Source organism: Lissotriton helveticus, chromosome 8, assembly GCF_964261635.1.
Source record: "Lissotriton helveticus chromosome 8, aLisHel1.1, whole genome shotgun sequence".
In the NCBI taxonomy this organism is placed as follows: domain Eukaryota; kingdom Metazoa; phylum Chordata; class Amphibia; order Caudata; family Salamandridae; genus Lissotriton; species Lissotriton helveticus.
In genome coordinates, this window is record NC_136069.1 from 160,351,566 (window position 1) to 160,495,744 (window position 144,179).

The window sequence follows — 144,179 nt, forward strand, 5'->3', positions numbered from 1 at the left end:
GAGCTGTCAAACTTGCAGCACTTGGCAAAACTGCACTTGGAGATGGAGTTCCACTCTCCTCTCATGGAGAGCAGAGGCCTTTGGAGTCCCAGGACCCGGTTTCAACAGCTGAGTCTCTTCTACCTTGCTTGGCAGCTCCAGGTGCAGAGACAGGTCACGCCAAAGATGCTTTACCACAGACTCAACGACTCCACCTTCACGATACAGGAACACAGCAGCGGGGTCATTGCCAATGCTGGTTGCTGTGAGGTTCTCTTGGGCTGGAGATGCCGTTCAAGGGGCAGATCACCCAACTGGAGATCACCCAGCCTTGGCTGCAGCAACTGTAATCCATGGTTACTTCGATGGCTGGAGGTCGACAGGAGTGGATTAGAGGCTTGAAACTTGGTGAAAGCTTAGCTATCACCCCGGGCTTGCAGGACACCACTTTGGACTCACGGCCAATAGGCCAAGCAGGCTGCAATTCTTGTCACGCAGCACGTCAATTTTCCTGTAGTTTGCAGGGGACTGGTCGCACCAATCCTAGGTGGGTCTACTTCGGTTTCTGGCATCCACTGGAGTCACTCTTGATGGGGGCAACAATCTTTTGCCACGTACACATGTTGAACACACCGTTCCGGTATATTGTCTCTTCAGGGCACTTAAGTGTCTTATCTTCGTACTGTGGCAGAGTCCACAATCTCGTTGTCAGTGACAGCATCTTCTTTGTGCCTCTTCTTGGATTCAAGTCAGAACTGAGGTTCTAGTACAGGGGAGCTCCTTAAATCCTAGTTTAGGGGCGTTAAGGGTGTGAGGGACAGTGTCCAATGAGCTACTGTTCCCTGTAGCTAACCTTCCCCGGGGTGTGCCTCTGGGGTAACAACCTGTGGAAATAAAATTGACAATTGTGCCCCATCATTTCCCTGTTTCTGCCTGGTAGCCATTTTTCTCAGACAAACACCCATTTTGTGTGTGACATGCTCTCAGCAACTTGTCTGAAAACTGTCCTTCACATCCCCATTGAATCTTGCACAACCCTCTGCTCCTTGTGGTCGAGGCAATTCCAAGAAGCCTGCCTGTGTGCCTTCCCCCAGTTGTGCCAGAGACTCAGCCACATCCTGTCCATTGTTGGTAACTCAGCCTGTCACACCAACTGCCCTGTGACCACCCCCAACTAATAGAGGAAGCACAAGGTTGTACACTGTGAACACACACATTTCTGTGGTTCTGCCAATTCTGGGAACCAGCAGCAGATAGTTCCTGTTCTTAACTGTAAGACACCCTGCACCTGGCATCTTAGTTCATTGACCACCCTTTCCTGTGCTTCAGCCAATTCCCAGAACCAGCAGATAGTTCCTGTTTTAAGAATTAGTTACTGCAAGCCAGAGAGCAGATGGTCTCTGTTTTACACAAGATAGTTCCTTTTTTTGACTCTTGTGGTTCAGCCAATTCCCAGAACCAGCAAGATAGCTCTCTGTTTTACACAAGATAGTTCCTCTTTTTGACATGAAGCACGAGCACAAACCCCAAATGAGGAAGCCTCCCCCTTCCAACTGTCAGACTATTTCACATCGCAAGTCCCCTCACGAAGCCTAAGACACGCCCCCATTTCTTCACAATCTGCTCCTCTTGCTGATCTTTGTTCCTCTATCTGCCATGACCTGTTTGTTCCTCTATTTTGCCTCGTGACCAAGACTGTATAAATGTCCTGCAGTTGAAAATAAAGACACCCCACCCCACTTCAAGAGAGGGACTTGAGAGATTGCTCCTGCGCCCGCTTGGTGCTGGAAGCGCTCCCCTTAACTCGAGTTATTGGTCTCCTCCTCCTTCATTTGAGCACCACGGACTCCTCGCTTTGCATTGACAAGAAATTATGATTTATTAAGCATAGAAATTCAGAAATGAGGTAATAAGTAAATTTAATTTACCACATTAATTGCCGCCGGAACAGGGACATTCCCTTTCCCCCACGCGCCGGCGATATTGGACCCGGTACTGTCCCCTCCTGACCGTTGACGGACTTCAAAAGTGCACAACGCGGGGAATTCCCGCTAACTCCCTCGAGGCGAAGAGGGGGACCGACTGCGGCCCAGCATCCACACGAGGCGGTGAGGAAATAGCGGAACGTCCTGAACCAAAGCCCAACCTGCGAAGCAGACGAGTCCGAGGTTCTACAAATCCCACCTTGAAACTGCGCGCCGCGTTTTTCCAAAATCTTCAAGAGGCCTTCCAGTTATTTTTCGGTGAGTACTGCTGAAAAGTATAAAGACGAACCCACAGCTTTTGTGGGGGCGGTAAAGATACGCGTTTTGTTGGTTTCTCACCTATCTTTGGTGAGGACTACTAAAACTAGTATAAAAGACGGACTCACTACCTTGTGGGCACGGTAAAGATACATGTTTTTGTGGGTTTCTCACTTATTTTGTGAGGAATACTAAACTAGTATAAAAGACGGACTCACCTCCTTCGTGGGTAAGGTAAAGATATTTGTTCTGTTTGTGTTTTTCTCACTTCTAAAATCTTTGAAAGTCTTGCCATCATGCCTATTTTCTCGAAAATACGTAAGATGGCAACCAAAAGGAGTATTCTTGAGAAGGAAATTCCCCTTCCTCCTCGGGATACTCCAGGACACTTCATGTATGCAAAACATGGTGTCGGTGCAATTATTTATTGTGATTTATGGGTGGATTATACTAAAGACCTAGAACACAGATATAGATGGCCTGAAAATGGTACTTTTGACATGGAATGTATTATAAAATTAGAGGAACAGTTATGGAAGAAAAAGAGAGTCCGCCAGTCACAGAGTGACTCAGTAGAGTTATGGAGAAAAGAAGCCCATAGGAGGCAACAGAAGGAATTGCATACAGTTGAAAAGGGTAAGAGAATGTCAGAGCAGGCCAAGAAAGAACAGTTACAAGAAATAGGGAACGAAGTAGTTAGTGAAAGGAATAAAAGGGAACTATCAGCCATTTCTACTGGTTTTTATCCTGTATTGCCATCTGCACCTGAAAACCTTAACATTGCATCAGCACAGCCTACAGCCCCACTACCAGAGGATACTTTCACCAATTTCCTCTTAGATACTCCACCTCCATATGAGGTTCCAGTAATTCAACACCCTCTGCCTCCGCCACCCCTTTTACAACATAACGCACCACCTCTCACTCCAGAAGGGGGTGCCGTAGGTCCAGACCCAGGTAAAACAATTCCCGACTGCCCCTATGACCCGACTCCAAGCAACACAGGGGAGGCGGGCCGAATAAGTAAAATACTTCATGACTCCTGGGAAGAAATAAGACATCTACCAGCAATTGACACATTTCTTCAAGCGGCCTCTGAGTTTCTTCGTACTGGAGAGAACTCACGAGCCATTAACGCTATGACTACAAGAAGATCACACCCTGTAAAAATGCACATGTATAGGTTCCTCCTTTGCTGTTTCATAAAACACATACAAGCAGAGGAAATAAATGTACCAGTTTCACTTTTTGACTTATTAGATTCCGCATCCGACCACACTAGTCTAGAACTTATAAATGATGCACTAGAGAGGTTCACCCGTAACGTGACCCGTATTCTGCAAAACTTGCAAACAAATGAAGAGAATAAGAAACTTGAGGAGGAAATTACTGAACCTACTGAAAAGTCATACCCGTTCGTTCTTCCGCCCTTAATTCACGAACTCCCCCGCCTACATTCCTCCAAGGTCACCCTGAACGGTCCTCTCCAGATGAGTTATTTGAAAATACATCCAATGCATTAGACTACTGGTTAGACCAGGAACCTCCGCTTACACCGGAGGAGGAGGAAATAGCCAGAACTGCGACCCTATGGGTCTCTCAATATAAGATATATGACAATGATCTCATAGCCCAGCTTTTTCTAGCATTACCACGCTCACATCAAAGATTAGCAAGTCTCTACATGGTACAACATCTCATCACACTCAATGACACTCATTTTAAACATGATCCAAGACTCGAAGATTTTATGTCTGACTGCGCTGATAACATGTTCCTCCACAATAGTTCAGTTTTTCTCAACACATTTATAGATTTTAGACAGAAATACCAGAAAAAGACTGAATATAAATCTTTCAATAATACTTGTGGACCAATTAATAGACTTCCTCAAACACGCCAGTTCCCCATGAGAGAGGTCCACCCCAGAGCTGACACAAATGGAGCGCTACAACGCGTCTTCATTTATGTACCCTTGACAAAACTTGAGTTACTAAGGATGAAAGAGATGGTTCCCTCCCACTCAAAGGATCCTGCTGGATTCTTTAAGGAATTAGGAGATATATTAATGATGGGAACATATACTCTTTCTGATATCACAGCAATTCTGAAATTATTGTTGCCATCAGGTATATATGACAAACTAAGAGAAAAGGATTGGGAAGTAGCAGGTGAACACATTAAATGGACTGAACTTCAGAATGACGAAAATACTAGAGTAGCAGGTCAAGGTATAGGAGACAGACTAAAAGCACTTCCTGGCACTATTTTAAAGGTGCTACCACAGTTACTAACAGTGAAAAAGGAGGACTGGGATGCCATTTCCTCCTGCAAACAGAAACATGGTGAAGACATAGGAGATTATTACACCAGACTTGAAAAATGTTTTGCGGTAAATAGCGGCCTTACGCCGACAAGTGAAGCTTACCCGCATCTGTTTGTTTCCAAATTAGTAGATAACGCCTTGCCAGCCATTAAGGACAGAGTACTAAAAGTAGAAAGTACCTGGCAAGCACATACACCTCCACAGGTGTTACAAATGCTACAATATCACCAGAATCGCATTAGGGATGAAGAAGAAAATGATAAGAAACGCATGAAAGACACAAAGATGAAAGCATTAGTAGCCCAAACTGCACCCCAGCGTCAACAGACACCAAGTAGCCAGACAAATATAAAAAGCACTTGTAATTATTGCAAGAAGATGGGACACTTCGTTAAAGATTGCCCAGTCTTAAAGCACAATTTGGCTACTGGTAAGACCCAGTCACGCCCATATCAGCCAAAACAGAATGGTTCCCTAGACAGTTCAACACCTTCAGTTCCACTGACAACACAAATGGCCCAAATGCATATTATAGACAGCGCCTACACTGAATATTACCCAGATTTCTCATGATGTTGCCCAGAGAGAGAAGATGACAAACTGCCCCTAATCCCCATTCCAGTAGATCAGACAGGTCCATTTATAGAGGTCCGACTTCTTGGGGAGGATAGGAAATTTCTACTAGACACTGGGGCCAGTAAAACAACAATAAGCCTTCAAGAGGTCCCAGAGGCTCCTCTCTCGGGTTCAAAAAGTATTTTTCTGGGTTTCTCGGGACAACCTGTAACAAACGCCACATCAAAACCACTGCCCTTGCAGGTTGGTCACCTCACGACAACTACAGATCTTATATTGACAAAATCATGCCCAGAAAACTTGCTTGGTATAAAAACATTGAAAGAATTAGGAGCTGTCATTGTTTGCTCACCTACAGATGTCAGACTATTTCTGCGAGATTTCAAGGGCCACTACACAAGTAGAGAATTAGATGAGCGTTTGAAAGATTTGCCACACACCCTGTGGGCCACTGATTCCACCACAGTAGGATGTATGGAAATAACACCTCACAAGGTTACACGGAAAGAGGGAGCCCAACTACCACGAATAAGGCAATACAAAATTCCACCTCAGGCTGAACAAGCATTAATGTTGATTATTCAGGACCTAATACAGTCAGGTGTGATTAAGGAAACAACTTCTAACATTTGCAATTCCCCTGTTTTACCAGTCCATAAAAAAGTGGAACCAGGAACACCACCTGTCTACAGACTAGTGGTGGATTTGAGAGAGCTAAATAAATGTGTCATTCCACAACACCCTGTGGTTGCAGACATCTCCACCCTACTCACAGCCATAGATGCGGAAGCAACGCATTTTTCAGTCATTGACTTGAAAAACGCATTCTTTAGCATACCTATTCACCCAGACAGTCAATACCTTTTTGGCTTCTCCTTACAAGGACGAAGTTTCCAATTCACAAGAGCTCCTCAAGGTTTCACAGAGAGTCCAAGCGTATATAGCCAAGCATTAAAAAGACAACTAGATACTGTTCAAATGCCCACGGATACAGCCATACTACAATATGTTGATGATATCCTCATTACGGCCAGATCTGACGCAGCATGTGCTGAAGCATCACTACTAGTACTACAATTCCTAGCTGCAAATGGCCATAAAGTTTCTCCTGGTAAGCTCCAATTTTGTTTACAGCAAGTGGCATACTTAGGGCACTTGCTGTCAAAGGAGGGTAGGCAGCTTACACAGGAACGCATCCAGCTCATACTACAAATACCACAACCAACAACACAGAAACAAGTTCGAGCCTTTGTTGGTCTCACCTCATATTGTAGACAGTGGATCCCACAATTTGCACTAATTTCTAAACCATTAGTGCAGCTGACAACACTCGAAGCTGGCGCTACCCCACAATTACCCTGGACAGATGAACACATGCAAGCCTTTCAGTCTCTCAAAAAAGCTATGTGTCAAGCCCCAGTGCTGGCAACACCTAATTACACCAAAGATTTTACATTATTTGTAACAGAAAACTCAGGTACAGCACTATCAGTTCTGACCCAACTTCAAGCAGACAAACATAAACCATGTGGTTATTTTTCAAGCACATTAGATCCAGTAGCACAAGCATTGCCTGCATGTCTAAAATCAGTAGCAGCTACTGCACAAGCTATTAGACAAAGCGATTCTATTGTATTGGGACATCATCTGATAGTTCAGGTCCCACACGCTGTAGAACTTCTGTTAAACAGAACACAAACACAACATCTGACAATAGCCAGACTCACCGGATAAGAGATGACACTTTTTCAGCCACACATTGAGATTAGACGCTGTAACATTTTAAACCCAGCAACACTGTTGCCACTGACCTCTCCTACTGAAGAAATTCATGATTGTATTGACATAAATGATTTAGTGATCAAACCAAGACCAGATTTACAAGATACTCCCCTTGCTAAGGCAGAAATGACACTCTTTGTTGATGGTTCATGTATGAGACTCCCCACAGGAGAATTAGCAGCAGCCTATGCCGTCACAAATGGTACAGACACTTTAGAAGCACACAAGATAGAGATACTGTCGGCACAGGCAGCAGAACTCATAGCCCTAACACGAGCATGTCACTTAGCAAAAGGAAAGTCAGTTAACATCTACACAGATTCACAATATGCCTTTGGAGTTGTACACAACTTCGGTACATTGTGGAGAGAGAGAGGATTTCTCACATCACATGGGTCCAGAATACAGCATGCTACACTCATCACTGCCCTCTTAGAGGCCAGTCAGTTACCAGAGAAAATCGCAGTGCTAAAATGTAAAGCGCACACAAAAGGAACAGATGAAATATCAAAAGGAAATGATTCTGCAGACAGTGCAGCCAAGTTAGCAGCAAACACAGAATTAAGTATACAACACCGCCAATATACAATACAAGACCCCTTTTCTGACATCCAGGATGTCCAAAGTCACGCCACACCACAGGAACTGCTAGAATGGAAGGAAAAAGGAGGGGTCCTTACAGATCAAGGCTGGATGACACCTGAAAGAGCAGTATGGTTTCTACCGGATGCCATGGTACAGGTTATGGTAAACACCATACATGGACCAGCGCATCTGGGAGAAAAAGCAATGTTAGACAGCATACAGAATATATGGCACAACAAACATTTGAGAACTGCAGCCAAACAAAAAGTTAAAACGTGCATGATTTGTAATCAGTTCAACCCAGGAAAAGGCACAAAGGTGGAACAGGGAGGATTCCAACCCCCTGACCATCCATTTGAAATTCTCCAGATGGACTATATCCAGATGTAGAGATGTAGAGGTCACAAGTATGTGCTAGTTGTATTGTGTGCTCTGACCAGATGGACAGAAGCCTATCCCGTCCCAGATTACACTGCAACGACAACTGCTAAACAATTAGTTAGAGAGTTTTTCCCAAGGTATGGGTTGCCCCGTGTCATATACTCAGATAACGGCCAACCTTTTTCCTCTGAACTCATGAAGCAAGTGTCTCTTCTGTTAGGGTACTCTTGGAAGTTTCACTGTGTAAGACATCCTCAGGCAGCAGGTCTAGTAGAAAGACACAACCAAACTTTGAAGACAAAATTGGCCAAGATATGCACTGACAAAGGCGTGGACTGGATGGTAGCCTTACCGGTTGCCCTCTTCTACATGCGTATGGTAGCCCATTCCAGAACTGGCTTATCTCCATATGAAGTGGTCTTTGGCAGACCACCAAATATGTGGGGTACGCCAAGGCCTAAAAGAATAACTGATGTTGACAGTACTATGCTGACTGACTACCTGGCTTCCTTGATGTCTGCACTCCAATCTTGTCGTTCTCAGGTTGCTGCCACCTTCCCTGACAAAACCAACCCGGAAGAACATGCCATCCGACCCGGGGACTGGGTCCTCGTGAGGAACTTCGACCGGACCAGCCCCCTCCAGCCCAGGTGGAAGAAGCCAAGACTCGTACTACTAACAACACGGACAGCAGTGAAGGTCGAGGGCAGGAAGGGCTGGCTCCACGCAAGCCACTGCCGGAAACATTTTGGACAAAAAGACACTGTTGCTGATGGCCCTGCCAATCCCACTGACATTGTGACTGAACAATCTTTATTGCCTTTGGAACTAACCCCACAACAGGACTACAAATCAAAGTTAAGGTCTGCCATTCGGACTCTGGCTAATTAAGTCCATTGGGCGTCGGTCCAGTGGTGAAGCGGTTGGAGCATGAGAATGGATTTTAACACCTTGACTATGTGGGAGAAAAATAAAATGAACTCTAGAAAAAGACATAATGGTCCTACTATATGTTTGACAGTATTATTTTTCCTCATGGCAGTTATGACGTGTCTTGGTTGGATTCTCCACACTGTTTTTCCTACTGCGCCCACGTCATCGATCTCGCTAGAGGATCAGGCTGACCATCTCGATGAATGGCTCCGTCAGGCTAGCAATAAAGTTGCCCCCTTTAAAAAAATCAAAGCTAAGCGCCTACACGACGCACAACGATGGTTTACGGACCAACTCAAAGCAGATAAACTTGCCCTGCGGCAAGCTGAACGCCGTTGGCGTCGCAAATCTCGACCCACAGCTCAAACTTGTTTACACTGATTCTCTAAAATCCTATAAACAATCGATCCTGACAGCTAAGACGGCCTATTTTTCTCAAAAAATACTGAATTCAAACAACAAAACCAAGGATATCTTTTCAATTGTAAACGAGCTGTCTGTGCCTGATAGAGCCACTCCCCAATCCCAGCCTACCCAAACCCTGTGTGATTCGCTCAACTCTTACTTCATCGAGAAAGTCACAACCATAAAAAACAATATCCCGACCCCTGCGTCCCCTACTCCCCCTCCCCTTCCCCCCAGGAATACCAGTATCCTGACGGAGTTTCCTCCCATCTCCCTACAAGAGTTTTCCTCCCTTCTCCTCAAAGTCAGCTCGGGGTCCCCAAATGACTGCTGCCCCCCGCAGATTCTGAGAGAAGCTTTTCTTGCGTGCCCAGGCCCCCCTTTGGCATTACTCAATAACTCCCTTGCTACTGGGGAGGTCCCCTGCTCTTTCAAGCAAGCTGCCGTCTTACCTATTTTAAAGAAACCCAACGCGGACCCCACAATACTAAGCAATTACAGACCTATTTCCCCCCTCCCCTACCTAGGAAAAATTTTGGAGACCCATGTCACCCGCTGCCTGAGCTCTTTTATTGAGAAATCCTCTTTTCTAGACCCCCAACAAGCTGGATTCAGACCCCTCCACTCCACTGAGGCGGTCATAGTAGCAGTCATGGACACCCTCAGGAAGGGCGCGGACAAAAACACCTCTCAGGCCCTTGTCCTACTAGACCTCTCGGCGGCATTTGACACGGTCGATCACACCATCTTGATCGACCGTGTCTACAATGCCGGCATACAGGGTGTGGCCCTTGACTGGCTCCGATCATTCCTTAACCAGCGATCACAATCTGTCCACCTGTCCACCTTCTCTGCAACCTACACATCCCTCACCTGTGGTGTCCCACAAGGCTCTGCACTATCTCCCCTTTTATTTAATTTGTATTTGCAACCTCTTCTAGCTTCCCTTCTCAACTCCCCGGTTACAATTTTCAACTACGCGGACGACCTCCAGTTAATTTTTCCCATTGATTCCCTCCCTTCCTCCCGTCTGAACTTCCAGTCCATCATGCTGACTATCACAGAGTGGATGTATCACAGCCAATTAAAGCTGAACCCCACTAAAACTGAGCTCGTATTGGTGGGGGGTCTCACACACCCATGGAATTCCACCTTCTGGCCAACATCTCTGGGGACGGCACCCACTCCTGTGAGCACTGTGAAAAGTTTGGGGGTGATCATCTCTGAAGACCTTTCAATGAGACCGCAAATTAACTCTGTCACCTCAGCCTGTATTTTCCATCTCAGGCGGATTCGCAAGATCAGCAGGTTTCTCACCAGAGAAGCCCTGATCCAAGTCATCATTGCACTCATCACCTCCAGGCTTGACTATGCCAACATGCTGTACGTGGGAATTCCGGCATGCCACCTCCACCGCTTGCAGCTGGTGCAGAATCAGGCTGCCCGCCTGATTTTCCGCCAGCCTAAACATCAGCACGTTACTCCCCTCCTTCGTAGTCTGCACTGGCTCCCGGTCTCTAAACGCTGCACCTCAAGGCCCTTTTGGGTGCAGCCCCCGCTTTCATCTCTTCGGTCCTGACTCGCCACATTCCCCTTAGAGCTCTTCGATCAGCATCTCTCAACCTCCTTGTGGTCCCCAAATTCAAACGGAAAAAGCATGGCGGTCTGAGCTTCTCTGCTCTGGCCCCCTCTACTTGGAACTCTCTGCCACCCCCACTTCGTCTTTGCCCCAACTATGACAGTTTTCGCAAACTATTAAAAACTTTGCTCTTCCAATCCGCCTACGAATAACTTCCTTGCCCTGGATCACTGTACCTGTCAACGAGCGCCATGAAACCGTTGGTGAAAGTGCGTGGTATAAATAATTTTAATGTAATGTAATGTAATGTAACACAACACACCTCTCATACACCCAACAGCATTCAGGAACACACCTATCACGACCTACCCCCTCATGAACAAGCCCATAGACTAGCCTTGTGAAACAATACCTTCATACAGATGCTACACCACACTCAGCAGGCCAGTAATAGCACCAATTGTTGGATATGTGGCCGCATCCCACCTCATCAGAAAAAGGGAGGGATGCCTCTTTTTCCTTTCCCATTCTCTTATAATGGAACTTGTGAAGCCTGGTTCGCCCTAATAACAGCTGATGATACTACCCCCACCTCCTGCTCTGACGGAAATAATTCATGCAAGAATGGGTGGCCTTGGGGGGATTTAAACAAGATACTCAATACTGCCTGTTACCCTAATAAGGAGGGAAATCCTCAGGCGACAGGTACAGTCCTAGAAAGTGAAGAATACAAGCAAGGGAACATGACCATGTCCTACAAGATGTTAAATACCAAACCTAAAAAGAATGCTGGTCCCCCTTCCATCTCGGTCTCACCAGTAAAAGGACACCTGTGCATCCAGAAAAATGGCTCTGTTCCATTAGGACACAGTGACTGTCATACCATTATAAGTTTTGAAGACAGAGGAAAGTCCTCATTTCTAGCATCTCGCCGTACTTATTTCATCTGTGGCCAAACGGCCTATGTGCAGCTGCCCTTGAACTAGGGGAGAACTTGCTATATAGCATTCCTGTTACCCCCTGTCTTTGTGGCCCCATCCACTTACCACCGAGACCTCCTAGTGCCCCATGTCAGATCGTCCTGGGGATGGCAACTGCTGTCAGCAGCAGGTATAATATTCCTGATAATAACTGGATGCTGCCTTTGCATCCAATGTGGCCCTGCCCTGTGTGGTCTATGTGCTGCAAACTGCATTCCTAAACCTCTTGTCCAGCAGAGAGAAAGGGAAAGAATTATGCTACAAGAATGTATAGATGATCTCATGCAAATTGAGATATAATGTAGGTACACTCTGGGGCAAGGAGGGAATGTGGAAATAAAATTGACAATTGTGCCCCATCATTTCCCTGTTTCTGCCTGGTAGCCATTTTTCTCAGACAAACACCCATTTTGTGTGTGACATGCTCTCAGCAACTTGTCTGAAAACTGTCCTTCACATCCCCATTGAATCTTGCACAACCCCCTGCTCCTTGTGGTCGAGCCAATTCCAAGAAGCCTGCCTGTGTGCCTTCCCCCAGTTGTGCCAGAGACTCAGCCACATCCTGTCCATTGTTGGTAACTCAGCCAGTCACACCAACTGTCCTGTGACCACCCCCAACTAATAGAGGAAGCACAAGGTTGTACACTGTGAACACACACATTTCTGCTGTTCTGCCAATTCTGGGAACCAGCAGCAGATAGTTCCTGTTCTTAACTGTAAGACACCCTGCACCTGGCATCTTAGTTCATTGACCACCCTTTCCTGTGCTTCAGCCAATTCCCAGAACCAGCAGATAGTTCCTGTTTTAAGAATTAGTTACTGCAAGCCAGAGAGCAGATGGTCTCTGTTTTACACAAGATAGTTCCTCTTTTTGACATGAAGCACGAGCACAAACCCCAAATGAGGAAGCCTCCCCCTTCCAACTGTCAGGCCTATTTCACATCGCAAGTCCCCTCACGAAGCCTAAGACACGCCCCCATTTCTTCACAATCTGCTCCTCTTGCTGATCTTTGTTCCTCTATCTGCCATGACCTGTTTGTTCCTCTATTTTGCCTCGTGACCAAGACTGTATAAATGTCCTGCTGTTGAAAATAAAGACACCCCACCCCACTTCAAGAGAGGGACTTGAGAGATTGCTCCTTTGCCCGCTTGGTGCTGGAAGCGCTCCCCTTAACTCGAGTTATTGGTCTCCTCCTCCTTCATTTGAGCACCACGGACTCCTCGCTTTGCATTGACAAGAAATTATGATTTATTAAGCATAGAAATTCAGAAATGAGGTAATAAGTACATTTAGTTTACCACAAACCTCCTGTGGGTGTACACCACTTTTCTACCCAGAATACTGTATTTCAGGGTCTGCCAAATTGACTGAAGCCTTCCTTGTTTGTACAGACCTCGTAGTCCACCTTAAAGGTGAGGCTGGCCTTTTGGAGGTGTACGCTCCTGGCTACCTAATTTTCCTGCCTTCCTGTAAACAATCTGCTTCAGGGGTGGGAACGGCTTTGTCCTCGAGTGGGAGACAAGAATATTTGCACCTCAAGGGCGGTGAAGTCTTTGAGGTTCACCGCCTTGATTGCTGTAAACACTATCCATCCTGGAGGCAGAAGGTGTGACCTCCTTCCTGTCCAGGCTTTTATCTCGGAGGGCCACCTCTTGTCTTGGCAGCAAACGGCTTGGGGAAACCCACCAAGACACTGGGCCACTGTATCCTAAGGGGTCACCTACTCAGGGTGGCACCCCTGTGCATGCCAGTTTACCTTTGACATGAGAATGGTGTTGGGGGTGAAAAAGCATGGTGTTTGACACCAAACATGACATAATTCAGTTGTTCAATAATGGAGCTGCCTATCTCGAGTTTTCTCTGTAGCCAGCCCATGTAACTCTATTGACCGCCGCTCACTTACAGTAAAATCTTGCTGTACAGGGTCATTGTAGAAATATATATGTATAAACATATATATCCACACCTTTAATATAATGCACTCTACTTCCTGGACTTAGGATGACAACCTTAAGAGTGACTTACTTACATTATGGCAGTGGTGTGGCTCTGTAGCACATGGTGTGAGCCGAGTCACTGACAGACAGGCGGCTCGTGCAGGATTGCAATGGCAGACCTGCAGACATACTTTTACTTGGGCCACACAGGGATTTGATTTGATTTGATTTATTATTTTATAGAGCGCGCGAATGCCCAAGGGCTTCTTGGCGCTATGACAATAGATGGTGTTCAGGACTGACCGAACTGTCTAGCAGGCGGCAGTAAAGAGCCAGGTTTTCACTGCTTTTCTAAATGAAAGTAGGGATGGACTGTTTTTTATAGAGGTTGGGAGCAGGTTCCATACTTTTGCTGTATGTAGTAGGAAACTTCTGCCTCCCCATCTGGCTCTTTTGAATTTCGGCGCCAGGATCAATTTGGCTTGACTAGATCTAAGAAGCCTAGTGGGTTCGTACTGTTTCAAACGAGTTTTTAAGAACTGAGCGCCTGACCCATGAAGTACCTTGTAGGCCAGACACAATGATTTAAACTGAATTCTTTTGGCGATAGGGAGCCAGTGCAAGGTTTTTAGTTTGTAGGTGATTGGCTCATATTTAGGAATGTCAAGCACCAGCCTTGCTGACGCGTTCTGCAAACGCTGTAGTTTTGATAAAATTTGCACCTTAGCTCCGGCATACAGGGCATTCCCGTAGTCTAATCTAGACAAGGCAAGGGCGGTTACAACTGTTTTCCTAGCATCCATTGGAATGAAGGGAAATAGTTTTTTAATCATTTTCAATATGAACCAGACTGATGAAGCCAATTTGCTGGCCTTTTTTTTTTTTTTACTTTTTTTTTTGTCCTCATATATGCCACCAGAATTCTTATGCTCTAGATGGATCTCGCTGTTACCTCTTATACTGTAGTTTTCGTGTCCGCCCCGGAAACAGTATCATGGCAAACAGGGATGTCCCAGAGGTAGGCTGTTTTCCTTATCCCACTCCTCAGAGCCTATTTTGGGCGCCCTAGGCAAAGTGGAGGACAGGACCGACACAACCTCTGGCATAATCATAGGACCGCTCACCTGTTCATCCAGATCACCAGTTTAGACCAAACATTTTCAGTGCTCTCGTTACAACCAGCTAAGTCCATTTTACAAACTTCCATTATATATTTCAAGCATATTACAAATCTAGGGGGAGACGCTGACTTCCACTCCATACAAATTTGTCTCCTTGCAATAACTATTATATAAAAAATAAACTTAGTGTCTAGATTGTTAATATTATAATCGTCTGTTAAGCCAAAAAATACAAGTCTACGAGAGCAAGTAATAGTTATAGAAAGTACGTCACTCAAAAAATCCGTTATCGCTTTCCAATAATCTTGAATAGCTGGACAATCAAGGAAAATATGGACATCATCAGCGGTACAATGATTACATCGAGGACAGTAGTAATTATTACGAGTAATCTTATGCAGTTTGGCAGGGGTCCAATAGACTCTATAAGCCGTAAACAACTGATTACGTCTTAAATTGGCTGGTTTAATTAGCCTCTGTGAAAGCGTAAAAGAGTCTGACCAAACTTTACAGATTTCCTCAGGAGGGTCGGATATACAGTTTCCCCATAATTTTTTCAGCTCCAAGTGCAAAGTACTATACTCTTCTGTGATCATTAAATTATACCAAAATGAAAGTTCTTTTAACCATTTCCCCCCCCTGCCAATTGCATCAAGAATGTCTGTATTTTTCTCCCTTTGCATATTTTGACTAGACCACCAGGCAGATAATTGATAATATTTGAACCTAGTCAGCTGGCCATTGGTTAGTTGTGCTAAAGAGTTCCAGTTTACTAAGCCTGAATCTCCCCAAAGATCACCCCAATTTTTTAACCCGGCTGTTATCAAAGGTTGTGAAAGGCGATCTTGAAGACATTGAGGTGTACCAGGAGAGTCCCATATTGGAGTGTGTGAATGATAATAAGGGATATCGAATGTCTTCCTGATAAACCCCCAGTTTCTTAATGCAGTCTGTAAGATTCTGAGGCGAATTTTTAAAAAAAAATTCTGGTCTCCAAACTTAAATAAAAAGAAATCATGGTCATAAGGTAGATCGTTTAATAAGGCTTGAAACAGGCGGCCCTGCGATGATGCATCTAACTTGTTTGCAAGGAGCCTAAAATTTTTAAAGTGGAAGGCATGGCAGTATAACATTAAATCCGGGAGGGCTAACCCTCCAATTTTTAAGCCCCTTCTCAGCTTCTTCCATGCAATTCTAGTGGACTTGCAGGCCCATATGAATGATCCGATTTTGCCCTGTAAAGTATTAATGTCTTTAGGTGAAAATGATAGAGGAATGCAGTTAAATAAGAAAGTCAATTTTGGAAGAATTATCATCTTAATAAGATTGACACGGCCATATATATTCAAAGGCAGGCTCCCCCATCTGATTAAAATTTTATTGATGTCTTTAGCCACCTTTTGCCAGCTGAGTAATGTAATGTCTTTTACAGATTGGGTTAGGTGAATTCCCAGGTACCTCATTGTCTGTTTTGCACCCGATATGTGTATGTTATTATTCCATCCCATAATCTCCGTTTTCTCCTTATTTATCTGGTAGCCTGACAGATTCCCAAATTCTTCCGATAAGAAAAACAACCTTGGTATTGCTGCTGAGTGATCAGAGGTATATAAGAGAAGATCATCTGCATACAATGCCACTTTCAGAGACAGGTTACCGAGCTGGAATGGTTGAATTATATTGTCTTCTCTGATGCCACACACAAAAGGCTCCATATACACATCAAACAGAAGGGGAGACAAGGGGCAGCCCTGCCTGGTTCCACGAGATATATCAAACCAATCGGATAGGATTCCATTAACTAGAACCTTCGCCTTTGGATTATGATATAATGATCTGACCGCCTCTATAAAAATAAGAGGGAACCCAAATGCCTCCATTGTGGCCCATAAATACTTCCAATTGACCTGATCAAAGGCCTTAGCCGCATCTATGGCGATCAGAGCAAGCGGAAGACTTTTAGTGCTGGCATAGTCTATGGCTCCTATTGCTTGAAAAGTTAATTCATTTAACTGTCTCCCTGGTATAAAGCCTCTCTGGTCAGGGTGAATTATGGATTTTATAACCTTCGATAGTCTAGTGGCTAGAATTCCAGAATAGATCTTCATGTCGGTGTTTAACAATGAAATGGGTCTGTAGGACTCTATTTGTTTAGAATCTTTGTTAGGTTTTAGTATGAGCGTTATAATAGCTTCAGCCCAAGAGGGGGGAGTAGAGTGACCGTGGATTAATAATGAGTTAAAAAGATCCCTTAGCGGAAGTATTAGTTGATCTTTATTATCCAAATAAATCTCCACTGGCAACCCGTCTGAGCCTGCAGCTTTCCCTCTTTTCATTTTCTTTAGTTGTCCCAGAATTTCCCCTTCTGTGATCTCACTTCCCAAATAAGCTTTCTCTGTTTCAGACATTAGCGATAAATGTTTTGTTGCCAGCCAGGATTCTAAATCCTCCCCCTTAGGATCTTTGACTTCCGTGTAGAGACTACTCATAAAGGACCTTGCTTCTCCTCTGATCTCTGCATCCGTTTCCATCAACTCTCCTGTCTGCCGTTGTACTAAGGCTTTAATGTTATTTCTTGTTTTCTCTTCTCTAGCTTTCCAGGCTAGGAGGGCTCCACACTTTTCCCCGTATTCAAAATTTTTTAGTCTACTAGACTCCCATTTTTCTTTAAGAATTCTCTCATCTGAAATTTTTAACTGAAGTTGTAACTCTGTAAGTTCCTTCTCTAGCGAATGTACTCTACTAGAGTTCGTTAGGATTGCATTTTGTAATTCAAGATCCTTTCTTGTTATTGCAGTCAAGTCTTCCTTTCTTATTTTTTTCCTACTCTTTCTCTTATGATTCATTAATGAACTTAAGACTCCCCTCAGATAGGCCTTGTAAGTTTCCCATACGACTTGAAGGGAGGAAGTTCCTGAATTTATTATGAAGAATTCTAATGTTTTGTCTTTAATGTCTACTTTTATTTGTTCATCTAATAAAAGTGATCTCTCCAGTGTCCACCTAAGTTGTAGGGGAGATGTATTCAGTTCAATTACCATCTCCAAGACAGCGTGGTCCGATAGTCCTGTAGGTGTGAAGGAGAGGTAATTGATATCTTTGAGAAGGTGTTGATCGACCAAAAAATGATCTATTCTTGAATGGTTCTTATATTTCTTACTATAAAAAGTAAAGCCTAATTGAGTTCTATATTTTTTCCTCCAGACATCAACTAGAGTAAAATCTTTCATTAGGGCGTCCAGGATGGCAAGTGATTTTAAGGGAGCATGGTATTTAGCTTTAGAGGTTCTATCCAACTTTTGGTCAAAGACCAGGTTGAAATCACCACCTAGTATTAAAGGGCCAGTTGTCGTGAGTAATGCTGTTTCGAGTTTGGACAGAGGGCTCGAATTATCCTCATTTGGACCGTAATACACAGCGATGGAGTAAGGGATATTTTGAATATATGTTTCAGCGACTAACCATCTTCCCGATTGGTCTGTCTCAAAATTTCTTAGAGTTATCCCTCTGTTTGCTCGAATTATGATAGAAACTCCCCTTGTGGCACCTGCTTGCCTGGAGCTAATTATCTCTTGGACCCACCCAAGCTTTTTAAAGAGAGAATTACACACTGCGGCCTCTAGGTGTGTTTCTTGAAGCATTATGATTTGAGCATCAATATTTTTTAGGAATTCACAAATTCTGTTCTGTTTTATTTTTTCCCCTAAACCGTTAATGTTCCAGGACAGGACCTTTAACTTATATGAATTGATCATGAATCTAATATCCACTCATACCCATCCATGCCTCTATACAGAATAAGTTTGTTTATATATAAGGATTTTTTTTCTTTTAATTTCCCCCTGACCCCCCCCACCCATACAGCCCCTCCCCCCTGAGGAACCCCCTCTGCATACCTGGCGATGACTTTGCCTTTTCGGCGCAGCCGGGTGGTGTCCGCGACCAATAATAAGTTTTTAGCGAGATGAACTGAATCAGAAATAAATCATATCCCCAGTTTTATCATGCAACATTTTATGCAATAATTAGCTTTCTCGTGTGCCCCCAATACTAAATTTTAGCGAGGCGAACTGAATCAGAAATAAATCATATCCCCAGTTTTATCATGCAACATTTTATGCAATAATTTGCTTTCTCGTGTGCCCCCAACCGCATTTTTTTGTTTTATTTTTTTTTCCCACCCTCTTTTTTTTTTTCTTTTTTTTTTTTTCTTTTGCAGTTTCTACCATCTTTAAGGTGAACGCCAGACTTTCCAGTACTACTCCTCCTGCTCGCTTCTCATTCGGTCCAAAAGGTTATCAACCTCTTCTGGCTGTGTGAAACTGTAGGTCTTATTCTTCCACATGATCCTGAGCATAGCCGGAAATCTCATTTGTACCTGGGCTCCCAGCGACCTCAGATCCGGCATTCTAGTGCCCAGCTCCCATTGTCTTTGTGCAGTTCTTGCTCCGATATCCGACCTAATAAGATAAGAACTAGACTTGTAGAGGAGGTCTGTTTTTAAAAGAGATCTCCTCAAAATAAGCTCCTTGACATTATACGTTTGGAAGTTTACTAGTATTTTTCTAGGTTGTTTCCTGTCTGTACGTCTCTTATAGGGGTCTCTGTGCACCCTTTGAATTTCTGCCTCCAAATCTATTTCCGGGCGATCTTTTAGGACACCTTCTCTCAGAAGTTTACAGACAAATACCTTTATGTCCTCCAGCTCTTCCCCCTCCGGTATTTTCAAGATTCTTAGGTTGTTCCTACGTGCTTGAGTCTCCAACCGCTCAATATCCATAACCAAAGATCTATTCTGGACTTTTAAATGCTCTATATCTTTTTGGTTACCATGCACTGTTTTGTTCAAAGCAGCTGTTTCTGTTTCAAGGTTCCCTGTACGAAGAGTGACCTGCTCCAGCCTAGATTCTAATGCATCAAATCTATCTTGTATGGTTTTTTGGTTGGTCTCTGAGATCTCAAATTTCAACATCATATCGCCTCTAAGAGATTGAAAGAGATCCCCTAACCTGTCGCTCTCCCGCTCCCTCTCACCAAGGTCCACAGAACTTCTCCTCGTTCCAGAAATTATTTGAACAGTTTGGTTATCTTTACTTACTTCCTTTCTCCTCGCCCCACCTATTGAATCTTTGGAGCTACTTTGTGCAGGTTTTACTGCTCCAGACTGACTCTTGAGGTTCGTGGGGTTCTTATCCTGGTTTCCTTGGGCCTCGTCTACTGGGTTTACTTTATTTACATTTGCCGGAGTACCTATTACTGTTACATTTTCAGTCTCAGTCTCAGTCTCAGTCTCAGGGGGGTTTAACTGTCCTAAGCTCTCTAAACTCGACATATGAGTTCCCTCAACATTTTCCATGTTTTCCAGGTTTTCTAGGACCTCGTAGCGGTTTTTTAAGGGTACGATGACAGTATTGACCTCCGACTGCACAGATGAAAGCCTAGCTTGATCTAAGACCTTAAAGACAGATTTAAGGGATGGGGTGCTTTTGACCGCCTGACATTCAAGGGGTGCCCCTTTAAGTTTCTTAACTAAAGTAGACTTTTTCTTTCTACTTTTACAGGGAGTTAGTGGCATGGGCCGCTCCCTCTCTTCAAATTCAAATTCCAAAGCACCTTTTTCCTTTAATTCAACCCTAGATCTCAGCTGATACCTATTTCTTCTTATTGGGAGAATATTCCCCTTTTTTACGGGATTGGAGCTTACCTCCACTGCGATAGGCTCCACTGTCGCAGATAACGCCGCTTCCGTTAGACTTGAATCCCACCGGCTTGGTACCTCTCAAAAATGCAGGCTCTTGTGCTGAGACTTTCCCTAAAATAGCATAGCCATCCTTGTAAGTAGAGACATCAGACTGCGTTAGATCCATACAGCAACCCGACCTCCCAGTGATGTGAGTGGGAGAAGTCTCTACCGCTTTAGTCCCATACCCCCCATATCTTGCAAAAGAATAAAGCTTCTTTCTCACAGGCTGTATTTTACAGGATTGCTGCTCAGAGGTGTATGCCACCAAACCTCCAAGTTTTAGTCTAAACAGCACGGAGCGACATCTGCTCCATAGGCACCGTCGGCGTTCTTCCAGTATGAAAAAACAGGTAAGCGCAGGTCCGTTAAGGCCCTCGCACCGTTTTTTTATTTTATTTATTTTTTTTATTTCCTTTTACCTGCTGGGAGGCTAAGCCGGTGTAGATACGTTATATTGCCTCTCTCGCCAGTCGCTGCAGGTTAGATACATACGAACACAGTCTGCTCCACATACTCTGCCCGCATCTCTCGATCGTTGTGTTTTGTTTTCCCCGCCGGCAGAGCCGGGTTTGCGCGGTCCTAGCGCTGCCTGCGACCTGCAATCTCCTCTCGGGCGACCGGCTGGCCAGCAACCTCAAAGAGAAAACAAACAGAGGTGCCGGCTTAACTGAGTGCTGGATAATGACGGGGGAAAACGCTTCTGCCGCTGAGAGAGCACAAGTTTGGGAAAAAATGTATAAGTACACCATATTTACAAGCACGTAGTTAGTTAAACATGTTTTGCACACGAGTGTTTTATATCTAGGAGTGAAATATACAGAGTGTTCTATATTCAGTAGCGAAATGTATAAAATGTTAAGTAGAGTAATAATAAGTATAACTGTGTGAGATTAATGAAGAAATGTTGGAATGAATATGAAAACCTCACGTTCTCATGTTAAAAGAATCATGTCCGAATTAAATGTAATTCTGAAATCCAGTAAAATGTGTAGGCCTCAGGGCAATTCACAGCAAACCTAAACGTGCTGCTAAAATAATGTGAGATAAGGTTGACGTGGTTCTTCCAAATGTATTATTGAACTTAGGGTTGAAGTATATGCTTTATAGATGTGTTATTTTAGAAACGTATGCTAGTTAAGAATGTTTGCTGTTTAAATCAAGTTAATGTTTTAAGAGTGCAGGGACCCGCCTCATGTAAATCAAGTAGGCCTGAACAGATAATGTCATATCGTTTGAACTGCCATGTGCTCGTTAAGGAAGAAGTCGAGAGGTGTCCAGCACAGAGCTTGGAGTGTGTTTTACGACCTAAAGATATGGTGGAGTCTGGAATTTGAGGCCCACTGCAGGACGAACTGTATGCAGGTGCGAGGGTCCTAATCAGCTCGAATGAAAGGGACTTTGTTCAGTGGCGCCTTGCGCAGACCTGTAGGAGTTTCCAGGAATTTAGGGGGTATCGGCGCATTGGAGAAGAAGCCTGGGAACCAAGGTCAACTTTAACGAGGGTCTTCAAGAGTACCATCATGGAGTTTGCCGCGCAAAGATATACCACGTGAGGGGCGTCCCAAGGGGGCGTTTCTGTTGGAAATGTGATTCAGTATTAGGGAAAGAGACCCGGGAGGAGAGCAGAGCAGATGATTTTGGGAGCCTAAGGAAGCGGATGGGTAGGCAGATAGGCTGATCAGGAGAGACCCATTATCAGAGAAGAGACAAAGAGAAGTGTGTGATCTTCTTAGGAAGTCACCACGGCTGACACCTAGAGGGGTAAAGATCTTGCTAAGTAGGGATGTCAATTAGTATAGTGTAGGGACAGACTAACCTTAATTTTCTTTTCTGTAATGACTTTGAGGTTGCAACTTGTATCCATTTTGGCAACCCTTATGGTTTTCGAGCTTGTACTTATTATTTTGTTTTTCAGACTCAGACTACTCAAGAAGTTCATGTTCATAGTGATACCAATTTATCTTTTGAATCTCATTTTGAGAAGTTTGTATCTTCAGTTATCTTTGACTTTATATTAAATCTTTGAAACATAAAAATTGGGTCAGTGGTCCTTTAGAGTGGTGTAAGTTCTTAAATTGATTGACTTATTGTAAGATTACCTTTTACTCAATGACAGGTACCAACGATTCAGTCGACTTAGTTTGGGATTTGGTAAGGTAACTAGTAACCAGTAATCCCGCGTTAGCAGTTGGTAGCAGAGTGAGGATGGTTATCTTCTTGAGGAAGGTAATCTAGAGAGGTTAGTTTACCCCAAGGCCCGAGACGTCGAGAGACGAGCAGCGGAAGAATCGTGTGCCGAAAAGTGCAGACGGTGCGAGAAAAGCAGCAGTATCGGAGGAGAGTGAGTATACAAAGGGTCATGCGTGAACAGATTGCGGTGTTTTGTGTTGTATTTGTATTGTAATGTCTTGCGGAGATGAATGCCTGTAGTGTGAATGAGAGAAGGTTGTGAGCGCGCGCAACCTGGTAAACTGGTAACCTGGTAAACGGGTGAACTGGTGAAATCTTAAGTTCAGGCCAGAGCTTAAGTGGTTTTGGGTGTATCGAACATCCAGGGTAGTTGTCGACCATAGTACGGAGGTCACGAGGTACCATTGACCGCCGTGGATCCAAGATAGGGGGAGTGTAAGAGTGAGTGTATGAGTAACGGACGCTGGTCGAAAGTTACTGTGTGCGAGTAACCTATCGGAGAAGGCGATTGTCTGGAAGTAAACGGAAAGACATTTCGCCAAGTTAAGGTGACAACTACAGAAAGACTGTGGGCGTACAGTCAAGAAAGGTGATCGCTTGGACGGAAGTAATCATTTTTCAGAGTATGAATGGGACGCGTGCATGACCGAGGAGACGAGCTGAGTAAGGAGGGGAACTGCTGCGAAGGGGGACGGGTGACGTCGGCTAGAGCCGCGCTGTGATTGAGCGGTTGGTGTGACGTTAGCTAGAGCCGCGCTCTGGTTGGGCGGCTAGAGTGACGTCGGAGGAAAGTCGCGTACGGATAGGCCAGTTAGTAAGAACGGCGCTGAGATTGGTGGATTGTCATCAGGAAGTAAACAAACGCGGAGAAAAGAGAAATCATGAAGTGTTTTAAGTGTTTGAAAGGGATTTTTAAACGTAAACGAAGTGAACATTATTACGGGGAAGAGGCTCCGCCGGAGGGTACGCCAGCTCATTATATGGCAACGAATGTTGGGCTGCATACCATATTATGGATTGGGGCTTGGAATAAGCTTACGGAAGGGAATGAGGAAATGCAGTTCCCGAAGTACGGGACGTTTAAATTAGAGGTGTTACATCGGCTAAAAGCAACCATGTCCTCATTGAAACCCTCACCTAGACCAACACAGTTTGAGGCCCTTAATGCATGGATTAAGGCTGCACACGACCGAAATTTGAACAGGCGTCAACAAAGGCTGACGCGATCGGTAAGGGCAGAGCGAGATTCCAAATGGGATGAGGAGGAAAAGCGTTGGAGGGTACAGGCTATTGAGGTGGAAAAAATGTATCCGATGAGGGAGGTGGCAGGAGGAGGAGGAAACATCATGGAAGAAGACGAGGAAAGCGAGTCGGAGGACAATCTGATAAACAGATTGTTAATGGATAGACCGCCTCCGAGAGTGGGGGTGATAGAAGATAGAGGGCTCGCAAGGGAAGATGGGAATGCCATAGAGGGGTATACACCACTCCCTATATCGGAATGGACACCTATCAAAGGCGGAGAAACACCTCAAAACAATACTGTACAGAGTGTAGTGGGAAGGTTTGTGGTGCAGAAAACGCCAACCACCGAAAGGGCTGAGTCTGTGGGATTGCCAGATGCTCTTCAGGTGCCTGTTACCATAGGACCCATAGTTTCGATCTATAACCCTGAGAGAGATAGAGAGGAACAACAAAGGCAATTGGATAGAGAAAGGATGGAGATAGAAAGAAGGAATAATGTGACAAATGCATGGAAACAATTGCCAGGATCGGTAACATGGAATACCCCATTAGACACAACTGTCGGTCCCAATTCAGAACAGGGAGGTCCGAGAGGACCAATGGATCTAAGGGGACCGCGGCCAAGACCCTATTCAGAATTAAGAGCTGATTTGAGGGAATGGGACGGGTCCATAGTATCTCCGAGTAACAGGACAAGGACAGAATCAGAATGGGAAACCAGGGGTAATGGGACTGTATCTCATTGTGGGGCCAGCGAAAGTAGTCAGGGCCGGGAAGGCCAAAGTCAAGAGAATAGAGGGGATGCATGTCCTACAAATCAGAGAGAACAGCAGGAACAAAATACGAGGAGTATGGAGTGTGAGGAGGTGTCTCGCCTCACGCAAACAGAGGGAGACCAAAGAACGCAAGAGTACAGGGATAGGTTTAGGTGCACCCATCACGCACACGCACCTGGGGAGAATGTACAGCACTGGCAAAGAGGGAACAGTGAAAGGTCACGTCATACATCGAGTGATCGGAGGTCACAGATGCATGAGGAAGAAAAAGGGAGTAACGGAATTCCTTACCATGCATCCCGTGAAACTAGACAGGATGGGGAACGCGGGGCTATGAGGCGCGAAGGAGTGTTTCACTACCCACCCCGAGAAGATGGAAAGGCATGGGACCTAGAGAGATGGGAACAGGGGAGGACTCCCTTTAACTCACCAGTGCCTAGGCGCAGGGCTAGGAGCTGGGACGGGAGGGAGGCAGAAGGTACATCTGGACCAGAGGTGCTGAAAGCCGCGATAAAGGTTAAAAGACTTGATGTCTCCAGTCTGAAATCCGATCTAGACGAGATTATAGAAGGAACGGTGCCTTTAGAAAGGATCGATTTGTACGAACAAGACGAATTGCTATTCATAGCGAAGGATACTACTAGGAGAGCTAGAGCATTCCACGAGAAACTGTCTAATTTGGCCGACAGGTATGCTGTAGATTTATCTAGGACAAGGGCACTACAGAGTAACCATAGGTTACAATACTCAGACCAAGACCTAGATGAGAAGAGGACTACTGGATTGAAAACTCACATAAGGGAGTTGATATCTGGGATAAGAGTGTGGAGAGAACTGGATAAATGGGAAGAAAGGTGGTCAAAAAAGGGCACGGTTAGACGAAGTACAAATGTGATGACTCCTGAGGGAAGGGTAATGCAGATGGAGGCATTCCCTTTGCGAGAAATATCAAATGGAAATTATGTACATGTGCCCTGGAGTAGAGGAGACTTAGCTGCATTTACCAACTCATTTCCGAAGTTGAGGGACAATCCAGTAGAGTGGTATAAGCAGGTAGAAAGGTTTGTTAAAATTTCGAAAGTATTGTGGATTGATTTGAACACGTTGTTTGACATCGTGGTCCCATCTGATCTGTGGACCCCGTGTAAGACTAGTGTCGAATGGCCAAATGCTGAACCAGTGAGGGATGTTCGAACTAATGGACCAGCTGAGATTGTCATGCGAAAGTATGAAAGGGTAATAGCTTGGTTGAAAGATAAGGTACCACCACAGGATATAGATTGGGTAAAGATAGATCGAACAAGGCAAGAACCGAAGGAGACCGTGCATGAGTTTTATGAGAGGTTGTTGAAAACATTCAAGCAATACAGTGGACTTGATGTAATGGATCCCAAAGATATAGGACAATTTGTGTCAAAGTTTGTCTTGGGGTTGAGACCTGACATTTGCTTGATGATTCAGCAACATTTAATCTGTTGGCAGAACAAACCACTAGATGAGATTTTACGTTATGCCAGATACTGTAGTGATGAAATAGACTCTAAAGCCAAGAATCTAAAGGAGAAATTGATGGTGGTACAAATGCAGTCCGCCGGGAAGGGTGGCCAGCAGAAGCAGGGGATGGGACGAAAGCCAAACGGTCAGAATAAGGACAATGAGGAAGGGCAGAGACCTAGGATAGACTTTGCCACTTTAAAGAAAACGACAAAGTGTCATCAGTGTCACCAGGTGGGGCATTGGCGACGCGAGTGTCCCTTTAACCCTGAAAATGGAGAGCTAGAAGTAGAAGAACAGGTCCAAGAAGTCCCAACGCAAAAGGTGACAGTTCCAAGCAGTAAGGTGGCCAAAGGGGGGACTTCGGCTCCACGGGCCCAATTCCCACAGCCACCGAAGATAGCAACTGGGGGAAAGGTCTTTAAACAAATGCCTCTGTTTATCGAGGAAGAAAAGTGTTATTACATTGATCCATTAACAGGACAACGGGTGAGCAGTGAAGAGGACTGTACCCTCGGGGCAGTCCTAGAAGTGGATCAGAGAGGGCCATTTGTTGAGGCAGAAGTGGCAGGGTGTCCCACTACGTTCTTAGTGGATACTGGGGCTACTCGTTCGACTCTGAGATCAGCGGTGGTTCCAGACTTGCCAATGTCAGGGGAAACTATTCAGGTGGTAGGAGTCGCAAATAAAAGAATGACTAGTCCCTTGACAGAACCAGTGTCTGTGAAAATTGGAAACCACATGAACGAACATCAGTTTGTGGTTTGTGACTCGAGTCCGGTATGTCTGTTAGGAAGGGATTTGTTGTGCAAATTGAACTGCACAATATACTGCACCCCGCAAGGAGTGGAGGTACAGACTACCGACGAAGATGCTACTTTTAAGGTGGCCAATTCAAAATCCTGTGTAGAACTATATCCTACTCTGACAGTAGAAGATCTTCCCCAAGACTTACGAGATGCAGTGGCGTCAGAGGTATGGGATTTCACCGGAGAGGAAATAGGATTGATTAAAGGGGTAGAACCGGTAAAAATTCTGGTAAAACCAAATGCTGAGTTTCCAAGAACGCCTCAATACAAATTGTCACAGGAAACGATTGCAGGAATAAAGCCTGTGATTGAGTCAATGATACAACAGGGAATACTGAAAGAAATCGTGGGTAGTCCTTGTAACTCCCCGATTATGGGTTTGCAGAAACCTAGTGGGAAATTCAGGATAGTGCAGGATTTACGAAAGATTAACAACATAGTCGTTTCATGTTGTCCCGTGGTACCGAATCCTTCAGTGATACTGTTTCAAATACCATGTCAAGCAGAATGGTTCACAGTGGTAGATCTTTGCCAGGCTTTCTTTTCGATCCCATTGGATGAAGAGAGCAGGTATCTTTTTGCTTTTAAAATGGAAGATCGCGTTTTAACATGGTGTCGAATCCCACAAGGATTCACAGACAGCCCATCCATCTTTAATCAGTTGTTGAAGAAGAATCTTGAGAATCTAGTACTGCCACAGAATTCGGTTCTGGTACAGTACATAGATGACCTACTTGTTGCGTCAGAAACAGAGGAAGCCTGTAAAGCAGACTCAATTGCCTTACTGAACCATTTAGCTGAAAATGGACATAAGGTATCTCCGAGCAAGTTGCAGTATTGTTTGACAGAAGTACAGTATCTAGGGCACAGGTTAGAAAAAGGGAAACGTAAGGTGTCCCCAGAGAGGATCGAGGCGATAATGAAAATGAATGCGCCTACAACACAGAGAGAAGTTAGAATGTTCCTAGGAATGGTGGGTTACTGCCGACAGTGGATAGTTAACTTTTCACTGAAAGCAAAGCCCTTACAGAAACTGACGCACAAGGAGGTGAGTGATCCGGTACCATGGGATGAAGAATGTCTGGTGGCGTTTTTACAGCTGAGAGACGATTTATGTCGTGCTCCGGCTCTGGGAATGCCCGATTACGAGAAATCATTTTCACTCTATTGCTGTGAGAGAGAGAGGGATGTGCTTTGTCAGTCTTGGCACAGACCCACGGAAATGCCCGTAGACCAGTTGCATATTTTTCGGCTACATTAGATCCAGTAGCCGCAGCGTTGCCCGGATGTCTCAAATCCGTTGCTGCAACGGGTGTCAGCATTGAAAGGAGCGAGAGTATTGTGATGGGACATCCAGTAGTGGTGTATGTACCGCATTCAGTTGAATTGTTAATGACCAGGACGAAGACGCAGCATCTGACCAATAGTAGGCTCACGCGCTACGAGCAAGTCATTCTTGCCGCAGAGAACGTGACCCTCAGGAGATGCTCTGTCTTGAATCCTGCTACTTTGATGCCATTACCCACTGTGATAGAAGGCGAAGGATGTGAAGACCACGATTGCCTTGATGGGACTGAACTATGCACGAAACCCAGACCAGATATTGTGGATGAGCCATTGTCTGACCCCGATGACATTTATTTTGTTGATGGCTCATGTTTAAGAGACGATACTGGTCGGTTGAGAGCAGCTTATGCTGTTTGTACTATTACTGGAGTTGTGGAAGCCGCTTGCCTGGAAGGAGTACATTCCGCACAGGTAGCAGAAATTATTGCCCTAACTCGTGCCTGCATAGCAGGAAACGGAAAGAGAGTCACCATCTACACGGACAGCCAATATGGTTTCGGTGTGGTTCACGATTTCGGGTAGTTGTGGTCTCAGAGGGGTTACATGACCTCCTCTGGTTCGCCCATTCGAAATGGAGAATTTGTGCGGCTGTTGTTAGAAGCATTACAAGGTCCAGTTGACATCGCAATAGTAAAGTGTGTAGCTCATACTAAGAATACAGATTTTGTGTCACAAGGCAACAGATACGCTGATGAAGTCGCACGTTATTGTGCGGAACAAAATTATTCTTTCTCAAAGGTGGAAATAGAAGGTGCAGAAGAAAGGACAGAATTAAGCATGATGTTAGAGACCGTGGATTCCTGGGAAGATTTGAGGGTAATGCAGGAGAATGCACCAGAAACTGAGAAAAGGGCATGGGAAACAGCAGGTTGTGTGCGAAGTGAAATGGATTTTTGGGTTTCAGCAGATGGGAGAGCTGTGTTACCTGAAGAATTAGCTAATCCCATGGCAAGAGAAATACATGGTCCAGTACATCTAGGAAGGGATGCTATGATGAGAGTGTTTAGGCAAACTTGGTATTGCCCTAAATTTAGAATAGCAGCAGAGTCAGTATGTAAGCGATGTGTTACCTGCCAACAACTGAACGTAGGCAAACGAACACCAGTCACACTGAGTCACATTGGGAGGTCGGGGGGGCCTTTCAATAGAATGCAACTAGATTTCATCGAAATGCCAAGAGTTAATCGCCTTCGGTATGTGTTGGTGATTGTATGCGTATTTTCCAGATGGGTTGAAGCGTACCCTACACGTAGGTGCGATACACTCACAGTGGCTAAATTGTTGCTCAGGGAGTTGATACCGCGCTTCGGGGTGCCTGCCTCTTTGGAATCTGACAGAGGAAAACATTTTAACAGCGAAATAGTGAAGATGTTGTGCTCACACTGAATATCGATCAAAAGCTGCATTGTAGTTATCGACCAGAAGCTTCAGGAATTGTGGAACAAGTGAATGGCACATTGAAGAATAGATTGGCTAAAGTAGTGGCATCCACATCTTTGAGTTGGCCAGATGCTCTTCCTTTAGTGCTCATGAGCATGCGCAGCACCCCTGACAGGAGGACAGGTCTTTCTCCCCACGAGATCCTGATGGGGAGGGCCATGAGACTTCCCACAGTTCCAACTACTGCCCTATTGAATATTACAGATGATCTGATCTTGGATTATTGTAAAGGACTGTCTGACGCCATCCATTCTGTGTCCCTTCAGGTGCATGCGGTTGAAGTTCCAGCATCGAGGAACCTGTGTCATGACCTGAACCCAGGGGACTGGGTATTGGTTAAAAAGCACGTCCGGAAGAACTGCCTAGATGTTCGCTGGCGTGGGCCCTTTCAGGTAATCCTGATAACGAACACCGCGGTGAAGTGCGGGGGGCTGCCAAATTGGATCCATGCATCCCATACTCGAAGAGTTCCAGCACCTCTAGAAGGAACAGCTCCTATCCCAGACGAAAGCCCGGAAGTGGAAGAAGAGTCGCAAGAAGGGATTGAGGCAGCTGAGGGGGTGTCGGAAGAAGTTGGGAACGCATCGGATTCAGAAGAAGAGCGAAGGCAGGACGGCAGTGAGACTGAAGACGCAACTGAAGGGGAAAGCAGCAGTGAATACGAAACAGACACAGATCCGTATCAGAGTGATCAAGAACCGAGTGTGAGGACGAGACATAGGAGAACAAGAGGTGAGGCTGCCTCTTGGCCGGGAAGAGACAGGAGGCTAAGTTTAAGGTCGGCCCAGGAAGAAACCCTTGTCCCTATATCTGAAGACTCGGATCAGGAAGAAGATACTCAGGAGGGAACTGAGGAAGGCCTTAGAAGATCAAGGAGGGTGCGAGTGCCTAGTAGAAGATACTCTACTCCTGATTGGACCTACCTCGTTGCAGATGTCGGGGGGGCACAGAACCGGGAGGATCCGGGAAGTGGACCTGGTCAGAACTAACCCGATCATCACAGTGCAAATAAGGTTTCTACTGCCAGGAGCGGAGACCGAAAGGTTGCTGACACTCAACATCGTTCATCCTCCTCTCCTGAGCGGAATAAGAAAATTGATTTTAGAGACAGTTGAGTTTCCAGTTTGCTGTTCACGATATCCAATATTGGAGGGAACTCTTCTTCGTTTGGAAATGCTTGAGCGAGTAGTAGAAATTCTAGGAGCGCTCATTGTTGTGGATTAATACCATATTGCGAATGTCTTCAAGGGGGCGCAGAACTGGAAAGGTGAAGAAAGTGATCTTGATTAGAACGGACCCCTTTGTAATTGTGGATGTAGAACTGATAGTACCAGGAGTAGAAATTGAAAAAACGTTAACTCTCAATTTCGTCCGTCCACTTGTCCAAAGCGAAATAAGGAGAATAATCCTAGAAACAGTTGACTTTCCATGTTGTGGTACGAACTGCCCAGAACCTGAGGGAATGTTACTTCGGATGGACATTTATGAAGACGTAGTGTCCCTCCTTGAGCCATACATAACTTCAGACGAAAATAAGACTCTTGAAAAGAAATTGTAAAATTGCTGCAAGATAACCTAGTGCCGAGTGGAAGAAGAAAAAATGGTAGGGGTTTCCTTTTAGTGGATGGAGAAGGGCTAGGGTTGTCTATATTTCTACTGGACTTTGAACTGTTTTGCGGAAATAAATTGTCAAGCTTCCAAGTGTTCAAAAGAGAGATATTGCGAGAAAGAAAGACTTTGTTCGAAAAGAGGAAGAAGTTGATGCAGGAAGAACGTCCAGAACCACACTGTTTGAGAACATGGAGGCTGGCAACCCGAACCGCAGGGCAAAATGTATCGTTGACACATTGTTGGGAGTAGTGATTTCCTTGATAGTTTTAGTGGTTACTGTCTCATACATAGTGGGACACGAGAGAGATGCAACTACAGTCCAGGAGGTCAAGGGAGTGTCAACACCGAAAACTACCATTATTAATGATAAGGGAAACATCAATGATAAAGACAAAGCGTTGTTAGATGCAGAAGTAAAAAGGTTACACACAGATGAGTCACAGGGAAACTTCAGGTCAAATGCTTATGCTAAATTGCTTTATGAATACGTTGATGCCATGGAAGTGAAGAATTGTTACGTTTGTATGCAATTACCAGCTTCGGTAGAGGAGGGTATCAGATACCATCATCTTCCGTTGACATATGGAATCACGTGCAGTTTGTTGTTGAGCATATTTTATGGGCGAGAAGGATTTGAGTATTATTTCTCGAATTTCGACTCGACATTGCCAGAGGTCCCGAATTTCAAGCATTTGAACAAGTGGGACTATTACAAAAGCGAAGACAGATTACACAAATGGTTTATTCCATGGAAAACGTTAGATACTTCACATGCTCGAAGAAACAATCTGACTTGTCAAGTGTCAGAAATTGAGAAAAAGTTTATAGGACAGGTAGATACTAGATACAGGAGGCAGAAGATTCTGAAGGCCTCAGGACAATGGGAAACAGATTGGACCAAGGAGGAAAGGGCACATCAAAGAAAAGGTAGTATTGGTCCAATTGCTTTAGATAAGGAGAAACGGGGGAAACTGTGCATTCACAGGAGTTACTCCTATTATGAGAACTTTTATGTAGGTCAAGTCAATTGTGAACATGCCTTTCAATTGGAGTACTACTCTAAGGATTTTTTGAAAGGGATGCAAGCAATACCAAATGTATATTTTGTATGTGGAAGAAATGCCTATGTGAAGTTACCAGATAATTGGTACGGATCATGCTATCTGGCTGTTGTCTTCCCTAAAATATATCATGTTGAGAATTTAGAAACAACAAAGAAAGAAATACCAACTAGGTGGAAGAGAGGGCTGGGTGCAGCAGAAGTAGTTGGAGATGTACTCGGTGCTGCATTCCCAATCTTAGGACTGATATTGAATGACATTAAGATCAGGAGGTTAGCTACAGTCGTAGATAGGCTATCTGCCAGTACTGCAAGATCATTGATGCTGATAGAAGGGGAGATGCAATCGATTAGGGCAATGGTTCTTCAGAACCGACTTGCTTTAGACGTTCTGTTAGCTAAAGAGGGAGGAGTCTGTAAGGCTTTGAAGGTCCAGGAATGCTGCACTTACATTCCAGACAATTCAAAACCTCTAGAGAAGTATATACGAAACATCACTGCCATACACTACGAAATTGAGGACCTGGCAAAAGTAAATGTGTGGGAAAAAGTAGGTCATGGAATGGGTAAAGTTGGAGGTTGGTTTGCCAACTTAGGAAAGGGTATCGTTTGGTACATACTGAAACCCATCATCATAATTGTGATTTGCGTAATCACTTTGTGGGGATTGGTGCGTTTGTATCAATGTTATAGAGCAAATAGGTTGCAGAGAACTATGAGGAAACAGGAGGAAGAGTTGACAGCGATGCAGGACACTCAATACAAGAGTCTGAAAGCATTGGAGACTATGAAAAGAGGTGGCACTGCCATGACTTCACTTTGAAGGGTTCTACATTTTTAGTGTCTTGATGGTGATGACCCCTGAAGGTCATCAAAGGGGGGACTGAGAGAGCACAAGTTTGGGAAAAAATGTATAAGTACACCATATTTACAAGCACGTAGTTAGTTAAACATGTTTTGCACACGAGTGTTTTATATCTAGGAGTGAAATATACAGAGTGTTCTATATTCAGTAGCGAAATGTATAAAATGTTAAGTAGAGTAATAATAAGTATAACTGTGTGAGATTAATGAAGAAATGTTGGAATGAATATGAAAACCTCACGTTCTCATGTTAAAAGAATCATGTCCGAATTAAATGTAATTCTGAAATCCAGTAAAATGTGTAGGCCTCAGGGCAATTCACAGCAAACCTAAACGTGCTGCTAAAATAATGTGAGATAAGGTTGACGTGGTTCTTCCAAATGTATTATTGAACTTAGGGTTGAAGTATATGCTTTATAGATGTGTTATTTTAGAAACGTATGCTAGTTAAGAATGTTTGCTGTTTAAATCAAGTTAATGTTTTAAGAGTGCAGGGACCCGCCTCATGTAAATCAAGTAGGCCTGAACAGATAATGTCATATCGTTTGAACTGCCATGTGCTCGTTAAGGAAGAAGTCGAGAGGTGTCCAGCACAGAGCTTGGAGTGTGTTTTACGACCTAAAGATATGGTGGAGTCTGGAATTTGAGGCCCACTGCAGGACGAACTGTATGCAGGTGCGAGGGTCCTAATCAGCTCGAATGAAAGGGACTTTGTTCAGTGGCGCCTTGCGCAGACCTGTAGGAGTTTCCAGGAATTTAGGGGGTATCGGCGCATTGGAGAAGAAGCCTGGGAACCAAGGTCAACTTTAACGAGGGTCTTCAAGAGTACCATCATGGAGTTTGCCGCGCAAAGATATACCACGTGAGGGGCGTCCCAAGGGGGCGTTTCTGTTGGAAATGTGATTCAGTATTAGGGAAAGAGACCCGGGAGGAGAGCAGAGCAGATGATTTTGGGAGCCTAAGGAAGCGGATGGGTAGGCAGATAGGCTGATCAGGAGAGACCCATTATCAGAGAAGAGACAAAGAGAAGTGTGTGATCTTCTTAGGAAGTCACCACGGCTGACACCTAGAGGGGTAAAGATCTTGCTAAGTAGGGATGTCAATTAGTATAGTGTAGGGACAGACTAACCTTAATTTTCTTTTCTGTAATGACTTTGAGGTTGCAACTTGTATCCATTTTGGCAACCCTTATGGTTTTCGAGCTTGTACTTATTATTTTGTTTTTCAGACTCAGACTACTCAAGAAGTTCATGTTCATAGTGATACCAATTTATCTTTTGAATCTCATTTTGAGAAGTTTGTATCTTCAGTTATCTTTGACTTTATATTAAATCTTTGAAACATAAAAATTGGGTCAGTGGTCCTTTAGAGTGGTGTAAGTTCTTAAATTGATTGACTTATTGTAAGATTACCTTTTACTCAATGACAGGTACCAACGATTCAGTCGACTTAGTTTGGGATTTGGTAAGGTAACTAGTAACCAGTAATCCCGCGTTAGCACCGCTTTACCTGTCAGAAGGGAAACTCGCGACTTCTCGCTACAACATATCGCTCGTTGAACCAGCGGAGAGCACCACGGCGCTGCCGCGACTGGCTCTCAGCCCGCCGCCATGTTCCTCGTGGGCGTGTCCACCATCACCAAGACCGGCTGGCCTTGGCGTCGAATGAGAGGTTATTATCTAGAGTCATACCTACATTTTCCACCTTTTCTGCTGGGACCGGACAATTGCCCAGGCTGTCAGGCCACCACTATGGGAACCAGATGTTTGGATCACCCCCCAGCACCAGTACTTCACTTTTTTCCCCATTTAACTTCAGACAGTTAGTAAGCATCCATTGTCTGACCCGAGACATATAGGATCTGAATTTCTCCGCCGTCTCTTTCACGTCCTTGCTAATAGACACCACTATCTGGGTGTCGTCGGCTTAAGATACCGGGGTGAAGCCGCTTTCTCTTATGATTTCAGCTAGTGGGGCTACATACAAATTAAAAAGGGTAGGGCTTAAAGAGGACCCCTGGGGCACTCCACACGGGAAACTGAAAATTTTGGATTTTGCATCCCCAATTCCACTGAAAAAGTTCTGTTACACAGATACCGGGCCAGAAGGGCACTTGCCGAGCTATGAACTCTGACCTCGGACAGACGGATCAGGAGTGTCTCATGGTTAACCGTATCGAAGGCCGCCAATAGGTCCAATAGTACCAAGGCGGCCTTCCCTCCTCCATCCAAGACACTCCTGAGTTCTTCCACCGCCGTTAACAGAGCCGTTTCTGTTCCATGTCCCTCTCGGAAACTGAATTGTGAGTGATCGAGTATGTTTCCCTCCGCGAGGAAAAGTGCCGTCTGTTTATTCAGCAGTTTTTCCAAAATTTTCGCAGCGAAGGGTATTCTGGCAATGGGCCTGTAATTGCCCGGCTCCTCGCAGTCTAAGTTAGAGTTTTTTCAGGAGAGGCATCACCGAGGTGGTTTTCCAGGCATCTGGGAACATCTCAGATTTTAATATTTGGGAGAACAGTTTCTCCAATTGAGAATTTAGCAATTACGGAAAGAGCTGCATCACTTTAGGTGGACAGGGGTCCGTTGGGCTGCCTGATCTAGTGGACTTCACCTCTTGCAGAACCTGGTCTACAGTTGGTGGTACAAATATGAAACCTGGACTCTGTAGCAGCCCCTCAGCTTCTTTAATGGCTTCTGAAGATATCTGCTTAGGTGTGCCTGAGTGGAGGCTTTTAAAAGAGTCATATACTAATGAGACTTTGTTAACGAAGAATTCGCCGAGCAAATTGCAGAACTCTGAGGTAATTGCTGCTGTGCTCTTGTTCTCCAATTTTGTTAATTTTTTCACTGTGGCAAAAAGAGCTTTGCTAGAATTTTTTGTCTCATTAATTTTTTTCGTGAAAAAGCTACTTTTTCCCGACATAATCAGATTTTTATACATGGCCAGTGCAGCTTTGTAGTCTTCTTTTAGCCCTGTGTCGTAGTTGGTTCTCCACTTTTTCTCGGCTCTTCTGCATTTCTGCTTATGCGCCCTAAGGGCCTCTGAGAACCATGGCTGAGAAGGGGATTTCCGCTTAAAAATAACCTGTCTTAGTGGAACGGCGACATGGACTGCGGCATTAATCCACTCCCTGATTTGAACGTAAGCTACATTGCTGTCTGGGGTGAGGACTGGGCAGGATGATTGTAGCTTGTCTACCAGCCCCTGTGAGTCGGTTTTTGACCAATCCCGATAGGAAAACTTCCTAAGTGAATCAGTGGGCCTACCTGTATCTTCTTTTACTCCCAAAGAGAACGTGATCACCTTATGATCGGACCAAGGAACTTGAAGCGTGGCCACATTATTTAGACCCTGACAGGAAGTGAAAATTCCATCGAGGTAGTGTCCTGCACGGTGCGTGTCTTGAAAGACTCTTTGTTCCAAAGCAAAATTGGCCAGCGAGTCTTTAAGTGCCGATACCGTAGAGTCCAAACTTTACTCTAAATGTAAATTAAAATCCCCCAAAATGGTGTAGTCGGGGCCTTTCACACTTGACTCTAGGAAAGGACTATGTAAATTGATCAGAGGTGTTTTGGCTCTAGGAGGCCTGTAGATTAAAAGTCCGTTTAAAAGTATAGTTGTTAGTGATTTTGATCTGAAAGGATAATGTCTCACAATTCTGATTACTACCTTTCTCCGAGCTTTTAACCTTAAATCTGTCTTTAGAGATGATTGCCAAACCACCTCCTCGTTTCACTTTCCTATCTACTCTGCAGATAGAGAACCCCTCTGGAATAGCCATAGCTAAGTCAATATCCGAGGCCTCATCAGCGCAGGTTTCGGTAATAAACAGCAGATCTAAGTTTTGGCACTCAATTAGCTCCGCCGTATGGATGTTATGTTAAACTAACGATCTAGCGTTAATTAATCCAGCATTGACGGTATGGAGTTTGAATTCTGTCCTAATGGCTTGTAAGTTGGAAGTGGCCAGTTCAGCGATGGGGGAAAAAAAGAAGGTGTGAGAGCATACTGGACAGTTTTTGATTTCTAGAGGCATCTCCGTAACAGGGCAGCTGGCCTGGGTTCTAAGTGAGCCTGGCAATTGTCCAGAATAAATGGTCCTCACCTGTGTTTGTAGAATTTGAGCAGGGGGTATGGCCCTGGGACCGGTCCCAGCGCAGACGGGTGCAGACGGGCTTGCCTTTGGTGCCGCCGGCACGCCCGCTGCGCCCGCCCGCTGCGCGGTCGGGAAGTGCTGTCATTTATGCCCAGTGAGGGCGGGGTTTACAGAACAACTAGTGCACAGCGCAAATTCCTTCCAATATGGCCGCGCCGCCCAATCCGTCCCCCGGCAGCACCTAATCGACTGCGGGGACCAGGGTTCGAGCGCGGTATTGTAGCGATGTAGGCAAAGTGCAAATAAGCAAGAAGTGCAGTACACAGTTAAAAATATAGTTAAAAGCAATCTGTCCTATCTTTCCCGGCTTCCGCCTCAGGAAATGGAGCTTGCCATCTAAAATCAACCAGCGCAGGTCAACGAGCGTGGCTTAAGTAGCGGCAGGGCGGGGGTTACAGAACAACTAGTGCACAGCGCAAATTCCTTCCAATATGCCCGCTCCGCCCAATGCGTCCCCCGGCAGCACCTAATCAACTGCGGGGACCAGGGTTCGAGCGCGGTATGGTAGCGATGTAGGCAAAGTGCAAATAAGCAAGAAGTGCTTATTTGCACAGGGTAGCACAATATAGAGCTGCAGCCTTGGTGACCCCTTTACCGTCCTTACCCTGGGTACCACTGGTACCATATACTAGGGACTTATAAGGGGGCAAAGCACCTTGCCGATTGGGTGTACCAATTCACATAACTTTTAGGGGAACGAGCACGGGCATTGGAGTCTGGTTAGCAGCTCCCAGTGCACTATCAGAGTTAAAGCACACCATATAGCAGAATAAATGGGGGCACAAATGGAGGGAAATCTGCAAAGAAGCCCAGTTTCCTACACTCAATGAAATACAAATTGTTATTGAGACAGTCTACACATTTGATTGGTCCTCCACTATGGCTTGCATCACCTACTTCATGTGCGGTGCTGAAGAACCGGGTCAATCAGAACCGGCGGCGTCAGGGACACGCCCGAAGTCTTCGGATTCCCCTGTCCTGGCAAACAGAGACACGGGATACTTCTGAGTGGCGTCAAAGATCAAATTTATTGGCTGCAGCCAGTAACAGAAGTCCTAGAAATCATCACGGTATGAGTTCTCAGGAGACTGCTCAATTTTACAAAGCAAGTCATCCCTTTTTATCCCAAACATTATGCTTCAGGCAAACATTCCTTGTTTACAGTTTAACCAATCACATGTTTTCACAATGAAAGTATTGCATGACGACAAACCCATTTTACAGTTGTCCGGCCCATAATCAATCATTGAACAAACCCAACATTCTTCTTTAGCCAAGCCGGACAAACCCATAAAAAAAAGGACCACAACCCATATCGTAAATAGACCATAAAAGAAGAAACAGGAACAGATAGGAGTAAGATAAAGCATGTTTGTGTGCAGTAAAACTTTATGATGTCCTGTGCTCTGATCCTTAATCTTGATCAGCTAAAGGGCAGGAACTGGTTTAACAAGGTCAGCTTCAGGCAACAGGGTCAGTTCACTCAGGTCAAACAGGAGTCAGCGCGAACTCGAGCTAAGGTGTACATGTCCTTAAAAGACTAGTTTAGCCACAGTCATCGGCCTATGTGAGGGCAACCACAAAATGGCTGCCATACACAAAATGGAACCCACGGTTCAGAACAAAATATCCACATACAGGATGATTCTATAGGTCTAGCATGACAAGATCACTCGTACTTGCCGAACTCACTAGTTACGGTTTGCTATTATCAAATTCGTAACTAAACCATGCCATTTATAAAACAGGTTCAGAATTCACGGAACCACAGTGCAATGCTGATGGTTATCGAGTCAGAGCTATCCTTCATCGTGCAGATAAACAAATGTGACAGAAGATGTTTTACAAGCTATTTACTCGTGCCCTAGTAGTCACTCTGACTCTCATTGGTTGCCTATTATTTAATTTCCGGCCCAGAATATGTGATTACATTTTTATCATATTACCTATCCCCGCCACTCCAGTCACTCTATTACATTTTTTCAGTCTCACTGTCGTTGCACCCTCAAACAGGGATAAGATAATATGTGTTTAGGGGTTTCAATAAGTCTGCCAGCCCTACCAGGCAAAAATATACATGTGGTTTCTTCATATCTGAAACATAGTTATGGCATTGGAATAAGAGCTCACTCTGACACTATTGTTTTCTTTCTTCAATTTCCAGTGAATTTTTCTATCTCTTTGTCTTTTGGATAGGGTATATATATAATCCGTAAGAAGCTTTGTTCAAATAAATCACATGTGCAAGAGAGGGAGATGTTAGCAGGAGGTGTTCACAGGTGACAGTGTCAAGAGCATGGTTTTAAAAAAGATAATTTTTTTCAAGATATTGAGCTAGGTGTAAGAAACCTAGGGCAAGCTGTGCAAAGCTCTTTTGAGGTCGCAAATGGCCGGATTCACTGAACCGGGCTGCATTCTAACTTCACCTTTTTGCAGGCCTTCTCCCTCCCATCAGGCAACTGCCATCATGGGTTTTAATGAGAAGTCGCTTGTTGACGAAGAACATGAATGATCTAAAGTTATCTGGGCCCCCAGAACAAGGTGGCCATGTCTGTGGAGAAGGAGGGACAATGCTCTTAAATAGGCAAATGGGCTGCCCTCTCACTAAGAACTGACTGACATGTTCTCCATGGCCAAGGATAAGCTCTTTACTGAACCCTGATTTTCCTAGCACCTTTCTAAGTGCAACTCTGCTACAGGCTTGTAGGATGCTTGTTTTGGTTAAATATAACTTGCATCCTCTAAAATTAGGTCTATCAATCATATTTATTACTCTCGAAATAGAATGTGAAATATATACCAACACAATACAATGCAAAGCATCATTAAGACAAACTGTATTGAGAAATGTAATGAACTCAGTCATTTCAGTAAATATTTCGCTCAGTGCAAAATTGCAAATCTCCTTCTGTTGAATAAACTCGTGCAGCATTTGTGGTAAATACGGCATCTTCGCACATGGGGCATATTATCAAGGAACGGCTTTACAATTATCGCCGCTTTAGCGGCAGAAAACTGCAGCTAAAGCGGCGATAACGGGCTTGATAATATGCCCTTGAGAATTCCAATAGAAGCCCATGTTCTGCGGTGAACCTGGGCTTCTATTGGAATTCTCATGGGCGTATTATCAAGCCCATTATCGCCACTTTAGCTGCAGTTTTCTGCGCTAAAGAGGCGATCATTTTAACTCAGTTCCTTGATAGTCCGCTCGAAAATCTGATGATTCTTTTAAGTTTAGCTAATTCTGTAATAATCAAAATTCAGGACGTTTATACTCTATTTGAAAGTAATCACCCGGAATTGATACAGAGTTAAATCTGACAAGAAAATCATCAGTGTACTTTAAAGCTTTGTGGGTGACATTTTTCCAGTACTGGGGGCATATTACCAAGCAGGGCGATAGGCAGTTATCGCCGCTTTAGCGGCCATTTTCGGCCGCTAAGCGGCGATAATTCTATCGCTCTATTAGCAAGCTGTCGCTAACAGCAGTTAGCGACAGCTTTAGGCGATAGCGAGCGGTTTGGGTCCCGCTTTGCATGTCAGCGATATTTATCGCTAATGACATGCAAAGTGGGCGTACCCAACCTGTTAGCGACTGAAAGCAGTCGCTAACGTCGCTATCGCCTATTAGCAAGGCAGGCGTAGCGATGGAAATATTCCCGCTATCGCCAAAAACTAACGCCTGCTCTGACCAGTTCTTAGACATGTTATCCAATGGGAGGTGGACCATGGCTAAGAGCATTTTGCAGCTAATGCGTGAATATCGCTGTATTCTCAGCGATATTCACGCTATCTCCGGAAAATTTATCGCTTTGGAGATAAACGTTGCTAATAGCACATTATCTCAGCGATAATTTCCGGCAATGCTTAGCGATAAAAAATGTGTTGCTAAGCCTAGTTAGCGATAAATATCTCTAATCGTTGGTAATATGCCCCCTGGTGTTTACTGGAAAATAAGGGAGACACCGAATTTGCTGCATCCTATAACACAATAATATGAGCATACGCTGAGCACAAGAATTGGAAGAAAATCTTAACAGATGAATGTCAAAGTATGGAAAGAAATTCAAAGTACGGCACACAGATAAAGAGATGTAAAAAAGCTATCACCGCCTGGCACAACACATTTCCTCCCCTGTCTCCTGATGAAGAACTGCAAAAGAGCTCAAGGGACCATAACACATTGACAAATGAAATATGATATGATATTAAAAAGCAAAAAAGCAAAAAAGGTAAAAAGACTGATCTAAGAGAAGCGAGGCTACAAAACGAAAAACACATTTACATTCTTACAAAGAAATGGCAATATAGCGTTGTCCTAAAAAGAATCTCTTAAAATTACACTAGGTTTATCTAGTTGGAGGTATCATGTAAGGATTAGAATAGATGGTTTAGATAAAATGTGTTGACTTTAAACTAATTGTCAGTGTGTTAGCTGCATTTTAATGATTCCTTGCTGGGACGCAGAGCATTTAACTATTAGTAAAGGGACGCTAAGGAACTAGTGAATAAGTGCCAGACCTTGAACTAAAATTGCAAGTTAAAGAAAAATAAACATGCTCTGGATGTTACATTTTTACACATCTGAAAGAAAAGTGTCACAGTGGAACTTCCTTGTGTCCTTTCTATTTATAGACCTAGAAAACTCCATCAGCGACAGCGTTGTTGGGTACAAAGACTGTTGTTAATAATTGAAATCTGATGTCATGGAGAAATACACACACGCCGCTGTATTCCAAGAATGCAGAATAACAAGCAACCAAGAATAGATCCTGACAAATTATCTGAACATTTTTTGAGGCTCAAGTCTCTGAGATTGTCATATTTTGAAAGTTGAAGACTAAGAGATCAAGGATACATTGTGAGAACACACTGTTTTTGTACAATCTCAAATTACCTTCATTCTGTGTGTGCCACAATCGCAGACCTCACAGGCTCAGAGTTTGGTGCGCACAGAAAATCCACTGGTTTGTGAAACACAGGTTAAAACAGGGAAACAAACCATAAGTAGAAATTCCACCATCGCATTGATAATCCAGCTGGTGGATTCTCTGGCGGATTTAGCAAATGTTCCTCAATAGAGTTAGACAAGACAGAAGAACCTACAGTGGGAGAGCGAGTGACCTTGCTTGATCTTACAGCCAAAGCAAGAGCAGATCAATTCATTGTATTAGCGGGTAACAAATTCAAAATATCCCATTTCAAATTATAATAACCGTATATGATACAATTCAAAATGGTTAGTATTTTAGCAATTTTGATTTTCACTTTTTGCAGTGGATTTTTATTATTGTTGCTGAATATTGTTATTAAAACGAATACCTCCTAATCGTAAACTTTGCAAAATTAATAATTCCAATAGACAACTGAGCGGGTAATTTGCACTACGTAAATGATGAAGATCATATGTTGCGACATTAAAGACAATCTAGGAATATGTGAACCAGAACATTCTGTAAAGTGTACTCTAGGAGTCAGATTTATCAGTATTTGATGCAGCGCAATGCAGCAAGACAACTTGTTGCACTGCGTCAAATGGAGGCAGTAGGCACTTACTCATTTCAGCCCACTCAGCTCCCCTCTTTATTAGTTCTATGATTACTCCCTACACCCCGACCGGTACTCTTCGTTCCTCTTCTCTCTCCCTCCTGCATGTCCCCCGCTTCCGTAAATCCAGAACGGGGGGCACCCGTTTTTCGTTTCTGGCCCCCCGGTTCTGGAACACTCTCCCTCTCTCTATCCGTTCTATCCCCATCTATGCCCACTTTCGTAAAGCTCTGAAAACATTTTTGTTGTCCCAAGCATTCCCCTGTTAGCTCCCTCGGTCTCCCCCGCAGAGTCTAGTCTAGTCTCAGCGCCAGGAAGCCGCTTGGCCGCAGTGCGCTTTATTAAGTTTCTTTTTCATTTAATTTCATTCATTTTCATTTCATTTCATTTCGGTATTCACAGAAGTTAGGAGTCCTAACTTTAGGACTCTGAAAGGCCTTCTGTGAATACTGAAAGTCTTAAAGTTAGGATTTTTCTCAGTTTAGGAGTAGTAAAGTTAGGACTTCTAACTTTAGGACTCCTAAATGGAGAAAAATCCTAACTTTAAGATTTTCGGTATTCACAGAAGGCATTTAGGAGTCCTAAAGTTAGGACTCCTAACTTTACTATCTTAAACAGAGAAAGATCCTAACTTTAAGACTTTCGGCATTCACAGAAGGCATTTAGGAGTCCTAAAGTTAGGAGTCCTAACTTCTGTGAATACCAAAATGAGTAAGTGCCTTCTGTGAATTCCAAAATGGTAGTAAGTTTAGGATTTTGTCTTAAGTGAGTTCTGTGAATCGGGCCCTATCTGTGCTGGTGCAGTGCCTGCAGCCTAACCTCACCGCAGGCACCCGTGCATCATGGAGTAACGGTGACTGCGTTGCAGGCAGGATCATTTTTGTGAAGGAAGGGGCACCTTACTGCTCAGAAACAATCCTGAAAGGCGTTTTTTTTGCTTTCTAAGTTTTACAGATTGCAGCACACTTAGAAAGAGGAAAAATGAGGGGAAATAAAGAAATTTCTCCTAGTTGCACCTTTATCAGGAAGGCATACGATTTTGACACATTCCCAGGTTTACCAGCCTTGGAAAATCTGGGAATGCAGCAAAATCCATGGGAGGATGCGTGGGAACACCCAGGCGCCACCCATGCAACGCCTTCCCAGTGCAGAGTAACACTAAGCAGCGACTTGTGCAGTCGTGCGTTACTCCAGTTTTACCAAGCACCATAGGTCCACGCAAGGTGGTTTTGCGTGGCTTGGTAAATCAACTTAAGGACTGCATTGCCCTTGTGTCACCTTGCGTGATGCAAGAGCAACACAATGCTTTCATAAATCCGACCCTAGGTATTTTCAAATGTTGAAGTGAAGCAAAAGTACGGTATTTTCCTGTAATCAAACAATTGTATGTAAGTCAGCCTGAGCCTCGAAATCAGACAGTAAACATGGGACTCTTTTCACAAATGTAAATTTGATTTCATATTTGGCAGGGGTGTATGGCTAGGGCTTTCTGTACATGGAAAAATATATTACCTACAAAGTAAAACAAAGTGTGCAGAGGATGTCCTCTCATCCAGCGCTGTATCCTCCATTACGGCGGAGGAGCATCTCCCCCTGCTTCAAGCACAAAATGACCATTTTATTATTCTTTGTGCCGCCGGCCGCTCTAGCGAAAGCATGAAGGTGAGGGCGGGGCAGACAGATTCTGCTCAGTGTGCATGAAAGGCTGTCTACAAAGCCTGAAATCCCAGAGCTCTAAAACAGCTGAGGGATTGCAAGCACAGGCACCCAGCCAGGGGCGCAACACAGGGCCCCACAGCCCCCGCGGTGCGGGGCCCCCCACGCTCCAGGGGGCCCCTCACTCTCAGCGGAGAGACAGCTGCACCTGCAAGCAAGCCTCTTCACTCTTCGCAAATAAAATTGTGCTCCTGCGTGCACGGCCTCTCCAAGTCCCCATAAATTAAACGCCACGGTGACAGCCTCTTAGCCTCCGAGTCTTCCCTCTCTTTCTGTCTTGCTCCTCAGTGAAAACAGAGACTTCCTCCGTTCGTTTATTTGCTCCCCTGTGAAATGGATCCAAAAAAGAAAAACATTTTAGCTGGAAACGTCTTTTTCTGACACAAGTGCAGCCTGGGGGGGTAGAGAGAAATAAAACATTCCAAATGTGGAAAATAAATAACTAATTAAAGCAAGACAGAGTGGTTGCAATGTGGCTAGTTTGATTTATTACACCTCAACCCATTAGCGCCACTTTACAGTGTTTGCCAGTGAAGTGATACTTCTGTTTTCTCCTCTCTCTTTGAACAACATTGTATTCCCTCTGTGGGAAAGTGCACCTTGCCTGGAGGTACTGAAATACCTGCTTGATGGGTGAATTGGAAAACAAAATGTGTACAGCAACTGTGTGTTTACGAATGTAGGGCCCGATTCACAGAATGAATTTAAGACTCAATCCTAAACTTACTACTATTTTGGTATTCACAGAATGCACTTACTTTTTTGGTATTCACAGAATGAATTTACTACTTTTGGTATTCACAGAAGTTAGGATTTTGTCTTAAGTTTGTCTTAAGACAGACTTAAGACAGACTTAAGACAAAATCCTAACTTAAGTCTGTCTTAAGTCTGTCTTAAGTTTGTCTTAAGACAAATTTAAGACAAAATCCTAACTTCTGTGAATACCAAAAGTAGTAAGTTCATTCTGTGAATGCCAAAAGTAGTAAGTGCATTCTGTGAATACCAAATAGTAGTAAGTTTAGGATTGAGTCTTAAGTTCATTCTGTGACTCGGGCCCGTAGTCTTTATAAACCATACTGCCTATGTTTTGAAAGGATATGAGCAATGGGCAAGGAGCGACCCTTGACCCCACAAGATAGGTCACTCCCCCTCCGCACAGCACCGCCTGTGTCTCCCTGCCCCAGCTGCCACTGCTGAGGAAGTTTGAGGCCCTCCTCCACCCTCAGGCTACCACCTGCGCCTCATCCCTGACCGCCAGTGGTAGGCCATAGGTAGGTTTGTTCATTCTCCGGTTTATTGCTTTTATTGTATTGCCTGTATTTTCATTGTAGTGTCTATGACTGCTGTTTTCTGTCTTCCCCCGCTGCCTGTACGTGGTCCGTGCCCCTTTTTCTTCCCTCTGTTCCCCTCGCTGTCCCCGTGCTCTCTCTGCCTGGCCTTTCCTTCTGAACCCCTCGCTGCCCCCGTGACTCTGCCCGGTTTTCCCTTCTGTTCCCCTCGCTGCCCCTGTGCCTCTCTACCCGTTCTGCCTTCTGTTCTTAGCTGCCCCTGTATTTCTGTATTCTGTATTGTGCCTCTGTGCCTCGGGTTTTTCACTCGTTTTTGTACCACTTTTGCCTTCTGTTCCACTCGTGTTTTGTGCCTTCTGCCTTCTGTTCCACACGTTTTTTGTGCCCTTCTGCCCTGTGTGCCACTAGTTTTTCCCTTGTTTTTGTGCCCCTTGTGCCTTCTGTTCCACTCGCTTTTTGTGCCTTTCTGCCCTCTGTTCTGCTCGTTTTTTGTGCCCTGCTGCCCTCTGTGCTATTCGTTTTTCCCTCGTTTTTGTGCCCCTTTTGCCTTCTGTTCCACTCGTTTTTTGTGCCCTGCTGCCCTCTGTGCTATTCGTTTTTCCCTCATTTTTGTGCCCCTTTTGCCTTCTGTTCCACTCGTTTTTTGTGCCCTTCTGCCCTCTGTTTCACTAATTTTTTTGTGCCCTTCTGCCCTCTGTGCCTCTAGTTTTCCCTTGTTTTTATGCCCCTTGTGCCTTCTGTTCCACTCGTTTTTTGTGCCTTTTTGCCCTCTGTTCCACTCGTTTTTTGTGCCCTCCTGCCCTCTGTGCTACTCATTTTTCCCTCGTTTTTGTGCCCCTTTTGCCTTCTGTTCCACTTCTTTTTGTGCCCTTCTGCCTTCTGTTCCACACGTTGTTTGTGCCCTTCAGCCCTATGTTCCGCTCGTTTTTTGTTGCCCTTCTCTCTGTGCCACTTGTTTTTCCCTTGTTTTTGTGCCCCTTTTGCCTTCTGTTCCACTCGTTTTTTGCCCCTTTTGCCTTCTGTTCCACCCATTTCCCCACCGCTGTGCCCCCTGCCACCCGCCGATAACTGCAAACACAACAATGATGGACAGAATGTGGATCAATGTCGCACATTCACCCCAGTCCAAAGATCTGGGCCCAAATCCATCGTTTTTCCACTCCACACCACCCTGGGTTAGACAATGGCGATATGCAAATCAGCGCTGACCCTGTGCCCCATGGGAACAGTCCAGTCCGAACTACAAAAGCCATGTCCTTCCCAGAACGGAAACAAGCATCCGAGGACCGGCCCGGTTTCGAGGTAACACCTCTCTTCAGCCCGGCTAGCTTGATTCCAGTGGTGTGGAGTGCCTGGGACTCACGTCTGAGCATCCCCAGTACACTTAGAGCGGTAACTGCAAACACAACAATGATGGACAGAATGTGGATCAATGTCACACATTCACCCCAGTCCAAAGATCTGGGCCCAAATCCATCGTTTTTCCACTCCACACCACCCTGGGTTAGACAATGGCGATATGCAAATCAGCGCTGACCCTGTGCCACCCGCCGCCCTGACTGTCCACTGCCCATTCGCTGCCCCTGCCTCCTTCCTCCCAGCTGCTCCTCCCTCCCATCTCCCCTTCTAGGCCGGCCGCTGCACGGTGAGGAGAGCGACCCTTGACCCCACCGGGTAGGCGTCTCCCCCTCCGCACAGCACCGCCTGTGTCTCCCTGCCGCAGCTGCCACTGCTGAGGAAGTTCGAGGCCCTCCTCCACCCGCAGGCTACCACCTGCGCCTCATCCCTGGTGGCCAGTGGTAGGCCGAAGGTAGGTTTGTTCATTCTCCGCTTTATTGCTTTTATTGTATTGCCTGTATTTTCATTGTTGTGTCTGTGACTGCTGTTGTCTGTCTTACCCCGCTGCCTGTACGTGGTCCATGTCCCTTTTTCTTCCCTCTGTTCCCCTAGCTGTCCCCGTGCTCTCTCCGCCCGGTCTTTCCTTCTGTACCCCTCGCTGCCCCCGTGTCTCTGCCCGGTTATCCCTTCTGTTCCCCTCATTGCCCCCGTGCCTCTCTGCCCATTCTGCCTTCTGTTCTTAGCTGCCCCTGTATTTCTGAATTCTGTATTTTGCCTCTGTGCCACTCGTTTTTCTGGTATTTCTGTGCCCTTTTTACCTTCTGTGCCACTCGTTTTTCCCTCTTTTTTGTGCCCCTTTGACCTTCTGTTCCACTTGTTTTTTGTGGCCGTCTGCCTTCTGTGCCACTCGTTTTTCCCCACATTTTTGTGCCCCTTTTGCCTTCTGTTCCACTCGTTTTGTGTGCCCTTCTGCCTTCTGTGCAACTCGTTTTTTCCTAGGTTCTGAGCCCCTTTTGCCTTCTGTTCCACTCGTTTTTTGTGCCCTTCTGCCCTCTGTTCCACTCGTTTTTTGTGCCTTCCTGCCCTCTGTGCCAGTCGTTTTTTTGTGCCCTCTGTGCTACTCGTTTTCCCCTAGTTTTTGTGCCCCTTTTGCCTTCTGTTCCACTAGTTTTGTGTGCCCTTCTGCCTTCTGTGCCACTCGTTTTTCCCTAGGTTCTGAGCCCCTTTTGCCTTCTGTTCCCCTCGTTTTTTGTGCCTTTCTGCCCTCTGTTCCACTCGTTTTTTGTGCCTTCCTGCCCTCTGTGCCACTCGTTTTCCCCTCATTTTTGTGCCCCTTTTGCCTTTGGTTCCGATCGTTTTTCGTGCCCTTCTGCCCTCTGTTCCACTCTTTATTTTGTGCCCTTATGCCATCTGTGCCACTCATTTTTCCCTCGTTTCTGTGCCCCTTTTGCCTTCTGTTCCACTAATTTTTTATGCCCTTTTGCCTTCTGTGCCACTCGTTTTTCCCTCGATTTTGTGCCCTTTTTTCCTTCTGTTACCTTTGTTGTCCCTCACTGCCCTTGCCTCTGCGTCCCCTGCGTCTCCGTCCCCCTGACTGCCCACTGCCCATTCGCTGCCTCCCGCCTCCCAGCTGCTCCTCCCTCCCACCTCCCCGTATATGCCGGCCCCTGCATGGCCATGCCCTTGGCGCGCCAAAGCCTGTCTGCGCCCCTCCGCACCTGGACCGCACCCAGCGCCAGAACCCCTAGATCCCGCACCCACCACAACAACCGCCATCATAATGACGCCAGCACTCTGCATGCTCTCAACTCCGGACGGAGCCACACCTGCCTCACCGCCGCCCCGAAACGTACACACGGCCCCTTCACCTGCCAGAACTGCAGCTACACCAGCCTCAGAGCCGACGAACCACCCGCCAAGAAAGATCCCAACCACCTCCGATGCATACTACTGAATACCCGCACCCGCTCAGCACTCAAGCATGCCTTCGAACTCTGGGACCTGCTCGACACAACATGCCCAGACATCGCCTTCCTGACAGAGACCTGGTTTAACGACTCCTCCGTACCCGCCATCGCCATATCTATCCCAGACGGCTACAAGACCACCCACAGAGACCGCACCAACAGAGTCGGAGGAGGAATTGCCATCGTCCACAAGAACAGCATCAGGGTCTCGACTAGCACCGACGACGCGCTCAGCACCGCTGAACACATGCATTTCCAGATGCACAAAGACCCTAACTCCACCCTCAGAGGTACACTCGTCTACCAACCCCCCTGGACCCTGCCCACAGTTCAGCGACTCCATCGCCGACTAGATAAGCACGCATGCCCTGACCTCCACCGACTACATCCTCTTCGGAGACCTGAACTTTCACCTTGAGAACAACAATGACAACAACTCCACAACCCTGATCGATAACCTCGCCAACCTCGGACTGAAGCAACTCGTCACAACGCCCACCCACTCCGCTGGCCACACGCTCGACCCCGTCTTCTCCTCAAGCCCGCACGTTTCCGTCAGCCACACCACCGAACTCCTCTGGACCGACCACCACTGCATCCACTTCGCCTTCCAGAAACCCACCACACACCACCGCACCCAACAGATCCCCCGCCGCTGCTGGAGCAAAATCACCGAAGGCCAATTACAGCAAATCTCGCTCTCAGCCGACCCGCCGAACCCTCCAACACTGACGACTCTGCCCACAGCCTCAGACGCTGGATCGAGGACTGGGCCAACACCCTCGCCCCACTGAAGAAACCCCCCCACAGAGACACCAGCAAGAGGGCCAGCTGGTTCACCCCAGAGCTCCTAGCCTCCAATCAAGCCTGCCGGAAACTAGAGAAGAAATGGCACAGTGAATAAACTCCGGACAGCCACAAAGCACACAAGGACGCCATCCGCAACCACCACCACCTCATCAGGGCGGCCAAGAGGACTTCCTTCAAAGACCGCCTCACCAACAACGCACACAATAGCAAGGAGCTCTTCAACATCGTGAAGGAACTCTTCAACACCAGCTTCAATATCAACGACATCCCGCCGTCGCAAGCCCTGTGCGACTCCCTCGCCACCTTCTTCCACCGCAAGATAGACATCCATGACAGCTTCAACACCCAGACAGCCCCAACAGACAGCAACAAAACAGACCCTCCGTACACCATCGACCACAACCCCCTGCTAGCCTGGGCCAGCGTGAGCATCGATGACACCATCAAGACCATGCGCACAATCCACTCCGGCTCTCCGTCAGGCCCATTCCCGCACCACGTCTTCAACTGAGCAAGCAGCTCCATCGCACCCCACCTGCACAACGTCATCAATCTCTCCCTCGAGACCACAACCTTCCCAGATATCTGGAAACAGGCCGAGATCAACCCCCTACTCAAACAACCCAAGGCAGACCCAAGAGACCTCAAGAACTTCCGGCCCATCTCTCTGCTCCCCTTCCCGGCCAAGGTCATCGAGAAAACCGTCAATAGACAGCTAACCCGATACCTCGAAGAAAACTTCTTCTGGACCCTTCACAGTCAGGGTTCCGCAGCAACCACAGCACCAAGACTGCCCTCATCACCGCCACCGACGACATCAGGACCCTGATGGACAATGGCGAGACCGCAGCACTCATCCTCCTAAACCTCTCTGCCGCCTTCGACACCGTCTGCCATTGCACACTACGTGCGTGCCTCCACGCCGCAGGGGTCCGAGACAAGGCTCTGGATTGGACCACCTCCTTTCTCTCTGGCAGAACCCAGATCGTCTGCCTCCCCCATTCCGTTCCAAAGACTCCGAGATCATCTGCGGCGTACCCCAGGGATCCTCCCTCAGCCCGATGCTGTTCAACATTTACGTGGCCCCGCTCGCACATGTAGCCGGACAACACAACCTGAACATAATCTCCTACGCCGATGACACTCAGCTGATCCTCTCCCTCACCAAGGACCCCATCACCACCAAAGCCAACCTCCACGAAGGAATGAAGGCCGTCGCCGACTGGATGAAGACCAGCCGTCTGAAGCTGAACTAAGACAAGACAGGGGTCCTCATCCTCGGCTCCAACCCTTCAGCCTGGGACGACTCCTGGTGGCCGACGGCACTGGGGGCAGCCCCGACTCCCACCGACCATGCACGCAACCTGGGAATCATCCTCGCTCTCAATGACCAAGGAGGTCAACGCCGTCTCCTCCTCCTGCTTCAACATCCTCCGCATGCTCCGCAAGATCTACAGATGGATCCCGACAGATACAAGAAAGACAGTCACCCAGGCCCTCCTCAGCAGCAAACTCGACAACGGAAACGCCCTCTACGCGGGAGCCCCGACCAAGCTCATCAAACGACTACAACGCATCCAAAACGCCTCGGTACAACTGATCCTCGACGTACCACGCCACGGCCACATCATCCCCCACCTGAGAAACCTGCACTGGCTCCCCGTCAAGAGGATATCCTTCAAGCTCCTCACCCACGCACACAAGGCACTCCACAAGACCGGGCCAGCCTACCTCAACAGACGTCTCTCCTTCTACATCCCCAACCGCCAGCTACGCTCCGCCGACCTCTCACTTGCCACCGTCCTGCGCATCTGAAGAACAACCACGGGTGGGAGATCCTTCTCCCACCTCGCCGCCAAGACATGGAACACCCTCCCACTGAACCTACGACAGACCCAAGACCTGCTGACCTTCAGGAGGATACTCAAGACCCGGCTGTTCGATCAGTAGCAACCCCCCAGCACCTTGAGACCCTCACGGGTATGTAGTGTGCTTTACAAATGATTGATTGATTGATTGATCGATTGATGGGCACTGAAACGGGTCCCTTCCAGGCCCTGTAGTCATGGCCTTACCTTTTCATGCAAAAGCACTCACTAATTTCAGAATAATGCGTGTAAAAGGAAAAAGGTAACGATGTTGTTCCTGCTTGCATTTCACATGCTTTATTTAATCATGCAATCCCTATGAGTGTTTGCTTTTTCTAGGATGTTGTTAATTTTTTTAGGCAGCATATTGCTCTTGTCTAGTGCATAATTAGAATTGAGTCACATCCAGGTGGTTATAGCGGGTCAGTGCAGTGCAAGTTTCTAAGTGGGGCAGTATGGTGTTCAGTGGGAGAGAGGATGTGGCACTATGGTCAGAGCTGCTGAAGTGGAACTGGTGAACCAGATTCAGCCTTAATGACCAGGCTCTCAGACCACTCTCCTGAGGGGGAACATTCCTGTGCTACACATTAGAAGGCGCAACAAGATCTTAAAATCCCTGGTGTCTTAGCAGGTGGACCCTAGCAGTGGCAAGTGTGGATTAACCTTGAAGGCCTGCCCACCACTATCCATCAAGTTCACCTCCAGTCTTGGGGACAGACCTATGAAGCAGCAGACCATAGAGTGGCAGTGACTCTGTCACTGAGGTCACAGGACCCATGAGCAGGGTGGCTCTAGGGCAGTGCGACCCCACCGGGCGCTAACTTCAGGTGGGGGCGTCGTGTTTGTAAGTATAATATGGTTTGAAAAGCACTTGCTGCCTCCTTCCTGGCCGCCAACATTTTTGGGCAACAATAAAAATGTCTTGATAACTCCAGTGATTAATGTTCCTAGTAGAGAGAGATGGTGTTTTGTCTAGTGGAAGGTTTGACTCATGAAAAGGAATGGCAGAGGTGTAATGTGCATGCTGCTAAGAACATGTGCCATGCAGATCACAAAGTGCACATAATGTGAATAGGTCAGTGGGTTACTGCTTTTGTCAGAGAGACCCTATTGTTACTTGCAGTTAATAAGTTATAATCCTAACATAGAACAGTGAGCTATTAACTGTCATGTAAGAGCTGCATGCAAACTCCAAGGTATAAATTAGAGTGTTATTGTAAACATAACACCTCCAGATTGAAGATTAGAAGTTGTTTATTCTGGATATAGAGAGATCCTCAGCACAGCAGTCTCTTCAGCGCTGCCCAACAGTAATGTCCTTACAGAACCTCTGTGACAATACATTCCATTCCCTGCCTGCATATTCTAGTTCACAAGCCAATCACTGTATAATGTATTTATAACATGCTATAGTTACATTAACTCTAGATTTCTTCCCCCTTATAAAAAATTAAAGTAATTTTGAAGATCATAAAATAAAACAGAAAACAAATTCAATGATGACATTTGAACAATCAATAAATACCATTTGTATTATTGTACATTGGAAACTTTGCAAACATTTCCGATACTCCAAACTGTCCCATTTTCTAACACCACCACATTTCTTTTTACTTTAATTACATTTAAGGGAACAGAGAACTTACTGTCTCCTTTTGTGATCACACCGCTTTTTTTGGTAACAACCCAATCTCCGACTCTAATATTCGGTATCTTCACACCTTTCCTCAAATTGTAATACTTTTCAGCATCTTTTTGTTTTTCAGAAACAGTTGCCTTAATGGCATGGTGATCTACCCATAAACGATCTTTAGCAACCAACCAATTGGGATTGTCTTTCCAACCTGGCTCCCTCCCTTTGAGAGATACAAAAGGAGAAACACCCATAATAGCATGAGGAGTAGTTCTATGAGCCCACACCAATTTCTTTAACTCCTCCTTCCAAGACAATCCATTAGCTAATGATAATTGGATGTTATCCATTATAAGACTATGTATCCTCTCTACCATTCCATTAGCTTGTGGTCTATATAAAGCTACTTTTTCATGAGTAACTCCCCATCTTACCATGAACTCCTTTGCTTCCATTGATACAAATTGTACACCATTGTCTGACACAATGGTTTTTGGAGCACCTTCTTCTGGGAAAAATCTCTTCTAAAATTTCAGTTACAGTTTTTGTGTTAATTGCATTTGTTGTTTTATACACAAACCACTTTGTGTGATAATCTGCAAGAACAAAGATACATCTATATGCACCACCTAACTTGTTTATAGGACCCAAAAAATCCATTGCTAACTTTTCCCAAGGTCTGACCGGTAACTCAACACACTTAAGTGGTGGTTCTCTTAATGTTTTCACTTTATCACTGTTCGCACATGCATAACAATGTTTAATCACTTCTTCAACCATGCCATCCAATTTTGGCCACCAATATGTTTATCTAATTCTTCTTTTTGTCATGCTCCTACCGGGATGTCCTTCATGGGCTAATTCAATGATCTGACTCCAAAGACTTACTGGAGGTACAATACAATCTCTTCTCATGACTTTGTTATCATTTATACTCAACTCCTCTTTGATGTTCCAATACTCTTTTATATCCCCATCACAACTTACATAGGTTTCCCATCCATTCCTAATGTATTCTTTTAGCTTCACTAGAACTGGATCACTCTCCATTGCAACATCCCATATTTCTTTTCTCAATGCTACACATTCATGAATTTTGCTTTCTTCATTCTCATTGGTTTCAAAATCATTAATTTCAGTAATCTCATTTCTCGTTGGGAGAGGGGATAGACAATCTGCTACTATATTTTTTAGACCTTTTAAATATTCTACTTCAAAGTTATTTTCTAAGACAGCCAACAACCATCTCGAAATTCTAGGAGTAATATTTTTCAGCACCCTGTAGTCTCCTGGAGGCAAATCCAATAATCCTTTCCTTTCCTTCTACAATCTGAGATAGTACTGCTCCTAATCCTACACCACTCGCATCAGTGGTCAGATAAGTCTTCCCAATAATTTCAAAATGTCCCAATAAAGGAGCTTTCATGATACAATCTTTAACTTGCTCAAAAGCATTCTCACACATCTCGTTTTATTCAAATGTCACATCCTTCTTCATTTGTAACCTCAAAGGTTCTACAATTTCAGTAAAGTTCTTTACAAACTTCGAACAATACTCAGATAACCCAAGGAAAGATTTCAACTGATCCTTACTTTCTGGTCGTGGTGTTTCCTTTATGCCTTGAACAATGCTCTGTTCAGGTTTTATTCCATCCCCTGAAATGGTATGACCAAGATATGTTACAGATCCTTCCCTAAATTGGCATTTTTCACGTTTGACAGTCAACTCATAATCTTCCAAACGCTTCATCACTTTATCCAATAGATCATCATGATGATTTTCATCCTTCCCTGCTATCATAATGTCATCTTGAAAATACCACACATTTTCCAGACCTTCAAATACCTTCATCATTACCCTCTGAAAGACTGCAGCAGCAGATGCTAAGCCAAAAGGCATCCTCAAATAACGAAATGCCCCTGAGGGAGTGACGAAGGAAGTCAAATGCCTAGAATCCATGTGAAGATTAATCTGATGATAAGCTGACGTCATATCCACAACCGAAAAATCTTTCCCACCAGTCATAGCTGATAGCATTTCTGAAATATTGGGGAGTGGTTGTCTGTCAACCCAAATATTCCTGTTTAAATCTCTTAAATCAATGCATAATCTAATTTTCCCTCCTTCCTTGGGAGCCACAACAATTGGAGCCAACCACTCAGATGATTCTATCGGCTCAATTATACCCTGACTCAAAAGCTTGTCTAATTCTTTTTGCAAAGAATCTCTCATCATAAGGGGTATATTCCGTACTTTGTGTACAATTGGCACAGCATTTATTTTTTTTATTATCTTGTGACAAAATCCTTTTAATAAACCTAACTCATCATTAAGATTTTGTGGATATTTCTTAGCAATGCATTCTTCAAATGTATCCACAGAATTCACATTGCGATTTTCAGGTATCGACACAATAATAGGATTTTTTGCATTTGGGTATAATTTTATCCCAAGATCTTTTTGGTTACGCCAACCTAAAAGATTGGATCCATAATTGGTTAGATAAACTCGTCCATAGATGACTTGTTTCATAAATGAAATATTCATCCACTTCATTGCAAGTATGTCAATTTTCTTACCTCCGTACCCCACAGCTTTTATATAAGGATCTGACCAATTATCATTTTGCTCACCAGATAATGCATCTTTAGATATCAAAGTGTACATGCTCCCAGAATCAACCAACACTTTTACCTGAAAATCATTTAGATTGATAATACAATGTGTTTTTTCAAGTTTTTCAGCACTTTCCATTTTTGCCCCTTTTGCCATCCCTTCTTTTTTCAACTCAACCTTACAAATACAAGATCATCATGATGATTTTCATCCTTCCCTGCTATTATAATGTCATCATAAACAACTTTTAATCTTCAAACCGTCCTGACCTGATCAGAACCGGTCGCTCCACCTCGCTCCTGAGCCGCCTGGTGTTCGTGGCTGCCTGGTGTCCACATTGCTCCCTCCTGGGCTGCCTGGTATTGTTGTGCTCATTGCTGCGCCTGCTATTGCAAATAAGTTGTTTTGATTTGCCTATTTCGTCATATAATATTGTGCTCATTGCTGCGCCTGCCATTGCAAATAAGTTGTTTTGATTTGCCCATTTCATTACATAATATTGCTCCGCTTTGCCTGGTATCGCCGCTTTGGGTGTCTGTGCCAGATTATGCCCCCCGATCCCGTCCTGCATTGTTTTCGTGCCATTTGTTGTGCCTCTCCTGCTCCCCCACGGCCCCTCCCCCGTAGCCCTCTGGCATCCCCAGCCCTCGCAACCCCGCTCCTGCCTCCCAGCTGCTCCTCCCTCGCTTCGCCCCCTCCACGATCCATTTATGACAGATGCACGCAAGCGCAGCGTTTACGCGCAGCGGTCGCGCCCCAGGCGCGCCAAAGGTAAGCCCGTCTACGCCCGTCCGTGCCTGGACCGCGCCCAACGCCAGACCCCCTGGCCCCCGCCAAACCAACTCCTCCCGCCTAACTTACGATGCCGCAACCCTCTCTGCACTCAACACCGGCCGACTCCACAACTGCCACCAAGCCGCCCCAGGACGCACCCATGGACCCTTCACCTGCCAATCCTGCAAGTTCTGCTGCATCAAGACCTACACTATGCCCACTAATGCCAAACAGAGCTCCGACAATAACCACCTGAAATGCATCCTGCTCAACACCCGCTCGGTCCACAGACACTCCATTGAACTATGGAACCTACTGGACACCACAACGCCGGACATCGCCTTTCTTACAGAAACCTGGATGAATACCGCATCAGCGCCCGACATCGCCATAGCCATCCCGGACGGCTACAAGATCATCCGAAAGGACCGCATCAATCGAACAGGAGGAGGCATCGCCATCGTCCACAAGAACACCATCCGCATCACGACCAGCTCCGACGACACCTTCACCGCCGCCGAACACCTCCACTTCCAGATACAGACCGACCCCAAGACCACACTAAGAGGCACCCTCATCTACAGACCACCAGGACCCGCACACAATTCAGCGAAGAGATCACTGACTTTATCAGCCCACACGCCCTCCCCTCCGAGGACTACATTCTCCTAGGGGACCTCAACTTCCACCTGGAAAAGAATAACGACAGCAACACCACCACCCTGCTGGACAACCTCGCCAATCTCTGACTCATACAACTAGTAAACACCCCCACCCACCACGCCGGACACACGCTCGACCCAATCTTCTCCTCCAGCAAACATATCTCCTTCATTCACGCCACAGGACTCCACTGGACGGACCACAGCTGCATCCACTTCAACTTCAGAAAGACCACAACCCACCACCACCCACAACAAGTCCCACGCAGAAACTGGAACAAAATTACCACCGACCAGCTCACCACATCGCTAAGCCAAAACCTTCCCACCAAACCATCGGACCCAAACCAAGCAGCCATCAATCTCGCACAATGGATCACCCACTGCGCCGACGAATTAGCACCCTTGAAAAACCATCACATCAAACCAGGTAGCAAAAAGGCCTCCTGGTTCAATGACGACCTCAAGAACTCCAAAAAGAACTGCCGCACCCTCGAGAAAGCCTGGCGAAAAAACCCAACCACAGACAACATGACCGTCCTCAAGGACGCCACCCGCAAACACCACCAGCTGATCCGATCCACCAAGAAATTAGCATTCAAGGATCGACTCGACAACAACGCCCACAACAGCAAGGAACTCTTCAGCATCGTCAAAGAGCTAACAAATCCCAGCGCCGGCTCTAACGACATCACTCCCTCTCAAGACCTCTGCAACTCCCCTCATTCTTCCACAGCAAAATCGCTGACATACATAACAGCTTTGGCGACCAGTCCACCCCCCTCACCCCCACCGAACTGAAGCCCCCCACCACCACCCTTGGCGCCTGGGACCCAATCAGCACTGAAGACACCATCCGCTTGATGAACTCCATACACTCCGGATCACCAACCGACCCATGCCCCCACCACATTTTCAACAAGGCCGACTCCATCATCGCACCCCATCTCCGAGATATCATCAACTGCTCCCTCAACACAGCTATCTTCCCAGAAAGCTGGATACATGCCGAACTCAGTGCTCTACTGAAGAAACCCACAGCAGACCCGACTGAACTTAAGAACTACCGCCCTATCTCGCTCCTCCCTTTCCCTGCCAAGGTCATAGAGAAGACCGTCAACAATCAGCTTGCAGCCTTCCTCGAATCTAACAGCTCCCTAGACCCCTCACAGTCCGGCTTCCGAGCCAAACACAGCACCGAGACTGCCCTCATCGCAGCTACAGACGACATCCGAACACTTCTCGACAACGGGGAAACAGCTGCCCTCATCCTCCTGGACCTCTCCGCAGCGTTTGACACGGTCTGTCATAGCACTCTTGTACAACGCCTCAGAAACGTCGGGATACAAGGAAAAGCACTGGACTGGATCATCTCGTTTCTTGCTGGAAGAACCCAGAGAGTCCGCCTCCCCCCTTTCAGGTCAGAGGCCACCGAAGTCATCTGCGGCGTACCACAAGGATCATCGCTCAGCCCCACCCTCTTCAACGTCTACATGAGCCCCCTCGCATCCATCGCACGCCAGCACAACCTCAACATCATCTTCTACGCCGACGACACCCAGCTGATCCTCTCCCTCACCAAAGACCCAAACAACGCTAAAACTAACCTACACAAAGGGATGAAAGACGTTGCCGAGTGGATGAAGAACAGCCGCTTAAAACTGAATTCTGACAAGACGGAAGTCCTCATCCTAGGATCATCCCCCTCCGCATGGGACGACTCATGGTGGCCACCGGCCCTGGGCAGCGCACCCAAACCAACGGACCATGCTCGCAACCTGGGATTCATTCTAGACTCCTCCCTCTCGATGACCAGACAAGTCAACGCCGTCTCATCATCATGCTTTAACATCTTACGTATGCTCAGAAAGATCTTCCGCTGGATCCCCACCGAAACAAGAAAGACGGTCACCCAAGCTCTTGTCACAAGCCGACTGGACTACGGAAACACCCTCTACGCCGGAACTACAGCCAAATTACAGAATAAACTCCAACGCATTCAGAACGCCTCCGCCCGACTCATCCTAGACATACCCCGCCACAATCACATATCCGGTCACCTGAGAGACCTTCACTGGCTCCCAGTCAACAAGAGAATAACGTTCCGTCTCCTCACCCACGCACACAGAGCCCTCCACGACCTGGGACCCAAATACCTCAACACGCGCCTGACCTTTTACACCCCAACCCGCCAACTGCGATCGTCCAATCAAGCCCTCGCCACAATTCCACGCATCCGAAGAGCCACCATGGGAGGAAGATCCTTCTCCTACTTAGCAGCCAAAACCTGGAACTCTCTCCCCTCCCACCTCCGCATTACACAGAACCACCTCTCCTTCAGAAAACAACTCAAAACTTGGCTATTTGATAAGTAACGAACCCCCCCCTCCCACCCCCCTCAAGCGCCTTGAGACCCTCTGGGTGAGTAGTGCGCTATACAAATTTTTGACTTGACTTGAATCTGGAGGTGGATTCTTATAAAAACGAGGTGAACACTGACAATTAATTTACTTCAGACATCTTTCATCTCTCGAAGATCCTTTTAAAGTGCAGTACAATTAAACAATAAAAACGATCTTACCAGAGTGTAGATCGGTATTAAACAATGTTTCAGTCCAAGGGTGAGGAAATTCGTAGTCTGTCCCTCGCACAGACACAGCGTGTTGCCAAATATGTAAAAATAACACCTCCAGATTGAAGATTAGAAGTTGTTTATTCTGGATATAGAGAGATCCTCAGCACAGCAGTCTCGTCTTCAGCGCTGCCCAACAGTAATATCCTTACAGAACCTCTGGGACAATACATTCAATTCCCTGCCTGTACATTCTAGTTCACAAGCCAATCACTGTATAATGTATTTATAACATGCTATAGTTACATTAACTCAAAAGTTATATTTTTGTCCCCAGTCTTCGATTATCCTAATGTTGCAAAAAAAGGTTCATTTGGGTAGAAAACAATTCTGATTATTAAAGAGAACCCCCAACCATGGTATTATGTGTTTAATTCTGAATTTGTATTTCCGCAGACCAATCACTATTAAACTATGCTGTCTACTAGTATGGTTGTCATGTGACTCCTACACCTTGTGGTCCTTTGTCCTATGTAACATTTCCCACACAGTGATTTAAACACATATGAATGATTGCCTCTGTGTAATATGTGTGATGTAAAGTGCTCTGACACCCTACACTGGTATTAGTGGTGCAGTAAATGTTCTGATACTTTATTATTTTGAAATTTTTACACCTGCTAACAGTCTCTGCAAAGAATTTTCCTTATTAGTACTAGTGGAACATACAACTGCAGCAATGGGAAAGGTGACCAGTCAATCTTTGCAAAGGGCCCTCCACTTCACAGCAGCACAAGTCACATTGTTTAGTAGCTTTTGATGTGTTTGAGCTTTAAACAATTTATTAGTTAAAATCATTAGATTATGCAGCAGATGATGTATTATGTGGCAAATATGGCAAAGCCATAGTTATGTGGAAAACATGCGCAAACTAGGATATTTTGCCATTCATGTTTGAACTGCTCTGGTGGAAAAAGGGAGAAGTGCTGATGACAGAAACTCCATGGCTGGGAGACAAATGGCTTGTGATTCCACTTTTAAGGATATTTGGGACATTCTGTGATTGGAAACGTATCCCACTTTGTGAATGTATTTTAATGTCAATAACACATATTTAACCTTAAATAAACATGTGTATCTATTGATTAAATGAAATAATATAATAAGCTGTAACCGGTTAGTGAAATGGGAAACGAATACTAAAAATTGGGGTATTGCTCTTTCTGCCACACCTCTCACTCCGCCCACTGACCCAATCCATTGGTTATTCCCGCCCTCTGATTCTCCTCCCACAGTTCCCCTACTTTTTCCCCCCACTTCGACCACTGCCTGGCACTAACATGCATTAGAGACAACTGTGGGCTTTTACCACTGAGTCTCTTAGAGAATGACACCTCAGGTCCATACACGGGGGCTAAACACAGCACGTTTCTGGGTTCTCCGCACAACGTGTTTGCTATTTGACACCAGACTTCTGCAGCTTGTGTTGAGGAAATTAAACATCCCCTTTTGCTTGTATAAAACATAGTTGCCAAGTGGCATTGGCACCATGGTGTGTCCATTTGTAGCTTTTATCCAACAACACTTTGCATGCTGGAATGTTTAACCCCTTACTTAGATGGTCACAGCACAACTTCCAGAATGCAAGGTACTGTTGGCTTAAAATCCAGGCCTGGCAGGCGGTGTCACACGTGAGGATTGAGCCATTTGAAGGCAATGGTGAATCAGTAATATAGCAGGAGTGTCTATACTCTTAGTAAATTGTAAATACCGCCAGTGTTGACACAGTGAGGTCTGAGGCCTCTGTTTGTTATGAAGTAAGGCCCAGTCTGGTGGCTCAGGTCAGTCCTTGTGAGCGAAGCTGCTGGACTAGCATTTTACCATGCACTTTGAAAGTATTTTCACCTTGATGCAAGAAGAAAGTTGGATTGTTTTACAAACCATGCTTGATTTTTGTATATTGCTGGACTGGTGATTGCTTTATTTTGCACTTTGAAAGTATTAGCACTTTTTCTTTTGCTTTACCAACTACAGTTTGTATAGATTGTCATTAGGTACTTGCTTGCTGATATGATTTGTTTTTATTCTACATTCAGTGTTATTTATGGTGTTGCTTGCACTTGTCTGTAATACGTGAACCTTAAATCTTTTATTTAGCATTGTTTACACTACAGAAATGATAAATTAAAACAGACAAACATCTGCAGCAATGTTCTGAAGCATCCAAACAGTTTTCTTCCTCAGCCTTGTTTGCCTGCCTGTTTTGCAGTGCTTACTAATAAGATATTATGATTGAAATTGCTTCCTCAGTTCACGTTATTATCATGCACAATCCTTGACAGTCGCTAGTGTGTGGCATGCAGATAATTCACAAGTTTATCTTCTCCGCGAGCTTCCACGTCTCCTTCAGCCACACCACCGAACTCCACTGGACCGATCATAGCTGCATCCACTTCACCTTCAAGAAGCCTACCACGCACCACCGCACCCAACAGATCCCGCGCCGCTGCTGGAGCAAAATCACCGAAGACCAGCTACTCACCACCCTCACCCGAAGCACACCCACAGACCCCACTAACCCCGCCGCTGCCGCCAGCAACCTCAGACGCTAGATCGACGACAGCGCCAACACCCTCGCCCCGATCAAGAACCCCTCCAACAGTCGTACCAACAAGAATGTCAGCTGGTTCACCGCAGACCTCCAGACCTCCAAGCAAAACTGCAGAAAGCTGGAGAAGAAATGGCACCAGAGACACCAGAGAACCAAGCAGCCCACAAGAACCCCATGCGCCATCATCATCACCTAATCAGATCCGCCAAAAATACCGCCTTCAAGGACCACCTCGACAACAACGCACACAACAACAAAGAGCTCTTCAACATTGTGAAGGAACTCCCAAACCCCAGCTCCAGCACCAATGGCATCCCACCCTCACAAGACCTGTGCATCTCCCTGGCCTCCTTCCTCCACTGCAAGATCACAGACATCCAGGACAGCTTCAACAACCATCTACCATGGCAGCCAACGCACCTCAGACCCCAGGGCCACCACCCACGGTGACCCCCTACTCACCTGGACCAACATCAACGATGATGACACCATCAAAATCATGAGCACCGTCCACTCCGGCTCCCCATCAGACCCATGCCCTCACCACATCTTCAACAAATCCAGCGCCACCATCGCACCCCACCTCAGCAAAGCCATCAACATCTCCTTCGAGGCTGTGTCATTCCCGGAGAGCTGGAAGCACGCCGAGATCAACGCCCTGTTCAAGAAACCCAAAGCAGACCCCAAGGACCTCAAGAACTTCCGGCTCATCTCCCCCCTCCATGTGCTTTGCAGGGGGGCCCCCTCAAGTTTCGTTACGCCACTGCACTCAGCCTCAATATGAGCCCCAGGTTAGCCTGCTACAACCAATCAGCCCCAGGATTGGTTGGATTCGTATGCAGGAAGTAAACCACCTTCCTTCCCGCTCGCTGTCACCGGGAGAGGGGAGATTTTCACAGTTGCTAGCCGCCCCTGATATCGTCCCACATGTCCTTCCCAATAACAAGACAGCAAACCTACCTATCAACCCCCCACCTTTGGCGGGTGACGCATAGCCTTGGGGTCTTTCAAAATCTTCCTTCTCAATCCACCTGGGATGCCTTGCTACTGTATGATAAACATATCAATCACCAGTTTCAAGGCTTTGATCACTGACAGTTTTACTGGTTGGCTTGAGTGATGTTGGAGCCTCGAAACTGAAACCAGAAGTCATGGATCAAGCCAATAATACTTGCAAGGCTTCACAAATATAAATATTCAATGTAAACAGTTATGCTTTAAACACAGACCTTCAAGCATGCCAAGAGGGCTCAAAGGATGTAACTTTGGGGTAAACAAAATTCCAAAAACCTGGGACTCCCCTATGTAAAGTCAACATTGGCATGGTTGAGAGCACATGCTGAATTTTCTCCCGCCAAGCTCATACAAAATATTGAGATGTATGGCAGAAAATCGGAAAGGGACATCCAGACAGAGTCAGACCCATTCCCTCTCACTTGTGCCCCATTGTACACCAAAGAAAAACAAAGTTTCATGCATAGTGATCTTCAATAATGCAGACTAGCACCATGGGCCATTCGCATGATAGATCCAACTCTGCATAAGACTTCTTCCTAGAAACAATTCTGACGAAGCCAGTAGAATTCAATTCTAAATGGTGAAGAAACGCTTATAACAAGCATTGTCCAAGCCAATCGGTCTGGCTATTTTAGAGGTCAAACTGATTCCTTATTTATAGGCGAGTTTGTGTGTGGCTGGGTCAGAGAATGAATGGAATAATAAATCACAGTTTGGTTAGACAAGCTGGTACATGGATGAATACATGATTAAGTGAATTGTGAATGGGTGAGTGGGTGGTGAATGGGTGAACCAAGTGATTGGTTGAATGGTTGAGTGTGGTGATAGCTGGTTGGATGAATTGGCAAGTATAGGATTGGGTCACTGAGTGAGTGCAAAGATGGACGCCGATATGTTTCACCAATCTTACAGGGTGTGGCATCAGAATGCAGCAGTTACTATGTCAAGAATATCCACAATAAACATATATAAATCATTGTTAACATTATTCCAGCGCAAGCATTACACAGATGAACTACTACATCAGGGCAGGTAATGTATTACACAGGGATAGTGGTCACCATCCTGCCAAGATTTGTCATCCAGTAAAGTAAAAAATTGCCACCATTTTCATGTTCAGATGAACAATGACTTAACACCAAGTCAATATATTGTATTGGGAAACAAAACCTATGCAAAGGCAACACTTTGAAGTAAATGCTAACATTGTTTATATCTGTATGCCACAATTAAAGTTGAACAATTCAACTACAAGCATGACATTGGTGACACTCATATCTCATACTGATTATCTGAAGGGTTCAGTGTGGAAGGAACAAGAATATACTTTTGCTCTTATAGCAGTTGCCTCATCAAAAGAGAATGAAGACTATGCAACTGACTGATCTAAACAAGGCAGATAAAGGCACCCATAGAACCTAGGTCTGCCACCGTTAAGAACAAAGATCATCACTAGGCCGGGACTAGATCTCGCCCAAAGTGGGTCAAGATGCTACATCTATCCGAGTGCTAATTGACCCAGCTGACTCAAAACCAGATTCCAAATCTTTAAATTCTAAGGGATAGAAGAAGTGCCTTATCCTAGATGGGATAATACAGATTTAGCTTGCCATGGCTTTTGCCCGGCATTATCTAACAATAGTTTAATTCTTGATCAACATATACCCTGGAGAGAAACTTGCCATGAGGAAGCCTAAGACAGAACAGTAAATAGACTGATCCTGTTTTGACTCAGAAATATGTAAAAAATTACTATATACTTCCATTGAGTGTGGCAGACCCAAAAATACATTTACAGTGGTGAAGGGTCACTGTGGGGAGCATTAAGTATGAAATGGACTATGGCTGCATAGGCTATACCTAAGGGCCAGGCATGCCTCTGAGGTCTGCATTCCTTGTATTGACACAAAAACCTGTATACAATTAGCTAATGTGCCCCCCCCCACCCACAATGAGGTCTAGAGGAATGAGGTTTACAGACAAGCCAGGCTAGGTTTAAATTCTAGACTGGGCTGAGGCTAGACACCTGAATTACGTTTAATGTTGAAAGGGACAGAACAATTAATCCACAAGCAGATTCAAACCAAATGACTGGAACAAATGTACTTCGAAGCAGGAGGAAATTCTGAACCCTCTGCATCGGAGTCCTTGCCATGCCAAAGAATGTGAACCAATAACAGAGGATTCTGATTGTGGCTGTCCAGTGCACACACCAGCAGCATCCACCACACCATAGCCATGTGAGGCCTTTAAGTCTATGTGTCAATACTCATGTCAGTGTCAAGGTGAGCTCACGTGCACACACCTGAATTCACTTGCAGAGCTAGAGGGAGAGCACTTGACCAGTAAGGGAGTATAAATGTCTTCTGTTTTTTTAAGTCCCACGAAAGGTTGGGCAACTCTACCCATTTCTGACGATTTCGCGTTTGCCTGCCCTGAATTTCTTTTTTAAAAGGTGAAATGCATGCAAAATGGCGTATAGCACAAGAATTCCTCGTACCATGCAGAGAAGAAAGAACAGAACAAAGAATTATTGCACTACACTGCAGTGTCACAGGCCGAAAAATGTAATTTACTTAATGCTAAATGCATTTCATTTATTACACTGACAAGCCCGACTGTACATCAAAGCACGTTCTGCAGTAGGAGAGCCGGTACAAGACGCATGCCCATAGAATGCCAGAGAGGCCCACCAGGCAGGCGCTGCTCTCAATTATAATTTTTTATTTTATTTTAATTTTATTTAATGCATTTTTATAAAGCGCGGAGTTTACCCTAAGGTATCAGAGCACTGTACAATAGAACCCGTTACGTTACATGAGAGAACTGTTGCAGGAATAGAGCAAACAAAAATAGCATGAACAGACTGTATAAGCAAAAGTAAGAATAAATATGACAAATTTTAAATGACTAAAGAACTTCCTGGCGAATAATAGCAGGCCATAGAATCAAAACAACGCAGGGAAAAGGTACACAATTTCAAACACAGCAAGCACAGGATGTATAAGCAAAAATATAAACATATGTGACAAATTTACAATGACTAAAGAACTTCCTGGCAGGGTCTGAGAAGGAGGGAATTAGTTCTGAAAGTGTCTTTGGAATAAAAGATTTGAGGTCCGCTTTAAAGATCTGGATGGAGGTGATGGCACGGAGCGAAGGAGGAAGCGAGTTCCAGGTTCTCACCGCATTGCCTGAGAACGATTGTGCCAACAGTTTTTCTCTTTTGAAGGAGGGGAGTTCAAGAAGGAACTTTTCCGCATTCCGAGAAGGTCTTGAGCCTCCAGACAGTTTGAGTTTATTCGCCAGATAGAGAGGGGAGGAAGAGTGCAAAGCTTTGTGGATGATGCACACTGTTTTGTAGATAGCTCTAGCCTCGATGGGAAGCCATCGGAGAGAAGACAGGATAGGAGTGATGTGGTCACTTCATTTGGACCCTGAAATGAAGCGAGCTGATGAATGGAGGACGGATTTAAGGGGGGAGAGGTGAGATATGGGAAGGCCAGTCAGAAGAGAATTACAATAGTCAAGTCTAGAGAGAACTAGCGATTGGACCAAGGTTTTTAGGTCATTCTACGGGAAGAACCGACGAATCCCCGATAAAAGTCGCAGTTGATAACGTGCGCTCTTGGCCATGGAGTTGATGTGTGAGATGAGGTTGAGTCTTTTGTCAAGTATGACACCTAAGGATTTAGCGCAATTCACAATGATGGGTTTACTGTTGAGTAGATTTGATTGATCCATCCAGGCTTGAACAGGAGGCGGAGAGAGAGAGCTGGATATGAGGAGGAATTCCGTTTTGGAGGGATTGAGAATGAGTTGGTGAACTAGCATCCAGTTGTGAATAGTGTTGAGAGTAGAGCTGAGTAGTGAGAGATCATGAGGGGAAGACACCTTGAGGTAGATTTGGGTGTCATCCGCATAGAGATGTTAGAGGATTCCAGATTTGCTTAGAAGGTTCCGTAATGGTTCCAGATAGAGATTGAACAGAGTGGGAGCAAGGATAGAACCTTGAGGGACGCCTTGACCAACCGCCAGTGGAGACGAGAGACTATTTGCAATCTTGATCATTTGGGATCTGTCTGTGAGGAAAGAGGCAAACCATTTGAGTACAGTGCCTTCCACGTCCATTCTCTGTTGAAGAATGTTAAGGAGGGTGTTGTGATTAACAGTGTCAAAAGCTGCAGAGAGGTCAAGAAGAATCAGTAGGCACGATTCCCCTGAATCGAGAATATGCAGCGCATCATCGATCACTTGCAGCAGGGTTGTTGCAGTGCTACAGTTTTGAATGAAGCCCGACTGGAACATGTCGAGGAGATTATTGTCCATAATGTGTTGGGACAGTTGTTTTGCAACACATTGTTCTGTGATCTTGTTCTGTGATCTTGTTCTGTGGAGAAGCGTGGCTCAGTGGTTAGAGGCGGCAGACCCGGAAGGTGAGATCGACCGTGGACCAGGGTTCGATTCCCCGCGCATAGGCGGGTCTCGGGCTCAAAAATTCCACGGACTCGACAATTCTCGCTCCGGTGCCTACTCGAATCACGGGGTCACACTCTGCAACTCTGGGCAATAGCTTGCTTAATCTCCACTACGGCCCCTCGCGGCGGGATGCCTGGCTTTCACCTTGTGGACACCCTGCCGGGGTTTCTCACAGGGGAATACCAGGACGGGTTCCCTAAGCAAGCGCCAGGATGCCCTTTGGGTGACAGGTTTGCGCTATATAAGTACACCTACATTTACATTTACATTTACATCTTTGAAAGAAAAGGGAGATTGGTGATGGGGCGGAAGTTATTGAGGTCATTTGCATCTGCAGAGGGTTTTTTAAGAAGGGGGGTAACCTGTCCTGTTTTGAGGACACTTGGGAGGGATCCTTGACTGAGGAAGAGATTGACTAGCCTGGTCCAGTAGGAGAGAGTGTTAGTAAAGAAATCAATGGCGATGCCACTGGGAATGGGGTCAGAGGAATGGTTGGAAGGTTTGGTTTCGCGGATGCAGTTGAGGAGATTAACCTCTGAGATGGCGGCAAAGTTCTGCCAAGTGACTAAGGATTTTCGCTCCTCGATGGGGGTGGGGTGGGTGACCTGTTCCACCAGAGATTTTACCTTTTGATCGAAGAATATAGCAAACTCAGTTGCTTTCTTTGATGCATCCTCAGGCTTGATTGTTTGGGGAGAACAATTTGGGTTTTTGATGAGGTCGAAAAGTTTTTGGGGTATGTTTTTAGCTGAATCGAGGAGGGATCTGAAGTGTGATGTTTTTTGCTGGAAGATGTGTTTGTGGTATATGGATCTTGCTGAACGTAAAAGAGAGAGGTTGGGGGTGGATGGAGATTGTCTCCAGTGCTTCTCTAAGATTCTAAGGTTTTTCCTTTCGTCATAGAGAGCTTTGTTGAACCAAGGAGCTGATGGGGTGGGTCTTTTCCTTTTGCTTTGGAGTGGAGCAACCTTGTCGATTTCGACTGCGAGTATTGAGAGGCAAAGGGGAGTGAGATCGTTGACATCCGTATTGGGGTCTAGACTAGGAAGAGATTGCATAGCAGAATCACATAGAGTCTCAAGATCAATGATTTTTGTGTTGCGGAACCACGTAGAGGCTCTTTTGGGTTGGCCGAGAGTTAAAATGTGAGAGAGGTGAAAACAGAAGGGAATGAGGAAATGGTCAGACCAGTCCACATGGATGGGTGAAGCAGTGGTAATCTGGTCTTTTTTGGAAATCACAAGGTCCAGAATTGAGCCCTTGTCATGTGTAATTTCCGAGCAGTGTTGTGCAAGATCATTAGCGGAAAGAAAGGTTGCAAGCTTGTTGGCAGCCGAATCTTCCAAAGAGTCCCAGTGGAGATTGAAATCACCTAGGAAGATCTGCTTGTCGCTCTGTGAATATTGGTCACTAATGAAGTCAATGAATTCCTCCATGAAGGAAGAGCAGTTTCCAGGCGGGTGGTAGATGGTATGGAACCTGAAGGGTGTGCCATGATGAACTTGGAATTCTAGGGAGGGGCATTCAAAGGTCCGAAAGAGGGTTGTGGGAGAGGCTTTGATTTGGAGGGTGTTTCTGAAGATAATCACAACGCCTCCCCCGATCTTGCCTGGTCTGTCGTTTCTGAGAATAGAGTAGTCAGTAGGTAACAAAAGATCAAATGAATTGTGAGAGGAGTCATTAAACCAGGTCTCAGTGAAAAAAGAGCATGTCGAGATTGTGGTGAGTGATGGTGTCGGAGATTTCCAGTTTGTGTTTGGTTGCAGATCTGCAGTTATGAAGCATACAGTGTAGCTCTGACGCAACTGTTTTGGTGATGTGAGTGTCTGGACTGATGAGGGGGATAGGGATTAGATTCTTGAATGAGGGTTCCCCTTGAGGGGGAGGCTGGTAAGTTCTGACGGAAGAGATGGTCTGAATGGCAAATTGAGTAGAGTTGTTAGGAGAGGCGAGTGTAGGGGAAATGACATTGATGGTCTGGTAGGTAGCCAATAGGTTGGTAATGTCTGTGGAGGATAGATTGTGGTTGGCTCTATTGGGGCGCGGGAGCAAGGAACTCCTCGGGAGGTTGTTCAGGGAGCTGGATATCTTAGCACATAGGAGTGGAATGGACGCTTCGAGCAGGGAAATGGACGAGATGAGGGAATCAAGTTTAGTTTCCAGAGAGAGGTGTGCTAAGCACGGAGTGAAGGGTGGCTTAATGGTTAAGGGAGAGAGTGGACTAGGCGGAGGAGGACAGGAGGAAGTGGGGGACCGGGGAGAGTGTTGGGGTGCGAGGGTCAAAGGTGGGGGAGGAAGTGAAGTATGCAAAGAAGGGCAGTGGGCTGTGGGGGGCTGGGGGGGGAGATATGTGATGTAAGGGTCTGAGGGGGGGAAAGAAGGTGGTAGAAAGGAGTGAATGGAGTTACTGAGATATTTTTACTGGTGTTGAGCAGAGGTGAAGAATAGAGATCATACCTGGGAGGAGAAAGTTGAGAAGTAGAAATGGATGGCTGGAGGAGGAGGGGGGAGGGAGTGGGGTAATAGGAAGGCCGTGGATACGGTGAGGTGAGAGGAGAAGGGGTTGAACAGGGAGAGGATGGAGGGAGGTCAAAGGGAGGCCACACGAGTGGGGAGAAGAAAGAGGGTGCAGGTCAGGTACCATGGGTAATGAAAGGTGAATGTAAGGGTAAAGGCACCAGGCAGAGTGGGGGGGGGTTGATCAAAATGAAAGTTGTGGGAGGAGTGAAGGGCTGAGCAGTCAAAGGGAGGGAAGAGGGAGGAATTATCAAGAGGGGAAACAGGGTTGTGAAGCATAGGGGGAATGTAAGATGAGGAGAGAGGGGGGTGAGATCAGTGGGAGGGAAGATGATGGGATTACCAGTAGGGGGGGGAGGGATGTGAAGCATGGGAGGGGGGAGAGAAGATTGTAGAAAGATGGGGATGTGAGAGCAGAATTGAGGGTACGAGGAAAGGGGAGGAGCGGAGAGGGGTGAGGAGCAGAGGGGAGGGAGGCGGAGGGTAAGGCAAAATAATCGGTAGTTCAGATTGTAAGAAAGGTGGATTAAAAAGGGGGGAGATGGGAAGGAATAGGGGAGTTAGGGGGTGAGAGAAGGCAGTGGAATAGTGGGGAGATGCAGGATGTAGGGGTGAAGTGGGGTGTAATGCAGATGAGGTAAGGGGGAGGTCCAGTTGGGAAGGTGGCAGAATGGGAGGGGAGGGAACAAGAAAAGGGGGGATAAAGGGTCGACCTGAGACTCTCGGGAGATGGGAAGGAATAGGGGAGTTAGGGGGTGAGAGAAGGCAGTGGAATAGTGGGGAGATGCATGATGTAGGGGTGAAGTGGGGTGTAAAACAGAGGGGTTAAGGGGGAGGTCCAGTTGGGAAGGTGGCAGAATGGGAGGGGAGGAAACGAGACAAGGGGGGGGAAAAGGGTCGACCTGTGACTCTCGAGAGAGCGGTCTGAAGGAATGTGTGGGAGTCAAGGGGGGAGAAAGGGAGAAAGAAGACAAGTTAGAGGAAGAAGAAGAGGCAGAATCTAGAGAGATAGTAGTCGCAGTGGTGGGACAAAGGGAGTGGAAGATGTGGTCAAAGAGAGGGAGACAGGAGTCAGAAGCTTAGATCATGACAGTGCCATTGTTATAAAGTGTAATGGTGAGAAAGCCATTAACGCTAGCGGAGGGAGAAATTTTGAACCGCTTCCCATGCGGGAAAGAAGAGGAGGAGGATACGTTGAGGGAATTGGAAAAGCTGGAGGACCAGGAAGGGATGTCATTAGTGAAGAAAAGGAAGTCATTTTTAATCTTCCCTAGGCGCCCATTATGGAATTGGTCAACAAATAGGGAATCTGGAAATTGTTCAATGATGTTATGTTTGAACCGTTTAGCTACTGCTTTGGACATATGAGGGGGATAGATTACTTTGAAGCAGTTGATTCCAGACTTCATTCGACTGGAAGCCATGATAAGGAGATGGGGTGAAGACGTGGTGTGGTGGACAGAAAAAGGGGGGCCACTAGGGTAGTGAAGGCACAAAGAGGTAGAATAAGAGGGGGTGCCCAAATTCCGGGAGTCAGTGAGAATAAAACCAAAATGAGTGAGGTCAAAACAGGACCAAAGGTAGATACCCGACAAGGCTAGAAACAGGTAGAAAGGTACAGGGGAGAAGCAGCATTGAATCATAAGTGTATACCTCTTCAGTTTCTAAAAGAGGAAGAGGAAGCACCAATCCAAGATGGCCATCAAAGATTTGAAGGAGCATTTCTCTTTCTGTTCTATGCACTGCCTGGTGACAAAGGCTGCCATCTTAGGGTCAGGCATCCAGGTTCTGGGCATGCTGATTAATAACTGAAGAAAGGATATGCAAAATCCTCGCCTCTGCGTCCTTAACAGAATTTAAACTTTCCTTCGTGCTAACTAGGAAATTTCTAATTGTCAATGTAATTTCTTCCCGAGGATAAATGTTATTTGACCCTCATTCCTGTCGGGTGCTCCCTCTCCTCTGTAGTGGTGAGATGGCCGCCTGACTGTGCTCGCAGATTAGTCCCTCTTCAGTGTCGGCTGCTCCCTCTGTTCTCTGTTACCTCTCTTTAGTGGTAAGATGGCCGCCTGCCGGTGGTCACAGAGCAGTCCCTCTTTAGTGTGTGGTCTAGGTCACCAGGGTCATCCATAGCCTTCTAGATATGTGATAGGCGAGAGGCCGGCCTTATAGGAAATAAGAAGTTGGCTAGGTCGTAGGGGATAAAAGAGGAGATTCTGAGCGCTTTTTCAAGTTCCCTAGACTTTCATTGACTGCTATATCAGGTTGGTGCCGCTTCAAGATGACTGCCACTTGATCAAGCCTGTCTCAGAGTGTAGCTGTGGACCCTTGTTTGTTTTAAAGGTGCAGTCCTGTTTCTGTTTCCGTTGCCTGATGGAGCCTAGCTCAGATGAAGCTGTAGAATCTTTCGTTGAAAGGTGCAGTCATCTTTATGTTGTCATTGCCAGGTTGGGCCGGGCTCGGGTGCAGTTGAAGACCAATTGAGGTTTTATAAGGCAGTACTCTTTCTATAGCCATTGCTAGGTGCCTCCATTTTCGTTGGTAAAGGGCCCAGTGCAGAATGGGGGAGCAGCTCTTGTGCACGAAATGGCTGGGGGCAATAAAACCTGCTATATCGCCGACCAGCAGCTGCAATGTGCCGCTAGAACACAAAACCGCACATGTAGACCGGAAATCGCTACACACTGCATTATGATGATCGCAGGACTCTCCAGCAGGGAGGCTACTCCACTCCACTGCTGGGTTGATGCGCCTTAGGGATGTGTCTTTGGGACAAGCACGGAGCTTGCCAGCTCCTGGGTATTCGTGCTGTGCCTGTATCCGGGGGCGAGGCGGCCGACAGCTCCCCAGCTCCCCAATACATTGCCTGCCCTCTCGGCGGTCCTAAAAGCAACTGCGCTGGTCTTTCTTTTTCTTCCACTTGCGCAACTAAACTCAGCAGGCGGCAAAAGAGGGCAAATTTCACAAAATGTCAAATTCAGCCAAATATTTCGCCCACCCCTACTGGCTGTCCATGTGGGTGGAGCTTGAAGTAGGGGGTGCAGAGTTGCAGGTGGCACCGTAGGCACACTATGTAATGCTCTGAGACAGAGGACAGAGACACCCTGACACTTATGATGGTGCTGGGACTACAGAAGCGAGAAGCAGGAAGGAAGCAACAAGCAGGAGTGGATGCCTGCTTGTGCCCCGGGGGGACCGTATAGTGCGTATTCATACTGGAGCACTGTAGTCGGTCCCTGCTTGTGCCCCAGGGGCACTAGAAAGAGCACGCTACATGTGAGCAATGCCGAAGGCAGGGAAGCTGAAAATTGAAAGGCAGCTGTGTGCAAAGACTTTGTGCGCGTTGCTGCTCCTACCAGGCAATAAATAGCCAGTGTGCTGGAAAGTCTCCAATTATAAAGGAAGACTACATCGTGTAAAACAGATGGCACTGAAACAGATGGCACTGAAAGAAGTGCAAACAGAGTGAAATAACACTGCAGTTAGGCGCCGCTGTATCGGGACTGCAAGGAAGTTAGGAAATCACCAACAGCCAACAGGAAAGGAGATACCAACAACACTAACACAACTGAGCCAATAGCAAGCAAAAAGACAAATAACATTAAATTTAACCCAACACACAGATTATTTTAAGTCTCGCTGAGACAGGCGAGACCTAAAAAGGGAGGTTTCGGCCTGTCAAAAGGCTTATTTTGCCAGGTCACAATAGCAGTTTAAACAGCACACACAAGCTGCAATGGCTGTATCCATGTAAGTATGAATTCACCACACTGATAAAATAATTTACCACCATAAAAAGCCTCCACGTTAGCCATGTGTATATTATATACAGGGCCTCTGGAAATATGAGGCAGGAGAGGGCTAAATTATGCAGCAGGGTCTAGTAAATTATGCGGCAAGAAAAGGGAAGTTATGCAGCATAGTGCTACACATTTTGTAATCATAATACTTAATTATTTCATCATTTTTAAACTTTGTAACACTTTATGAATATTGGTTGCACCTCATTAGTACCAGTCTAACATCCAAATATAGCTTTAAGCAACAGGAAGGTGATCTATGCCAGCTTTTCAAAGGGCCTTCCACTGTGAGGCAACAAGCGTTGCTGCATTTGTATTAATTTTGAACCGATTGAGCTGGAAACAAATGTATTTTCTTGTTAAAATCTGCACATTATGCAGCAGATGATTGATTATGTGCCAAATCTATAATAATCCGAAAATCGCAGCAGCTGCAAAATTGCATAATTCCACTGGCCCTGATTTTATACTATACTGCTGTGCAGGGCTGTTTCCAAATCGAATGGTGTTCCTGTGCTTCCATGTAAGATACAAAAATTCATCATGTCTCGCTTTAAATAAACATTTTAGATAATATTTTCTGAATGCATATCTTTTTTTCTTAACGATCGTATGTATTCTTAGAGCATATGCACTCCTGTAATTTAAATCGTTTGTTAAAATGAGGCAATAGCTACACTTTAATGCCACAGAACGTGTTATCTTCCATTGGAAACTATGCCACATAACTTGCATTTTCTAGCCACATAGTTTACCTTTCCTTGCCACATGATTTATTCTTCCACGCAGTATAAATTGATGTTCTACTGCCGCATAATTCCACAGGCTCCTTCATAATCCATGGATAACCATTATTTGCCCTTGGCATGAAAACAAGGCGGGCTAAATACCTTGACAACATTTGAGATGCGGCAAACAGCCATCACTTCGTCGTTCAACAAAATATTATTTTTCCTCCTTTTGTACTCCTTTCATGCTTCCTCAAATGGGCCTCAAATCGGCGCCAAGCCTCTGCGGCAGCATTCCCTTGTCTGTGTGTAATTAGACCCTGGAGCAGATCTGTGCCCGTCTAATACCCGCACTGTTATTGTTCCATCACAGCTCTGTGCCTGAGCTCTCCGAGCACATTATACTGCCATGTTGCACCAACACGCCCATTACAGAGGCACACAGATATCAAATCACACTCGTATGTGAAAGGGTGTACACGTTCTTACAGGAACAAGGTGCGTGGGCGTGCGAGTGTTTGAAAACATCTATACGTCTGCATTTTTTCCCCAGGAAAAGTACTAGCAGCGCCAACAAATGCAGATTTTTAAAGTGGATGCCACCCCCTGGGGAGACTCCAAATGTTTTACTACAGTTTTGGCATTTTTCAAAGAGAGACCATTTTTCATAGTTTTTGTTCTTTCAACCTACTTCCAGTTTGTGGTGGAAACCAGTGTGAAACCCACAGGTGAACCAGGAAAAGGCAATATTATAAATTCAGCATTTGCTCATATGTGTAGATCTCTCGAATTTTCCTAAAGAAACGAACTGTTGAAATAAAGAAATTGTGAAAATTAGTAGAATAAACGGCCATTTGTGACAACAATTTTATCTGTAACATTTTGTCACAATGGGCAATTTCCAATAGCAATGTAACAATATGGCCACTTGAACCTTTGAGCCGTGGGGATTTATAGGGTGTGTAGGCTGTCCAGGTACTAAGAACCAACAGCTGAACTGCACCTTCCAATGATTTTTCATTGTGTTCCAAATATAGACCAATTTATATGGTAAAATATATAGCATACCAAATGGGTATCAAGGAAACCTATGTATTTCTGAAAGGGACACCCAATATGGAGATCAGGAGCAGTCATTGTTTAGACATCTCTGAATTTGTGGGTACCCATACACGCGTGTGATTCAGATGGCATTTTTCAGAATTACTTCTTTCTTACAGAGTGGCCTACATTTGGAAGGCACAATTGCAGTAAAATACAATGGGTAATGGCAAATGTTCTCCCCTTTCCAACAATTCCTTCCTAAAATTAGGGGGCCCGAAAACGCCCACCAGAGTTGGAGAGGACGCTGACCTCTTGACTCCTTCGTAGTGGGGAACTATGGTTACAGTGCACCTGGCTGACGTCACAGATGGCTGGGAGTGGGTGCAGGAGCTGAAGCAGAAGCGATTCTGGTTTGCCCTCTATCCTTTAAAAAAAAAAAAGGAATTTCCTTTTAATGCCTCCTAGTGTTGGCCATTGGCTGAGTGACACACGGGGGAGATAGTTTAGGTGTACTCCACTGTACGCCACTGCACTTCACCCTATGCCACTGCACAGTACATCACTGCACTGTTTGCCACTCTAGTCTGCACTGCTGTAGTCTACACTCCTGTACTGTACAGTACAGTATTGCACTCTGCAGCACTCTATTTTGCACCACTCTATGCCACTGCCCTATACGCCACTGCACTGTATGCCACTGTACTTTACGCTACTGCGCTGTACACTGCTGTACTCAATGCCACTGCACTCTACGGCACTCTACTCTAGACTGCACCACAACACTCTACGCCACTCTACTCTGTCACTGTACTCTACACCACTCCAATCCACTCTACGCGACTCCACTCTATGCCACTCTACTCCACTCTATGCCACTGCACACCACTGTATGCCACTGCACCGTATGCTACTGCACTGCATGCCACTTTAATCTAGTCTACGCCACTGTACTCTATGTTAGTACCCTGTTTGCAACTCTACTATACTCTGGACCACTCTACTGTATGCCACTGCACTCCATGGTACAGCAGTCTGCACCACTCTATACAGCACCACTCTACTCTACCGCACTGCACTATACACCACTGCACTCTATACCACTGCACTCTATTCTTCACCACTGCACTCTACGCCACTCTACTTTACCTTGCGCCACTCTTCTCTAGGCACTGCACTCTATTCTTCACCACTGCACTCTATGCCACTCTACTGTACCTTGTGTCACTCTGCTCCAGGCACTGCACTCTATGCAAAATGTACTATATGCCACTGCACAGTACTCTGTCGTACTATTTGCCACTGCACTCTATGGCACTCTGCTTTAGTCTGCACCACTCTTCTCCATTGTACTCTACCCCAGTGCACAATATGCCCCTTAACTCTGCACCACTCTACTGTACGCTACTGCACTCTACACCACTGTATTCTACTCTAAACCACTCTACTCTGAATCATAGTTTGTTGAATATTAAATTTGAATGAATATTACATTTATAAAGCACAGACTTAGCCCAAGGGTATCAAGGCGCTACAGATGACTAATGCTAAGATGAATAAAAGATGATCATATCACAGATTGGGTAAAAAGTCAGGTTTTCAAGACACTGCAAAAAAGAGAGTGAGACCAAGACCTGATAACCTATCAGGAAGAGAGTTCCACAACCAGGCAGCAGCGGTGAAGAAGGCCCTGCCTCCCCATCCAACCTTTTTGTACCTGGGACCTACTAGCAAATTCTTGCTGGCAGACCTAAGCTGCTTGATGGGGACATAGTGCTAAAACATTGCTTTAATAGCATCAGGGCCTAAACCATAATAGGCATTATGAGTCAGGCAAAGAGTCTTAAAAAGAATTCTACGATCCAAAGACAACCAGTGCAACGAAATGAGGGAGGCCAAGACTAAATGGTACTTAGGTAAGTCCATCACCAGCCTTGCTGCCGCATTCTGCACTAACTGTAGACGATTTACCAGACCCTTATTCATGCCCAGATAAAGGGCATTACAGTAATCGAGTCTGGACATCACCAAGGCAATCACTGCCTGTTTTCGTGATGCAAACGAAAGAAACTGGGATATTTTCCTAAGCAGCCTGATTATCCCGAAACAGGTGGACACAGTTCTGCTAATCTGTAGGTTCATAGACAAAAATGTATTGACTATAACACCCATATTTTTCCTATGGGATACAGGGGAAGGGCGGCTGCCCAGAGTATCAGGCCACCATTAATTAGACCAAGTATCATGCTGGTTGCCAAAAATCAAGATCACAGTTTTCCCCCATTCAGTTTCTACCATCCGAGCTGAGACTGCCTGCATGCAATTTTCATCAGCGTGGGCAGGTACCTCAAATCCAAAGGATCTCACATCCCTAGCCAGTGGGGCAACATGGATATTAAAAAGTGTAGGGCTTAGGGAGGAGCCCTGCGGCACCCTTACATATCAAAGGGTGGGAAATTGAGTAAAAGTGGCCCATTTTCACTATCTGTGCCCTCTCGCTGAGGAAGGAGGAAAGAAGCCCCAGGGCCGTGCCCCCAGCCCCTATCTCCTTGAGGCGTTCTACCAGCCTCAAAGGAGACAGGGTGTCAAGCGCTGTGGTAAGGTCGAGCAAGATCAGCAGGGTAGTATGCCCTGCATCAACCTGGACCCGGATGTTATCAAAAACCGCTGTTAGCGCTGACTCAGTGCTATGATGGCTTCTAAAGCCGTGCTGTGAGCCATCAAGCAACTGATGGTCCAATATATAAGCGCTAAAATGAGAATTCAAATATCTTTCCATAATCTTAGCTGGGACTGGTAGCAAAGAAATTGGACGGTCATTTTTTAATTCCATGGAATCCAGAGATGGTTCAGATACATTGTTGCACGGGCAAACTTGGGAGCTCAAATTGTGCTGGAAACCTTGCGGGTTTGCAGGGAGTGTTTCAAGGTCCCTGCTCTACATTGAAATAGAAGCACGTGCACCCAACTCCTGTTAGTATTCATCAGGTAATAAAGTGGCACTGCACCAAGATTAGCAAGAATATAATCCCCAATACTGGGTTTCTGTGATTCCTCCTGCAACCTGATACCTTGCACTTCTTTAACAACAGGGCCTGTGCTTGCTTTTTGCTGGTTAGCACATGTATAGCTGACTCAGAAACAGCAAACCTTACACCAACCCCTTCCAGTGGCCTTTTTATGTAGGACAGCAAGGGAATAGAAAACCCTTTGTCACAAGCCCAGCAGTCAAAAGGTATCTTTCTAGTGAGTGCAGCTTCCACATTGCTCATAACAGAGAGCCACAGCAGCGAGGGATGAATACGTATTTGGTCACATAAATAATGTAATATTGCAAATAAAATATGAGGTTGATGCAGAACCCATAAATAAACGCCTGCAGAAACTATTGTCTTCAATTTGCAGTGGCTGCGGGTCACTAATGCCCCATATTCCTGCCGCATGTGTAGCAATAGGTGCACACTGACCTGAATAAATTTGTATCAGTGGGACAAGGCCCTCTCACCTGGAGGTGATGGTAAGCTAAGGAGGGAGCCTACTACCTTTGACGGTTTCATTCTATTTTGTGCTATTTGTGGCACCCATGAACTAGAGATGCTAAATAAAATCTCTAGATATGAAAGAGAGCTGGTGTGCAGTGATATATTTGGCTCTACCGTAATGGGTGAAGAACGTATACACTTTGGGCAGCATGAAATAGGTAACGATTTTGAAAAATTAGGCCTCAGATCCAATTTCTCCATAAAATCCACAAAAACATTGATAAAAATACATAAGGCTTTATGGGTGCGGGCCATTAGTACAGTGTCATCCACATATAAAAGTACAGGAATGGGTGCTCAGTTCACTATGGGAACATAAGTGGTGCTATTTATAAGCTCCAAACTGACGTTATTTATGTATAAAATAAATAACAAAGGGGCAAGCACACACCCTTGACGCACACACACCCTTGACGAGCACCCTATTAAACATTAAAAACATCAGATACTTCCCCTTACAACGAATCATACTTAATCAAATCAATGGGAACACCATCAGAGCTAGGGGCCTTGCCTAATGAATGTCAGCTGTGACTTCCAACAAAGATAGAAATAGGAAAGTGGATGTATAAATTTTAACTTCAGTGTTGGTTTGGTTACTGGCAGCATAGATGGCTTTAAAACGTGCCACCCAATACTCTACACTTATGTAGCAGCTAATAGTGGTGCCAGCTTGATCTATTGCCCTCATATGTGATACTGATCTCTGCACTTTTTGGTCACAGACTTATACTCCCTATGCAGAGAGACCAAAATAGCTTTATCTCAAAGGGGAGTATTGAGTGCCTTGCACAGTAGGCGATTAGCCAATAAGCAAGCGTGATCAAACCACGAGGGGCCTGCAACATTGGTTTGGCTGGCTTCAATAAGGACAGCCTGAGTTCATCACAAAGGGCTACAAAACTGTCCACAACTCCCTCCCTACCTATTACCTCCTTTAAGCACCCCATCGCAAGAGACATATTTTCACCTATTATTTCCCCCAAAGATGTTATCAGTTCCAAGACAATCTAAGGTTGTCTGGGGTTGGCTGTACACTACTCAGACTGGGTATAGTTTGGGCAGGATCCCTGGCAGGTGTTGCTAGGGCCATCACAATTGGATTATGGTCACCAAAACTGGTGCTGATGACGGTACCGTATAATAGACAACTTAGCAAATTTTGGGAACGAAAGACATGGTTTATTATAGAGGAACTATTCCTCCCCCCAAAAGTAGGTGGTCCTCGCATGCCTAACCCTGCCACTCTATTAAATCATACAGGTTTGCTACAGTGACCCGGCCCTCCAGTTCATTTGCTTTTATATCTGATCTTGTATTTGCAGCTAATTATATTGCTCTGTAACTGTATAAGCTAGCATCAAAATCACCTGCTAGGCAAACGTGCATTTGTTGGCCCTTCTGAGACTTGATCTCTAAAATGGAAGATCTGAAATTAAAGAAACCTGGAACCTACTGCACTCTACACCACTATATTCTACTCTACAGCACTCTACTCCAAGTTGCTTCACTCTGCCACTCTACTATATGCCACACAAGCCACTCTACACTACCCCAATGTACATCACTCTAATCTATGCCCCTCTATGCCACTCCACACTTCTCTGTCATACCCCTACTCTACGCCACTCCTCGAGACTTTATTGAGAAATAACACCAGAAATATTCAAATGTAAAAAAAAGATTCCATATGAAAGAATTAATACCAAAAGCACAATACTATACAATTTGAAACGGATTTTCCAAACCAAAGAAAAACATCGAAATTTAATGGGAAAAACAAAGCTTGAAAATAAGTTGTAGATACAAAAATCTTAATTTAATATTTCTAACAAACTCAAACCACAAAGACTTTAGAAATAAAAAAGTAATAGTTCTAACTTAAATTTATAATTTCTGCCTGACCAAGACTACCTATAACTCATGCACATCCATTTGGAGTGTTGTAAACTGGCTAGACATACTAAATCAATATTTATAATATTATTACCTTGGTGCCAGGGGCATTGTAGTTTTGGTTGTCACATATATCCATGTAGGGGCATTCTAATTTAAAGAAAGCATTTTTACATTACCGCTGGCAACCCTGCTAGATGCACTGAGGTGACTTCTGGTAATCTTGCATCAGGTGACCACTAATGTATTCTTGTCTGACTTGGTCACTATTAAAACACTAATATTATTAGTAGTTTGGGATGATGTTCATTAAACATAAGTAGCTATTATTACAACATGAGTAGCTAATATTATTTAAAAAAAAAAAGTTGTAGACCCCTGACATTATGTTGTTACTGAACATTTCTGTGGTGTTTAGAGTTTAAAATGTACATTTTTCACCTAACTATAACGTTACTTTGACCTATGTGTTTTTTCAGTAATTATATATATATATATATATATATATATATATATATATATATATATATATTTTTTTTTTTCCACAATTACCCCTTCAGATGATCGCACACTCGGGATCGCTCCTTCTTTGCAGGTAGGTTTCCAGCCACAATCTCTATAACGTCGGCCAACGCGTTTCAGGCAGGAACGCCCTTCATCATGGGCCATGAGTAAAGATGACGACAAGCAAGCACTGCAAGTGAAATCCCTCTTTTATTTCAACAATCAACATGTTAATTTCACCCAATGCATTCTGGGACTCGCAGTGTAACATTAGTTAACCCCTATGGGCGTCGTCAAAGTCACTCCTTTGCACAATCAAAATTGGGATAAGTGTGCTGTCCATTCCACTGCACAATATAATTGGCATCTCCCGCTCCACTCAAACTGTACAATCCAAACAGCAGGCGGACCCATGTGGCTCCGGGGGTGGAACTCCGATGTAGCTGCAGCCACACAGGAATTGCCTCATCCACGTAGCTGTACAATTCCAACAGCACACAGACCCTCGAGGCCCAGACGGTGGTGTCACTTCGTGACCAAGGGCTGGTCACTAGTTTATTTCCACAATTACCCCTTCAGATGAAGGACACACTCGGGATCGCTCCTCCTTTGCAGGTAGGTTTCCAGCCACAACCTCTATAACTTCGGCCAACGCATTTCAGGCAGGAACGCCCTTCTTCATGGGCCATGAGTAAAGATGACGACAAGCAAGCGCTGCAAGTGAAAACCCTCTTTTATTTCAACAATCAACATGTTAATTTTACCCAATGCATTCTGGGACTCGCAGTGCAACATTAGTTAACCCCTATGGGCGTCGTCAAAGTCACTCCTTTGCACAATCAAAATTAGGATAAGTATGCTGTCCACTCCACTGCACAATATAATTGGCATCTCCCGCTCCACTCAAACTGTACAATCCAAACAGCAGGCGGACTCGTGTGGCTCCGGGGGTGGAACTCCGATATAGCTGCAGCCACACAGGGATTGCCTCATCCACGTAGCTGTATAATTACAACAGCACACAGACCCTTGAGGCACAGACGGTGGTGTCACTTCGTGACCAAGGGCTAGTCACTAGTTTATTTCCACAATTACCCCTTCAGATGAAGGACACACTCGGGATGGCTCCTTCTTTGCAGGTAGGTTTCCAGCCACAACCTCTACAACTTCGGCCAACGCGTTTCAGGCAGGAACGCCCTTCTTCATGGGCCATGAGTAAAGATGACGACAAGCAAGCACTGCAAGTGAAATCCCTCTTTTATTTCAACAATCAACATGTTAATTTCACCCAATGCATTCTGGGACTCGCAGTGCAACATTAGTTAACCCCTATGGGCGTCTTCAAAGTCACTCCTTTGCACAATCAAAATTGGGATAAGTGTGCTGTCCACTCCACTGCACAATATAATTGGCATCTCCCGCTTCACTCAAACTGTACAATCCAAACAGCAGGCAGACCCGTGTGGCTCCGGGGGTGGAACTCCGATGTAGCTGCAGCCACACAGGAATTGCCTCATCCACGTAGCTGTACAATTCCAACAGCACCTACCTGCAAAGAAGGAGCGATCCCGAGTGTGTCCTTCATCTGAAGGGGTAATTGTGGAAATATATATATATGTATATATATATATATATATATATATATACATGTATATATATGTGTTAATATATATATGTATTATATATATATATATATATATTCACTGAAAAAACCATAGGTTTCACACCAGTTATAGTTAGGTGGAAATTTTACTCGCATAAAACCATTGAAATTCCCACGTTATAGTTAGTTGGACTCACTATAACTTGCGCGTGCAATGCACTGCTGATGACGTCACATACTACATCACTCATGACATGGTTAGTGACATCACTCATGACATCACTGATGACAACATCCTTGTGACAAAGTGGCAGACCTCCTATCAGAATAAAATAACCTTTGACACACACATTCAAAAATAGAAACTAACATTTTCTTAAAAAAGGAGAAACCAATACCAATTACAACAACTTATTAGGTAATTCCAACATCTACATACACATCCACTCATTCACCAACAGTTCTATATAGTCACTCATGCATGTACTTACTCATCATATGTACTCATACACCTATACATCCTGTTACACACTAATACTCATCCATATAGTTACTCACACACAAATTCACACATGCAAATAAACTATCAAAAAAAATGTACTTAATTATACTGCTATATACACACCACTACACATACTTCTACAGAAACGGAAACATATTTACTCTCTTAAACAATCATTTATAAAAACACATACTCACTAACCCACCCATACACACAATCATCCACCCATACAGTCTTGCACACATGCTGTCTTCAAAATACATACAAATAGTGAGTCACTCATTCATGCATCTGTGCTCTAAGTAATATCCCCCACCGAACCATACAGACACTGATACTGATACTCAAAAAAACAACTAATAACACATATACACACTCATGTAGCTACTCACCAACCCATGCAGCCACTTATACACAAAGTGAGACACAGATACAGATATTTAAATATTTAATCATTACTCGCTAATATATGTATTCTCTAAGATACATTTAATAAGTCAGTTAACCAATCAATTTTACACAAAAAAACATCCATTTAGACATTTATTTACCCATTTATTCTTCCATCAACCTTTAGATATACATATATAAAAAATATTTATTTTTCAGAAAGATACACATTCACTGGATGATGTCATCAGTGATGTCATTTGAGATGTCATCAGTGATGTCATGAGTGATGTCACTGACCATGTCATGAGTGATGTAATATGTGACATCATCAGCAGTGCATTGCATGCGCAAGTTATAGTGAGTCCAACTAACTATAACGTGGGAATTTCAATGGTTTTATGCGAGTAAAATTTCCACTTAACTATAACAGGTGTGAAACCTATGGTTTTTTCAGTGAATTTAATAGGTTTTTGAAATTTAAATGCTAATTCCTAACTATAACTGGTGTGAAACCTATGGTTTTTTCAGTGAATATATATATATATATATATATATATATATATATATATATATATATATATATATATATATATATAAAATTTCTATGGCAAAATGAAACCCCTCATTTTGTTCCTTTTCAAATTAAATGTATTAAGTGTTACCACTTTATTCCAATCAAGATGACTTCAGGTGTGCCATACTTTTGTCATAAGTAAGACTGTTAGCGTTCTAGTTGTTCTTTAGAACACTCTGGGACATTCTGTCATTGGGCTATAGTTGGGCTACATCTGGCTGATATTTGGGCTCTTTTGTCTCTGGTGGCCATCTTGGGAGACTGCATATCAGAATTTTTTTAATGAAATATAAGAGGATTTGAGAAGTCACTCAAAATGTGCCCTAATTTTTCTTTCTTCAGCACTAATCATAATTTCTATGGCAAAATGAACCCCCTCATTTTGTTCCTTTGCAAATTAAATGTTTTAAGTGTTAACACTTTATTCCAATCAAGATGACTTCAGGTGTGCCATACTTTTGTCATAAGTAAGACTGTTAGCGCTCTAGTTGTTCTTTAGAACACTCTGGGACATTCTGTCATTGGGCTATAGTTGGGCTACATCTGGCTGATATTTGGGCTACATTTGTTTTTTTTTGTCTCTGGTGGCCATCGTTGGGCTACATTGGGCTACATTGGGCTACATTTGGGCTCTAACCTATGTATAGCCCAATGTAGCCCAATATATATTTTTTCAAAGTTAATTTTCGTAAAAACCACTGGAGCATATATCTTGAGACATAGCAAAGGCACATTGGGGTACCAGTCCCTACAATTTTGCCAAGTTTGGTGGAAATCCATTCAGCCGTTCGGGCTAAAAGTGAGTCCAACCGCCCTATGGAAATTAACATGGGGAAAACACGTTTTGGGACCCCCCTTTTATCTCGGCCCCCGCTTGACGGATCCCCCCGAAACTTTCAGGGAAGGAGCGGAGCACAGCGAGGCAAAGTTAAGGAAAATTACAGGCAGATCCCTCATTCGGCGCCAAAGTTATTCCCAATAGAATGTTGCGGATTTCCTATAGAAAACGATCCTAACTATAACTACCTACTGGCGACCGCCAGTAGGTAAGGTATATATATATATATATATATATATATATATATATATATATATATATATATATATATATATATATATATATATCACTGAAAAAAACAAAGGTTACAGGGACGTAATAGTTAGGCTGACATTTCACTCATACAAAACAAGAGAAATCCAGCCTTTATAATTAGTGAGCTAACTATAACTTGCGCCCCCTCAATGCACTGCTTATGATTTCACATATTACATCCCCCAACTAGTAGTGCACCGGAAGGCGCACTTTCAGAATGTTGGAGTAAGAGGGCTTAGCCATCGAAAACCTCTTCGCAAACCCGCTGTCTGGGACTTACTGGAGGTAACAGAAGGGGCTCCTGGACCTCAAGGACCCTCAGCATGCAAGGGGACTTAATCCCCCACCACCACTGCACCAGGAGGCACATTTGTAGAGTGGTGGAGAAAGGAGGCATGGCCACCGAACACCTCTTAGCAATTCCGCTGTGTGGGACTTACAAGACGTAACAGAAGGGGTAGTTGCCACCCAAGAACATCCTTGAGGTAGTTGTCACACAAGGACGTTCTACCAACTACTACTCCTGTTAGCTTCACTAAGTTACACTCATTTAGATTGCTGAGAGGTTTTCGGTGGCCACTCCCTCATCATGCACTGCTGATGACATCACATATTACATTACTCATGACATGGTCAGTGACATCACTAATGACATCTCAAATGACATCATCCCGTGACTCTGTGTGTCTTTAAAATGGTAAAAAAAAAATATATATTATATATATATATATATATATATATATATATATATATATATATATATATATATATACCAAGTTGTATTGAAGAATGAATAGGTGTATGAGTGTCTGAATGGATGATTTAATGGGTGACTGACCAATCTGTATGAATATCTGTATCAGTCAGTTGGTGTGTAAGTGGCTGCTTGGGTTGGTGAGTAGCTACATGAGTGTCTATATGGGGTTTTGATTGGTTGTCTGAGTACCTGAATGGGTGCCTGAGTGTCTGTGTGGGTGGGTGGGGTGTATGTGACTCCCTGCATGGATGTGTGAGTGAGTGATTCACTGGGTTATGGGTTCAAGAGGGCATCCGTGAGGGGCTTTATGGGTGGGTGAGTGTGTGTATGGCTGTGTTGTTTAGTGAATGGATGTCTCAGTGGTACATGTGTGAGTAACTACATATGTGAAGGCAGTATATGTGAATGTTGGAGTATATAAATGATTATATGTGAGAATAATTGTGAAAGTGGCTGTATGGATGAGTGTGTGCAAGCTTCAACAACTCAAAGAACCTGGCTGCCAAGGCACTAGTGCTTGCCATATAGTACACCAACATTGAGTGGAAGACTGATTTGACCTCTACCGGGTGTAAGCTTTACAGAGTCAAGGGGCCTAGAGGACCCTGGTACCTCACACCCGTACACCACCACCCGGGGCACGCTACATAGACTTAAGGGGCCATCTGTCAAGAGGTAGAATCACCTGGTCATTACACCACTATTGGGTGCAAGCTTCACAGAGCCACTAGGCATAGCTGCTGAGGGGCTGATACTGCTCACCCATTAGATCACCAATGGGTGCAAGCCTTACAGACTAAATGGGCCAAAATGCTTAGGAGTCAGCACTTCCAGCCAGGTACACCACCATCAGGTGCAAGCTTCAGAGGCTCTAGGGGCCTGATTACTGAGGGGCTAATAATGCCAACCCAGTACACCACCAGGTTTATAGAAGTTTGTGATAGTGGATAGAAGTGAGAACCAGTGGCGGCTCCTGCATTGGAGCGTAGGGGCGTCACCCCACTGCTATTTCGCAGTGCGAGAAGCAGAAACATAAAATGGTATAACTACTATTTTATGTTTCTGCTTTCTCTCAGTGCGAGAAAGCAGAAGTGCCTGGTTGGGGGCGGGCGGTCCTGCTCAAGGGCAGGGGGGGGAGTGGCTTGCACTATTGTGGGCCCTGACTGTTTGGTCAGCCACCGTGCCGACCAAAGCAGTCATGCGCACTCTACATTTTCTCTATGTAGGCTGCATGCAGCCTACATAGAGAAAATGGCCTCTGTAAAGGCGCCCGGCTGGGGCGCTGTCCGCTGCACCACACCAATCACAACGCTGACATTGCAGTGCTGTGATTGGCTTAGAGGAGGGAAGGAAGGCTGCCTAAAACACGCCAGGAGCAGCAGGAGCTGAGGCGGCGGTGCGCAATGCAGAGGAAGGTAAGTTTTTGTATTTTAATACCTTCCCGCTCGCAGGCCCGTCCCCACACGCCCGTCTTGCTGGCTGTGACTGCATGACAATGGTGACTTTGTAAGTATCTGTCTATTATTTTTATTAGGTAAACATTCTCTGCACTGGAGTTACCACATGGTGTTTTGAGCTCAGTCACGGAAATCAACTATTGATCGAACTCTCCCTGGATTTACAGCTGAGTCACAGATAGCCTGCATTCTCCTGGGGTGCAATGTTCTGCTTTGGCACGAATTTGAATCTGGGGCCCTGCTGCCACATTTTCTTTTTGCATTATATTTATATAGCGCTAAATCGACCTGAAGGTATCCGTCCCGGCCGCCAAACTGTTCATTGTTTCAGACCATATTCGAGTGTCCGTGGTTCTTCCCGTGTGACCGTCCATCCTGCATGTTTTTGCATGTTGCTGCCATGGGCTCTGTCCTGTGACTGCAGGCACAGTAGCCGTCCCGCTGTACTGCTCAACACCACCCACAGTCTTGGCGCTCACAGGCTACATATTCTGCCCCCATCTTGCCCACAACACAGGTAGGTGCTGTGATTAAAATGATGAGCATGAGTTGTCTCGAACTAAAATACAAAAGTTGAGGTAGTGAATGCCTTTGCACACATGCTGCTGTTGCAGCGTTTACTGCCCAAAAAACCCCCCACAGACATTAGGTCTGGTGATTGTGGTGCCCAGGTCCAAAGGTGGCGACACTGGCAGTCATGGCACAGCCTCCCTTTTCCGAAAAGTTGCACTGTCCCGGAGTGGGGACTCGCGCAAGAACCACACACCATGCTGTTACTTGAAGCGTAAAAGGCCATTTTATTAGGACAAGGTTGCACTCCTTTAGACTTTATTACATAGTACATAAATGCAATAAATGTACTTTCCCCACTCCATGCCGACTCATTCTCCATTCCTCCTTCTCAAAACCATCTCACCTGTTTGACTCTCCCCATTCTCACCTTCACTTGCCCTCCAAGCATCCTCTGTTGAATTTCCTTAATTGCCTCCCGCGCCCCGCTATCAGTCACCCGTGTACCGTTCTCCCCCTCGAGGGGTGGATCGCCCGTATGTGACTCACCACCCCTCCAAAGTACCGCCAACCAGTGAACCCCCGGAGGGCGGTTCACTGCCCCACCCCCAGGCACCTTTCGCCTCCTGTGCGCCGACCCCGCGCCACCCGGTGGACGACCAATCCACCACCCAACTGCATGTTCTATGTAATTCACTGTCGATGGGACAATTGTCAGTCGTGAAAGGCGCCAACGTTCCCAGCACCACTTGAAACCCCAAGTTCCTGTGCAGTGAATGCATCCGCAACCTTGTTGGGTCCAGTGGCCGACCAGCCACCACTTCCCCATGCATCTTGTGCAAACAAATAACATATCCAAGGCAATCCCATGTCTGGGAAAAGTGCCCCCCTCTCAGTGAAAGACCATGCCACTTTGCATGTATCCTGTGTAACCAAACCTTTGTCGGGCCAAACCGTGTCAGAGACAGCAGGCACCCCCGTCTGGTGGACGACCATCCACCACCCGTGTCTGTACTCAACTTTACAGAGCACATTGCGTCGGGCCAAACCGGGGCAGTGCCCCCCCAATGCGTTGAACGAAACCCGCCACCGCGTAACCACCTCACCAGGGCTTTAAGTGGGATGAAAAAACTGGGGGGTCTCTCAAAGGGGCGTGGCCATTGTAATGGGCGTGGCGTTAAAACACACACTAAAAATCTGTGTTTAGCATAGTGTGCCGCCTGACTTGTTTTTTGCTGTTTGCGTCATGGCATCCAGATATGTGATACAACAAGTAACATCATACCTACAACAAGTAAGGACTATTGGCTTTGTCAATGGTTATTAGTTGCAGAAGATAAATAAGCTGCAACTATGGCTTGTATATAATATTGACAAAGCTTCCAATTAAAGCCCTGGTGACCCTACCACAATGCTCTTGCGTTTCAGAGAGAGAAGGGAAATCCAGAAAGAAAATGACTCTTTAAAGGATTTCCCTTCCTCCACAACGCTCACCTGGCATGACACCATGCCGTAACGCCTCCACAAGTGAGAAGTGAGCAGGGCACATCGATGTGCAGGCTGGCTCGAAACGGGTCTCTATCGGGCTTTGGTTTGCATCCTGGCACTTTTTTCCAGACTGCAGTGACAGCAAACTGCTGTCACTGCAATCTGGGGAAAAAACGGACCGCCTGGCCTGTGTCAGTACTCAAAACAGAGCCCGATAGAGACCCGTTTCGAGGCCCCCTGAAAAAAACTGCCGGTGCTCAGACCCCTTGAGACCCGGCCCACTTAAAGCCCTGCACCTCACATATTGCAAGCCACTCCTCGTCTGCGAAAGGTGCAACCCCCCCCGTGGTGAACGACCAATCCACCACCTCTGCCTGCATCCCGAGCACACCGATAAGAGTCATTTTTGGGCCAAACTTTGCTCGCAAAAAGTGCCTCCTTGGCTGGTGAACGACCAGCCACCCTTTTACTGGCGTCCAGCATAGACATAGGGTTCTCGGGCCAAAACCTCGTTAGTGCCGAGTACCCCCTTTCCGGCGAATGACCATCCGCCTTTTTGCCTGCCTCCACTGTGAACCTATAGGATTCAATGTGACCGAAACTTCCTTTGTGACCCGTGCCACCCTCCGCGGTGAACGACCATCCACCCTTTGCTCGTATTCAGCGTAACAGAAGATTTAGCGGTACCAAATCTGCTTGCGACAAGCACCCCCTCCTAGGTGAACGACCATCCACCCTCCTGGTTGCATCCTGCGTAAACAGACCAGATTCCTGGGCCAAATTCTATCCTGTGCCAAATGCCCCCTTGCGGTGAACGACCGTCCACCTTCTGCATGCACCCAGTAGACGGAAACATTTCTGGGCCCAACCTTGCTTTTCGGCGAGCACCCCTTCCTTGGTGAAGAACCATCCACCCCTTTGCTTGCCTTCAATGGAGACATGTAGGATGCCGGAGCCCCAAAACCTTATCATTGCCAAATGTCCCTCTCACGAATGGATGACCATCCATCTTCTTGCTCGCCACCATTGTAGACAGATAAGATTTGATGGGACCAAAATTTTTGATTGTGGCACTTGCCCCCTTCTCCATGAACGACCAGTCCACCCTTCTGCCTTCCTCCCGCTTAAACCGCTCAGCAACATTTAGGCCAAAATTTTGCTCATGACAAGAGCCCCCCCCCCCTCTACGGTGAACGACCATCCACCACCAGTGCCTGCACCCAAAAGCACCAGTAACTGTCATGGAAGGTGCCGACCCTGTCCATGCCGTTCGCCCCCCCACTCAGCGCAATCCCCACTCCCCTCACTTGTACCTTTGTCAGTCCATAGCTCCCCCCTTCGACTTATTCTGCTGCGAGGCCCCAAGTCATCCCAGCAACCTCATTGCCACCAGCATCTGCTTCCTTCCACCATGTTCCCCTTCATGTATCATCATGAAAAACCATACCCCACTAATCCCAGCATACGTCTGTCTCCCCCTGAAACCTCGGATTGGGCGACTCCTTACCACATAACACCATGTCAAACGTCCAGACCAAAGGAAAAAAACAAACATAATACATCCCCAGATTCATCCATCATTTCTCAGCCCTTGTGCAACTGGCTAGGTCGCCTCTTCTGACAGTCCATGCCCAGTAGCAAGAGGGGCCACTCCCGCCAGGCGACCGCCTGGGGTCCTGCTCCACTCCCAACTCCTGTAATAGAAAAGAACAATTAGTCCTGCATGAAGTGTATCCTTTTTCCCTGAGCCCCGGTCGACAAGTGTCCAGTCACCCCGTCATCACAGAAACACCTTGTCGGACACCCGCAGCCCTGAATGCTGCAGCTGCTCCCTCTCTATCCCCCCCAGGGCCCTCTGTCCATCAATGCTGCAACATCCCCATAACGCCCAAACCGTGCGCCACCGCATGCAGCCCTGCGTGTGAAGCCTATAACGACCTGCAGAACTGAAAACCCCACCTTCCTCCTTTGGAAAACAACACCCCCAGTCCTATGCGTTCAATCTTAAGCCAATAATCTTGTTGCCCGTGAAAACTGTCCTCAAATCGTAACCACCAACTCACCCCCATTCCAGGCACCCAGACAAACCATCCTCACAAAGCGCTTCAAAGCACCAAAGTCGCCCTGCTTGAGAATCAGGTGCCCCCCAGTATGTACCCCAAGGCACGCCAATAATGCGGTAACCCATTCATCCGCTGCTCACATTGACCCTGTAAACCCACCTCCAGGGGGAAACTAAAGCACTTCCAGGACCCCTGTAACTCATGAGAATAGCACAGCGCCAGAGTCTTACCGCCACTGCCCCGCGCGCAGGGTCCCCTGCACCACACATCCCAAAAACCATCCCTACCTACCCTGTCGCGACACTCCCGATGCACCATTCGGTCTCGCACTCTGCGCGCCCATTAAAAAAGTCCCCGGCCAGACACCCAGCCTAAAAACCCCCCTCCCGTGTGTACCGCTCCCAAACCGGACATGCTATAAAGCCACTTGCACCCCAGGCCCCCAAAAAACCCCACTCGCTTCACACCCCCAGCCACACCAGTTCGTCATAGCCTGTGTGCAGAGTGCCCCGATACCCACGAGTCCAGCCACCGCTATATAAAGCTGTACTTAAGTAAATGGGGACAGCATATCAATCAAAACCTGCCTCACCAATCGCGCAAACCTCAAGCCCTACCACTCTTATGCCAGTCTTCCGTATCCGCAGCCTTTGTGTCAGCCATCCATGTCTATGGCCCCCCCGGATGGGCCCCCATCTCAGCCACAGACTCCCGCTCCAGCGTCCCAGGACTCATGCAAAACCCTCTTTCGAGAAAAAATCCTGCTTCTCCGCCGGACTCCCGACTCATCTCCTTACGACACTGAGCGCCATGGACCCACAGCCTCGAACCATAGAGATGGGCTTCCAAGCCCCTTCGATCCCCTGCCTGTCCATAGATTGTCTAAATTCCTCCAGTGCAGGTCAACCCCAGCCTGATGGCACCCAATATCAGAATGTCCAGAACAGTTGGCGTAGGTCCCCCAATACCGCTCATTCCACCCATTACTGTTTGTGGGGCAGTCGGCCCCTCAGGCCCCCAAGCGCTCTTCTCGTTCTGAGAATGCCCCAGCACCCCTGGCAAAGAATTTCAACCACGCTCAAACACCGTTACCTACCCTTCCAATCCAGCAACCTGTGTGCTCCGTCAGTCCCCAGATCGGTCCCATGCCTACCCGTCACTGGACCCTAAACAGTACCCCAGCAGCCTGCCGTAGCAGCACTTGCATCCCCTTGCATCCACCACCCTCCAATGCCCCCCAGCCAACCCGCCGAAGACCCCCGCAGCTCCCCCTTTTGCCCCCGACCATAGACCCGTACCTGAGAGTCCATCCAGGACCTCCTGCTCCTGTTCCGTCGCTGATGTTCCCGCAGTCGTCGTTCCCCGCACTCGCCTGTAACCGTATCTGTCTCCTGAAGCAACACAAAATAAACTAATTACTGGATCCCCCCCCCCCGAGCAACCCCACTCAACCACCACATATGCACCGCATGTTGCACTCCACCAACCCACTCACTATTCTCCCGGCATACCCCCCCATCCATGTCCGCAACCCCTCAATCAGCAGACTGCCATGCCGCATGTCAACTGTCACACACTGTGGTCATAATACCGAAAAATTCCATAAAGGCTGCAATGTTCGAGCTGCGCGATCCCACGATGGAGGGCAGGCCGCCGCAGACCCCCCTGCTGCTTCTGGCCAGCGTCTGGAGGCCGTTGTGCGCCCCACTGGCATCCCCGTCTGCCGGAACAATACCGGTCCTGGTTCCCCCCCCACCAGGTCGCTTCAACCGGGTGAGGCCCGAGCACCACCGGGCCTCGGGCTGTGCATGGCGGTCCCTCACCCTTACTCACAGGGCCCCAAACCTCCTCTGTGTCCCCCGCCGCCTCCCACGCAGCACCCCAACAAAAACCCCCTGCAAAATACATAGCATAGCCACCCTTCGGAGGTGTCCTGCACCCTAGCTGGCATAAAGCAACCACTACTGCCACGTATCCACTGTATGCGGGGGGGAGGGACTGCACTTAAACCCCTAAGGCCCTCCCCTACACAGGCTCCCGGCACGTGCCACTCCGCTCCTCCCCCAAAAAGGGGGTGCAGGCCCGCGATAGGAGGCCCTTCTACATCAAGTATGTGCAGCAGCAGCCCCCCCCACCGAGCCCCCGGAGGATCCAGCCGACCTCATGGCAACCATACCATTAAGTGACGGCAGGACCCTGCTCCACGTTCCCCCTCTCCTATCCAGGCAGCCAGCTCGCATCAATTACAGGGCAAGGTTTATTTGGTTTATTTGTAATTTTTTATTCTTATTGTGAAGTGCTCTGACACCTTCGGGTAAAGTCTGTGCTATATAAAAACGCATAAAAACAAGGTGCCAGGGCCCGCAGACAGACACCGCCAGCCGCCCGCTGCTCCCCTCTTCTCCCCCCGCGGCCATCCTAATCGCCCGCGGCACATGGCGGTCCCGACCCGACAAGGGGGCCGCCTCCCGCCCAGCACCGACCGCGAGACACAAAACCGCCCCCCCCACACGCAAAGGAAGCGAGCAACGCGAAGCAGCACAAGGAAAACAGGGACTGCCGCCCCCGCCCCAAAACTCCCGCCAAACGCCACAACAGGGTGCCCACCCCAACATGCCACAGCCACATTACCGCGAGCGCCGAACCACAGCAGCACACGCCTACCAGCCGGCCCTTCACCGCCCGATAAGCACGCTGCCCACAGCCACTCCCATCGCCCGCTCGGTCCGCACCGCATACAGCTGACCCTTGACGGGTACCAAATCCCCTTAACCCCCATAGACGTTCCTGCGCTACACTCAGAACTGCAGCAGTAGAACAAAACCTCTCCCCGCCGATCGACAAATCGCCCCCTGCCCCTCCCCACCTACCAACCACAAAATTTTCTTAGGTCCCCCCGGTGGTGCTTAGGTGTTCGGAAGAGGCTGATTCTCCTCTCCCAACACCATTTAAGCCCTCCCAAATCCCACCCCTTGCCCCTTTAATCCCACCCCCACATATTGTCCTTCCGGTCTGTGCGAAATCCCCAGGGGAAGACTGGTCTGCGACCTTACTTCCCCTGGGGCCCGCATTCTCAGTGCAACCAGGAATGCCTGCAGTGAGGACGGTGCCGTCAAGGCTGGTTCTGGAGGACAGGTTATATTTTACCTAGACAAATGAGTGGAGTTAGAAAACCCTTGGGGCATATTATTATCGCTGGCCGTGCTATCTCTGTAATTTATTGCCCTGGTAGCGCGTTATTAACAACGCATTTCTCCAGGGCGATACAAATTCCAGAGATAGCGAGGTTATCCCCGGTTTTGCAGGGAACATCGCTGGTTTTCCAGCAATGTTCCCTGCAAAATGGCAATAACCTTGCTGATACGACCCCCAGGGTTGTATCAGCATAATCCAACCCAATGTTAGGGATAGGTAAGTCTGCATTTTAGCAGACGTTAGTCTTTGGAGAAAACAGTGGTTTTCTCCAAAAACGGACATGTGCTAAAATGCTGGGGCAGCCTTCTAAATATCGTGATGTGAACATCAGTGATATTTCCAAGGTAGTCCATCCGGGGTACGTCCAGTGACGCCCACTTTGCATCTCATTAGAGATGCAAAGGGAGGCGTTGGGAAAAAGGGTGCGATTATGCATGTTAGCACCCTCTTGTAAATAGGGCGATAGTTTTATTCCTGTTTTTTTGGCTTTTTAAGCCAAAAAGCGGAGATAAAGCCCTTGTAAATATGCCCCCTTGTTTCTTAAAACAATCACCACGTGACTTAGAGTTTGAGTGATGGACCCAATTATGACCCTGATACAGAGCTTTGTTTTTTTATGTGTCATGCCTTGTTCATGTTTTGACTTTAATTTTTATAGTACTTGCTCTATGACAAGAACGCCGTTCTGATCAAATGCCCCATAGGGTTTGCCTGCTGGTCATCCAAGAACTATGCTTGCCCCCACTTGCTTCCCACTTTAAGGCGACGCTGACACCTGCAGAAATTAATACAGTGCTTTGAAGGTGGGGTTTCTTTCCATCCAGGCACAGACAGGCTACATTGATGCCATGGGTGGAAGAAGGATTTTGCAGACTAGAGTGGAAGAGCAGACAAAATTAAATCCTGGTTGTTTTGCCCTCTACTCTAATTGTTGAACATATTTAATGTTTTAACATGTGGGACATTTTTATTGTGTTTAAATATGTCGAGGCAATATGTTCACAATTACTGTATAAACAACCTGCTTTCTCAAATTTCCTTTAAAATTCATTTGCTGCTCTTTTTTTCAGACTCTTCTTGGTTCTTGGGAGAGAAGCCTCTCAAGCCCCCTTTTGTCCATTGGACTTCACACACTTGCAACATCATTTTCATCCACAACTTTTATGCCTCACCATTTTCAAATGGCACCAGCCACTACTGGTGAGAACTACTATCGGGGTTCTGGATAATCCCCCTAATCCCCTACTCTAAAAAAGTTGGGGAAAACTGCGTTTGCTGAGGCTGGATACACCCCAACTTGCATTAGGGGTCCTGTATCGCACAATTTTAAGTGCCATATTCACAAAGAAAGGTTTATAGGGAGATCTACTCCTACACCTAGGTGTATTTCTCCTCTTTTCAGTTGTTCACCATTTTCAAGGATATTTGCACATAGATGTAGACATAACAGTATTCATCCCCTCTAATTAGGTGGGTGGAGACCCCTAGACCTAAATTTACCAGTGTAAAGTTACTATTTGTAACTTTTCATCTGTTTGTGGAGATCCTTCCCACTGGGGCAGAGGTTGCCCCATATGAAAATGTGGAGCGATTTGAATAAAATGTATTATTATATAAAAAAAAAAAATAAAATGTATTTAAACAAAACAAAAATGTAAAATAATTATAAACAAATAATATTAACCTAGGGCTAATGAAAGAAAAAGATACAACACACTACCTCCTAAATGTGTAAATTAATTTAAATGTATTCATATTTAAATACTATTTTTAATAATGTTTTGCAATTAAAATCAACCACCCTTACTTCCAGAGACGTGACGTGGCCTGCAAGGTGAGAAGCCTGAGGTGATTAGGGCATCCGGGATAGGTCGGGGACATGTCAGCAGCGTACATAGTGTGAAATTGGTCCGGATGGGGCCTCGGACTGGGCCAGTTGTGGAGCCATTGACAGGCTGCAGCAGCTGCCGTGGTACTTGCTGGTGACCTGAGGGGGGCTATCAGAGGCGGCCACGTCAAACACCTCTGAAGTGAGGCATCCATTAGGGGGGTGGGGCATGCACCCGATAGCGGAGGCGGTCAGGCTAGGCCCAAGTCCACCCTCCGGGCCTCCACCACACATGGAAATAAATGGACCCTGCAGCCTGCATCCTCTTCTCCTCTCTCTACCATCTATAAGGATTCAGGGGCGGGTGGCCTTCCCCTCCCTCTGTTCGACAGCCATATCACCAAGCAGCGGACCCATATTCAGGCATGGGGTCCTTCCATCTGCAGAAGTCCTGTGGATATCAAACTAGACCCCAAATGTATCCAACAATGACACAAGATAAAGCACCGGACGCTACCTGTAAGCAGAGCACAATGGACTGCTACCCAGGCGCAAGTGCTCAGATGGCGGACCCAGAAGGATTGACTGGTGCCATGCCAGATAACGCAGCATTGATGTCAGTCATTTCCCAACGCAGGGTTATGCTTGATGCTAAAATAGGCACTACATGCTCTTATGTCATGCTTATATGCCAGACATCAGAGCACAGTAGACAGTATCACAGAAACCGAGACGAGGATCTCTGGCATTAAGGGCACAGTCATTACCCATCAGAAGAATAGTGAACACCCTGGAGACACCCATGAGAGGTGTGGCAACGTGAGGGGAAGACGCAGAGGGGCGGGCTTGTAGAACAACCATATATTTGTGGGCTTTCCCGAGGGTTGCGAGGGAGAAGATGTGGAGAGATTCCTCACCACATGGCTCACAGACTGGATCCCTGTCCCAATGCTTCATTATAGTACAGGCCCATCGAGCACTACAAAAAAAAAAAACTCCTGCCGCCAAACTACGGCCCATCATAGCCAAGATGCTGAACTTCCCTGATAGAGACACCATCCTAAGGCAGGCCAGGTTGAAAGACTCTCTTTATTTTGATTCTCAATGAATCCTGATATTTCCAGACTACACTAGATTAGTCCAACAGTGTTGTCAATCCTTCTTGGAGACGAAGGCTCGCCTACTGGACCTTAAGATCTCCTACACCTTGGTATTCCCGGGCCTGCCTGAGAGTGTCATATCAATTGCGTACACTCTTCTTTGAAACCCCCGAAGAGGTGTTTGCTTGTACAGATGAAGTGTTTCGGGTAAAGCCACACACGTCGCAGCGACATTTCTCGTAAGCAATTCAAATACAAAGGAATACAAGGACACAGATCGGGTCATCACGACAATCTAGAGCGCGCAGCGAGACCCGCTCAGGAACATCTTTGATCTGACGAGACTGATGGCAATAGTTATAGAAAATGAGGGTTGATAGCGATGTTAGGGAGTATAATACCATGTGACTCAATAGCAATGGAGACATTGAGGTGCAGATTGGTGAACACCGGGGAGTATAGCAAGGACATAGCACAGTATGTTGTATTGTGGAAGGTTATTTTATTTTTGGAAAGGAATGATGTCAACATTACAGCTGTACCTATATATGATATTATGTATACAGGTGAACTTGGCCAGATATTTTATTTATTTATTTTAAAGTTTTATAGAGCACGAACCAGATCCGTAAGTGTATCAGTGAGCTTTACAGTATTGACAGATGGTATATGAAAGACTTAGGAGAAGCGGATATCATTGAGATACAAAGAGGTAGATACACTATACCAGAAAAACAAACAGTCTCAAATCCAGGGTACATTTGGGATAAAAACAGGTAGATTCATTATACAAGAAAATAAGCCGTCTCAACTCCTGGCTGGGATTCCCAGAAGGGCCGGGAAGGTATCATCAGGAAAAGCCGTGGATAATGCCATACTGGTGGGTGGAACAAGGTTACTGAGGGGATTGTAATGCGCCAAATGTGGATTTCAGCACAAATAAATTCTGTTTTGAAAAAAAAAAAATTACAAGTTCATATGTCTAGTTCCCCTTAGTAGATTTTTGTAATTCTGATGCCATTTTGTTCAGTAGAATATTCTCTATTGTTTTAAAAATTAGAGTGTGGTTTTTCATTGTGTTATTTTAACAGTTTTGGGGCTACTAAATCCTTTGTGCATTTTTTTAAGTTAAGCTGGTCTGCTCTATGTCAAATCTACCAAGGTTGGAGCTCAGTTTTAAATGACTGAAACCTTCACAGGGCCTAACAAGGATAGTACATTATTACTTGTGGGGGATCACCACCCACCCCATTTAATAATCCACATACTCAAAGGTCCTAAATGTGGCCCTAATTTTTGTTAAATCTTTCTTCCATACAGTCACTGTTATGCAACTGTCTGACATGCCAGTGAAGTCTGTCATATATAAAATAATTGAATATAATTACTGCTGATTCAATTCTGAAAAAAATAAGTCAGCTGCAACAAAGCTCATTCTCTTCCTGAAACATATGCCCTAGGTCACAAAAGGAAATGAAAAGCATGAGCAGTTTATTCATAACTGTGAATCACAACCTATTTCTTTTTCCCATGTTAACACGCGTTTACATTTTTACAATCATTAAACACCGTAGGGAAATAGGCTTCCTTGTGACTAAGGTATGTCCCCCACAATTGTGCAAGTTAGGAGTACATTTCAGACAGCGTCACAAGGAGGGACTGCTCATGTTGGTTACCAGATGACTCAGTGTGATCAGGGCACCCTGTCCTGGGCAATAGCTGAACATCCTGATGCAATGTGGGAATGGTAGTGCTGGTTCCCCACTGCTGAGCCAATTAGACTAAAATTCATCAACACAACCTTTTGCAGAATGAAAACAGAAGTGGGAGTTGGTGTTCGCGATGACATGGAGCCATCGGATGATCTTGCTGTTTTCTAACTGTCTCTGTGTGACGTCGGCGTGTAGAGTGGTTAAAAAAAGACTAACAACACCTGAAGCACATATGATGAAAGAAAACCCAGCGCCTCATCATATCAATGAACTACAGAAATACGAACACAGAGGAGTTCCCTTTACCATGTCCCCACATTATCCAGTGATTCCTTCCTTGTAAGACAGGGGCACTCGATTGTAATGCATTAACTTACCTGTTTGGCAATGGCCATATATCTTCAAACACAAACTTCCTAAACAAAAATTAATTCTGGTTGATAGGAAAATAGTCATGCACAGGAATTAACACTAAGGACCATTCTATGATGTCCCCAGAATTCCTGGTGTGGCTCAGAAATCATGGTTATCCTGGAGACGGTGGCTGCTAAATGCGGGCTGAAATACCAGGGGAAGGTGAGGAGGTAAAAATTCACAAAGGTTCAGCACTACACAATATAATTGTATGATAATATTCAAAGCAGTGAGCACATGAAGAAAAATCCCAAATCCACTTGTTCGTCTTTTTTTGTACAAAGGCTGGTCTTTATGGAGTTCTCATTAAAATCTCAAAGGATCATAGCCGATGCGTTTCGTTTCCAACAGAGACTTCCTCAGGGCTATGGAAAAAGACATACAAACATATTTTAAATGATTATAAATATACAAATAAATATTGATATTTTTCCTCTTTCTCTTTTTTTGTGAATATAATTCATGAGAATACGCAAGTGTCCATTCACAATGACAATTTACAATTCAATTTGTGACAAGCACTGGTTCGACTATTTCAATCTATTAATGTACAAATATGTAATCCTTGACTTGTTGACATTACTAACAAGATGGGAACTAACATTAATAATGCACATAGACTGCATAACACAAAGGATCAGATCAAGTTTTTTTTCACATTCTCACCAATAAGAACGGTAACTCAGTTCATTTTATGATAGAAAGTAGCCAGTTACTATATTACTGTAGGTAATCTAAATATTATAATTATTAATGAAAAAAACATACCTCATTCATATATAAATTATGTTTCATTAACACAAGCGCATAGATCTCAGTTTCCTGAAGAAAGATTTTTTCATATTATTTATGTTCTAAAATTACAAACGTGTGCAGTGTAAGAAATGATATTCTGTCCCATATTGAAGACATTTTAGTTAAGCTCCCTATTATTTAACATTATAGAGAAGGAATTTAACTGTCGCCTCAATAGGACGGTGGAGAAGGGCACACTGACATGTGGGGATGGGGGTGGAGGGGGATGGGGGAACCAGATTAGGGGTGTTGGGTATCGAATATTGCATCCTGAAGATGGGGCCATTGTAATGATGGACCTGATGGTATTGCAAGACTGTTGATGATAATTGCAGAAAACTTTAATAAAAATACATTTAAAAAAAAAATAGAGAAAGAATTTAACCCCATTGATATTGCCGTCGGCCGCTGAACGTTCGGAGCAGTACCTGGCTGGTGCTGCGAACGTTCAACGGCCAATGCGGCCCCGCCCACTCTGTAGAACGCCAAGCACTGCGCCGAAATAACACCCGCAGTAAACGGGTTAAGCAAAATTTGTTTATCAATCTCTATGGACATTAAAACTAAGTCATGTCCCAAGTCTGGCATAATTTGTTTGTCATACAGACTAGATATTCTGCGTTGGTGATAACGGCAACAGTCAATACAGTGATTGATGGTTTAAAAAACAATATCACTAGGATATATTTATATCCACAAACGTAAGCAGCGATGAGATGCCCACTGCGGTTAAAATGACAATAAAACCCATGGAGCGAAATCAAAACGAAGTGGCGTATAGATTTAATGTGGGAACATGTTAAGACTAAAGGTGACATAGTTAGTTCATAATTCAAACAACTTAAGCGTGATGTTCACAATTTATTGCACCAAACGGGAATTAACTGTTGGATATACTCAGATGCAAATAGAAAGTAATTAACATGCCAGTATTTTAGAAACAAACTTCTCCCATAAACTGTGCATTAAAGCAGGCCGCTCCCAAGCATGTAATGTGAGCAACTATTCAAAGTAAATACAGGGAGGCTTATTTATGAGCCCTTGCGTCGCTTTTGCAGCATTGGTGCGTCCCTTTTTGTGACGCACCAGCAGTGTGAAAAATGCACCTTGTTGCGCCATATTTACAAAGTGACGCATCTAGGTAGATGCGTCACTTTATAAACCCATGCTCTACATTATACCTGCGCCAGGTATAATGTATGCAGGGGGGGGGTGTTCCCACGCAAGAAAGGGTTGTAGAAGTGACGCAGTGAAATCTACCAGATTTCACTGCGCCACTTCTAGGACGCAAATGCATCAAAATCTGATGCCTGCCTCACAGCAGGCGTAAGACTGACGCAAGCCCTTTCACTTGGGCCTTGCCCCATGTGAAAGGACACATTGCTCGAGTAGCTTCACTTTTGTGACACACTCCAGCAATGCGTCACTTTTGCGCCATACAGATACGTCAGAAATACAGACGTATCTGTAACTCCTTGCGACAGGATGCGTCAAAGTAAATATGATGCACCAATCATGTCGCAAGGAGGGCGCAATGAGAAGTGACGCATCGCTGCTTTCACACAGCGATGCGTCACTTCTCATAAATGAGGCCCATGTTAATCTCTAAAAGGATAATTTTTTGACCCAATGCTCCGTTTTCCTTACCCGCCAACAATATGCATGCAGTATATGAGGGAACAAAAATAATCGACATGCCCATTTGTTAAGAACAAGCTTCGCACAGAGACTGTACGTTAAAGCAAACCGCACCCAAGCGTGTAGTATAAATAACTATTCAAGATAAATGCACGTAAATCTCCAAAGGAGTAATTGAACCCGATACCCCCATTTTCTTTAGCCGACAAAAATATACATAAAGTGTATGTGCGAGTTTAACCGTACAGCGGATCATTAACATTGAGCAGTGGCCTTAACCATATAGACAGCCCAAATTACTCACACAAAGGTAAAACCACTGAAATGTCTAAAGCAGACTTGTTTGCAAATTATAATATGAGGAGTGTGATCAAACCTCATTTACCCGATTATAGGCTACATATTGACCCGTATGCGTGAAGCCAGTAACATCCAAGTTTTGCATGGCAACACCTTGATACAATGTTATCCCTGGGCGAGCATGACAAGAGTATAAAACATGCTCTTGCCCAGTTACTTGCTACATTATAACCCCTTTCAGTATAACTCTAGGCTAGTGAGCTCACCATTTCAGCGGCATGATAACTAACAGCATGTTTCAACAACGATGTCACAGCAATTATAGAAACCGAGTTGCTTGCCGCGAGCATTTTTAAACCCACGTTCACTGATACGAAACACCTCATCGGGTAACAAGCATTGGAAATGCAATAGGTCTCGCAATAGAATAGTTAGACATTTTTCTTTTTGCAAATGGAAGAGTGGCGTTGCGTGGATGAGTAGCGTTGCGTGGATGAGTGGCGTTGCGTGGATGAGTGGCGTGTGTGAGTGGCGTTGCGTGTGTGAGTGGCGTTGCGTGTGTGAGTGGCGTTGCGTATGTGAGTGGCGTAGCGTGTGTGAGTGGCGTTGCGTGTGTGAGTGGCGTTGCGTGTGTGAGTGGCGTTGCGTGTGTGAGTGGCGTTGCGTGGATGAGTGGTGTTGGAATGCAATAAGTATCGCATTAGAAAAGTTGTAGTTATTGGTCTTGTAAATGACATACATTTTTTTTTTGCGATGTTAAAATTGCTATATTGATGGCTTTGTCATTTACAATGCCAATAGTTATAACTTTTGCAAATGTGACACCTATAGCATTTGGAATGCAACATGTTTAGTATTTACATGACTTATATGGCAGCTCTGGTCGTTATGCTACATCTCTAGATAGTTTTATCTTCCGCAAATGTGACACCTATTGTAACACAATATGTGTTGTGAGGGTGAGTGAGGGTGAGGGGATGAGGGTGAGGTGTTGAGGGTGAGGGGTTGAGGGTGAGTGAGGGTGAGGGTGAGTGAGGGTGAGGTGTTGAGGGTGAGGCGTTGAGGGTGAGTGAGGGTGAGGCTGAGGTGTTGAGGGTGAGTGAGGGTGAGGAGTTGAGGGTGAGTGAGGGTGAGTGAGTGTGAGGGGTTGTGGGTGAGTGAGGGTGAGGATGAGTGAGGGTGAGGGGTTGAGGGTGAGTGAGGGTGAGGGTGAGGGTGAGTGAGGGTGAGGCTGAGGGGTTGAGGGTAAGTGAGGGTGAGTGAAGGTGAGGCTGAGGGGTTGAGGGTAAGTGAGGGTGAGTGAGAGTGAGGGTGAGTGAGGGGTTGAGGTGAACGGTTGAGGGTGAGTGAGGGTGAGGGTGAGGTGTTGAGGGTGAGTGAGGGTGAGGGGTTGAGAGTGAGTGAGGGTGAGGCGTTGAGGGTGAGTGAGGGTGAGGGTGAGTGTGGGTGAGGGTGAGTGAGGGTGAGTGAGGGTGAGTGAGGGTGAGTGAGGGTGAGGCTGAGTGAGGGTGAGTGAGGGTGAGGGGTTGAGGGTGAGTGAGGGTGAGGGGTTGAGGGTGAGTGAGGATGAGGGGTTGAGGGTGAGTGAGGGTGAGGGGTTGAGGCTGAGTGAGGGTTAGGGTGATTGAGGGTAAGGGGTTGAGGCTGATTGAGGGTGAGGGTGAGGGGTTGAGGGTGAGTGAGGGTGAGGTGTTGAGGGTGAGTGAGGGTGAGTGTGGGTGAGGGTGAGTGAGGGTGAGGGTGAGTGAGGGTGAGTGAGTGTGAGTGAGGGTGGGGGTGAGTGAGGGTGAGGGAGTGTGAGTGAGGGTGAGTGAGGGTGAGTGAGGGTGAGGGTGAGTGAGGGTGAGGTGTTGAGGGGGAGTGAGGGTGAGGAGTTGAGGGTGAGTGAGGGTGAGGGTGAGTGAGTGTGAGGGGTTGAGGGTGAGTGAGGGTGAGGGTGAGTGAGGGTGAGGGGTTGAGGGTGAGTGAGGGTGAGGGTGAGTGAGGGTGAGGCTGAGGGGTTGAGGGTAAGTGAGGGTGAGTGAGGGTTAGGCAGAGGGGTTGAGGGTAAGTGAGGGTGAGTGAGAGTGAGGGTGAGTGAGGGGTTGAGGGTGAACGGTTGAGGGTGAGTGAGGGTGAGGGTGAGGTGTTGAGGGTGAGTGAGGGTGAGGGGTTGAGAGTGAGTGAGGGTGAGGCGTTGAGGGTGAGTGAGGGTGAGGGTGAGTGTGGGTGAGGGTGAGTGAGGGTGAGTGAGGGTGAGTGAGGGTGAGGGTGAGTGATTGCGAGTAGCAAAAAAATCGTATGGAGCCTGGGGCGTAGCGCAGGCTCCTGCAGGGGGAGGCTGGGACAGGCTGGGGTACCCCTTGAACTCAATTTCTACGACTATCCCTGAGTTGTGAGAAACTGGTGAGGGGGGGGATTCGGAAGGACGGGGTGACATCATGTAGATTTACACCATGGCATCGTGCTCCACAGCAAGCGAACGTCTCCCACAAACGGCAACATAGCGCGGCACAAAAACTCGGACTCTTTCCCCTGAGGGAAACGCGCACAGGCCTGCAGAACGGCTTATTTCCACCCTGTCAGAAATGGCACCTCAGCATGTGCCTTCCCTCGTCACTGAACAGGGCATATTGAACAGGGTCGAGGGCTGGAGGGCTGGCAGCTCGTCCTGTTCTCTTCCGTGAATGTCTAGCTGATTTGTCTTGCCAATAAAATATTATTTAACCGGGAGATGGAAACGTGCAGAGAAATGGATAGAGAGTGAGCGGAGACAAATGGAGGCGGGGGCTGGGGAGAGCGAGGGTAGGGAAACAGACAATAGGAAAAAGTAGAAACAGGAAACATGCAGCAATGGAGAGAACACATCAGAAGAGCAGCTGTAAAATGGGATTGCGAGAGGGAAAATGAAAGGACATGTGGGACAGAGGAGAAGAGCACGAGGTGACCCAACAGGAGTAGATGGGTACTGGGGAGACATGACAGAAGTTAGAGATTAAATAGGTGCGACGGGGGTAAGAGGGCTGAGATATAGGGGTGCTTAGAGCGACGGAGATGCAGGGAAGGAGAGTGCCGGTCACAGAAGGGGAGAGGTGTATAGAGATGGCGGGAGGCGGAACTATCCCTGAGTTGTGAGAAACTGGTGAGGGGGGGGGGATTCGGAAGGACGGGGTGACATCATGTAGATTTACACCATGGCATCGTGCTCCACAGCAAGTGAACGTCTCCCACAAACGGCAACATAGCGCGGCACAAAAACTCGGACTCTTTCCCCTGAGAGAAACGCGCACAGGCCTGCAGAACGGCTTATTTCCACCCTGTCAGAAATGGCACCTCAGCATGTGCCTTCCCTCGTCACTGAACAGGGCATATTGAACAGGGTCGAGGGCTGGAGGGCTGGCAGCTCGTCCTGTTCTCTTCCGTGAATGTCTAGCTGATTTGTCTTGCCAATAAAATATTATTTAACCGGGAGATGGAAACGTGCAGAGAAATGGATAGAGAGTGAGCGGAGACAAATGGAGGCGGGGCTGGGGAGAGCGAGGGTAGGGAAACAGACAATAGGAAAAAGTAGAAAGAGGAAACATGCAGCAATGGAGAGAACACATCAGAAGAGCAGCTGTAAAATGGGATTGCGAGAGGGAAAATGAAAGGACATGTGGGACAGAGGAGAAGAGCACGAGGTGACCCAACAGGAGTAGATGGGTACTGGGGAGACATGACAGAAGTTAGAGATTAAATAGGTGCGACGGGGGTAAGAGGGCTGAGATATAGGGGTGCTTAGAGCGACGGAGATGCAGGGAAGGAGAGTGACGGTCACAGAAGGGGAGAGGTGTATAGAGATGGCGGGAGGCGGACGAGGAAAATGGTTAGAGAAGGAAAGATGAAGGAAGCACGAGGGAGAAAAGGAAGACGTAAGAGGGTGAAAATGCGTAGAAAACAGAAAAGATTAATAGGTGGGGGAGAGGGCTAGCGAGGGGAGAGCAACAGAATAGACGATCGTGATTAGAGGGTGAAAGGAAGAGAGATGAGAGATCGTGGGACGGAGGTGAAGAGAGAGATATTCGTATAACGTGTAAGAGGAGATAGCTGGAGTGATAGATGAGTTGAGATGAGGATGAGGGACATCGAGAGGTAGGCGATTAAATGGAAACGTATTGAAAGGAGATGGGCAGTTGGAGGAAATTAACAAACAAGACGGAGGGCATTGCTGTGGGGAGGGGGTGGAGGAGAAATGCACACGGCGGGCAGGGGAGGGGGCGGAGCGGGGAGAGCGGCATGTGGGTGTGAAGAAGCCGGGGCCTTTGAAGTGAAGCTAAGCTTCACTTCAAAAGGTGTCGGGAGGAATGCGGCTGAGGGAACAGACGGCGATTGCGGCTGAGGGAACTGATGTGCACGCGCTTTTAAGCTCAATGCACATGCGCATTGAGCTTAAAAGTCACGGGCACTGCAAGGAATCGCCACGATTCCTTGCTTCTTAGTTAAAGGTTGTTTAAGCCGCAATAGGCTCGCAAGCTCGATGCGCATGCGCATCGACAGGCGAGACCTAAAAATGAAAAACGTCAAAAAAAGGCCTCTACTACAGCGTTAGCATGGGCGCCATCTTGGAGCACGAAAAATTTGTATTTGTCGACCTGTTTACTAGATATATTTTTTTTAATGTATGCCCTCGAGATCCGGTATCCAACGCCTCTTCATGGGGCAGATTGTCAATTGAACTGGATATTGCTAAAACGTTTTAAAATAAGTTAAAATTATTAATCAATATTAAATCACTTCTACATTACAATGTCACATTACAGGCCGAACGCTCCTGATCCTGTTCACACATAAAACGTCGGGGGAAGCCACCAGTGCAGTTTTTGTATAAATGCCGTCTTGAAACTGGAAGGGTTTATATTTAACAACTCATTAATATAAATGTGTTTTTATATATCCACATGTGCAACAAACATTTGCCGCATTGTAAGGCAGGCTATCGATTGAGCACCAATTTCTATTGTTATTTTATGATAATATATTATTGATCGATGTTAGACCACCTATACACTGTAGGTCACGTTACATACTCAACACCCCGAACATGAAACTTTCGAAAGGTCAATATTTTACAGATTAAAATTACAATTACATTCCGTATGATTGGAGTGTGTCTTCATTATATAAATCAATACACTTGTAGGTTTTGGATTCCCATTTCGATCGACAAAAAACACAATTTAGATACATATCTACTTTACATAGATGCATCATGGTTACACTGACTAATATACGTTCAAATTCATAACATGTGTTAGGTTGACAAATACAGTGCAACATCCTTGTCACATGATTACAACTGTACGTTACTTTATACAACATATATTTAAACTAAATGTTTGGAATACATCATCCATCACTTATCGCCTCTATGGATATAGGCACACTTGACTCCTATGGAACAACTTATTTTTCTTTTTCAGCAATTTAGACATCAGTGAATGAGATGACACATTCATTATTAAATCTGATCTGTGCCTGGAATCTTAGAAAGGCAGCAATGCCTCACAACTGCTAGATATTGCATTACATCTTTCATATACAGAACCTCTCAAAAATGTCACTTCATTTAAACATCTTATAGATAGTGATGGAGCTCATTATTGATGTTAAGTCCAAACTTAACTGTCCGCAAGCGACATATCCGAGTCGCTTCTCGCTGTCTTAGAATTGCCTCCCTGTTACCACCTCTCTCTTGTGATCTTATATGGTCAATGCCGCAGAAGGAGATTTTTTTCTCATGCGGATGTTCATTAAGTATGTGCATAGCAACTGGGTACTGAATATCACAATTTCTTATAGCCCTCACATGTTCTTTAATTCGTAGTTTTAGACTAAGAATACTTCTGCCAATGTAGATTTTTTTGCAGACACAGGTGATCATGTAGACAGTAAAAGTGGTGATACAATTGATAAAACAATTTATCAAGAATTCTCTCGACTGAGGTCCTCTGATTTTTTTTAGCTTGTTCTGACCTAGTTTGCAAATGCAACAATTGCTGCATATGTGAAAGCTTACCGGTTTATCTGGAATCCAACTTTAGCTTGCTTTATTCACATTTGAAACATAACTAGGACATCATGTGTCCTTGAATGTTCTGCTCTTACGATAAACCACTCTAGGTTTGAAGGATAGTATACCAGCTGGGAAACTTTCAGAACTCAACAACCTCCAGTTTTTTCTTAAGATATTGTATATGTGGTTGCTTTAGGTGTTATACTCGGTTATAAACATGACCTCTGATTTATGCTTGTTCTTATGCTTACTCTTTTTAGAATTGGGTGCTAGCATTTCTTTCATGCTCAGAGACAAAGCTCGTCTTTCTGCAGTGTCCAAACTGGTCTTATCATATCCCCTTTTACAGAAATTGGTTTTGATTTTGTCCAAATTTTTTTCAAAATCCCTGTCCTAACTGCAATTGCGCCTTGCGAGAACCATCTCCCCATATAGTATGGCATTGATGGTTGACTGGGGATGAGCACTACTGGGAGGTAAATAGCTGTTACACAATTCCTTTTTTGGGTCTCGCTGGCAATGCATCCGCAAGGATGCATTTGTCCAGCTGGAAACCAATAGCGATCAGTCTGGGGGGAAGGAGGACAAGAGGGTGCACAAGCTTTTCTTGCTGGATTCATGTGCGCGAACGTGCACGTTCCGTCCTGCGCCGCCCTCCCATACTCCCAGCGCATGCATGCACACAGACACACACACGCGCGCACACACGCACTCACACTTACACAGACACGCAGGCACCCAGACAGGCAACCCCCTCCTCCTCCCCCACAGTCACACACGCATACACACAGACTCCAAGACACATACACACACGCACGCTCACACACATACACAGCCCGCCGCCGCGCGCGCGCACACACATGCCCCCGCCTTCGCAGGCCAGCCACAAAGCGAAGCCCCACTCACCGGCAGCAGGACTCTTCCTCCCTTCTTCGGCACCGGGGCGCAGGGTAGGCTCCTGCCTGCTCCGGTGCTGCAAACAATCGCGGCTCTTCCGGCTCTTCCGTGGGAGGCGGGGTAGGCTCCCGCCCTCCTACTTCCTGTTTCCGGTTGTCCCGCCCGGCCTGCCTGACTTCCTGGTCGCAGGCCGGCGGCGTTGCGCGGTAACTTATCTGATCTCACCTCATTCCCTGAACTGCGTCCAATCTCTTCCACATTTTAGTTTCGCTGTAACTTTGACAGTTAATGTTGCCTTGATTCCTAGCAACAGAACTACTAGCAAATGTGTAAAATAAGTTAGTGGCACGTCGATGGAATGTTAACACATTCGCTTTCAAAAAGAATTACAATGAAGTTCGTGAGGATTCCAAATACCGAAACTGCATATTCATTACCTCCTCGTCCTGTCTTCCTCGCCACAGTAATTACCCATGAGCCTCCTGCTCCACACAGAACTCCAAGTATAAAAAAACGCTCTAGTCTCCCTCTCCCTCCTCCAAGATGGCCCCCAGTGGCTCCAGCCAATCCTATAAAGGGATACAGATACAGCCAATCGACCTGTTCTTTTTTTCTGCACTTCTCCAAGTGCTGTGTTCCCTGCTGGTCAGGTGAGTGGGACTGGGGTCTTGCTTTAGCATCCCCTTCTGTCCTTAGGTATCTAGTTGGGGGAAAGTAGTGTTTTTTTTTTTATTACTGTGTATGTTCATGGCGTTTTTATTTGATGTGTTTCACTTGTGTTTTTTTTCCCCCTTCTTCTGCCTCTGAGCCTCGTGTCCTGCTTAGCGGACTTTCGTGGCGTTTGTTTGCGGCTAGGTTTGTTTTTCTACCGTTGGTCGGGACGCCTTGAGTCCTGCTCTGCCGCTTCTTTAATTTATATTTCCTTGCCGGCCGCGCGTCCTGCTGAGCGGACGTTACGCGGCGGGTGCGCTGACAATGGAGGCCGGAGGCTTCCGTTCGCTTTCCTTACCTACTGCGGGTTTGGGCGTTGGCCTGTGTTTGATGCCTCTTCGACTTGTGTCTACTGCGGTAGGGGCGCATTCAGGGCTCTGTTTGACACGAGACGGTCTGAGACTGTTTTTCAGTGTGCGCACGGCTCTTCCAGCTGATTTTATGAGTTTTCACTTCGGACGAGGTGTGGTTTGTTCGGTTGCATAGCAACCTCAGGACCTTTTTTTACCGGGCGGGTTGTTCTACTCATTGCCTGTTTTTTTTTTTGCACTCGTTCTCAAGTGTGGCTGTCATGGCTGTTTCTTCTGTGATTAGTGCTCCTGGTTCATTGAATGAGGATTCTGGTTCAGGGATGCATGTTCCTTTTCTGGACTTATTGCAGCTGATGATCTTTTCTGCTGGTCTGCAGCATTACACGATCAGGTGCCTGTTCCTCCTGAGACGGCGAGGGTTGATGGCGCTGCTGCTGATTCTGACACTGGTGATGTAGTTGATGTCAGGGGTCGCTTTGTACAGGGTGCAGTCCTTAAGGGGGTGCTGGATCACATTCGTGTGTACTTGGTGTTTCCGGCTTCTGTTGTACCTCTGGAGGAAGATCTGTTTTTACAGTTTCAGCGTCCTGTACCTGATTCTTTGCCTCTACTTTCTTCTGCTTTAGAGGTCTTGGAGGATGACTGCTATGTTATGGACAAGGGTTCCTTCCGCATTTTTTTGTATATAAGGTACCCGCTGCTGGATTTTGCTGTGACATACCCTTCCTCGGTGGAGGTTGGCTCTTTTTTAACCAGCTTGTCTTCTCATGGGACTGTTGTTTCGGTGGCTTCTTCTTCTGCTGACCCGGTTGCCCGTGGAGTAGATGGTGCGGTGAAACGCACTTTTGCGGCTGCGTATTTTTCTGTCGGTCTGCTGCCTATTCATCTTGGACTATACTGTCCTTGCTTATGGATTTCGGTCTCTGTCGGAATTGATGGACCAGGGGGAGGATGTTTCTTCTACCCTGGCTATGATGGGGCTACTGGTTCGCCTGCTTTCAGTTGTCTTTTTGATTCTTTGGGGGCGGCGGCTTCGGCAGCTGGGTCTTCTGTTGCTGCGAGCCGTCTGTTGTGGCTCCGTTCATGGAAGGCTGTTGCTGCGCTGAATTGCCCGCTGATGCAGATCCCCTTTTCTGGGGTTAGGCTTTTTGGTTCACCTCTGGGCGAGATGGTGTGGAAGACAGCAGAGGCCCGTGCTCTGCTTGCTCCTGTAAGGACTGGCCGCTTCCGTGCCATTGGTTCACGGCGGGCTTTTGGTCCTTCTGGAAGGAGTCGGGCTGGTCAGCCCTTTCGTGGAAGGGGGCGTGGCCGGGGTGCTCCTTTGTTTGATATGTCCCGGTTCTCCGGTGCATCTGCCTCCTCCGCTCCTGCTTCCGAATCATGAATAGTTTGCCCCTTGGGTTTGCCCTGACTCCCCCTGCCTGTTTCGAGCCCAATCTTTGTCCTGGGGATCCTCTGTAACGGATGGCGCTTTTGGAAGACGATGAGTCCCTGGTGGCCAGAGGATGCGGTGATTCCTATGCCCGACAGTTGGGGTTGGGCGTGTTTTCCATCCTGTTTCTGGTGTCAGGACGCACTTGGGTTCTCTGTCCTGTGTTGGATTTGTAATGGGTGCATTCTCTCGTTAGTCGTTCGACGTTCGTTTTGGTTTCCCTCCAGGTGCTCCTCCCTCTGATATCTCATGGGGATTTCCTGGCCTCCATGGCCTTGAGGGATGCTTATCTGCATGTGCCTGTTCACCTGGATTCTCAGAGGTTTCTCTGTTTTTGCATCCTGGGTCGTCACTTTCGGTTCCGGGTTCCTTCGCCCAGGATTTTTGCTGTGGTTCTGGCTCCTCTTATTGGTCATTTACCAGAGCAGAGGATTGGTGTTTTTCACCGATATTTCATTCTCTGCTTCTTCTCTTCGGAGGCGGTGTTGTATGTCCGATAGGTGTGCCTTGGTCTGGTGCCTCATGGGTTCCTGGTGTTTGTTCCAATTTCCTCCCTGGTTCTGGCGCTGGTGTCGGTTTTCGTTGGGGCTCTGTTCTGGTCTAGGTTGGGGTTGGTGTTCCTGGACCCTGCTCGGATTCTGTCCCTGGTGTCTGCTGTGCGGTCCCTGTTGTCGAGGCCTTCTCATCCTGTGAGCCTGTGATTGCGGGTTCGGGGTCTGGTGTCTGCATCTTTGTTGACAGTGCCGTGGGCTCGCCTTCACATATTTCTGTAGGTGTCCCGTACTTTTGTTGCGTTTGGGACCCCTGTTCCCTAGCTATGAGTGTTTTGTTCCCTGTGTCCCCGGGGGTTCGGGTGGTCCTGGTGTGGTGGTTGACCGAATGTCCTCTCTCCGGGGCCGCCTGTTTCTGGTTGTTCCCTCGCGGATTATCACTGCCGATTCCGGCCTGCTGAGGTGGAGTACTTCTCTGGGGGTTTCTATGACTCGGGGGTTTGGCCTCAGACGGTGTTGTCTTGTTCTTCCGACTACGAGAGGCTGGGTCCTTCCTGTTGGGTCTGTTGACCTTTTGGGATCTCCGCGGGGTCACCGTGTGTGGGTCCGGACGGACTGTCACGTTCCCTCGGTTGCCTCGGCCGTAGGTTTGTTGTTGGGCGGTGATGTGCCTGGCGTCCCTGTCTGGGCTTTTCCTGACTGGTCGGGAGTGCTTTGTGATGGCTTGTCTAACCCGTGTGTTTCCATCCATGGGGTCTTTGTCCCTGCCACACTTGATGTTCGGATGGTTGCAGTGGTTGTTTTGGTCTCCGATTGTCGACCTATTTGCTTCCCGGACCTCAGCTGCATTCCGCTGTTTTTCCTCGTTTATACCTTGTCTGGATGCTTGGAGTGAGGTCGCTCTGTCGTTTCTTTGACTGTGGGGCCTGTTGCGTGCCTTCCTCCTGTTCCCCTGATTCCGTAGGTGTTGCGGGTGATCGAGTGGGGGGGGGTCGTTTGTCCTTCTGGTTGCTCCGGGGTGGTGCCTTCGTCCTTGGTATCCCCTATTGCTGGAGTTGGATGTATCTCCGGGCTGGACGTTACCGTTCGTGCCTTATCCTCTGTTGGGGTCCTCTTCTGCCTCTGCCTGTGTTCCGGTCCCTGGGTCTGCGGGCCTGGCTCTTGTGAGGGGATCGCTATTGCGTGCAGGTTGTTCTTTGCGGTTGCTGGCGTCATTCAGCAATCTCGGAGGCCTTTTACTCTTCCGTCCTACGCTGAGCGTTGGGATGGCTTTACCTCTTGATGTGTGTGTCACAGGCTGTCTTTGGCTTCTTTGGACCCTGCTCGGATTCTGGATTTTTCTTGATGGTTTTCCTTTGGGCTTCGCCTTTCCGCTCTCAGGGCTCTATGGACCGCCGTTCGGGCATTTCATGTTTTGCCTTTGGTTCTGTTTTCTCCTTTGGTGGCTCGGCTTTTTGAGTAGCTTTCTTTGCAACGTCCCAGTCCTATCTTCTTTTCTCCTCCTTGGGACCTTCCTCTGGTATTGCGTTCCTTGCTGTCGACTCTTTTCGAGCCTTTGGAGTCGGTGGGCCTGGGGTTCTTGACACTCGATGTGGTGTTTTCTTGTGGCTGTTGCATCTGCCAGGCGTATTGGTGTGCTGGGTGCCTTCCTGCGGTCTGCTCCATTTTTGGTCATTTTGTCTGATCGTGTGGTGTTGCTCCCTCCTCCTACGTTTTTCCTGAGGTGGATTCTTATTTTCACCGTTCTGCTGCGGTGGTTCTTCCGATTCTTTGTCCTGATCCTTCCTAGGCTGAGGGTTGCCTTCTCCGCCTGTTGGATGTGCGTCGTGCATTGTTGGTTTCTTTATCACGCACTTCTTCCTTTTGTGCGGTTGGCAATTTGTTTGTCAACTTTGGTTTGTCTCGTCGGGCCTGTGGCCCTCCCTGTCTGCTGTCAGTCGTTGGATTGTGGAGGCCATGCTGTTGGCTTATGGTTCTGTTTCTATTCTTCCCCCTCTGTCTGATCGGGGTCGGTCCACCGGATCTGTTTCTGTTTCGTGGGCCGCTTTTCAGCGGGTGTCCTTGGTGAATGTTTGCCGGGCTGCCACTTGGTCATCCCCGCTTGCTTTCCGGTCCCGTTATCACCTTCGGTTTGGGTGTGGGGGTTCTGTTTTCCTTGCCTCTTCTGTACGGTCGGCTGGGATTCCTTGAGGTGTATGTTTCTGTGGAACATTGTACCTCTTGTGGTTACCTTTTGTTTCTCTACATGATTCTGTGGAGTGTTTTCCTTGCATGAAGCTGATTGCTTTGGTATCGGCTCATGGGTAATTACTGTGGCGAGGAAGACAGGACGAGGAGGTAATGCCCCGGTTACTTACCGGTAATCTTCATTACTCCGAGACCATGTCTTCCTCGCCACAGTATAGTTTCCCTTCCCTCCCGGCCCTGGTGGTGGCTTCATGTCTGCGGCTTGGTTTTTCAGGTCGATTGGCTGTATCTGTATCCCTTTATAGGATTGGTTGGAGCCACTGGGGGCCATCTTGGAGGAGGGAGAGGGAGACTAGAGCGTTTTTTTATACTTGGAGTTCTGTGTGGAGCCGGAGGCTCATGGGTAATTACTGTGGCGAGGAAGACATGGACTCGGAGTAATGAAGATTACCGGTAAGTAACCGGGGCATTCTTAACCAATTAATTTTCAGAAGAACTATAGATCAATTTGCTTTGCTTTATGATGCTGGAACCAGACAATTGACTGTAGTAGCCGGGGCAGTGTTACAGGGGTGTGCATGCAACGTTTTATATAGGTGGGATTTGTGGGACTATATGAGATGGGACTTGTAGGTATAAGGTGTTGGCTGGTTTGCTGATGTACTCGAGGATCCGAGGGTGCCACTATAGCTATGCCCAGTATATAGAAATAGCTTTTTTTTGATGTTTTGGAAACCAATTCTTTTTTTTAAAAAACTGATATACTTTCCAGGGAAGGACTGAATGTCCAGGGAAAAAATATTAGATAATGGAATTCAATGAGGTTCAGGTGGAATGAAGCAGTTTCTAGAAGGCCCAGTAGTGGTGCACAGGAGATACAGCGTATACTTTCCTGCTCCGTCAAGTGACTCCACTTATAGAATGTGAGTATGTGACCCTAGGATGGTGAGAGAGTGTGTATATTTGAGAGAGGTTAACAATTTGTCTCCCTCCAGTAAAAGTAAAGTGACAAAGGCCGTGGGCTTATCGCTGCACACCACAAAATGAGTTCTGTTTTTGACTATATTCTTTTTTTCTATTTTAAAATGTTGTTTAAGTCACTTCACTCCTTCCACATACTCTGTTTTAGCCCACCAATCATTCAATGAACTAGTCCTTTCAACATATGGGCAGTTAAACTGGTGTTTGTAGGAAGAAGGTGATGGCATCCCTGTTTCCATGAGGACAAACGAGAATCAGCAAACATATTGCATTACAAATGCTATAGGTATCACATTTGCGAAAGTTATAACTATTGGCATTGTAAATGACAAAGCTATTAATTTAGCTATTTAAAAAAAAAAACATAAATAAAAACTTTGCCATTTACAATGCCAATAGCTCAAACTTTCCTAATGCGAGACCCATTGCATTGCAAATGCTTGTTCTATATATATGTCACTCTGTATGTTGGTGCCATCTACAAATAGTCGTAATTCCAGAAATTCAATGCTAACCTGAGATTGTTGGATGGTTAATTTAACATTGAATTTATTCTGGTTCAGATAATCAAACTAGGTGTCCAAACTCTCTATAGAACCATGCCAAATCATTATCACGTCATCAACATAGCGACAGTAAAAGATTACATTGTCGCTCCAAGTGCGAGCTGCTAGGCCCCAGACATGCTCCACCTCATACAATCCCATGAAGAGATTAGCAGAGGATGGAGCGAATCCGGAGCCCATCGTTGTTCCTTGTCTTTGTAAAAACCAGATGTTGTCATGTAGAAATACATTCTGTGTGAGAATCGTCTCTGCCATAGTAAGAAGCATGTCATTGTGTTCAAGATGTTGCACACCACGCTTAAAAATAAAGTATTTGAGAGCTCTGATTCCCTGTTGTATTTGGATGCATGTATACAGGCTCTCTACATCCATCGTGACAAAGAGAAGGTTGTCCTGATCCCATTTAAAGTCTTCAAGTTTACAAAGAAGATCAGAACTATCCCTCAAATATGAGGGGAGATTCTTGAAAATCGGTTGCAGAAAATTATCTACATATTGGGCAATATGTTCTGTAGGCCCACCATTACCTGAAATTGTAGGCCTGCCCGGTGGAAAGGGGCCCCCTTATGAATTTTGGGTAAAGTGTAAATACAAGGGAATCTGGAATGGTGGGCCTGCAGATATTTGTATTCATTGTCGGAAAGTAGACCTCATTCATGCCAGTCCCATAGTTTGGAATTTATGTTGTTTTCTATTTGAGGGATGGGATTAGAAATAAGCTGTTCATAACAATGAACGTAATTTAACTGTCTATCATTCTCTCCCAGATAGTCTGCGCGGTTCATAAGGACAATGTTACCTCCTTTATCTGCCTCTTTAATGACCAGGCTGTCATTAGTTTTCAATGTTTGCTAAATTTTCCAATCCTCGCCACTTAAATCGTTGACATGTTTACATCCTCTCTTTTTGTGATGTTAGTCTTCTAATTCATACAACTCAGTTGTGACTTTGTTAATGGTTTCATGTGATTGAGGAGGCATAAACTTGGAGCTTGGTCGTAGCCCACAGTCTATTGTGCAGTCCTAAAAAATGCCCAATCTTTTCGCAACCTGGACAACATTTACGATCTTTCCTCATTGTAGAAGGTGGCTGTTGGACCTGTCAGCCTTAGGGTGGTCTTCCCCAACTTTTTGCCCTTTTGCCTCCCACTAAACAGTGCTGAGGTGCAGGTGCTCTTCCCTAAAACTTTGTGAGGCTGGCATATCTGCCACAAGCCACTGCTACTGCAGTAAGGCTTAATCCTCCATAGGCTAACATTGGGAACCTCCCCTTATGGGATAACTTCTGACAGGGAAGTAATAAGCCTGTCCTGTTTGGTCTTGTTGGACTCGGGACGGGGAACCCTTTCCAATGATATATATGGTTTGGGCATTACTACGCTAGGGGTCCCACTTTTATAAAGGGGACATTTTCCTGCCTACACTTAGATTAGGCTCTGCAGACTCCCCCCTCTCCTCTGCATACTGATAGCCTGCCTGGGTTGGGAGGTGGGAGTGGTGATTCACACCTTCTTCCCTGGGATGAGCTGTGATGGGCTGCCCACTGTAGCCTTAAAGGCCTGTCTCTCGTCAATGTGACAGCTAGGTCAGGGAAGGCAGGGAACATACCAGAACTCCCTGGACTCTTCCAGAAGCCCCTGCCCCCAGACCCTTCCAGAGACCTCCACTACTTTTTAGCCCCTGGACTGTAGAATATATAAGGAAGGGTCCTGGCCTCACATTCTTGTTACACTGCTGGACCTGGAAGAATCCCTGCTGGAGTGAGGACTGCTGCGCAAGAAGATTGCCACTGGGAAGGAGGCTGACTGCTCCAAGGAACTGCTGCCCCACAACCTGCTGAGCTGCCCTACTGTCTGCTGATCCTGCCCTGCATCCAAAGGAACTACTTTTCTTTGAACAACATTTTAAAGAGTCTTCAACCTTTTAAAGATTGCCTTTTTGGGACTGCACCCTTTTTAAGCTAAAGGAAACTACCTGTCCTTGGACCACATCGTTTTAAAGAGTGCCCTTTGGAACAGCAACATCACTCTCAAGATTTGCCCTGCAACGCTGTGCCTGCCCTCAGCACTGCTTGCCCCGTGATCCTCCCGAGGGCTCTGTGATTGCCTCTGCTTCTGGCGCAAGCCAACTGAAACTGGCCCTGAGGTCCCCGCCACTGGGACCGGAGCGCGCTGTGTAGCGCTGAGAAGTGAAGCGCTGTGTGGCAGGAGGCTCCGTCGTTGCCCCGGACTTGGAGGCACTGTTAAGCGCTGTGCTAAAGGAGCGCTGTGTGGCCGTGACCCCCACCCGTGCAGCGCCTGCTGAGCCCGAGGCCCCAGGGGGAGAGGAGCCTCGCACCAGCGCCCGCAACCACCACCCCAGGTAACGCCTCAGTGCAACCAGGCTGCGCGGGGGTGGGGTGCGGGTTGGCCGGGTACCTGGAGTGTGAGCTTTGTGCTTGGCTGGGAACCGTCCTCCACTGACCGGCCTTCGGGGGCATAATTACTTGGCAATTGACACTGGGGCATTTTTTAGCATTACCAGCAGCGCCTGGGCAGCCGCACTTCCTACGCTGGGAGCATCATTTTTATGAGAGGCACACTTATTACGCTACAAGAGAACTTTGGCCTAAGAACCTTCCCACAGTGAATTTTGACCATAAGAACCTACCTCAAGTGAACTTTTGCAATCCAAGGACACTGTGAGAAAGACATTACCAGCAGGAGCCCTTGGCACACATGAGCTTTTGGTGATTTGATCAGGCCTGGGAACTGGAATCATTCTTATTGGTTATTGATCTTGCTTGGAAATTGGAATCCTTTTTATTATTGATCAGGCCTGGGAACTGGATTCATTCTTATTGATTATTGATCTTGGTTGGAAACCGGAATCCTTTTTATTATTGATCTTGCCTGGAGCTGGATTTACCTGCTTTTGGTTCTCGCATAATTTTTAGATAAAGAAATTCTTATTCTTATACAAAACTGGTGTGGTGTTCCTGTTGTGAGTGTTTTTACTGTGTCATCACCGTTGTGTGTTGCACAAATACTTTACACATTGCCTCTGAAGTTACGCCTTTGCTGCTCTGCGCCAAGCTACCAGGTCGGAATCGGTGGTCCCTACTTGGACTAGGGTGCATACCCCTGCCAACTAGAGACCCCGGTTCTAACATTGGTGATCGAGCGGTGGGATAGGACTTGTGCTTGTGTAACACCACGCAGTGACTCCAGGCCCTGACTGGCCGTTGCGGGCACCGGGCAATCCCCCGGTCGGCCGCATGGGTGGGGGCCGGTTTTGGGCCCCAGGGGGCCGTCTTTGTTACAGCGCCGTTTTTTGCAGCATAGCTGCAAAAAACGGCCCTGTAACAAAAACGGCCGAAAACCGGCCCTGGCAAAGAGCGCGGTCGCACCCCCAACCCCCCCGGGGAGAGGGGGGGCCGGCCGAGCACTTTGCCAGGGCCGGTTTCGGTTCCCAGTCCGGCCCTGAGTGACTCAGTGTACACCACAACCCTACACCTGACTCCACTGAAACCTTATTTTTTTGTCTACCCTCTCCAATTGGCATTTTTAATTTTTCTCAAAATTCCCCCTGACTGGCTGCTCTTTTTAAAAGTCCTTTTGCCCAAGTCCCATTTCATTTTCTCTACAAACGTCTGAGGCCCTACCTAGCAAGATGGATTTTGAGCTGGCCAACCTGGAAGTTTACATAGTGGCGCAACTCAAAGAATTCTGCAAGGAGAAAAAGGTGCCCTTCAAGCGAAGCACCAAGAAGGCAGAGCTTCAGAAAGCCTTGAGAGCATGGGTAACCCCACCCAGAAGGAGATTGGGACGAGCAGGGACCAGAGCACGACGCCACAGGAAATCTTGACCTACTGCACTTGGCGGAAAATGGTAATTTGTTACCAGGTACAAGGGTACCTTCCAGGGCAGGCAGTAGTGTGTCAGTAAAGACCCTGTCCTCCGAGGACTTGGAGGACAGGAGAGAGGAGAGACAGCTCAGGTTGGAGCTTGCCAAGCTGGAGAAAGAGCTGGAAAGAGAAAGGTGGGCCATGGAGCAGGATCGCGAGAACAAGTGACTGGCTATGCGGGAAAAAGAACTTGCCCATGAGCTCAGCCTGAAGGAACTGGAAATCCGGGCCCTAGAAGTAGGGGCCAAGAGCAATAAGAATGCTGGCAGCGTACCTTTGGAAGCTTCACGTGAGTCCAGGTTCTTTATGCCTAAAGATGTGATGGCCAGTTTTAAGGTGGGGGATAATATTGATAAGTGGTTAGCTGCCTATGAGGTGTCACTAAGAGCCCATGGGGTCCCAGAGAGTCACTGGGGGGGTGGCCTGTACAAGTACATCCCTCCGGAAGTTAGGGACACCCTCCTTAGCATAGAAAAGGAAGACCAGACCAACTATTCTGTTATGAAAGAAGCATTGCTTAAGAGGTTCGGTCTTACCCCTGAAAGGTATAGGCAGAGGTTTAGGAATAGCCACAAACTTCCCACACAGAACTGGGTAGACTTCCTGGACTACGCTAGTAAAGCTTTAGAGGGCTGGGTGCGGGGCAGCAATGTGCATGACTATGAAGGGTTTTATGACTTGTTTTTAAGAGAGCACCTTCTAGAGAAATGTTTTCCAGAGCTGCGCCAACACCTGGTTGACCGCAAGTTGACCAATCCTAGGAAGCTTGCAGAGGAGGCGGACACCTGGGTCAGTACCAGGGTTTCCAACAGGGGTTCTGGGGGGGACTCCCAAAGGGGTGGTCAGGGTTCCCACCAGAAGAAAGAGGGGGGAGACAAAAAGAAAGAGTTTTCCAAAGGCCCCAAAATAATTCGCAAGGGAAAAGGTCTGGGTCCCATCCCCAATCTGGCCACCAGAAGCCCACTTATCCTGACAAAGGTCAGCAGCCCAGAATTGTCCGGTGCTATGAGTGTGGTGAACTTGGACACTACAAGGGAGATCCTAAGTGTCGCAAGAGAGCACCACAGCCCACTGGAGGTAAAAACCCCGGGGTGGCGAGTGTAGCGCTTGGGGAGGAGCTGTCCCCAGATGATGAGGGTGAGGGGGCAGGGCTTGTCCTAGTGTCTCTGGGAGACAGTGAGATGGTTCCTAAGGCCCATGTGCCCTCCAATACTACTAAGTATAGGCAGTGGGTCACCCTCAATGGTCAGGGGGTGGAGGCCCTGAGGGACACAGGTGCCAGCATGACTATGGTAAGGAGTCAGCTGGTGTCCCCAGAGCAAATAATTCCCGATACATTCCATCCAGTTGTGATGGCTGACAACCGGGAGGGTCATTATCCCGTAGCACAGGTTCCATTTGAGTGGGGAGGTGTTTCATGCATTTTAAGAGTTGCTGTGAGCCCTGCCATGCCAATGGACTGTCTGTTAGGGAAAGACCTTGAGCACACTGCCTGGAAGGAGGTAGAGCTCAAAGCGCATGTGGAGATGCTGGGGTTACCAGAGTGGATCTGTGCTACCACACGGTCCATGGCTGCCCGGAAAGGGAGTCAACCAGGGCTGGAGCCTGGGAAAATGTCCCAGCCAGCTGCTAGAAAGGGAGGAACCCGAGGGCGTGGGAAGTCTGCCCCGGGGCGGTCACCCCGTGAGATGGATGGGGCACCTGAGGAGGTCGCACCGGAGTCCACGGAGGGGGACGTTGTTCCCTTGGGGGACCTACCTACCCCTGCAGGGTGGCAGGTGAAAGGAGGGCCCACCAGGGAGGAGTTTTGCCGGGTACAGAAGGAGTGCCCCGCCCTTGAGGGCATGAGGCGACAGGCCGAAGCCCAAGTAGCAGGCAATGCCTCCACGAAGTATCACATTTACTGGGAGGATGGGCTCCTTTACAGTGAGCCCAAGGCTCCTGTGCATGGGTCATCAAGGGCCTTAGTGGTCCCCCAGTGCTACAGGGCCTTTCTTTTGGAATTGGCTCATGAGATCCCTTTGGCAGGACACTTGGGCCAAGACAAGACCTTTGCTAGGCTTGTCCCACATTTTTATTGGCCGCAGATGAGGGTCTCCTCAGATACATTCTGCAGGACCTGTCTGACCTGCCAAGCTAGTGGGAAAACAGGGGCTAAGCTGAAGGCTCCCATGGAACTAGTGCCTGTCGTTAGCACCCCCTTTGAGAGGGTGGCCATCGACATTGTTGGGCCCATGGATCCACCAACGTCTTCTGGTCACAGGTTTATCCTGGTTCTGGTGGACCATGCCACCCGGTACCCAGAGGCTATTCCTCTGAGAACCATCACTGCACCTGCAGTGGCCCGGGCCCTGATGGGGATTTTTACCAGAGTTGGTTATCCCAAGAGAGGTGGTGTCCGACAGGGGCACCAATTTTATGTCTGCTTACATGCAATCCATGTGGAAGGAGTGTGGGGTTACTTATAAGTTCTCCACCCCTTACCACACACAGACTAATGGTCTTGTGGAGAGATTTAACAAGACCCTAAAGGGCGTGAAAAGGAGTCTGCCTGAGGGCCTGAGGAAAAAGTGGGACGTCCTCTTGCCCTGTTTGCTGTTTTCCTACAGGGAGGTACCGCAGAAGGGGGTGGGTTTTAGCCCCTTCGAGCTCTTGTACGGTCACCCTGTTAGGGGACCTCTCAGTTTAGTGAAGGATGGGTGGGAGAAGACTCCAAGGAGGCTTCCCCAAGATGTAGTGAGTTACATGCTGGCCTTCCGCAGCCAAATGGATAAGTTGTGGAAGCAAGCTTCTGACAACTTAGAGGCCGGCCAGGCTGTGATGAAGGAATGGTACGACCAGAATTCACACCCTGTGGAGCTAGAACCTGGACAGAAGGTGTGGGTCATGGAGCCTGGAGAGCTCAGTGCCCTCCAGGACCGCTGAACAGGCCCTTATGAGATATTGGAGAAGAAGGGTAAGGCCACTTACCTAGTGGACCTTAAGACCCCCAGGCAGCCCCACAGGGTGCTACACACCAACCACCTCAAACCCCATCATGAGAGGTCTGAGCTCACCCTACTGATGGTGACTGATGGGGCCGAGGAAGAGGAAAGTGAACCTCTCCCGGACCTCTTGGCTTCCAAAGAGAAGGATGGATCCCCATCCTTGACTCCCCAGCAACAGAGGGACTGCCGCCAGGTCCTGGGGCAGTTCTCCTCAGTGTTCTCCCTTATCCCTGGGATTACCCACATGTGTACCCATGATGTGGACACAGGAGACAGCCCCCCTGTCAAGTCCAAGTCTTACAGGCTGTCAGATAAAGTGAAGGCCAGCATCCAGAGTGAAGTCACTAAGATGCTGGAGTTGGGGGTGATAGAGCCCTCCAACAGCCCATGGTCCAGTCCGGTGGTTCTGGTACCAAAAGCTGCCCCACCAGCCACCACACCAGAACTTAGGTTCTGTGTGGATTACAGGGGACTGAACTCTGTGACCAAGACTGATGCTCATCCTATCCCTAGGGCGGATGTGCTCATTGACCGGCTGGGGGCTGCCCGATACCTGAGTACTTTGACCTCACGTCAGGGTACTGGCAGATCGCCCTAACAGACGGAGCTAAAGAGAGGTCCCCCTTTTCCATCCCAGAGGGCCACTACCAGTTTAGAGTGATGCCCTTTGGACTGAAAAATGCTCCTGACACCTTCCAGCGGCTGGTGAACCGGGTCCTCTCCGGTTTAGAGGCCTTCTCTGCTGCCTACCTGGACGACATAGCTGTCTTCAGTAGCAGCTGGGAGGACCAGCTGGGTCACCTCCAGGAAGTGCTTCAGGCCCTGCAGCAGGCAGGCCTGACTATCAAAGCCAGCAAATGCCAGAATAGGGCAGGGGTCGGTAGTCTACCTAGGACATTTGGTAGGCGGGGCAAGGTGCAGCCCCTATAGGCCAAGATAGAAACCATCCTGTCCTGGGAGCCTCCCAAAACACAGACTGAGGTCAGGGCATTCCTGGACCTCACAGGGTACTACCGCAGATTTGTCAAGGGCTATAGCACCATTGTGGCCCCCTTGACTGAGCTAACCTCTAAGAAATACCCTAGGAAAGTCATTTGGACAGAGGCTTGCCAAAAAGCCTTTGACTCTCTAAAGCAGGCCATGTGCACAGCTCCTGTTGAGGTCCTGTAATTCTCGAGCCGGACTCCATTTTGTGTTGCCCTCACGTAGGCCTGTGAAAGAGGCCCGGCGAACAAGTGGCCTGGCCTTCTGAGTTCATGTATACATTAACTAGGTTTCTTTCGACTCTGAATGAACTGCAGAGAAACTGACCTCTTCACCTGAAACTGACCTCGCAAAGCCAATTTCCCTTGGTTTGATCCTTGTCTAAGATTGCCACTTAATGTTCAGGACCTCGTTAACTTTTAGTTTCCTTGCACATGTTTTATCTTGTTCAGCATCTATTACTGTTTCCTTTATGTTCTGACATTACATGGGTTGTGCTTTTCAATTATAAATTTGTCCGGCTTGCAAAGATTGAATTTGGGACATTCCTAATAATTAACTTTTGGGTTGGGTTACTGTAAATTGGGTTTTTGTTAATGTGATACTCAGTTAGAAAATGTGCCCTATTGGTTAGAATTTTGCGCAGTGGGTGTACATTTATAATGAGAATATGGTGTATAAAAGGAGATGTCTTGCCTTAGTAATTTGAACAGTCTCCTAGGAATATACATTGTGATGTATTGTTGGGATTTCTGTTACTAGCTGCAGCTAATAAACTTGGTCTCTGACGCCACCCAGAAGTATTCCGTGTCTCTGTATACCAAGACAGGTGGAACTCTAAGATTTCAGGTGTGTCCCTGGCACCGCTGGGTTCTGACCCGGTTCTTCAACTGGCGCGGCCAACGTGGGGAGACTTCAGTGGTACCAGTCCAAGCCCAAAGATTGTGAGGAGCCCCGTGAGGAAACTCTGGAGGAGGGCCCCCACTCCATCGACCCCTGCATGTCGAAAAGTGGACCGAAGGTCTTTTCTGCGAGGCTTCCCCTTTCCGACGGCTACGCCCTGTCTTGGACCCTCGTGTGACGATTTGTAAGGCGAGACATTATACGGTCTTCTGGTGGCGTGACAGACATTTTGGTTAAGTATAAGTGGGTTGATCCCACGACTTTGTTTTGTTTTTTGGGTCTTGATTCGGATATTGCAATAGTCGAAGCCGAGGGGTTCGTATATTTACGAGTGTATCATTTTTTGATACCCTTTGAAGTTTGAAACCAGACAAGTGAGCAAGATGCCTGGTCTTGGTAAACTTGGTAAATGGTTTGTTTGTGGTCTTAATAGGGATTCCCGATTGAAGGATTCATGTCCGATACCTCCGGTTGGAACTCCAACTTATGAGCTTGATTCAAAGAATGGTGTGGGTCCCATTACCTTTAATGAGGTTTGGGTCCGCTACACTAGGAAGGACGGTGTTTTACGATGGCCCCCACATGGTAGTTTTGAAACAGAGATTTTAGATAACTTAGAAGTTGCGCTATTTAGGAAGAAAGCCCGGCCGGCGATGTTTGACTCTTTCCGCCTTTGGCGTAAGGAAGCCAAACAGCGAGAAATTAAGCAAGCGAAAAGAGATAGGGAAGAAAGGAATATGTCAGTAATGCAAGCCGCTACGCAGTTTAAGGATGATGAAGAAGATGATGCGATTGAAGTGTCAGATAGACAGCATTGCATGGTCATTGACAAATGTTATCCGGCTTTGCCACCTCCCCTTTCAACTGTGACTGAAGACCCTGAAAAAGATCCTTTGATGTCGCATCTACTGAGATTACCACCCCTTTATGCGCAGAGTGCTACAGCACCTCCGTTACCTCCAGTTGTTGCACCCCCTGTTGTTGCTCAACCCCCTGCTGTTGTTCAGCCATTTGTTGCTCCACAAGTGGTTCTTCCTCCTGCGGTGCAGCCCCCTCTAGGGCCGCCAGCTTTGTTACCAGCCTTGCCTCAAACTCCTTTGACTTACACTGCCTTATCTTCGTCTTCTCTTACTTCTGTCCCTATGACTCCTATTCCTCAGATTACTTTGTCTCCTGTCCTTATGTCAGCTTCTTCTCCTTCTGCTCGACAAAGAATGACTGAAACTGTCACTAGTCTTTTGTCTCCTCTCTTTGGGTCACTGAATAGGACCCCTGTTTCTGAACGTAAGCAGAGACGTAGTCAGCTTCCTGGTCCCGATGAGCGGGCAGTGTTAGATCTCCTTGCTCGTAGATGGGTTTCGAATGCTTCCAGGTACGGTTTACAAGCGGTTATGGATGGTTTTCTACAGTGGGAAGAACCAAAGCAAAGGTATGTTTTTGATGTCATGTGTACCTTTCTTCGTCAGGAGTGGGAAGATAATGAGTTGGGTCCAATTCCGTTGGACTTGATTAATGTTCAGTCCGAATTTGCTAAGGGAACGATAGTGGGTTCAGATGTTGAGGTAGCGGTAGAGACAATACTTACTTTCAGGTCTAGACTTCCACCTCAGTCATTGTTCGAACCTGATCCTTCTGTTTAGGAGAAAAGTGAAGCAGTATCCTATGCGAGAGGTTCCTCCAGTATGGAGAGAGGCAGTTGATGCTGACGTTCTTAATGGTGTTTTGGCTGCACCAGCAAATTTTCAGCGAGGGTGGGTACATGTCCCTTGGAAGAGTGCAGAGGTTTTGGCACTTAAGCAGACATTGCCTGACCCCCGTAAAAATCCTGCTGGTTCTTACAAGGAGTTGTCTCAGACAGTTGATGCGTGTGTTATGAATTTAGCTGACATCGATATGTTGATGGGTAATGTAGTTCCTCAACCTTTGTGGGCGAAGATCCGTCACGAGGATCATGTGCAAGAGTTAGGAGAAACATGGGTTAATATTACTGCGCAGATGGTTGACAGGTAGGAGGTGCTAAACCTGAGCCTTTAGTTGCAGAACTACCTGGTAGGATTATTAATTTAATGAAAACTATGATGCCTCCTTTGCGAGTGAATTGGGACAAGTTAGCAGCATGCAAACAAAAGAAAGATGAGAGTGTGCCCGATTTCTTCACTAGGTTTGAAGAAACATTCATTGATCATAGTGGTCAGGACATGAGTACAGAAGGTGGTCAGAGGTTGTTCGTAGATAAATTTGTTTTTAATTTACTCCCCGAACTTTGTAATAAGTTAAAGGACTCTGAGAGTTCATGGGCAGTTTCTTCTTCGGCCCAGATATTGGCTACTGCACAATACTATGAGAATAGAGACAAAGATGAGAAGGATAAAGTAGAGAAGAAGACTAAAGAATTAAAAATGAAAGTTCTTTTGCAACAGGCTTATCCGCCTCGCCCTAATCAGTGTCAGTTTCAGCAACCCCCACAGTTTCTGAAACCATTGCAGACGCCTGAGTCTTTCGTTCCGCGATTTCCGCTAGGCCCTAATCAGTGCGCTTATTGTAAAGAGGAAGGTCATTTCAAGAGTAGTTGTCCGGTCTTGCTACAATGTGTGAATGGTATGTCTGGTCTGAGAGGTCGTGGTGGTTACCAACAAGTACCTAGGGGTAGGGGACGTGGTACGTTTCCTCAGAATGAACGTTCCTTTCCCCCCCAGAATTCTGCAAATTATTTTGACCGACAGAATGTTACGAACGTCCAGTCTGCTCAGTACTACGTTGATGATTATTATGTTGAAAGCGAGAGTGCTGGTTTTAATGATAGCTAGGACAGCCATGGACAAAGATAGGGAGTAGTGTCCGTTCCAGTAGACCAGAGTGGGCCTTATGTTGAAGTGATCACATCAGGTGTGGCAGAACCTTTTCTTTTGGATACTGGTGCCACAAAGAGTTCTATCATGCACTCTAAACTCCCTGGCGCACCTTTGTCTGGCTTGACGAATGTTTCGGTAGGATTTTCTTGCGCCCCAGTTAGCAACCCGGTTTCTAGTCCTTTGCCCCTTTCTATTGGTCCTTGTGAATTGGAGGCTCCCCTTATTCTAACGACTGGTTGTGGTGAGAATTTGTTGGGTTTGGACTTGTTGAAAAGATTGCATGCAACACTATATTGTTCTCCGTTAGGAGTACATCTTACCTTGGGTAAGAAAGTGATCTCCCCGATGTATTTGTCTAAGGATTGCCTGCCGCTAGAATTGCGTTCTCTCCCTGATACACTTTGGGCTACGGGTCTAATGATGTTGGTCTTTTGCAGATTCCACCCTACGTTGTTACGCTTAAATCAAATGCTAAATTGCCACGCATTCCTCAGTACAAAATTTCCAGTGATGGTGAAAGAGCTCTTTTAGCGATTATTTATGATTGGTTGAGAAAGGTGTGGTTGAAGAAACGAGAGGTAATGTGTGTAACAGTCCTGTTCTGCCTATTCTTAAGCGTACAGACTCTTCTCAGCCACCTGTGTATCGATTTGTGATCGACCTTCGAGAGGTCAATAAGATTGTTGTGCCACAGTTTCCTGTTGTTCCGGACATTACTGGTTTATTGACTATGGTCCCTGCCTCAGCTGCTTGGTTTTCTATGATTGATCTGAAGAATGCTTTCTTCAGTATTCCGATCGCTGAGGAAAGTAGGGATATTTTCGGCTTCTCTTTAGGAGGCCGCAGCTTCCGGTTTAAGCGTGCTCCTCAAGGTTATTGTGAGAGTCCCTCCATTTATAGTCAGGCTTTGAAAACTCAACTCGATACTCTTGTGTTGCCTTCTGGTGCTACTCTTATCCAGTACGTTGATGATCTGCTAGTGGCTGCTGATAATGAGGAGATTTGTAAAGAGGTTACTCTTTCTTTGCTACGACATTTGTCTGACCTTCATCATAAAGTTTCCCCTTCCAAGTTGCAGTATTGTCGACAAGACGTGACCTACTTAGGTCATCTCTTATCGAAGGAGGGAAGACGATTGACGCCAGAGCGTATTCAAGCGATTGCCCAAATGACTGTACCATCCACACAGAGAGAAGTGCGTGCTTTCTTGGGTATCACCTCGTATTGTCGGCAGCGGATCCCGAACTTTTCTTTGCTAGCGAAACCTTTGTTGGCACTTACTCTCAAAGATACACCACACCCTCGTCCTTGGACTGATGAATGTCAGAAGAGTTTTTCTGAATTGCGGGATGCATTGTGTTCTGCTCCGGTGTTGGGTACCCCTGACTATAGTAAACCTTTTACACTTTGGGGTCGATTAGGATGGCGGACGGAAATGGGTACTGTCCGCCATGGTCGGGGAAATTTTACTTCCGGCTGCGCCGCGGAGATTCCGCGGTTAGGATTAGGATAATCATGTCACGAAACTCCGACCGCGGCGGACGGATCATAACAAACACCGTCCACGGTGGACGGAACACATCTAACTCTGTCCGCGGTGGATGGAGCCCAATGAACAACCACCGCCGCGGACGGAAATGACCGCGGAAAAAAACACATGTACCGCCATACCTGTGAATACTCCGTGTCCGCAATTAGGATAAATCCGCCTGTACCACGGAACGCACAGCCATCCACGTCCGCGGCAGAAAGAATGCAACGATAAACAGTGCATCACTGCGGAAGGCCAACACGCACAACATCCCTAACGTCAAACAAATGTCAGAAAGTGTACCGCAAGTACAAAGCAAACATACGAACATTGACAAGGCCCCCCCCGATACACCAACACCAAGCACAAGCCAGCATGACACGCCCCAAGTACCCAATAATGCACACTAGTCAACACGCCCACCTACCACCTGACTACCAACAACCATTGAGACACGACTATAAAATGACACCCACACACTACCACAATCCTTTGCATCACAGCATTGCTGCTAGCAAGAGGCCCTAATTGAGATACAGCTAACTCACATAGAAGACACACAACCACCACCCTACCACACCCACCACACAAACACCCACCACACAATTCCTACACATCACACACCACACACCTGCACCCCCCAACTCACTCAACCCACACACTGAGCACCACACACCATGGCACCCAAAAAAAAACCTAAATTCACGGAGACCGAGTTAAAGGTAATGGTAGATGAAATCATCCGTGTTGAGCCCCACATCTTCGGGGCCCAAGTCCAGCAGACGTCCGTGGCGCAAAAGAACCACATGTGGGACAGGATCGTCACTCGGGTGAATGCGTCAGGGACCGTGCCGAGGACGAAGCATGACATTCAGAGGCGGTGGCATGACCTGAAGACCCGGGTGAAAGGCATCCGCGCCAAAAACTATGCAAGAGCCAATCATACTGGCGGAGGAACACCCCCGGAGCCCATACCCTTCACCGATTGGGAGGAGAAGGTGCTGGTGATACTTCACCCAGAGAGTCTAGACGGACTTGATGAAGGAGAAGAGGCTGGTAAGTACAAACCAAGCCCCACGATCAGTACGACATGGTCAGGCTCACACAACTGAGAATTTCTTTCTGTGTATTAATCTTTTAGTTGGTGACCATGCGGCCTACACACTTTTAATTATTGTCACGTTATAATTACCATTTTATGATTACCAATAGTACGCCACACATGAAATGTCGTTCTTTATAACTCTCAAAGTTTTATTTTTTAAAAAAGGTTTTTGTAAAAAGATAAACATATATCATCAGTACACCTTATGAATATACCTATATTTTATAAAAAGTGTGCTCTGTAACAATTTTAACCACTTTCTAACAATTCCGAATTACGGTATCTAGTGCAGAGTCACACCACAATTAAGAATCCTGGTGTAATCAAATTAAATACATTATACACGCAAGTTATACACAGTAAAAAGTCCCATTGTTAAAATTGTTAAAATTGTTACAGAGCACACTTTTTATAAAATATAGGTATAAGGTGTACTGATGATATATGTTTATCTTTTTACAAAAACCTTTTTTAAAAAATAAAACTTTGAGAGTTATAAAGAACGACATTTCATGTGTGGCGTACTATTGGTAATCATAAAATGGTAATTATAACGTGACAATAATTAAAAGTGTGTAGGCCGCATGGTCACCAACTAAAAGATTAATGCACAGAAAGGATTTTTTTTTTGATATAGTTCTTGTTACCCAGTCCTTTCTGGTCCCTGGGAGACTCTCTAATTTTGGAGATCACACAACTGAGAAGACACATCACCTACGCCCCAACCCATGCACGTCGGACACCTACTCACAAACATGTACATGGCTACCAACAGGCCCCCATGTTCACGGGGAGGGTGGTGGTGGTGGAGGGTGGGGTGTGTGAGAGGTCCAAACTACAACTCCCAAAAGGCCCCCATGTTCACGGGGAGGGTGGTGGTGGTGGAGGGTGGGGTGTGTGAGAGGTCCAAACTACAACTCCCAACAGGCCCCCATGTTCACGGGGAGGGTGGTGGTGGTGGAGGGTGGGGTGTGTGAGAGGTCCAAACTACAACTCCCAACAGGCTCCCATGTTCACGGGGAGGGTGGTGGTGGTGGAGGGTGGGGTGTGTGAGAGGTCCAAACTACAACTCCCAACAGGCCCCCATGTTCACGGGGAGGGTGGTGGTGGTGGAGGGTGGGGTGTGTGAGAGGGCCAAACTACAACTCCCAACAGGCCCCCATGTTCACGGGGAGGGTGGTGGTGGTGGAGGGTGGGGTGTGTGAGAGGTCCAAACTACAACTCCCTACAGGCCCCCATGTTCACGGGGAGGGTGGTGGTGGTGGAGGGTGGGGTGTGTGAGAGGGCCAAACTACAACTCCCAACAGGCCCCCATGTTCACGGGGAGGGTGGTGGTGGTGGAGGGTGGGGTGTGTGGGGTGTGTGCGACAGGAAACAGAAATGTCTACAAATCCATATGAACATGTAATGTCCACATTACTGACCAGCTCTATCTTGTCCCTCAGGTGATCGTGAACTGACTGGGGAAACCAGTACCCGGCCGCAAGCCTCGCCTCCCACACATACCGGACTCTCTGGTGACGATGACACAGGCAGCTCCGGTGCGGAGGATGGAGCGGGACCAAGCACACAGCCAGGGCCATCTGGCTCACAGGGACTCCCGGGCCCGACAACCGTCGCATGTGTGACTCCAGCGACACCTGCCTCTGTGATCGGCAGAGTCCCCACCACCACCACCACCACCACCACCAGTACCACCAGTACCACCAGTACCACCAGTACCATGACTCCTGCCTGTGCCCCCCAGCCTAACCCAGCGCACGATGCAGGTCCATCGGCCTCACACCCAAGCAGGGTGAGTGGGCCACAAAGGAGAGAGGCGACGGGACATCAGGCAATCAGGCGGCCCACACTCCGCCGTACAGAGGAAGGACAGCTACCCCATCCTGTGGCAGAGTCCCTACAAGCCCTTGCCAGGTGCCAGGCGTCATACGACCGTTCCCAGGAACATGCAGATCGTGCACACCAGGACTCATTGGACAACACCAACATGTTGCTCGAAATCTCGGGGTACCTTGGCCAGATCGTGCACATCATGGGCCAACAGACAACAATGTGGAGGGAATGGATTGCCCGGAACAACCCCCCCTCCACCAATTGTCGTAGCACCACCGCCACTGTCACCTCCACCTCCACCGCCACCGTCACCTCCGCCTCCACCGCCGCCACCACCACCTGTGCCCCTGGCGACGGATGTGGCCCATGAATAACCTGCACCCCCAGCTGACTCTGTTCCACCTCAGAGACGGAGGGGCCGCCCGAGGCTGGATGTGGGTGAGAGCAGTGTTGGAGCGCCATCCACACGCTCCAAGAGGGGCCGCCAATGACTTTGTCACTGCCTGTGCCAGACATTCACCCTGCAAACTATCCTGTCCCACATAGACAATCATTGACACTGGTCTGCTGGACTAGCCTGACACCCCCCAATGTGGTGTCAGCACGGACATTTCATCTGCCATTACCTTCAACTCCAACTCCCTCCCCACCCACTTACTTGTAAATATTCACCAGCACAAAAGCACAACCTGTAAATAAATTTCACTTAGACACTCAATGATGTTTTTCCTCCATGTTTATTCACATGATTGCCTTCAGAAACAGACGTAAACAGGGTCAGGGATCCTAGTCGTACATGATCATGGCGCTGCGGGAGTGACCTAGGGAAAATCAGAGACAGCAAACACACGTCAGGAAACAGATTCACACACATCACAACACACTGCACAGCAACATTACACAAACTACACTCATCACTAAAGCATGGGATGAGAGGACATACATCATGGAGACTTGTATGTCCAAAGAAATGAAGACACACATATGCAACCATCACAAACAAGAACACACAGCTGATGCACCCCACATCCACACAACACCAGCAAACATACATAAGGCATTGTCAACTGGCACAAGAGGTAGTTACTCACATTCAAGGGAAGTAGCGATCAATGAGCTGGTGCCTCTGGTCCACACCTTCCTCCTCACCACTATCCTCATCAGTCGACATGGGTGGGATGGGAGGCCGAGGAACTTCTTCGTCTTCAGGGTCCAAGAGCAGTTCAATGTCATTGCGCACTGCCAGGTTGTGGAGCATGCAGCAGGCAATCACGATCCTGCATACTTTTCCTGGTGAGTAACGCAGGGCCCCTCCGGTCTTATCCAGGCACCAAAACCTAGACTTTAGCAGTCCAAAGGTACGTTGGATCACTCTCCGTGTCCTTCCATGTGCATCATTGTAGCGCATTTCACCCGCTGTAGTAGGATTACGTATGGGACTGAGGAGCCAGGGCCGGTTTGGGTACGCCGAGTCGCCTATGTAGGGGGATGACAGACACAAACATCACAACAAGATATGGTGGGTACCCCATGCCACACAGAGATCACAAGAGTCCCCACTGCACACTCACCAACAAGCCACGCTTGACCGGGTCGCAGATTTGCCATCAGTTGGGGAACAATGCTGCTCCGCATGATGTGGGCGTCATGTGCGGAGCCAGGAAATCTTGCACACACATGGGAGATGATGTTGTTTGCCAGGCACACCACCTGCACGTTCAGCGAATGGAAGTGTTTGCGATTCCTAAAAACCTGCTCACGTGCCCGTGGTGGAATGATAGCGATATGTGTGCCATCAATTGAACCCACAACGTGTGGTATGTGGCCCAGTGCATAGAAGTCTGCTTTGACTGCTGCCAACTCTTCCGGTCGTGGGAAATGTATGTTGTCATTCTTGTACAGCATCATAGCTCTTAAAACATCCCGAAGTACCGTGCTGAACATGGACTGTGACATCCCCCCGGCATATCCAACTGTGTACTGAAAGGTGCCAGTAGCAAAGAAATGTAGTGCCGCCATAACCTTTGCAGTGGGTGTAATCGAACCAGGATACGTCCTACGTGGCTGCAGATGAGGAGACAATTGTGCAACAAGCTCCATCAACCGACGTCGATCCAGACGGAATTTCCTAATCACCTCCTCGTCAACCATATCCTCCAGCACAGTGTATGGCCGATGCACATTTGGAGCCCTCCTGTGTGGGAGAGAAATATAACTTGGGTCAACTTACAAACGACGCATACGTGTGCAACTCCATCACATGTGAGCCAACATTAGCAACAACAAATTTTCTAGGGAGAATGGTCATATGTGTGACATCTCTGATAGTCTATACAATACGGAGTGCCCCTTTAACAAAGTGCAGCCACTTGCAACAGGAAGTGTGTCAACGCAACGTAGTCACATGTGAACCTTACTGACAATACGTGTGTCTTTACCCTAATGTTTAGTAGCCACATCACAGACACACATGCAAGTGCATGCAAACAAACGATAATGATACACACACACCATGTCATCATGCACCAATGCCAACACCAATAATGTTGTGCATACGGTAATTACATGCATGGTGACACAATGTCCAAAACACATACACTGAATGCATGTGTACCACCACCACTGTAGTCACCTCGCCAGAACCACACACTGACAACAGATGCATAATTTGGCCATACAGCCGTGATGTACTGTGTAGTTGTGAAGATGTAATAACGTTTGTAGGGTCACAACCGACGTCAACACGTCCAAATGCACATCTGTTGCTCATTGTGTGCCCACCAATGGGCATAGTATGGACACACATGCAATAGTGTATGACATATGACCTTTCCCTATCACGCTCACAACCCTCATGACGCAAATGCACACAACACATCACGGTGCAGCGTCTGACAAGATAACATAATTGGCGCCGCCATGGTGGTGCACAACTTCCGCTACTCCCCAAAGGCCATACGCGGCCAGCGTCCCTCTTCCCATTGGCTGCATGTGCACGGACCGTCACGGGCACACATCGGCAACCGCACGTGCAAGCTTCAGGCACGGATGCTTCAGTTGCAACAATGTTCTATCACTGGCGCCACCATGGCGGTGCACGTACTCAGCGGGGGAGGTGCAGGCCTATACACCCTTTAGATGTACTCAATGGACATGCCAGTTCATGTCCCCTCTTACAGTCACATTGCATCATCCACCGTACACCGGCCGGAGCGGCCGGGCCAAGGACGACCGTGCCGGCCATGTACACAACCGCCGTGCCGGCCATGTACACAACCGCCGTGCCAGGCCATGTACACAACCGCCGTGCCAGGCCATGTACACAACCGCCGTGCCAGCCATGTACACAACCGCCGTGCCAGGCCATGTACACAACCGCCGTGCCGGCCATGTACACAACCGCCGTGCCAGGCCATGTACACAACCGCCGTGCCAGGCCATGTACACAACCGCCGTCCTAGGCCCGGCCTGGCACGGCGGTTGTGGACATGGCCGGCACGGCCGTCCTAGGCCCGGCCTGGCACGGCGGTTGTGTACATGGCCGGCACGGCCGTCCTAGGCCCGGCCGCTCCGGCCGGTGTACGGTGGATGATGCAATGTGACTGTAAGAGGGGACATGAACTGGCATGTCCATTGAGTACATCTAAAGGGTGTATAGGCCTGCACCTCCCCCGCTGAGTACGTGCACCGCCATGGTGGCGCCAGTGATAGAACATTGTTGCAACTGAAGCATCCGTGCCTGAAGCTTGCACGTGCGGTTGCCGATGTGTGCCCGTGACGGTCCGTGCACATGCAGCCAATGGGAAGAGGGCCGCTGGCCGCATATGCCCAATCGCAAGTAGCGGAAGCAGTGCACCGCAACAACAGGGCCAGTCATTGGCCCATTTCACCAACACGCTTCCAGGGCTGACCAATTGCTGGCGACGTATGCCACTGACACGTGCTGAGGGCCCTATATATGTGTGTTGGGCAAAATCACACATCCTACCCTGGGGACCAGTGCTGCCTGTTCACCTCGACCTGCTGCTGCTGCTGAGCTGACCACCGACTGCTGCCTGTGACCATCACCTCGACCTGCTGCTGCTGCTGAGCTGACCACCGACTGCTGCCTGTGACCATCACCTCGACCTGCTGCTGCTGAGCTGACCACCGACTGCTGCCTGTGACCATCACCTCGACCTGCTGCTGCTGCTGAGCTGACCTGACCACCGACTGCTGCCTGTGACCATCACCTCGACCTGCTGCTGCTGCTGAGCTGACCACCGACTGCTGCCTGTGACCATCACCTCGACCTGCTGCTGCTGCTGAGCTGACCACCGACTGCTGCTCTAGTGCCATACTCCATGATCTTGCCATGTCGAGAGGCAAAGAGATCCGGTCTCGTCCCTTCACCGCCGCGGAGCTTGATGTCCTCGTGGACGGTGTGCTCCGCAACTATGGACGCCTCTACGGCGCACCCGGACGGGTGGTAAGTGCAGTGTGGGACATGTTGGTGTGCATGAGGGGGCCAAATAATCCTGCCTACTGCAATCTTAGCTGTGTAGTGTGGGCTCGACATATGTTCCGGATTGTGCATGGCTGCTGACAGATACGTGTTGCCCCTATGTGTGTGACAGGCCAACTGTCCACTGACTTACACCCTTTTGTCTCCCATCATGGTAGGTCAAGCTGCACCTTCGCAAGGACGTGTGGAGGAGCATTGCACGGGAAGTACGGGCATTGGGGGTGTGCAACAGACGACATACACACTGCCACAAACGCTGGGACGACATTTCCAGGCTGAGCAAGAATGTAGGGGAAGTGACACTGGGGATGATTCCAAGGACGCCCCGTCTGGCCCGACGCTCCATGACCCCTCTCATGCACCGTATCATTGCAGTGACGCATCCTGAACTGTCCGAACGTCTGAGTGTCGATCAACAGCAAACTAGCGGTGAGCATACTGTCTGTGTAGGAAACTTTTGAGTGCAATGCATGTATTGGTGCACAGACACAGTATTGAGTTCCGTGGTGCGTATGTATCTCTGTGATGCCATGTTGGTCCCATTGGGTGGGCATCATTTGACATCCAGGTCCGCCATGTTGACACGCCAATTGCTTAGTAGTTGAGTGTTGAAGCACATCCCCTAGTGGTCCATGGCCCCATGGCAGGAAATGGGTGCAGATGTACGTGCTCCTGCCCTGTCCGCATGCTGTACATGTGTCACGGCCACCAACGCTTATGTAATGTGAGGATGACTGGTAGAGGTGGGCCGTGTGCAGGATGGGGGCTACAATTACTTTGTCAGCTATGGAATTTGGCAATCCTTGTCCTTCTGTACGTGAGTGTGCCCATGACTTACACCTCTTTTATGTGCATTTCAGCTATGACAGAGGACACTCAGCCACAGACGGAGGAGATTAGTCGAGGAAATGAGTCCGGGTCAGACTTCGCACACACGCAGACTGTCACAGAGGAGGGCAGCGCCGGAGAGGGGGACAGGACCGTCCCTGAGGACTCGCATGTGGAGACACCATCGTCCTCATCTTCGGAAACTCTTGGTGAGCCTGCACTGTTGTCACAGACTGGGAGTGGGCAATCATCACCTTCTGTCGGAAGACAGCACACAGGGCCCACACTTCCGCCAACTGCACCATGTACTGTTCGTGGCCGCAGGAGTAGGGGGAGCAGAGTGGCGTTCGGTGCAGGCACCGCTGCCCCTGGCACGGTGAGCCAAAATGCACTGTGTGCTGAGGCCGTTGATCTGCTGCGACAGCTGTGTGTGGGGCAGACCAATATGACAAATGCTTTCCAAGACCATGATAGGAAGTTGGGGCAGGTGGTGGCATTCATGGAAGGGATGCATGGCGATCTTGCTGGTCTACACAGGACAGTGCAGTCATTGGCAAGCAGTGTGTCGTCTGCAATAGTACAGTCGCATGGACAGGGTGCAACTTCTGTTTCCCCATCTACACCACTGGATGTCTCAGGGGGTAGTGATTATTCTGAGCAGGACTCAAATACAGGTTATTGCACTAGAAGCAGCGTCAGACAGCATGTCAGGGCACGCAGGGCACAGACCCCATCCCCTAGATCAGCTAAATCTGTTCACGAAGACAACGTCAGATACACTGGAGTACACACACACGATCCACAAGTGTTGTTGGGGGACATGCCTTCAGGAGCTACACAGGCATTCAACACAAAAGGTACTCCCAAGGCAAGGGATACTCACAAGTCCATGGACAGTCCCTTGGACAAGGCCACTCAAAAGACAAAGGACCCCCCTAAGAGCAGGGAGACTCCCAAGGGCAGGCACACAACAGAGGAAAGGGACCCTCCCAAGGACAAGGACAGTCAAAAGACAAAGGCACCTCCTAAGAGCAGGGAGACTCCCAAGGGCAGGCCCACAACAGAGGAAAGGGACCCTCCCAAGGACAAGGACAGTCAAAAGACAAAGGCACCTCCTAAGAGCAGGGAGACTCCCAAGGGCAGGCCCACAACAGAGGAAAGGGACCCTCCCAAGGACAAGGACAGTCAAAAGCCAAAGGCACCTCCTAAGAGCAGGGAGACTCCCAAGGGCAGGCCCACAACAGAGGAAAGGGACCCTCCCAAGGACAAGGACAGTCAAAAGACAAAGGCACCTCCTAAGAGCAGGGAGACTCCCAAGGGCAGGCCCACAACAGAGGAAAGGGACCCTCCCAAGGACAAGGACAGTCAAAAGACAAAGGCACCTCCTAAGAGCAGGGAGACTCCCAAGGGCAGACCCACAACAGAGGAAAGGGACCCTCCCAAGGACAATGACAGTCAAAAGACAAAGGCACCTCCTAAGAGCAGGGAGACTCCCAAGGGCAGGCCCACAACAGAGGAAAGGGACCCTCCCAAGGACAAGGACAGTCAAAAGACAAAGGCACCTCCTAAGAGCAGGGAGACTCCCAAGGACAGGCACACAACAGAGCAAGGTCCATCTCCCAAGGCCAGGGACACACACAGAGAGCAGGTGTCTACTGGAGACAGGTGCACCACAGACGACAAGTCTGCTGGCAGGAACAGGGCGGCGACCAGGGCACAGGCAAAATCCAGAGACAACACTCCACCTAAGGATAAGGCACATCCTACGGACAAGGCTTCTAGCATGGACAATGGCGCAATCAAGGACAGGCATACTTCACCCCTGGCTGCACTGAGGCTGATGTTTTCAACTGAACGCCAAACAGATGTCTCCGTGGCGGAGTCCCCCCATACCTCCACTCCCATCCAGCCCAGTCAGAACTTAAGCAGAGGAGGGAGTCCCCTGTTGTTGCATCCCCCATTACACATGAATCTGAGTCCAGGCGGCAGGCACACAGCAAACGACAAGCCGGCTCCAGCACGTCCCCAGAAACCGAATCCCCGGCTGCAGATGCTCCACCTATGGTGGGTGATAATTCTTTAGAGTCCCCACCACTTGGCAGTCCTGTCCTGTCCAGGGTGCACTCACACATCCCTAAGAAACGCAGACACACACAATTGACACCTGCCCACCCCGATGTCGCTCAAGGTCAGCTATCCCCAGCTCCCAGGGCCACCCTGCCTCCTGGCCCATACAGCCCTGTGGCTCATCATTTCAGTGGTCCCAGTGGCGCAGGTGCAGTTGACTCTCATGTATCAGATAGTGGCACTGTGTCTGTTGTTGGCTGTCATGCATCATGTAGTGTCACAGTCTCTGTTGTGCCCTCTCCTGTTGCTGGTCCTGGCAGTGTATCTGGGTCTATGGCTCACGTGTCAGTGAGTAGATCTGTGGCTGTGTTGCACACTCCTGTTTCTGGTGCTGGCAGTCTGTCTGGGTCAGTGGGTCACGTGTCAGTGACTACATCTGTGGCTGTGTCTCACATTCCTGTTGCTGGTGCTGGCAGTGTGTCTGGGTGTGTGGCCCATGTGTCTGTCACTCGGGCTGTGGCTGTGTCTCACACTCCTGTTGCTGGTGCTGGCAGTGTGTCTGGGTCCGTGGCCCATGTGTCTGTCACTCGGGCTGTGGCTGTGTCTCACACTCCTGTTGCTGGTGCTGGCAGTGTGTCTGGGTCCGTGGCCCATGTGTGTGTCACTCGGGCTGTGGCTGTGTCTCACACTCCTGTTGCTGGTGCTGGCAGTGTGTCAGAGGCAGGTAATTCACGTAGTCCCCCTGATTCTGTGATGTGAGGTGCTGATCACTTCACTCAAATGTTATTTCACATGGTGTGTCCATTGAGAACTGCGTTGCACTCTTGTGGTCCCTGGGACGGGTTGGTTGGGACACGTACTTGTGCTGCCTCTGATGTACCTGCTCTGTACTCCACAATGCCCTGTTGATGTTCTGATACTGCATTCTGCCCTCTCACGTGCTGCCTCTGATGTACCTGCTCTGTACTCCACAATGCCCTGTTGATGTTCTGATACTGCATTCTGCCCTCTCACATGCTGCCTCTGATGTACCTGCTCTGTACTCCACAATGCCCTGTTGATGTTCTGATACTGCATTCTGCCCTCTGATGTGCTGCCTCTGATGTAGCTGCTCTGTACTCCACAATGCCCTGTTGATGTTCTGATACTGCATTCTGCCCTCTCACGTGCTGCCTCTGATGTACCTGCTCTGTACTCCACAATGCCCTGTTGATGTTCTGATACTGCATTCTGCCCTCTCACGTGCTGCCTCTGATGTACCTGCTCTGTACTCCACAGTGCCCTGTTGATGTTCTGATACTGCATTCTGCCCTCTCACATGCTGCCTCTGATGTACCTGCTCTGTACTCCACAATGCCCTGTTGATGTTCTGATACTGCATTCTGCCCTCTGATGTGCTGCCTCTGATGTAGCTGCTCTGTACTCCACAATGCCCTGTTGATGTTCTGATACTGCATTCTGCCCTCTGATGTGCTGCCTCTGATGTAGCTGCTCTGTACTCCACAATGCCCTGTTGATGTTCTGATACTGCATTCTGCCCTCTGATGTGCTGCCTCTGATGGACCTGTTCAGTGCTATGGACTGTTGATGCACTTGGCCCCTCTCACGTGCTGCCTCTGATGGACCTGTTCAGTGCTATGGACTGTTGATGCACTTGGCCCCTCTCACGTGCTGCCTCTGATGGACCTGCTCTGTACTCCACAATGCCCTGTTGATGTTCTGATACTGCATTCTGCCCTTTGATGTGCTGCCTCTGATGGACCTGTTCAGTGCTATGGACTGTTGTTGCACTTGGCCCCTCTCACGTGCTGCCTCTGATGGACCTGTTCAGTGCTATGGACTGTTGATGCACTTGGCCCCTCTCACGTGCTGCCTCTGATGGACCTGTTCAGTGCTATGGACTGTTGATGCACTTGGCCCCTCTCAGGTGCTGCCTCTGATGGACCTGTTCAGTGCTATGGACTGTTGATGCACTTGGCCCCTCTCACGTGCTGCCTCTGATGGACCTGTTCAGTGCTATGGACTGTTGATGCACTTGGCCCCTCTCACGTGCTGCCTCTGATGGACCTGTTCAGTGCTATGGACTGTTGATGCACTTGGCCCCTCTCACGTGCTGCCTCTGATGGACCTGCTCTGTACTCCACAATGCCCTGTTGATGTTCTGATACTGCATTCTGCCCTCTCACGTGCTGCCTCTGATGTACCTGCTCTGTACTCCACAATGCCCTGTTGATGTTCTGATACTGCATTCTGCCCTCTGATTGTAGTGTAGTTCCTATTATCCCAATAGGCTCTGCGCATTGGAATAATAGGAACTACACTACATGGCGCCCCACGGTGTGCGCCATGTAGTGTAGTTCCTATTATCCCAATAGGCTCTGCGCATTGGAATAATACCTTCAATAGTATAGGCCTAGACCAGACGTTAACTAGGTCTACTACTGTCGATATTAGACTTAAAGTTTTGGGTTTGCCAGCTAGCTCAGAGTTCACTAGAAACTTTCTCGAATAGGCAAGGAGGAGTTGAACCTCCCTGGATAGACAAGAAGGGATTTAGTTTCTGACAACCATAGAACATGACAACTTTGCTCTCCCCTAATCAAGAGTGTATCTCTAGAGTCGTGTGAAAACAAAAGACGACTTATTTTACTCAGTCAGTACGTGCATTCTTAGTCTCACCAGATTGTAGAGAAAAGGAAGAGACGGGCGTGTTCAATAAAAGATGTTATTTATTGATCAGTCTCTTTTCTCATACAAGAGAAATGGATCGATATTATTGCAATACTTATGATTAAGTAAAGTGCATACATTAAAAGCAGAAGTATAAAATAATACTGTAAAAACATTGATATGGTTTCTAAGCCATATGATGGTTTAAAATGGATAAAATAGATACATACACATATACATTTGACTAATCGTACTCAACTGGTGTTTCTAACTACGCCTACCCCAGATGTACCTGACCTAAGCCTAATACGTGGGCGGGAATAGAAAGTAGCAGTTTAAGTTAAGTTTGTTTTGCCAAGTGACTGACTAAAGAATTCTCTGCAAGGGGTTATTCAGTTCTGTACCTGGAATCTAGGATGAATGAGGGATGGTATCTCTCGTCTCTGGTCTCGATATTCCAGGCTGCCTGCGAGGGCTACCCGGAAGCGCCGGAGCTGGATTTCTCGG